This window comes from Periplaneta americana, chromosome 11 (genome assembly GCF_040183065.1).
Source record: "Periplaneta americana isolate PAMFEO1 chromosome 11, P.americana_PAMFEO1_priV1, whole genome shotgun sequence".
NCBI lineage: Eukaryota > Metazoa > Arthropoda > Insecta > Blattodea > Blattidae > Periplaneta > Periplaneta americana.
Window position 1 is genome coordinate 57578013 of NC_091127.1, and position 121896 is coordinate 57699908.

The following is a 121896-nucleotide window of genomic DNA, read 5'->3' on the forward strand; positions in this document are numbered from 1 at the left end:
TCATACCCTTCTGTACAATCGTGATTGCGAGATGGCATGTAGGAAACGACAATTACATAAGAGGCAATCTGGCGTCTTCTGAAATAGACTCTAAGTTGAGTTCCACTTAAATTGTTTTCCTAACTACATCACTGCACGCAAGTCTTGGCCAGCTGTTAAATGTTATTTGAAAGGCATTTGTTTAATGATAAAGACGTTCTAACTGCACTGTGCTTATTAGTTTTACGAAGTCAAAGAAAATTACATTAAGGAGAATTTATTACGCATTCATTGTAATGTGTTTAAAATTCTCCCGTTCCCCTCTGATCACTCACCCATACGATCACAATATAATATCAGTAGGCTATGTAAAATTAGCAGTTTTAATACGTCCCAGAATTATATTTCCAAAAATGACGTCTGAATTGTTTAGACCTGTGCTTAACATAGAGTTGTATTTTCTTATCATGTTTAATGTATGCAACTTCTCCTTGCTACGTTTAAGCCAGTGGTGGGCAAAATGAACGCAACCCACAGGACAGGATTTAAATGGAAACTACATTCTGTGGGAGGGATTGCACTCTACAGTGCAGTGACGGATTTACAGACAGTGTGCGCCACTGCACTCTTACCTACTATATGTAATTAGAATAGTCCATGCACGTGATATTTAATTAATCATTTTCAAAGTAATTTATTCGAAATTGGGATTTATGTCTGTGCATGCTATTTTCAGTTGCACAAGGAGATTAGCATCGCTTAAGCGGGATCTGTTGCTGGATTTTATAAATTTCATTTTAGAAAACAGCTGTTTGCACTGGTAGGTTGATGAATACATACCGGCATTTCCCATAACTATGGTCCTGGAACACAACTATGGTCCACGATACAACCATTCAAAGATCATTGTAGAAGTAACATAGACCGTTCGTAGATAGCTGCAGTGACTTGAATTCAAACTACAGTACAGCAAGAATATAGATAAACGAGGTACTACGTTATGGAGTACAAAATTTGAATAGTTGTATCGTGGACAATAGTTATGTTCCAGGACCATATTTATGGAAAATGACGGTACTCATTATTTTTTAAGCAAACTGTCTAAGCAGTGGATATGTAGTACTGGACATCTTTTAAAAAATTTTAGCCCCCAGTAGACCTTCACATTCTGCTTTCAAGAAGCCATCATTCTGCAAATCCAGTACCTCTAAGTGTAATTCTGGGATAACATTTTCAATTTAAACATGAAAAGGAGTGGCAAAAATATTGAAATCTTTCTCCAGCCTTTGAAAATCACTGAATCTGTGTTCTTTGAACTCGTATAACAGGTGATCTGTTTTAAGAATGTACATATTTAAGATCGCGTCCTGAATATTTGTAACTGATCCTAAACATGAGAAATGAAAGAACCGCCTTTCTTGTACTGCCCGTGTCTCACGTCCTGAACCGAGAGTTCCCTAGTGCTTATAACCACGCCTCTTAGGTCTGCTCGGAACGTCACGGGAGGTGCAACGTGACGGCACGGCAGCATATTACATGTGCTGAAAACATTATCCTACGCCATCGCAGGGATCTTTACTGGTTATAATACTGGATACTCTAATCGTGGTTACCACTATCGCTATTATCTCTGATGGCGATTTCCTAAAATGTAAGTACACACTAGGCCACTCTTCGTTCAGTTTGGACAACTGCTGAATTACCATAGAGCACCATTTCTCAAATTATGTTCTGGGGTTCCGTGAGCCTTATATGATTTTACTTGGTTATTTAACGACATTGTATCAACTACTAGGTTATTTTGCATCGATGGGATTGATGATAGCGAAATGGTATTTGGCGAGATGAAGTCGGGGATTCGCCAAAGATTACCTGACATTCGCCTTACGGTTGGGGAAAACCTCGGGGGAAAAACCCAACCAGGTAATCAGCCCAAGCGGGAATCGGACCCGCGCCCGAGTGCAACTCTGGATCGATAGGCAAACGCCTTAGCCGACTGGACTGCTCCGGTGGCTATTTTATACTTAGTGGATATTATAAAAATATATAAATGTTACGGAAATATGAATCAATAATAACATGAAACCACCGATGATGATAATAATAATAATAATAATAATAATAATAATAATAATAATAATAATCCAAGAATATGCGTAATAATAACAATAATATGTTTAATGAACATCTAAAACGGAAAATGCCCATAATATTTATCACTTTCATCACTGGATTCTCTGCGCATCTGTTCACTAAAACAAAATATCGAAAAGACAAAATGCAGAAGTACAATAGAAATGAGACTACAACTTTCCGCCATAAAACCAGATTGCAGGCTTAAAAAGCAAATACATTCGTCCCACTGAACAGAATTATTGAGATACTAGCTTTCGCTTGCCTGTTAATTTAAACACTAATAAAATATTACAAGGATTCCGCAGTTACACTTTAGATTAAAAGGGGTTTCGCGGTGGAAAAAGTTTGAGAAACACTGCCATTGAGGAAAGAGTTTACGGATGTGTACACGTGATAACCGTAATCGCGATTAGGTCTATAATGTCTTGTAGAGACTGTAGTCTACAACTGGTATTAGTGTTTAGTTACAGGAATTGATGGGGACATAATCTGTTTCGTGAGGGGACAGCCTATACATTCGCTTGTCAATGGCTGATCTTGCTCCATAGCTGACGAAAGGAATCCTGAAAAGGCCGATGTGTTGAACGTAAGGTAGTAGGCACATGCGGTACGCAGCTCCTCCTACCCTGTCCCTCTGCGTCTCGCCCCGCAAAGAAACAGCTCAGGAAGTGAGGCACGGGCTGTAAGTGTGATATCCTCTCGATTCATAAGATTCTGCGAAAGACATTGTATCACTAATGAAGCTCCGAAGTACAGCAATCCAGTATAATCCGCCTCCAGTATAATCCGCCACGTACACGTGCAGTATTTTCATGGAGTGGGGGAAGGGGAAGGTAGGGGATAAGTTTGATGCTTCGCTGAGGTCTAACGTCACTGCGGCAATGCCGCAGGAATGTTCACCATTGGTTTAAGCAAAGCACTTCTCGCCGTCGCTACTCGCTCCCTACGCTGCTTCAGACGACAAAAAATACGTATTCAATCCTCGTGCCCACCAGGTCAAACGTAATCTCATTTGATATCGGAGACACCCACCCCGTCTCTTTAACTCTCTCTAGCTCGTAAATATGTGCATCGCAGGATGAAATATTAGAGATTTCTTCAAATTTCAGGATCCCCTTTCGAATGATGTATAATTTGCTTGAAAATTTCCTTATCAATGAGTGATGTTCCCCTGTCAGATTAAAAAAAAAACAGTGTTAAATATTCCTATCTTCTACAATTCGATCGACACCGCATGGAGATGATTTACACGTAGGCTACCAAAACTGCCGCAGGTATGCGAATACAGTCCAGAATCAAGCGAGAACCTAGACTTATAAGGGTGTAAGGGGTATAAGTGCCGTCCTTTTCACAGTCGTCGGGGACGGCCTACATCAGTGATGCGATGATTACTAGTAGTTTCGAGTGCGTGCTTTTTTAAGCTCTCTCCATAAGCACGGAGCTTTTCTGCCTGAGACACAAGGGTGTACAGCAAATACAACGTTGCAGACCTTGACAGATCGCAAGCAAGATTACAATACAGGTATTAATGATACGTAGAAGGTTTAGTTTTTATATAATGAACATGGCGGTGAACTAATTTATGTGTGCTGGTATAGTAATACATGTTATAAAGGATCAAACCAGAAATAAGTAAAATAAAATCAATCACTAAAAACAACTCTAAAACGAATTAACAAAAAAACTCCCGCAGTAACTAAAGTCAGTGTTTAATAAGTAATAAAATGTACTATATTATTTGTAAAAAAAAAGTCAAACGTCAGTACGAAACACAACACAGCACAACACAGATATAGATATTATTCTGGAGAAGAGAGAAATTGAATAATGTCGAGGGAAAAATTGTTCCGGGGCCGGGCATCGAACCCGGGACCTTTGGTTTAACGTACGTACCAAAGGTCCCGGGTTCGATGCCCGGCCCCGGAATAATTTTTCCCTCGAAATTATTCAAATCAACTTTACAGGGAGTTATATCTGAAATCTTGATTTGCAAGAGAGAAATTGTTTTCAGAAAAGAAATAATGCTGACAAAAAATTAAGAAAATCCACGTTTTTTGTTTTTATAATCGTAATTATATTTGAGATTGTTTAAGGGTAATTCCACGGTAATGGACGGGACAATCATACAAGTTGTTCAGTATAATATATATATATATATATATATATATATATTTATTTATTTACTTATTTACTTATTTCTTTATTTATTTATTTATATATTTATTTATTTACTTATTTACTTACATATTTATTTATTTATTTCGTAAGGAAATTATTTAATATACAAAATAAACGTCAGAATGCCTGCATCAGATTATAAGCTGATATTACTTCTGTTGAAAAGCAAATTATAAAATATTTGACGACAGTTATAACTGTTTAAAGAAAGGTAACAGACGGGACATAAAAATGACAAGTATATACAATGAACACAAACTCCATACAATCTCTGTCCTGCTATGAAATACAAAAATACCACAATATTACCAAATATTGCGAGTGTACACAGCTATTCATGGGTGCATTCAAACTTTGTGTAATATGAATTGTGTATTGAGAGAAACTGTCTAAAAATGGGTAACAGACGGGACATACAGGTAACGGACGGGACATTTTCCGAATGTGTCTTGTAATGAATGGCAAGAACAACTGAATAAAACAGTAAACTACTTTTGAAAAGTTTTAAACAATTAATAGACATTATATCTGCATATATCTGCACATATTACTTTAGCATATCTCTTATAACAACAAAATAATACAATTGAGTACGTCTATAATGTCGCATATTGTACAACGTAATCATTTAACGTTGTAATACCAAAACTGTTGATTGATGCAAGCACAAATAAAACAAAGAGTAAAAAAATCGGATTGAACATACACACCATAAATGCATTTAATAGGTATATTTTTATTTTGTACTTGAAGATTTGGTTTTTTGAATGTAAATTCATGGTCATCAGAGCTGTAAGAGTAATATTTCCATTTGATTTTGTATGGAGATACTCCAATTATGGAATGCATTTTTTGTGTCTCTGGAAGGGACGCTGTGTTATTTCAACGCGCATTCAACATATCATGATGTTTCACTGTTTCATCTGTAATCAAAATTATCTTGACGGAAGAAGTTGCAGCACATTCGACAAATGATTGTGCATCTTGAACTGTGTATTTTCCTATTTTCACCCGAGTCCAAATAAGCCTTTTAATAGTTGCCCTTACACCATCTACAGCTTCTTTCCCATGGCTCGAGGAGAAAAAAGGGCCAGGACAGTTGTATTCCATAAAATTCTTCTACAAATGATATGTTCATGAAATTAAATCTCTGCTTGAATTGAGAGGCAGAAAATACGTGTAGGTATTTCACATTTGGATGATTATTTTTATGTCCCTAAAAATTTCGTCTAAGAAAGCAAAGACAGCATATTTATCGTACGTCAAGGCATAATTACAGGGTTCGTTGCCAAACCACGCCACTGCTGTGAAAACTGTAATTTGCTTCTTATTCCAATGGGCAGCCTGTATTTCATTTTGAAACATAGCGGAATAGTCCTCCGAAAAGTCCACTGGTAGCACACTTCAGCTGAAGCTTGTCTTACTTCATTAAAAAAATGCACTTTGTTGCTTTGTGATGAAGCAATGTATCAGGAGGATTGGTGTCTGCTTTTTCAATGCTTGCACATCTTCTGCAATTTGACTACTTATTTCAATTTTTTATACTCTTCCATTTGCATGTGCCCATTGTTTATATGTAACCTGTTTCTTTAAATCTTCCTCCATAATTTATAATCGTTTGTCCAAGTTATCGTAGTCTCCATATTTGTTAGTAATATTTGAACATACATACACTTTTCGTTTGCTACATCACAAACTACTGATTCCATGTAAGCTCGAACAGTATTCATTGTAGGAAGACAAAGTTTCTGACTAAAATATTCGGCATTACAGTGATACATACACACACGATATTGTGTGGTGTTAAGTGTATAGGAAGAACGTATTTGGGACGAAGTGGTGCAAATTTTGAAAGTCTTATTATGTTTGTCCCTTTTCCTGCAACGAATGACCTTTAATGGTCATCACAAGATGTTGTTTCTGCATTTTTTACCTTCCCAGTATCTGTGTAAATTGTTAAACAGTCTTTCCTTCCGGAAGCCTATCTCCTGTTATCTTCTCTGCAATAAAAATTAATTGCATCATCTTCGACATCTTTGACAGGGTTTCCTATTACAGATATGTTGATTTCCTTCATCCATAATTCACAGGTTCTCGCTAATACACCCACAACCTCATAATGCCTTCTTGGACTTTGAGGCAGATTACGGAGAGCACGATGGACAACTTTAGCCCTAGTGTTAGAAACAGAATACTTGAACAAGTTGGTTCTTCACTTGGACTCAGGCTATTCAATTTTTATCGGTAGATACGTTTCCGTTCACGATCATATTTTCTTTGTTTTCTCATATCCTTCGGTGTCATAGTAAAGTTGTCTTCTTCAGAGCCCGTGCATGTTTCTTCCTTCTTGCGTCCTTAATTTTAGCAGCTTCATAATTCTCAGTCTGTTTCAGGCATTCTCTATACCGCTTCATTTTCTCGGCTGGAGACATATTTGCCATGTTGTTAAAGTACTATTAACCTGCAATATACACTTCAACTAACTATATGGATGACTATGATGATGATGATAATAATGCTGATGTTACTAATAATAATAATAATAATAATAATAATAATAATAATAATAATAATAATAATAATAATAATAATAATAATAACAATAATAACGAATTCACGGTATGGGCTTCACGATTACGGACAAGTAACGGATGGGACAGTTATTCTTGTCCCGTCTGTTACCATAAGATGTCCCGTCTGTTGCCACGATTAAAAATATTGTTTTGAATTTAATTAAGGTCTTGAAGGTTCATGGTGTTCATCATGGAATATTGGAAGAGAATATGTTTTTTCATTGGCTAGTTTGCAATAGTATGGCTTGAAACTAAATAAATTCAAACATTTGGTAACGGACGGGACATAAACTTGAGCTGATTTAGATGACCTCATAACAAAAGTTAAAACTATCGAATGAGGCAATATATTATACCTGCTTCATCCTGTTTCGCGAAGGTGTACGTTCAACCAAACCACTGACTGTTAAGATCATTCACAGACTGATGAGATAAGGGAGACCAAAGTTCACTGAAATTGCTTCGCTTGTAGAAATAGTATGCTCTAACTTCCCGCTCACATTGAGAACAATCTATAAACGAAAACAAGCTCTCTTCTGTGCCTCGGTCTTGTCCATTTATCACTCTCAGACGTAAAAATAGTAAAGACTTTAAAACAACAACTTCATACGTGACATCTGATGTCATGGTTTTCGTGGAATTACCCTTAAAATGTTCGAACCATATACATCATATATGGCCAAACATGCGTGAGTTGAGTGATTTTTTGTTTGTTTTTTGGTTTTGTTTTTAATGTTGTTTTCTCGACTTAAAAATTTTAAGCAGTTTATTAAATAAAAAGCTCTTTGCACAACAACATTGTCATATTGATCTGAAACTTCTCACAGAGGTTAATTAAATGTTGATAAGTAAAATTTAATTAGCATTTGTATGAAATATTAATATTACGTTTCTTCGGGGAATATTCATATTGCACTTAGATTAAATATGGTGTAGGTAAATTAATACAGTTTAAAAATTTATTGTGACTCTCCATTTAGACTGAGCTCAAAAATCTAATTAATTTGTATTCCCATAACTGCACCACTCTTTAGCAATAAGGGTGTGTTAATAGTTATTGATGTTAAATAATCATTAGAAAATGTATATAGTCACCTATTTTCAAGATTTTGACCAAATATGAATTAAACATAACTTTGACGCAAGGAGCCTTTTTAGTGATGTCAATATAAAATATATTTAAAAATAATATAATTTCAAAACCATTAGACATAATGGCACCAAACTGTGTACAGATTATATTAATGTAGATCTGTTTATACAGTTTAAATTTCACAAATTTTGGCTGGAAATTGTGGAAGTTTTAAAAGTCATACATATCCCCTTAAATGATTCACCCCAAAAAATACGATGGCTCTTCAATAGCATGTGGATCTCACAAATCACTTTAAGAAACCTCATTACATAATCACGACTGGAGAGTAAGGATTACATTTTCACAATAACTCAATCAATATACTCTACTTCGATCAATATTGTCGTTATTATTTTTAAACAAATGCTCAAAAGTAATTAGAGATCACACACGTCGAGCAGGTAGACCCTATTAGTTTCCCGTAACCAATGAAGTAAAGTATTTACATAATAAATAATTGCTTTTATCAAGAAAATGGTTTACAAACAATTAACTTTTCCTATTTCTCTTTCTGTTCTTAAAAACCTCTTTCCTTTGCGATTTGTTTGTATATGTACATGTAAATTAAATAATTGAATAATTAGCCTTATTATATTGCCAGAAAATTAGCAACGCTAGTTATTGTAATAATTGCTGCCTTTATTCGATGCATGTGCATGTACATCCCTGTTGTCTACGTTACCACGCTACGTAGTGGATGCGCTATGCGCTCGTGATCAAGGTCGAGCTCTTCTACCATGATTGGGAGCTAATATCGTCTCATCCCTGTTCTACAGGATCAAAACGTCCATAAAACATAGGGTCAAAACTTGATAGTTTTCCCAGAAAAAATATTTCTTCTCTTATTTTATTCGCGCTATACTGCTTATATCGTTAATAAAATTACGAAAACAATTACATCAGTAGATATATCTAGCAAAGAGTCAATATTAGTTTAAATAAAAATATTTGTGTGTTCTATTACGTTTTTGTGAAATTAAATAAAACTGCATGCTTAAATTTGTTAATATTCTGGCGTGAGAGACGTGACAACGTGTTCAGCAGGCTGTACTCCGTACATGTCAGCTGAGTTCAAGCTCCTTATCCCTAGGTCTACTGCAGAGCGAATGACAGTTCGGTGCCAGTTATTCGATAAGCAACTTATAATGTCATTCACAGTTTAGGAATATCATATGTTATTAGTTTATGGAGAAAGTCGTCGTAATTCAAGTGAGGCAAGAAGATGTACCGTCAATATTTTCAGCAATGAAGGTTACCTAATCGGCGAACTTTTGTAGCGGTTTCTCAACGATTATCAGAAACTAGGGGCCGTATTCATAGACATTCTTAGTGCGGGCTTCCGGTGGATGACAAGCGAACTAACGTTTTTCGTATTCATAAACCAGTGTTAGCGATATGATATATGATATGATATGATATGATATGATATGATATGATATGATATGATATGATATGATATGATATGATATGATATGAATCCTGTACAAGTAACCAGTCGATAGCCAGGGCTAGTTTAGCACGCTCGTAGCGCGGGCTAGCGAAATGTCTATGAATAGTACCCTTGGAGTCTCTTACCTCGTTTCGAAAATCACACAAACAGAAATTTCTTTAAAAATGGTACTGCTTTATGGAAGCGGGAAGGATTAAAATGTTGCATTTAAAAACAATTCGTGTGATTTTGTGCAGTAAACCATTATTGTTTATTTTTAGACGCAGAATAAAAAATGGACCAATATTGCCAATATTGTTAAATGAAATGGGAATTTACAATAAAGTTCTATTAATGAGATTGAAAGTTTGTATTTGCTGTTTGTTTTATTTAAACAACGGTCCGCTCCTGCATTAGAACAGAGCATCTGTTTTTACCGATATGTCTGTATCCGCTTGAGCTGTACTGTCTATTTGTAAACTCCCTCTTCCCCATCCAGCAACGTTGCCAAACACCTAATATTGTAAACTTCAATAATTAGTTAAATATTGCAATTATAAACAAATTATGAGAAATTCTTTCTTCCTTATGACATCAACAATTATCTGTTAAAATAATGGCACTTATACCCCTTACACTCTGTATATTCAAATAAAATGAAGCAGAATTCCAAGGTAGTCCTTCAAACAACTGCCCTCACTTCATTACTCAAGCCGAGCTTGATGATTTAGTGAGCGATTTGGAATTAAGTAAATCAAAAGCTGAATAAGATTACTAAGTTCTAGACTGAAAGACTGGAATTTTTTGGCAGCAGATGCGAATATTTCTGCATTCGGATATCGATATAAGGAATTTCTTCCCATCTTCTTTAAAGACAAAAATATAGATAATATTTTACAACTATGCTTAGAGCCCTATGTGCTCTCATAACTCACAGCATGATCCCCATGAATGAAGACTGTTTATATATAACTCGTCTAAACATAGCTTGAAAGCTGCACTCCTTCACAAAGGCAACTTATTTCCTTTTACTAGTTGCTTACTCTACGACATCACGAAAGAGATTGTTAATATTTCTTATTTTTTGTATCTGTGGTAGGTATATTCTTATTGAATTTGGTATTCCCAAGAAACTAGTTCGATTAATTAAAATGTGTCTTAGCGAAACTTACAGCAGAGTCCGTATAGGCCAGTCTCTATCTGATGCTTTTCCAATTTACTGCGGGCTAAAGCAGGAAGATGCACTATCACCTTTACTTTTTAACTTCGCTCTAGAATATGCCATTAGGAAAGTTCAGGATAATAGACAGGGTTTGGAGTTGAACGGGTTACATCAGCTTCTTGTCTATGCAGATGACGTGAATATGCTAGGAGAAAATCCACAAACGTTTAGGGAAAACGCGGAAATTCTAGTTGAAGCAAGTAAAGCGATAGGGTTGGAAGTAAATCCCGAAAAGACAAAGTATATGATTATGTCTCGTGACCAGAATATTGTACGAAATGGAACTATAAAAATCGAAGATTTATCTTTCGAAGAGGTGGAAAAATTCAAATATCTTGGAGAAACAGTAACAAATATAAATGACACTCGGGAGGAAATTAAACGCAGAATAAATATGGGAAATGCCTGTTATTATTCGGTTGAGAAGCTTTTGTCATTTAGTCTCCTGTCTGTCTGAAAGTTAGAATTTATAAAACAGTTATATTACCGGTTGTTCTGTATGGTTGTGAAACTCGGACTCTCACTTTGAGAGAGGAACAGAGATTAAGGGTGTTTGAGAATAAGGTTTTTAGGAAAATATTTGGGACTAAGAGGGATGAAGTTACAGGAGAATGGAGAAAGTTACACAACGGAGAGCTGCACGCATTGTATTCTTCACCTGACACAATTAGGAACATTAAATCCAGACGTTTGAGATGGGCAGGGCATGTAGCACGTATGGGCGAATCCATAAATGCATATAGAGTGTTAGTTGGGAGGCCGGAGGGAAAAATATCTTTGGGAGGCCGAGACGTAGGTGGGAAGATAATATTAAATTGGATTTGAGGGAGGTGGGATATGACGGTAGAGACTGGATTAATCTTGCTCAGGATAGGGACCAATGGCGGGCTTATGTGAGGGAGGCAATGAACCTCCGGGTTCCTTAAAAGCCAGTAAGTAAGTAAGTAAGTAAGTAAGTAAGTAAGTAAGTAAGTAAGTAAGTAAGTAAGTAAGTAGGTAAGTAGGTAAGTAGGTAAGTAGGTAAGTAAGTAAGTAAGTAAGTAAGTGGAAGGTCTATGTGTATGGAGTTCTTTTGAAGATCTAGCCGGCCCGGATGGCTCAAGCGGTAGGGGCACAGCATGTCTCTATCGCTTGGTCGGAAGGGTTGTGGGTTCGAGTCCCGCCTCGGGTATGGGTGTTGTGTTTGTATTAGTGTAAGTAAAACAAAGGAAACAAATGAAAACGAAAACAGAAAACAGAGATAACTTTGGTAAACGGCCTCTGGCCGGTCTAAAATTTAGTCATAAAAAAAAAAGATAGCGGCTTTGTACGAGGACTGCAATTAGGATATCTAAATTTTATTGATTTATGAGCGTGGGACGCCGTGAAAAAAATGAACGTTACAAGGTGAAGATCTGGCCTTCTAGAGTATCATAATTAAATACTTTGGGGAAAAAATGTTCAACGTCAATCTTACGTGGAGCAAAACAAACTGACTTTGCCAGTGTTGCATATTAAACTTGGTCTAACGGAAAACATTGTCAAGGCTGTCTCGGTTAAAGCTGCGCATTCAAGTTACCTATGAGGAAAGTTTCCACGTGTAAGTGATGGGCGAATGTAAACTGGGTGCGAACTACGAACGATTATGCGCACTGTTCAAAATATACAGAGGTGAGCCTGCCTGGAGAGAAATAAAAAATAGGTTGCAACCGCCAAATTACTCTTCAAGGAACGACCACTCATATAAATTGAGGGAAGGAAGACAGAGGACGGACACTGGAAAGTTTTCGTTTCTCAATCGTACTATCAGGGACTGGAATGCTTTACCTGCAGACTTACTAAAGGCTTTACCAACAACCAAAAACGTATTTAAAAATAGGCTAAAGAACTTTACTAATAGATGATAATTATACACAGTATGTAAAGGATGTAAATGATATTTTGTTATTGAAGTGTTGTATCAGTGAAGAATTATGTTGTGTCAGTGAAGTGTGTTGTGTCAGTGAAACGTGTTCCTGTCAGGGAAGCTTTATAGTTTATAGTGGCAGTGCAAAGTATTTAAACAGTGAAATGTTTTTGAAGTGTCAGTGAAATCAGGATAGAATCAGTGAAATGTTTCGTAGTTCCATTGCAGTGAGTGAGTTGACAGCAAAATGAGTGTAATGTGGAAAGGTACTTGTGCAGATATGAAGATATCATACTCGTGGGTTTTAGTTCGAACTTAGATTTAAGATAAAAATTAGATTTATTTTAAATGTTATTTTAAGTGATCGTGCTTAATTTAATTTAGGATATTTCCTATTATTATTATTATTATTATTATTATTATTATTATTATTATTATTATTATTATTATTATTATTATTATTAATTATTGTTAGTATTAATTATTTGTATTAATTATTGGTATTATTATTAAGTGTATTTTTAATTAACAAGTTTATTATTGTCATTATTGAGTGTAATTAGTTACCACTGCCACCGGGTATATACCCATTGCAGTGTGAATAAATACATACATACATACTTCTTTAACTATCTCGAGGATAAAAATTGAGGCCCGGTCATTAAGAGAGGACATGTAAACTGAGTCCCGACTCCATATGGTAGGCCAAAAACAAATTTTAAAAACTTATGTGAGGAGTTTTGGTTCTCATATTCCCTTGTCAAACCAAGAGCCTGTGCCATCTGCCTTTTTGCCACAAAAATTTTTTATTTTATTTCTTTCGAAGCAACAATTCATATCGCTTTTCAAAACGTATGGTCTTCTGTGCAAATATGTGGTTACCGTTTTCGCCTTGGCCAAAGTTGGTGTCGTTGAAAAATACAGACTCTTGGTTTGGCAAAACAGCATAAGAACCAAGACGCTGAGATAGGCAGATTTTTTTTAACTTTTTTTTTTTAATTTTGGTCCACCGTTCATAAAATCTGAAGAGTCGACGATTGTTTCGTCGAAAACTTGATCACTACACAGCCCATAGCTGAAAATATAGAGTTGTTCACCGACTACGTCCTGGAGACCCATTTCTTCAGATGTCGAATTTTCTCCACCTACATTGACTCATTTCCCGGCCAGTACAAATCCAACTACAAACTCCTATGAGTCATTCCATGCCAAGCACAACAGTATATTTTGTTCCTCCCACTCCAAACATCTACCATTTCGTCGACGTTTTTAAAGACATTCAGCTCGAGATGCATAATTAACCTAAAATAAAGTTGAGAATGTGAAAAAAACGCAATTTTTAAGTTAATGTCTGCAACTTTGAGCGACTGTCCTTGAGCTTAATGTTAATATGGCCATTACAAATGCTAGTCATACTGAAATTGTTATTACTTAAAATCGAAAGGTGATTCAATATTAAGTATTAAATTATGTGGTAGCAATCCTTGTAGTTTAAAAAAGGATTCAAGAATTCAGTTGGTTAAAAGCGTTGCTTACGAGATTATACAAGCTGGCATTACGAGGGAACCACTTCAGACCCGTATTTCAAGCGCTATGCGCCAGCTTGTATAATCTCGTAAGCAACGGTTAAAACACAGCCTGCTCACTATGTACAACTGCATCGAGAAATTCATAATACGGTCCTAGACTGCATAAAGATACTTATTGCATGAATTATCTAGATATTGGCTTTCATGATGTATCAACAATGCTATTTTATGTCGTACTAGCCGTACCCGTGCGCTCCGTTGCACCTATTAGAAATAAATATAAAGTAATTACATAATTAAAATAGGACGTTTGATCCAGGGAACATTCGTGTTTGAAAGAAGGATAAATCGTTTAATATGTTACTTAATTTAAATTGCATCCAAATAATTAAAATGCGATCATTTTGGTCCAGAGATCACTCATTGGTGCAATGATAATTCCTTTAACATGTTTCTAATTTTTATTACATGCAACCATAGTTTAATGAAGATTGACATCATTTAGATTTAATGTGTATACTTTATTTTACTTGTTATAGGTTTCCATTGAATTATGGTAATAACCTAATTTTAACCCTTGTTTCCTACGTATTCTCTAAATGGCTTTTGGCCCACTATGGTTCTGAACCCTTCAAATAACTTAAATTATATTATATAATATTACATTACATATATTATATTATATTATATTATATTATATTATATTATATTATATTATATTATATCAGAAGTTTCTGTAATAACATTATAGCATTATGTTCATCTAGAGAAACTACACTTTCCAATGGTGAAATAATAATTAATTATACAATTCAGTTAATTTAGCTTCCGATACTACTTCATACAAACACAGAAACATTCTCTGTAGGCTATCTTTCATAGCTTTCGATTGTTGCTGTCCAAGGCCCTTTATAGACGAAGTCATTTGTTTTTTATTTCATTATACGGCCTTAGATGGCAGTTATTTTAATTTTAAAACTCATTTATGTCATTAAATATTAGTCCTATCAAAATTTTTCAAGGAATAAAACTTATCGCAAATTATTTTTAAAGAAACTGTTGTTATGTAACATTTTTCACAAAAATCAATAATAAGCGAGATATTTCGATTTATTTAATTCAGGCCCCCTTATAATCCCCCTTTTAAATAATGTATTTTGAATGCCATATAGCCTAAATCTAAGTTACAATGAACATAATTTATATTCAAATTTTCATCGAAATCCGTTCATCCATTATCGCGTGAAAAGGTAACTAACATACATACATACAGACAGACAGGCAGACAGACAGACATACAAACAAAAATTTCAAAAAAGCGATTTTCGGTTTCAGGGTGGTTAATTATATATGTTAGGACCAATTATTTTTGGAAAATCGAAAATTACCAGAAAAATTTCGGCTACAGATTTATTATTAGTATAGATTACTTTTTCCACGGCCTCATGAAAGTCGATGCTGAATACAACAGACAAAAGCAAAGAACAATTGACTGTACAAAACTGAATTTAATATTATGCACTAGCCGTACCCGTGCGCTCCGCTGCACCCGTTAGAAATAAATATAAAGTTATTACATAATTAAAATAGGACCCATTTTTGAATCTTGCGTACACCACTTTTAACACTTGAATATAATTAATTGATGAACTAGTGGACTTACTCGTGTTAAATATGAAATATTCGTCCGGCTTACAGCTGTTTCAGTGCATCACGCATCATCATCAGAGCCTACTAGATCGCGGCGTCATCTCGAACTTCTCTGCCTGTTAGGAGGGTGTGTTTTATTGTTGGAATGTGTTGGATTGTGGAGTCGAATAGTGTGTGTTTACTGAAATTGATGTGTGTGTTGAGGATTTGATCAGGGTGTGTTTTAGTGTGTTTGTATATTTCGTATTGTTCTAGTGTGTTGAGTTTTTGGTTCTTGGGTTGTGTGTGTAGGATTTCCATGTCCGTATTTATGTTATTATATGTATGGTTGGCATTGGTTATGTGATCGGCGTATGTAGATGTGTTGTGTCCTCTGGTTATAGCTTTAATGTGTTCTTTGCGAGTTTGGAATGATCTGCCTGTCTGTCCTATGTAGAACTTGTCGCAACTATTACATGTGAGTTTGTATACACCTGTGTGGTCGTATTTATTTGTTTGTGTTTTTTGTGTGTTGAGATGTCTTTGTAGTGTGTTTTCTGTTCTGTATGTTATGTTGTATTTCTGTTTTCTGAATGAAGATGCGATCTTATGTGTGCTTTTGTTTTCATATGTTAGTGTGATGTATTTCTTGCGTTCTTGTGTTTGTGTTGTGTTTTGTGTATTTATGTGTTTGTTAAGTTTTTGTTTTGTCTTCCTTATGATGTTGTCTATTATGTTTGGATTGTATCCGTTTTCTTGTGCTATGAATTTGATTGTGTTTACTTCTTCATTGTAGTGTTGTTGGTTCATGGGTATGTTGAGTAATCTGTGTACCATTGTCCTGAATGCAGTATGTTTGTGTTGTATGGGGTGGTTAGATGTGTTGTGTATATGTGTGGTGGTGGTGGTTGGTTTTCTGTATATTTTGAAGGTGTGTTTGTTGTCGATTTTTGTTATGGTGATGTCTAGGAAATTTATGGAGTTGTTGTTTTCTTTGTATCCGTTTTCTTGTGCTATGAATTTGATTGTGTTTACTTCAACAACAACTCCATAAATTTCCTAGACATCACCATAACAAAAATCGACAACAAACACACCTTCAAAATATACAGAGAACCAACCACCACCACCACACATATACACAACACATCTAACCACCCCATACAACACAAACATACTGCATTCAGGACAATGGTACACAGATTACTCAACATACCCATGAACCAACAACACTACAATGAAGAAGTAAACACAATCAAATTCATAGCACAAGAAAACGGATACAATCCAAACATAATAGACAACATCATAAGGAAGACAAAACAAAAACTTAACAAACACATAAATACACAAAACACAACACAAACACAAGAACGCAAGAAATACATCACACTAACATATGAAAACAAAAGCACACATAAGATCGCATCTTCATTCAGAAAACAGAAATACAACATAACATACAGAACAGAAAACACACTACAAAGACATCTCAACACACAAAAAACAGAAACAAATAAATACGACCACACAAGTGTATACAAACTCACATGTAATAGTTGCGACAAGTTCTACATAGGACAGACAGGCAGATCATTCCAAACTCGCTACAAAGAACACATTAAAGCTATAACCAGAGGACACAACACATCTACATACGCCAATCACATAACCAATGCCAACCATACATACAATAACATAAATACGTACATGGAAATCCTACACACACAACCCAAGAACCAAAAACTCAACACACTAGAACAATACGAAATATACAAACACACTAAAACACACCCTGATCAAATCCTCAACACACACATCAATTTCAGTAAACACACACTATTCGACTCCACAATCCAACACATTCCAACAATAAAACACACCCTCCTAACAGGCAGAGAAGTTCGAGATGACGCCGCGATCTAGTAGGCTCTGATGATGGTGCGTGATGCACTGAAACAACTGTAAGCCGGACGAATATTTCATATTTAACACGAGTAAGTCCACTAGTTCATCAATTAATAAAATAGGACATTTGATCCAGGGAACATTCGTGTTTGATAGAAGGATAAATCGTATAATATGTTACTTAATTTAAATTGTATTTAAAATATTAAAATGCGATCATTTTGATCCAGAGACCACTCATTTGGTGCAATAACAATTCCTTTCACATGTTTCTTATTGTTATTACCAATTATTTTTGGAAAAGCGAAAATTAACAGAAAAATTTTGGCTACAGATTTATTATTATGTTTATATTATATTATATTGTATTAAAAAAAAGTGTGTTGATAACGAATGTATTCGAATTAGAAAGTTTTTAATTTGATGTGGGAGCTCTTGAATCTCAGGAGGAACAACTTTTACAACAGCGCAACTTAATCTGCTTGGCTCATTACCCAATTTTTTTGCATTGCATTTATTGCATATGTATTTAATGTATTTTAACACGATTCAATTGAGCATAGTTAAAATTTGAATTATAAAATAATGGATTGCTAAGCTAACGTACTATTACTACATACTAAATCAATACACTCTCGTTGTTCGTTAGTTCTCTGAGATAAAAATGAATATGTTCATAAACATTATTATAAGAAATACAGGAAATGAATATACAGAATAACCTATCGAGTTTTCTGTGCATAAGAAGCTATTTTAATCTTACCTGTCCTCAATTCACTCAGAAGTTACTGTAATAACATTATAGCATTATGTCCATACAGAGAAACTACACTTTCCAATGGTGAAATAATAATTAATTATACAAATCGGTTAATTTAGCTTCCGATATTGCTTCATACGAACACAGAAACATTTTCTGTAGGCTATGATCATAGCTCTCGATTCTTGTTGACCAAGGCCCCTTATAGACGAAGTCATTTGTTTATTTCATTACACGGCCTTAGATGGCAGTTATTTTAATTTTAAAATTCATTTATCTCATTAAATATCAGTCCTATCAAACTTTTTCAAAGAATAAAACTTATCGGAAATGATTTTTAAAGAATCTTTTGTTATGGAACATTTTTCATAAAAATCAATAATAAGCGAGATATTTCGATTTATTTAATTCAGGCCCCCTTATAACCCCCCTTTTAAATAATGTATTTTGAATGCCATATAGCCTATAATCTAAGTTACAACGAACTTAATTTATATTCCAATTTTCATCGAAATCCGTTCATCCATTATCGCGTGAAAAGGTAACAAACATACAGACAGACAGACAGACAGACATACAAACAAAAATTTCAAAAAAGCGATTTTCGGTTTCAGGGTGATTAATTATATATGTTAGGACCAATTATTTTTGGAAAATCGAAAATTACCAGAAAAATTTCGGCTACAGATTTATTATTAGTATAGATTAACTAGTGGCCTGAAGCAACAATAGCTGTTTGTATATTGGATGATTATTAAAAAAAGTAAGTGAATATACTATTACACTAAAAAATAAAGCAAAAAGGAACACAATATCTTTATAAAATTTCATTGAAGGCAGCAATTTGATTCAAACACAATTTTTTGTATACATACTGCATATGCGAACAATTGAGTCAAACACAACACTGATTGAAAAACATAATTTGACACATTTTAATGAGACTTATATTATTATTTGGAAACACTGTTTTTTTGTTTGTATATGCTATATCACCATCTTGGCCTTGTTCACTTGTATTTCTAATGATAACTTGTATAGCCTATATTGAGGATTCTTGACACGTCTGAATGTAATATGGGTGAACACAGTCTTACAAAGGTAGATGCCAAGTTTCTTAAATGTCTGCCCTCGTGCCTTGTTGATGGTCATAGCAAATGCCAGCTTCAATGGGAACTGCAATCTTGTCATTGAGAAAGGCATATTTGGATCAGTAGAAATTAGCTTTCTCCTTGGTATAAAAGCAACGTTTCCCTTTCCAGCAGCTGTAATAATTTCAAATTTCATACATTTTTCCATTAAGCCAGGTACCATCATGCGAATTCCATTAACTAAGCCAGAGCCCAAGTCCATATTCCTGATAAGCATAATAATTGCACCAACTCTGAGGATGAGTTTGATAGCATTCCTGAGGGTGTAATGGTATTCAGATATTCTAAAGATATGTTTAACTTTTCTACCGGGTCATCTGTGATGATTGAGTCGATACTGCAGTTCTCCTTGGAATTCCCTGCAATTAAATGCATCACATTTTTTTTCATTTCATAACAATTGTCACTGAGAGGACAAACAACAACTCCGATCGAATATTCATCAACGATACCAACATTTAATGAATTACTGAAAACATGGCTGACAATCGAGTTTTCCTTGCATATAAAGTTATTTGGAATGTTAATAATATTTTCACCGAGATTATTAAATTGATATGTTCCATTACCTGATTGAAGTAACCTCTCAGAAAATTCTCGTTCATTGACATTGGCTCGCATATTTTGGGTAAAATGAAGAATAATAAAAGAATTCCAAATTTTACTGTTCTGAATGTGGGATTCCAGAATTTGAACTCTACTTGACATTGGCACCACTGGCAATACCTGCTTGAAATCACCACCAAAAAGAATAACTTTCCCACCCATTGGGATATTACCTAAAGTTTGATCTTTACAGTTCATAATGTCTCTTAGCAAATGGTTCACAAAGTCAACTGCTATACAGCAAGGATCATGGATGCTTCATCAATGAGCATAATAGATCCTTCACATAAAACCTTAACTCTTTCAGAGTTAGCCTTGATGCAAGAAACTGACGAATTTGTTATAGGAACAGGAAGGCCAAACAATCGATGAAGTGTAGTCATAGGCGCAGTTATGGGGGGGAGGGTTATGGGAGGCACTGCCCCTCTAAATTTGTCTGAACTCTTTTTTTGTCTATTAACGTTAGATAATATTGAACTCAAAAAATCTGTTTTGCTTTTGTTTATGATTAAGTTTCTGTGCTTAAATTTATGAATTAATGTCTTCAGATCGTGTGTCTGAACTATAATATTTATTTTAAATTCCTGAATGTATAAGAATTTCTATACCTCATTAGAGGAATGAAAGCACTGTAATGTTTCTTTTGTAAACCTATACTCATGTGTTAGAGGTCTGCAGGTGTTCAGGCCGCCACTTGGAGAAATATGAATAACAACATACTGCACATCAATGCAAAAAAAGAAAAGTGATCCCGGTATAATGTTTAAACTGAAAGATGAAATTAAATACAATAATTAGAGTTTACATTTCATATGACATCTTCAGGAAGGTAAGTTTCATATAAAAAAGTTTTATTGATGTATGCATGTGTTTCTGTACGAGAGAGAAAAAGAGGGAGATTGTTTTAAGTTATGCCCTATTATAATTTGTAGTAGACCTACAGTTCAAGCCCTATACAAGTCGGTTCGAAACATCGCGGATATGGATGTAAGAAACATGCCTCCCTGAAAATACCTTTATTAACAATCATATTCCGATATACTGTACCACGGTCAAGCTATAACGGGGGGAAGAGGTAAATGATGTCCCCAAAACCCCGTTATATCGGGATTATGTGGATTTCCTTTGCCCCCCCCCCCAAGAAAACGGTTCTCCCTCCGCCTATGAGTATAGTTCCTCCATTCAGAAGTTCAGAAATAGAGCAACTATGCCTGTCCAAGCAGCTTCCAATGCGGTATGACCGCGACCTCTAACAATAATCAAAATGCATCAATAAACAAAGGTCTTACCATATGAAGAGTCCACTGCAAGAATGATGGATGTCACTTTCTTGTCGAAAATGAACCAAGACTGTCAATGCATAGCTTAGAACATATAGAATGTACATAATTAGAGAGTTATATGGCATTAACACTGATAGTCATTCTCCAGTAATGATCGGAAAATCATAGTTAAGCTTTGAGCGCTAAGCATTTCAAACTTTCAATTGCTTCTCCTGCAAAATGTATTCCAAATTACATCCATCATTCTTATAGTGGACTCTTCATATCCTCCTAGTGCATCTAAGAAGAATAATAATTTATCTTCAGTTTCACCAGTTATAGCACCTATTTTCTATCAACTATAAACTTCTCTTCTTCATTGAGATTGCTATACATATGAACACCAAGAACAGTCTCTTCTCTGTCACTGTATGCAGATTCATTAAGCAGCAAAGTATTTGGTACTGGAAGACGAGTTCCCTTGTAATTTATACAATTAATTCTTAAAATTTGGTTAATGTGCTGCAAAGTTGCGACTTCAGCTGCATATCTGACAAGCTCTTCCATATCTTCCGTCATAGGAATTTTATAATCTGTTCACAATTCACAGGGTGATGTTAGCTGACAGAAGCAGCAAATAGTTCTCGTAATTGACGCGGCATGTGTGTGGTCTGCAATTCTTCCAAACAGTTGTGTCACTCATCGTCTTCAAGTAGTCCACGTGCAACAGGAGACATTTTAGTCATTCTTTCAGTTCCTCATTTACTGCTAGTTCTGGTACAAAAAGGAGTCCATTTTGACAGCAAGAATTGAAATGACCATTTGTTTCTCATCTTCATAATGGTAAGCATGGCAGTCCACATACCGGATATTCATTCCTTCTATGCTAAGTTCAGTTACTTACTAAATCCTCGTTCAATAAAATTTGCCTCAAATTTAAATTGACTGCTCGACCGTTATATAAATTTGCAGCGCATCTGTTCTCAAAATGTTGTCAGTCTCTCACATTTCGAAATGGATTATGCAATACACTTTTAAAAAATTAAAAAAAAAAACCTTATGTGAAACACCACATGACCTTCTTTATCCCTCTGCTTTATATAAACTTAATTCAGGTTTAAAAGTACTCCTCAATGAAGAACGCTTCAAATAAAAGTTGTTATTTAGATCTTTTCACTTCATATTGCAATCTTGGTTGTGAACAATAGCTGAACATCGTGATAAATAGGTGCAAAGCATACTTTCATTATTTGAACCACAGCCTTTTCTAAAGGCCTGCACAAAGCCCCCATTATTGACACTATTCAGGACCTCCAACCCTCTAATGAAACCATCTGTATCAGCTAACTTGGTGTGACTTCGAAAACCTAATATCATTAAACATAGCAATAATTAATAAAGCCAATTAATAAAATATAAGCCACCGGCGTGGCTCAGTCGGTTAAGGCGCTTGCCTGCCACTCTGAAGTTGCGTTCGGGCGCGGGTTCGATCTCCGCTTGGGCTAATTACCTGGTTGGGTTTTTTCCGAGGTTTTCCCCAACCGTAATGTGAATGCAAGGTAATCTAAGGCGAATCTTCGGCCTCATCTCGCTATCACCAATCTCTTCGACGGTAAATAACCTAGTAGTTGATACAGCGTCGTTAAATAATCAACTAAAATAAAATAAAAAACTACAAAATTTCTTATTAAATAAGGTTAGATAAAATAAATTTAACAATAAAAAAATTCCATACGCCAGTATTTGAACCCTCCCCTCTGCATAGAGGTCCAGTATGTGCTACAGCCAAACAACAATGCGATTTAACTGCAATAACTACGATAATATTTAACATCCTGCGTCACAAAAAATGGCGTTGAATGAACGATATCAAAGCCTTCTTGATACGCATACATAATGATTAACGAAGAAAATTGAAGCCTTACAAACGAAATATAAGCCTTCTATATACGCATTTCTTATTTATATTTGTATAAGATGTATAAACAAATCTTTAAAGTTTGTGGTATTTTTGCAAATTTCTTGAGTTAATAACGAATCGAACGAGACATTTCCAATCGTGATAAGTGCTGTATTTTTCTCAAAATTTTGCGTAAGCAAAATTATGTATATAGATATTTCATCATATTTTTTTATCTTTTAAATTAATTTAACGTCTATTTGTCCGATTTTTATGTATCCTATGTTCTTCTCCTGGTTATGACCAACAGTAATATGAGTAAATATAAGTGACACTCGGGAGAAAATTAAACGCAGAATAAATATGGTAAATGTCTCTTATTATTCGGTTGAGAAACTTTTGTCATCCAGTCTGCTCTCAAAAAAGCTGAAAGTTATAATTTATAAAACAGTTGTCGCTCATTTGCGATAAGAGTGACACAACTTAAAAAGTGTTAATTTTACAGGAGAAGCATTTTAAAATTTTCATATTCTTAAAAATCAAATTGTAGGCACATGCTTTTTCTAAACGGAATGCAATTTTGCACATGTATTATATTTCTAGTGTTGTAGCGTATAGTACAATAATTATTAATTAATTTTAATAATTTCAACAATTATTTTAAGTTGTGTCGTTCTTTTTTAAAATCAATATATGTATGTTTTTAGTTATGACAGTGACAATATTTACCTGACGTACAATAATTGTACAATAATTGCAATTGTACAATAACTGCACAATTACTGTGTTTGTAGAAAAGAAATTTTTCGATATAGTAATGCAATGGAATAATTTATTGGCATTTCATTACACAATAATATTATAAGGATGCTCTGCGACATTCATTAATAAAATAATTTAAATTTTAACAAAGATGTTGTATTGATAAACAATGTAATAACTTTTCATGAAAATTATACTGTATAATTAACCGTATAATTTAAAGACTATTTTTAAATACATGACTATGAATTATGTTAGAAAAAATAATATAATTGCAAAAATCTAGATTGGGAAAGCATTATACAAAATCTTAAATTCTTTACACAAAATTATTTTAGAAATAAATTGCCCAGTAAACATAAACTACAGCACAACACTTTCAATACAGTTCACAACACCTCTCTACACTTTCAGAGATTCAAAGAATTCTTTATAGAAGCTTGGAATGTAGGCTAATTCGGTTTAATCAGATCTAGTAAATCTGCCCTTTTCTTCTCACTTATATCTATTTTTCCATTATGAACTTTTGGCAATTCTGGAGTCTCGGTTTTGGTTTTGGTTCTTGAAGAACGTCTTTTTAGTTGTACTTCTTGAAATTCTTCGTCGAAATAGAATGTTTTGTAGAAAAATGACAATGGATGACTTTGATGCAGTGTCAAAACCTTTACTTCGTTGATTTTCCTTGTGTTCCTGAAGTAATTTGCGTTCTTGTAATTTGTTCCTATATTCTTGATATTGAAAAAGTCCTTATGGGTTATTTCCTTCGTTTTGTAGGTCCGTCCTGTTCTCTTTGCAGTTTTAACAATAGAGACAAAATGATGTGAGTGTAAATCGGACCACTTTTGGACACGCGTTTTACTTCGCTCTCGATCATTGAAAGGGCACTATCATCTTCGTCCTGAGTGTGTCCAGTTATCAAGAATTTATGGATAATGGATGTCAGATTTGGGAATTTGGATACAGTGAACATGTACAGATGGGTCATGATCCTTAGAACAGAAGTCCTCAGCAATGATCAGTATAGAAAATTATGTTTATGTCTTCAGCCGAAATTTATTATTTTTCTTCCAAGTTAAGTACACAGATACCTATTTCATTGACACCTCATCCTGCTTCTCCCACATACCAAATGAAACAGGTGACATCAGTTGTTTTCAAGTCAAAAATGTTAAATTAAATACATTCTATTTAGAATCTGCATCAGCATTATTTACACTAGCCTGCTTACTTTCTGTAAATAACAGGGCAGATCATTATTCATCTTACATATTTTAAACTTGTTTCATTTACAGGGACACTGTTATTTCTTTTAAATTTTTAATCAAGGCATTAATACTATTCATCTTGATAAAATTTACGGTATATTATTGAACAAACCTTCGAGTTGTGTTTGAGTACCCGGCTGCCAGACATCATTTTCTAAAAACTGTTTGAATTGACAGCTTTAGAATTAGATAGGAACGTAATTGACTCATTTCCGTGTAAAAAAAATTACGAACCCTATTAAAAATAAAGGTAAAATATTATTATACTTTTCAAATAGACAGACATAACACGAAATAATTATTAAATTAAGATAGTTTTAATCATAAATACCGTCACAATATTAAATGTAAGCTTATTGATGATAAGGGAAGTTAAATAATTATTTGTTATTTTTCTAAATAATGACACAACGCAGAATAATTCCTTGCGGCTGAAAAAAAATTATCCAATGAAAAGATGCAACATAAATTCTGTCACTCTTCATGAAAAGATTTAAACGTTTCAGTTTGAATGCTTCGTAACAACTAAAATTAAGTCTTTGTTGTTGTAATGATTTTGTTAGATTAAGACAATTTAATAAATACATATCTGCCATCTTGAGGAAAAATAATGTAATCATGTATTTGTCGTTATTCACGATAAAAATATACTATTTTTGGAGTTCATTTTTGTAAGAATCCCAAAAATGAAAAATTTTTAATTGTGCCTCTCTTATCGCAAATGAGCGTTATATTACCGTTGTTCTGTATGGTTGTGAAATTTGGAGTCTCAGTTTGAGAGAGGAATAGAGGTTAAAGATGTTCGCGAATAAAATGCTTAGGAAAATATTTAGAGCTAAGAGGGATGAAGTTACAGGAGGATGGAGAAAGTTACACTACGTAGTACTGCAGACATGGTATTATTCACTTGACATAATCAGGAATATTAAATCCAACCTTTGAGATGCATAGGGTATGTAGCACATATGGGCGAATCCAGGAATGAATGTACTCGTAGTGTGTTAGTTGGGAGGCCGGAGGGAAAAAGATCTTTTGGGAGGCCAAGACGTAGATGGGAGGATAATATTGAAATTGATTTGAGGGAGGTGGGATATGATGGTAGAGACTTCATTAATCTTGCTCAGGATAGGGACCGATGGCGGACTTATGTGGGAGCAGCAATAAACCTTCGGGTTCCTTAAAAGCCATTTGTAAGTAAATAAGGAAGTCTTCTAGCGACTACTGAATCCAAAACAGCTTTGGGTTATGGAGATCGCATGAAGAATGGAAGAGAACGCAGGAAAATTTGCAAAAAACAGTTGAACTTCGCGTGTTTGGCTAGTTGCATAATTAAATTTAATTGATGGTCGTAACAACGAACATAATATGCATTCAAGTATTTTTTCTTTACAATAGCCTTAACCCCAACATTCACTCCACACATTACTGACGCACCATAGTAACTCTGCTCAATAGGTTTTTCAAGACAAGCACTTAGAACCTCATCAGCCTGTTATAATATTGCATCAGCTAGCTGAATTATCTTAGCACCTGGAGGATTACTAAATTCCCAAGATCGCTCGACAACTATGCCAGATGGGAAGATGTACCTATATATCAGAACTATTGCAATTTTGTCACTAGATCAGTCGTGTCATCAGAGAGAAATGCGACATAATCTGAATGTCTAATTTCCTCAGTTACATATTCTCTATATACGAAAAGCATACAGTCGAGGAGTTCACTTTGAACAGTTTTTAACGTGTCCTTGAATACTGTAACATTATTATTTTAGATGGTCGCGCAACAGTGTAAATTTAGTTCTGAAATGAAATTCACCAAGCCTAGAAAAATACCCGATTTTGTGATTCTTGTGTTTCGTCATGTCCACGCAGTGAGAGTTCAAACATACCGAAAAATTTTATGCAGTCAATAATTTTCGAAAGAATGTGCTTGTTTTTATCTACTTGATTGTGACGTCTTACAGATTGCTGATACTCAGTGCCCAGTTGAGTACCTATGTTGACGTTGCCTATAAGAGACTAGTCAGTAGCATTATTTATATGCAATTTTGAAGCTTCATGCTTAGAAATCCTTTCAGATAAATGTTTCATGTCGGTTACCCCCAATTTTTGTCCAACTACTTTCGCCTCCGAACAAGATGTATGGAAAATAAAACACAGTAAAACCTCGTTAATCCGGACCCCGATAATCAGGACTTCGCTTAATCCGGAAAGGCGAAAAAGTTGAGTTTGGAAAAATTAAAGAATCTTGTTTTAAGACTTACATGTACCGTACTTCAAACCAACTTCCGCAGCAAGAGTTTCGAGTGATTCAGAGCCAGGTGCATCGGGCAAGTTATCATAATTATTAATATCACTTAACTACCTACTGCATTATATGTATTGCTTTCTATTTTACTGTACTATATAGCGTATTAAATACACCGTAATAAACGTGTTTTGTCACTATAAACGAAGTTTTAATGCACTTTCCACTGTTCTTTTGTGTTATATCAGTTTTTTTCTAATTAACTCATTTATTTATTATTTAATTTATTATTTAACTAGCTAGCTAGTTAGTGAGTACAAATTAAAATTATAAAACAAAAATATTTCTAGTCACTACCGTAAGAGCCAGGCTCGTGTACGATGTGGTTTTAGCCAATAATATAACATAAAATTTACAAAGACAGTTTACTAAATACAGTAAGTAACTTAATTCAAACCAATAAATAACACACAAGAGCAAAAAAGAGAAGAAAAAAGAAGAAAGAGAAAATAGAAAAAAAAACACATTTAATATAAATTGACATTCAGACAAAAAGCCAGTGATATTCAATAAAAACATGAATATAGTCGACAGAAATAAAAGGTAAAAAAATACACACATTTGTTAATATTATATAGCATGAATAATTTTATAAATTTCTTTTTGAAAGCTTCAATTTTTAATATTTCAAATTTGGAAAATGGTTTGTAATTTTATTATAAAGTCTTGGGCCGAAACTAGCACCTTGATTAAGAGCTGCACTTGTATGACATTTAGGCTCAATTAATGGGAAAGTAGACTGTTGTCTTCGAGTACGATATTCATGTCGATTAGATTTGTGTTTTATTTGATTTCTGTGGTAGTAAGTTAGTAAGCTATATTTATAAATTTCTTCAACAGTTAATACTTTAAAATCTGTATAAATTAAATTTGTTGGGTAATCCATATTTTTGGTTAGACAAATTTTTATTAATCTTCTGTGTAATAAAATTAATGGATTAAGTACAGATAATGCTACTCCACTCCAATTTATTATACCATATTGTATTAATGATTGTACTAAAGCTAAAGTTAATCCGGACATTCGTTAAACTGGTCAACTTATCTCCCAATTAGTCCGATTAACGAGGTTTTACTGTAATGCATTTTTTACTGGACATCCATATAACCAGGAACATTTGGTGTACCATTCCTTGTTGAAGTGCCGATTAGTGGGTTTATCCAATCCTTTATTCACTAACTCAGTTATATTTAAGTCCGGTCTGTTGGGTCCAAGACCTTTTATTTTTCTAATTTTTCTTCATACCGCCTTGAAGAAAATGGTTCACTTTTCACATTTACAGTATATTGTACAGCGTGATTCTAAAAGATGGACTCAATTTCATAAGGCTATATTTCCTGAACTATATGTTGTATTTAAATTATGTAAATTGCATTTGATTATACACACATTCAATTTTTAGATGTTCAATGTGCCCCCCCCTCTGGCTTGACATACAACATCTAGATGGTAACTGATTCATCCCACACTCGATGAAGAATGTCTTCCATCACTGAGTTCACAGCACCTGTGACACGGTTTCTTAGGTCATTCAAATTTGTGGTAAGAATTGGTACACAAACTGCATCTTTCATGGAACTCCACAGGAAAAAATCGGAAGGTATGATATCAGGAGACCCTGGTGGCCAGAACTGAAGCACCATGTCTTCATTCCCTATGCGATCTGTCTTGCTTACAAGTGACGCTTCTGTGGGCTTATTAGCGTTCTAGCGGTAATATTCGAAACTTCAGGACATCCTCTTTCAAATGTTCTGTAGTTGATTCAAATACAACGTATAGTTCAGGAAATATAGCCATATGAATTTGGGTCCATCTTTTAGAATCACGGTGTAATTACGCATATATAGGCACCGTGCAAGCTCCTCTGGTGGCGACTGTTGTTACTAACTGCGGGACAGTAGCGATAGAGTTGTGCTTGAAGTGTATGAATATACTTAACATTTCAGGTTAAATGATTAGAAATATGGATGATCCTATAAAGCGGAAAGGTAATGCAAATTGCTGTTCTTGAGTGTAGTAATGCTTAGAGGAAAACACCAACCGGTATTGTTTTTATTCATTCCCAAAACAGAAAATCTGAAGCGCAACGATGCTAATTGTGGATCCATGCAGTACGCAGACGAAAGTAAATAAGGCTACACTACTTGTAATCATAATATTATTATATACTAGGCCTGATCTAAAAAATAGAATGTATATAGTATTATGTTTATAAATAACCATTAAGTTAACAACAACAGGAATGTATTATTTAAATTTCAAAAAATACATAATTAATTGAGTTATTTACATATATATTATGTATAATATTAGCAACAATAAATAATAATATACTTATTTTTAAATGTATTCATATCGATATTTAATTCTTGATTTCAAGTGTTGATGGTTCACCTTGGAAACCAACACCCGCAGCAAGAATTTTCGGTATTCATTTTATCGGGAACGAGATCAGAACACCCCCAAAACTAGCATACCGTTCCCAGTATTTTTATAAAAGATTACAAGAAAAAGACTGCCTCATCTCAAATAGCTCCGGATAGGTACAAAAGAGACGCATAAAGAAGAAGAAAATATGAAAATTTAAGTTTTATTGAAGGTGAATGCTCAACAAGTGTTATTTCGAAAAATGAAGTAGCCATACAGGCAGAAGTAAATGAAACCATTCTTAGTGATTTTGTTTTTTCTTTCACAATTGAATTGTGTGAATTGTCTACTCAAGTGTCTATTCCATTACATGCCGAACTGAAGTCACATAAGAAATGTTATGACAGGCATTCAGGAACAGATGATATGTTTAATGAAATGCAAGGTTTCCGAAATTATTCTACAGTAAAATATGAGACAGAACTACCAGACTTAATGGGAGTGACATTTGTGTTTTCGAATATATTGTTAAAATTGCTGCCAATTGAAACACAATCATACCCGTACAATCATAATAAGAAATATTTCCAATTCTATCATTTAACCCAAAAATAGCTACCATAGATAGTCGAAACGCCCCAAGATGTATACCATACATATTATTTTTGCCATTTTTATTAGTGAATTTCACATCGAAAGCTATCGAAAAATTCTGTCCAACAGTAAGATTAGTAGAGAAAAATCGTCTACCCATATTTTAAAATTAAAATGAAAACTGGATTGTCGTATTCTGATATGAGGGTGATGTTCGGAGTTAATCGTACAATTATAATTGAATCACTGATTGGAATAAGGAAGAAAGTCCAATTTTTTCGAAAATAGACTGAGATATACATTTTTTTCTTGAACCATCCACCCATCGATTAGTGGAAAAAGGAAGAGTCTATCAGCAATAACAATGAAGTAACAGCCCAGTAAAATTTTCAATTAGTGGAATAAGGAAGAATGTCCGGACTTTCTTCCTTTTTCCAATCAATATTGTAAGCATCACCACAAGATGTCAGGTAGGAAGTCTGTCTCTCGTTTAAATTTGCTAATTTGCTGTTAGTGTGGGTTTTATTTTTATTTTAGTAGATTGTTTAACGACGCTTTATCAACATCATAGGTTATTTAGCGTCTGAATGAGATGAAGGTGATAATGCCGGTGAAATGAGTCCGGAGTCCAGCACCGAAAGTTACCCAGCATTTGCTCATATTGGGTTGAGGGAAAACCCCGGAAAAAACCTCAACCAGGTAACTTTCCCCGACCGGGAATCGAACCCGGACCACCTGGTTTCGCGGCCAGACGCGCTGACTGTTACTCCACAGGTTGTGTGGAGAATTGTTAGTTCACAAACGACGAACATCAAAATTTTATAAAATAAAACAACAAGAGGTAATAAAATTACGTGCTGAAAGAAATGACGTAGTCGACCTAGTGTTCGACTTATGCAAAATGTTCCCCTTTCTTGTCTTCTTGTACAGGAAATGTTCCATTTAAGAAAACTGTGGCTTTTTGTATTTGGAATCCATAACCAGGGAAACAATACAGCACAGTTTTATTGCTACCATGAAGGACAAGCTAATCGAGGCCCCATTGAAGTCTGCACATTTCTCAATGACTACATAAGTGAACTTGACTCAGTGAAAGCACTACATGTGTTTAGTGATCCTTGTGGCGGACAGAATCGAAATAACACTGTTTTTTTCGTAGGTTGTTTTACGATGCTTTATCAACAGCTTAGTTTATTTAGTGTCTGAATGTGATGAAGGTGATAATGTCGGTGAAATGAGTCCGAGGTCCAACACCGATAGTTACCCAGTATTTGCTCATGTTGGGTTGAGGGAAAACGCCGGAAAAAACCTCAATCAGGTAACTAGTCCCGACCGGAAATCGAACCCGGGCCACCTGGTTTCGCGGCCAGACGCGCTGTTACTTCACAGTTGTGGGCAATAACACTGTTGTATGTTGCCTTATGTATCGAACAATGACTGCCAAGTTTCAGATAATTCAGCACTGTTATTCTGTACGAGGTCACTCGTTCCTCCCGTGCAACAGGGATTTCACCGCAATAAAAAGAGTGATACAAAAAAGACAGAATCTACTCTGTGAAACAATATGTTGAGATGATAGTTAATTCAAGATAAACACAGAATGCTTTTCAAGTCAAGATTATTGGACATCAAGATATCATTGATGTTGAAGAATGGTGGCCACACTTCTTAAAAAGAATCTTAAATTGCTCTAAATAGTCACATGAAGTAAAAGTTTTCACTTGCTAACTGCCGGCATTTGACCTATAAACAGAAACCCCAGGCTATGTCGTTTCTTTGGAATGGATAGATGGATTGAATCGCAAGACATACAGACTTTAAGAGAAGAGGAACACCTCTGCTCCTAGAAATATGGCATACGACTCCAAAGTTCCTATACATCCCAAGAAGCTGCAAGACGTTAACAAAATAATTAAATATGTTCCATCAGAGTATTAGGAGTTTTATAACAACATTCTTCAATGGCCCACAAGAAATCCTATCCAATCTGATGAAGAAGATTATTAGTTAAATTGTTAATTGAAATTATTTTTAATACAACAGCACAATTTATAAAATTCTTAAGATGTTTGACTGAAATTAAATAATATTCACACTGTGTTAACAATAGAAATTTAACTAACAATAAATAACAGATTAAACCTGTGTTTAATTGAGTTTCTTTGCAAATTACTCCTAAGAATTTTTAATTTATTGGAAAAAGGAAGAATGTCCATCAACTTCAAAAGAGGATGGATTCAAAAATATTTATCGAATGCACTGAAACGACGTACCATACAGTTCAGGGAACTTAGTTCTACAAGTTTGTAATGCATCACAAAGCTGTAGGAACAATATTGTAAGTGTTAATAAGTTTTTCTTAGTTTTCTCAAAACATAGGTGCATGGACATTCTTCCCTTTTCCAATCAGTGATTCAATTATAATGTATTTTTACCGCCACTTTAATGTTGTTGACATCCATAATGCTTACTGTAATTTTGGGTTTTGGCCTAGCAAAGAAAGTATTCAGGAAACAATGCCTGCAATATTGAAAAATGTAGAGTGACAATTAATTGTTCAGAAGTGGAACAGCCACCTAATGTGGATCAACTGGTGGCCTTCAAATCTAAATGCTACCGAAGCAGATCGAGTGACACATTCATAACAACTGATTGCAGATTATTGACTTTATTAGAAGGTGGTGATGAAGTCAGATTTCCCAGAATAATAACAAACCTCTCCGATAAAGGGATCATTGTTGTTACTCCACCGTATCTGCACGATGGTAAATTAACAGCTGAAGAAGTCGAAACTACTTACAGCGTTGCCAGTGTTCGAATTCATGTTGAAAAGTGCATTCAGCGAATTAAAATATACAATATAACATTTTACACAAACTATCAATTGAACTGCTTCCGCATGTTGATCTTGTTGTTCATTCAGCTGTCCAAAGAGAAGTCTGAACCTCACAAGTGATAACAACAAGGCACCACTTATGAGGCAACTAGGCAAGAATATCGTGGGGTAGGGTGGCCAGTTCCTTTTTCCTTCTATTGCATATATCGCCGACTAGCTACAAATTACACTAGTCAGACTTCATATGCATACAAACAATATTGTTCTTCCTTTGATACATATCGTCAAGTGAGATGTACAGCCTGATAACAGATGTACATATCAGCCAGAACCTCAATCAGAGGTAGTATCTTGATGATATTGTTCATGTGTGTTGTGTTTTAGAGAATTTGCAGTCGCCCATTATTCAGAAGTGTAATTAAGACTACTTTTAGAATTAAATCACATTAAAATACGTAATTTATAGAAACATTATACACACAAATATTACACACTCATGACATCAAATATAAGTATAGCAATGTTTTCGTAATATGACTGTTCACCCTCATTCAATGGTCTGAAATCTGATTTAAATGCCAAACAACTTCACTGATATTTCAGGAACTTTGTAGTTACATTTTTACACTCCTCTAGCAGTACTGAACTTTCCACTGACGGAGTCTATAAAATAATTAAAGACTGGAGATTGCTGGGTTTGCAGTGAAAGACCTGCCCTTGGGGAGAACACTATGAATCAATGAACCCATTCTTACTAATATTACAACTTTTTATCGGCAGAAAGCCGCATGTAATTTATATATCACACATGACTAGTGAATGACTGCGAGCCTGTAGTTAATTAGGAATTGAGACACTGCGCGGCGCCACCAGTACGATTTTGAGACCCATGCACGGTGCCTATACATGATTATACATACACAAATCTTTCGTTCCCACTACAAGCATTGAAACACGTGTGATTCACTTGTTACTTTAGCTAAACACACAATGAAACTGGAAATAGTGGAAATAGTTCGCAAGACAGAAAGACAATAAATCTGGATGTCGTTAAATAACTGCTACATGGGGTTTTATTTATTTATTTTATTGGGTTATTTTATGACTCTGTATCAACATCTAGGTTATTTAGCGTCTGAATGATATGAAGGTGATAATGCCGGTGAAATGAGTCCGGGGTCCAGCACCGAAAGTTACCCAGCATTTGCTCGTATTGGGTTGAGGAAAAACCCCGGAAAAAACCTCAACCAGATAACTTGCCCCGACCGGGATTCGAACCCGGGCCACCTGGTTTCGCAGCCAGACGCGCTGACCGTTACTCAACAGGTGTGGACGCTACGTGGGGTGGACGGTCAGAAAATCGTTCCTTCTTCAAAATGATTGAGATGGAGGGTAGATTTCTTTCTCTGTCTAGACAGACACATTAGTAGAGTCCTGCAGAGAGTGCCTCAAACACGTGTTATTTTCGCATATATCTCCGCCATCCACAATTGAGATCCCAACGCAGGGCACTTTCATCAAGGCGGGTCAGCCTACATTCTCGGATGAAGGCAGGCTCATGCGCTTTTGGAGTGCTGCATAACTTCCAGGAACGAAGCAAAATATCCAAATATGCGCATCACAATAGGAATGGGGGATAAATAAAAAATATATACCTTATTAATGTTATTCGATAATCAAATACAGAAATAATGCTTGTTGGAACACAAATATTAGGTGGGGCATTGTCCCATGTGCCTTATGGGCGTACCGCCATTGTACAAAAGTACACATTGAGGAGTTATATTTGCACAAAATTAAAGCAATAAGCTATTATATAAATCTTAACATTTTAACTCATCGATACAGTTGAGTGTCTTCGTCAACTATGCCTTTCTCACTGAACTCTTGAAAGTAAAAAATTGCATTACTTGTATGTAGGCTTGTAATTTTGGAGACCACTTACACAAGTTGACTGCAGCATGGTACAGAGACCGGGGATGTGAACTATTACGAGGGCATTGACTTGGTACTGAGTTCAATTACGCTGATAATAAGGTACACATGAACAAATCTGGACAGCTCTAAAAGTAAATATACACTACATAGCATTACAAAAGATATATTTTTATGTATACCTTTCGTTATGTGCAGAAGAATTATCATAGAATTATTTGTGAGTTTGAGTTTCGTCTTTTCTTTTTTTGTGCTACAATGTCACTGTATATTTATTTATTTATTTACTTATTTATTTATTTATTTATTTATTTATTTATTTATTTGCTAATAATTGTAACATAAAATATAATATAAACAGATAAAACTTTAGCTCAACTCTGAAAGAGTAGAACTCGTTCTCAGGAGCGGTTTCCTGAATTGAAATTAAGAAGTATATAATACAATTTGTCTTATATCTACTACATAATAAGAATATATAAATTTAAATTTACAATTTCTTATTATTTATAAAATCCATACATAACTTTTTTAATGTAATACTAGAACTATTAGAATTGACAAGATTATGATATTTAAATATAAATTTGTAATATATTCTTGGGCCTAAATTACTACCGTACTATGATTAAATACTGTAGCAGTGTTGCAATATAATATCGCTTGTCACCTCGTATGTGTGTATTACATAATTTACATGTAATGTTCCGGTCATTCACTACAAAACACTCACCAAATTCCGCTGCAAAAATATGCGCCTGAGAACCTTTAACCTTCGGCATTATTATTCAGCAGGTACACTGTATACACATGCTACAGTAGTGATTCGCGAACGGAGTATTCAGCAGGTACACTGTTTATGTATGCTAGAGTACTGACTGGTGAACGGATAGTAAACTTGAAATCACCGTAACGAAACCTATCGCTCCCCAACATTACAAGCCTAGTTTTAAGCATAGGTAACAATTTTTATAAAATTTATGTGATATGAATATATAACTATTAATTTTGTAATACCATAGGCCTATATAAATTTTCAGCCTTTCACTGTTACTGTGATCAGAATTAGGCTTTTAGAATTTTCCTCCTTGTCCTGGAACTCGACATTTCCAACGTTTCGGAACTACATACAGGTTCCAACATTAGGGTAGATAGGTAAGACGAGAGAAGTCACCTACTGTGTTGTGCTCGTCTGGTCTTACCTATCTACCCTCATGATGATTCGTATGTAGTTACGAAACATTGGGAATATCAAGTTCCAGGATATAGTGAAATATCTCAAAGCCAAATTCAGATATATTTCTACTTGTTTAAACATATGGGTATATTAAGTTTGGAATGGATTGAGTAGCCATGAATGGATGTGCAAGTGAGAAGATTAGGCCTATGTACATTACGCTTAATTCTGCGACAAACTCTGAGGGGTGATAGATCTAAAAATAAGGAACCCTTTTTGTTAAACAACCTACAGTATGTCTTTTGACGCGTCGTTTCGAAGTTACCGTTGAAAATGTTTTTGCGCGGGCGTACGTCAATGTATGTATGTATGTATGTATGTATGTATGTATGTATGTATGTATGTATGTATGTATGTATGTATGTATGTATGTATGTATGCATGCATGCATGTATGTATGTATTTATTCACACTGCAATGGGTACATACCCGGTGCCACTGGTAACTAATTACACTCAATAATGACAATAATAAATTTATTAATTAAAAATACAATTAATAATAATACTAATAATAATTGATACTAATAATAATTTATAATAATAATAATAACTACAATAATAATAATAATAATAATAATAATAATAATAATAATAGTAATAATAATAATAACAGGGAACATCCTAAATTAAATGAAGCACGATCACTTAAAACAATATTTAAAGTAAATCTAATTTGTATCTTAAACCTAAGTTCGAACTAAAACCCACGAGTATGATATGTTCATATCTCCACAAGTACCTTTCAACACTACACTCATTTCGCTGTCAACTCACTCACTGCACTGGAACTACGACACATTTCACTGTTCAAATACTTTGCACTGCCACTATAAACTATAAAGCTTCACTGACAGGAACACGTTTCACTGACACAACACACTTCACTGACACAACATAATTCTTCACAACACTTCAATAACAAAATATCATTTACACCCTTTAAATACTGTGTATAATTATCGTCTATTAGTAAAGTCCTTAAACCTATTTTTAAATTGCGAATGTGTGCACTCCTGTTCGTTTGTTTGTTGAGATGTTTGTAAGAGACGAGAAGTGTTGTTGTTGTTTGTTTACGTTTAATGTTCAGTACTTTTTCTTTTCAGTTCAGTGTAATCATCAATTGAGAATTCTCGAAGGCGCTGATAAAGTCGAGAAAACATTGTGTGGTGAGGGTGATTTCTGTATTGAAACTGTTGTTGGTACAGGGACATCATTTTATTTTTACTAACATTTTTAATATTAACTTGGTTATACTTTTGGATCAACGCCGTTTGCAACCCCCTTCCACGACTGGAGTTCGATGATACTGGCGTAATATACAAACAAATCACTTTACTAGGTATAGGAGGGAAGAAAAGTAGTTCGTCCATTTACGTAAACTAGTAAATACCGCGATTTTGATTTTGATAATTTTCATTAGGTTTTTGTTTAATTAAAATACAGTACAGTATTAACAATAAGTGTTTTTACTCACGAACTGAGCTGTCCATGTGGACGTATTCATTATGCAGTGTATATTGTACTGTCTACAGCATATTAGCATACAATAATATAGAATGACGTTAAATTGAAAAATAATCATAATATGGATATTTAAACACATTTTTTTAAATGGTGGCCGTTCATTTCGATACAGGCTTCAGTTCTAATGTGCATATTATCGCACTATAGACTATTGTACCTAATCCCAATTACCAGTTTCGTCCTTCGTACTAGTAACTCATGTCGAAATAATTCTGTACCTACTCTATAAAAGATACCTTACGTACTGTAAATTCAATCTTCACTTCTGCCCGATTCGAAAAGATAAAATTACTCAGACATACTATCTATTGTCCATCCAAGTGGTTATGTCGTAGGGTCGTAGAAAGAGAGGAAATCACGTGACAGTTAATTACTTAACGAGGCCCTTGTATTTAAGTTATTGTAAACAGTTGTATAATATTACGTAGACGTCCAATTCCTAACAGAAAAGAACTAAGACAGCACAGCCACTAGCTGGCGAATAAAAGCTGGTGGGGGGAAACCGGGATACGACTTAGGCAAATGGACGACAGTACCTGTGCGAAAATGATTCAATATTGAAAGCTCTTTCGTCACTGGAAAACTCGAACAAATTTTTGGAACGTACTGTTTACTGTGACCGTAAGGTTACTATGACTGTATATGGATCTGTGTGGAGGACGGTTGAACTTCATTAGTAGAAGGGGTGGGAGTGAAGTACATTCAAAAACTCAGGTACAATAAAAATTGAAGTAAAAATAAAATTATATCCCTGTACATGTGGAGAGCTCTTCTTCCGTTTCCGTGAGCCTCCACATAACACATTACCATGTCGGCTAACTCGGGAAAAGTGTAGACATCCATTCTCAATTGATGATTACACTGAACTGAAAGGAAAAGGTATTGAACATTGGACGTAAACAAACAACAACAACAACCCTTCTCGTCTCTTACAAACATCTCAACAAACAAACAGAGCTGCACACATTCGCATTACATTGACATACACCGGCACAAAAACATTTTCAACGGTAACTTCGAAACGAAGCATCAAAAGACATAGATTGTTTAACAAAAAGGGTTCTTTATTGTTAGATCTATCACCCCTCAGAGTTTGTCGCAGAAGTTTTGAATCACCCTGTATAAAGAAGGCAATCGAGCATAAACATTGATGGTAAGGTAAATATTCCTAGATGAACAAACAGTGGTTGGTTAATTATAATAATATCTACGAGCTCGCAGGATTCTTGTTCAAATCCAGTCACGCAGAGAACTCATGCGTCTCTCGTCATTCCAAAATATTGTGAGTAACGATTATAGAGTTCGGCCAGTCTACACGCTGAAGAGGCCATGTTTGTGGTCTGGAGCTTTACGGTAGGCCAGTGATGTCAAAGCAAGCGCATTTTTTCTGACCTTGACATCGTGCACGGGCAGAAAGCGCTAAGTATGGAAGGAGGAAGGGTTGTGTATATGAATAAGCAATCTGTTGGATTAAGAAAACAGTGGTGCACAAACTTCAAACGGAACGTGAAATTTTATGTCGTTATTTTTATATGGCTTCTTTCTGTTTAATATTATCTATATTGTCTGTAAAACAAAAGTACTAACACTGATTTCTTAATATTGTACTTGTGTTTTAAATCTTAATAACATAATAGAGAGTTAAGAAGGAATATTCACTTAAATTCCATAGTAGTATAATATTATACTGTATTAAGTGGATGAAACACATCATTCATAAAGAAAGTGATATTCCAAAGAAAGAGATTGAGTAAGATATGATAAGTTGGAATTTATATTGATGGTATCTTTAGCCTTACAAAAGTAATCAATAAACTAATCAAAACAATATTACAGTACAAAGCAAAGTTACCTAGGACTGTATATGTTTTAAGTGTAACTAATATTACATAACAAAACTCTTATCGCATTATGCTTTTAAGGAGATATTTGTGAGCAACTTCCTATCATCAGAATATTAAATTATTTTCTCGAAATCTGCTGAAGATATAGAGCTGACACTTTTACAACACATGGGCACGTATCTTTTGCTAATGATGTAATAGTAGTTGCTTTGTTAATTCATTTCCTTACAAACAATTTCCATGCGAATATTTTCAAAATTTTCAATACATTATCTTCAGTAATACGTAGGCTATATACGGTATATTAGATTCACGAAAACATTGTGTAAGGCTACTAAATAAATAGGCTTATACCTGTAAATTTCACTTTTCTATACGAAAAGTTGAGAAAATATTTCTTTTGAATAAAAAAATCAAACTTGTGAAAAATGAGCATTAAAATTAAAACATACATTCTTATAATGCACTTATACTTCTCAGGAAAATCTAAAAATTAACATGGATACAGTTTTAATAAGTTCTCTTCCCTTTATCTATTGAATCAGTGCTGGCTATCCCCGGATATAGCTCGACCAAGCGGCATATACCAACTCTTTCGTCTCACTCATTCCTTTCCGCTGTAAAGCGCTCAGGCTCTCCTGGGCTCTAAAGCGCGCACTTGCTCCTGTGGGCATCAATTGACATGCCTGCGGTAGAGTGTTACCCTTTCCGTGTATTCTGACGTTCCCTTTTCAGTATTTTCTGTTGGGAATGAGTACCTGAAGTGAGACAAATACCGGAAAGGTTTGAAGCTTATATTCATTATTTCACACCATTTAAATCATCTGCTCTTCATTAAATATTTTCCTTTACTTCATTTCTCAATTTATTAATTTACTTCGGAAAACGTATTATGTATCTTTCACGTGTTAAATTTTATATTACCTTGTTAATATGTTTCGGTCTGCTATTGGCCATCTTCAGAACTGGTTGTTGCTAGTCTTGGCGCTGTTTGTTTTGTTTCCTGTGGGGCTGTGTTTGTGTAGTGTAATGTGGAGTCAGAGAGTGTGTGTGTTCTGAAATTGAGTTGTATGTTGAGAATTTCATTTGGATGTGTTTTTGTGTGTCTGTATATTTCGTATTGTTCTAGTGTGTTTAGTTTCTCGCTTTTTGGTTGGATGTGTAGAACAATACGAAACATACAGACACACAAAAACACATCCAAATGAAATTCTCAACACATAACTCAATTTCAGAACACACACACTCTTTGACTCCACATTACACTACACAAACACACCCCCACAGGAAACAAAACAAAAGGCGCCAAGACCAGCAACAACAAGTTCTGAAGATGATCAATAGCAGGCCGACACATGTTAACAAGTTAATATAAAATTTAACACGTGAAAGACACATAATACGTTTTCGGAAGTGATACAGTGTTAAAAGTTCTGTAATCAAGATGTATTAATTTAATTAAATTTGCTTGCTAATCCCATAGAGTGATTCTGTCCCTGAATGTTTTCTATTTAATTAATTATATTCCTCAATTCCAGTTATTTTCAACCAGTGTGCAAGGAATTATCCAAGGACGCGAGAAAAGGAAAATAGTAAAGGTTGCCGTAGCAAAAAGTGGAAGTGGAAAGAGTAGACAAAAAGTGAGTCCACAAGAGTCACTTTCAGCGAACGCGTCACAAGTTAACATTTAGTAAACACATTCCCTAAAGTCCCCTCTATTGGCAACCACTGATTTACTTTATATGAGTGTAGAACGGAATTTTAAATTACACCTTTAGTGTGCCACATGTTGAAAAAAGGTTGAAAAACGCTGTTCAACTCAATCAATTCGTTGATCCATTGTAATTGATAATTATTTGTATTAGTTAATAATTTGTGTTCGCTTATTCCAGAGATGGTATTTCCTCTCTCTATGTCCAATTCTACCCCTCTCATTAACCCTTAACTGAACACAGGTGCTTATCCTTAAGTCTATTGTTGGTAACGGTTATCTAGCGTCTGAGAGAAGGTGATAATGCTAGCGAAATGAATCTAGGACACAACGCCGAAAGTTGCCCAGAATTTGCTCCTAATGGATTGAAGGAAAACCCCGGAAAAAATCTCAACCATATAGCTTCTTTCAACCAGGATCTGAACCCCGAACCGCTCGTTTTACGGTGAGGCATGCTAATCGTTAATCCACAGCGGTGGACTTAAAATGCACTTCAATATGGTGAACATAAACTCTATGGCGAAAAATGTACTATATGTTATATCCAATCTAGGTTGAGCATATTGAGCATTGTTCCTTCTCTTCATTTAATACAAAAACATTTCTCCTCCCTTTCACTATTGGAATAACGCTGCACGCACATTTGCAAATACTTAATACGCCACAGGTAACAATACATACACAGTGAAAAATATACCAGCCCCTCTTGCTTTCCTCCATTCAGCTACTCAGTGTTCGCCAGCAATTGAAGGGCAAACACCTATGTTTATTTTATGTGCATCGAAAGAGGAAATACCCACTTTTGCCATATTCATACTGTCGTCAGTCCGAGTGGTTATGTTGCAGGTTTATCAAACGAGGAGAAAATCTGTAGTCCCTTTGTTCGTTCTATCATTCCTTTGTTCGTTCTATCATTCCTTTCTTCGTTCTATCGTTCCTTTGTTCGTTCTATCGTTCCTTTGTAAGTTATATGGTTCTTTTGTTCGTTCTATCGTTCCTTTGTTCATTCTTTCATTCCTGTGTTCGTTCTTTCGCTTCTTTGTTCATTCTATCGTTCCTTTGCAAGTTGTATCGTTGTATCGTTTGTTCCTTCTATGGTTCTTTTGTTCGTTCTTTTATTCCTGTGTTCGTTCTTTCGTTCGTTCTATCGTTCCTTTGTAAGTTGTATCGTTCCTTTGTTCATTCTATCGTTCCTTACTTCGTCCTTTCATTCCTTTGTAAGTTGTATCGTTCCTGTGTTCGTTCTTTCGTTCCTTTGTTCGTTCTATCGTTCCTTTGTTCGTCCTTTCATTCCTGTGTTCGTTCTTTCGTTCCTTTGTTCGTTCTATCGTTCCTTTGTTCGTCCTTTCATTCGTGTGTTCGTTCTTTCGTTCCTTTGTTCGTTCTATCGTTACTTTGTTCGTCCTTTCATTCCTGTGTTCGTTCTTTCGTTCCTGTGTTCATTCTTTCATTCCTGTGTTCGTTCTTTCTTTCCTTTGTAAGTTGTATCGTTCCTTTGTTCCTTCTATGGTTCTTTTGTTCGTTCTTTTATTCCTGTGTTCGTTCTTTCGTTCGTTCTATCGTTCCTTTGTTCATTCTATCGTTCCTTTGTTCGTCCTTTCATTCCTGTGTTCGTCCTTTCATTCTTGTGTTCGTTCTTTCGTTCCTTTGTTCGTTCTATCGTTCCTTTGTTCGTCCTTTCATTCCTGTGTTCGTCCTTTCATTCCTGTGTTCGTTCTTTCGTTCCTTTGTTCGTTCTATCGTTCCTTTGTTCGTCCTTTCATTCCTGTGTTCGTTCTTTCATTCCTTTGTTCGTTCTATCGTTCCTTTGTTCGTTCTATCGTTTCTTTGTTCGTTCTTTCATTCCTGTGTGTGTTCTTTCGTTCCTTTGTTCGTTCTATCGTTCTCTTGTTCGTTCTATCACCCTTTTATTATTTCGTGCGTTCTTTCGCTTCTTTGTTCGTTATATCGTTCCTTTGGTCGTTCTATCGTTCCCTTGTTCGTTCTATCGTCCTTTCGTCTTTTCATTCTTTCGTTCCTTTGTTCGTTTTTCGTTTCTTTGTTCGTTCTATTGTTCCCTTGTTCGTTCTATCGTCCTTTTGTTCTTTCTTGTGTCTTTTCGTTCTTTCGTTCGTCCTTTCGTTCCTTTGTTCGTTTTTCGTTTATTCGTTCGTTTTTTCGTTTCTTTGTTCTTTCTCTCGTTTTTTCGTTCTGTCTTTCGTTTCTTTGTTCGCTATTTTCTCCTTCATTCGTTCCTTCGCTCCTGTGTTCGTTCTTTGGTTTCTCTGTTTGTCCGTTAGTTTATTTGTATGTTCGTGTTCTCATTCGTTCGTTTGATCTGTCTTTATTTAGTTTGTTCGTTAGATTGTTCATTCCTTTGTCACTTGTTTTTGTCCATTCTTTCGTTTGTTTGTTATATTTATAACTAGCCCTACCCGTGCGCTCCACTGCACCCGTTAGAAATAAGTATGAAGTAATTATATAATTAAAATAGGACGTTTGATCCAGGTAACATTCGTGTTTGATAGAGGGATAAATCCTTTATTATGTTACTTAATTGAAATTGCATCCAAATAATTAAAATGCGATCATTTTGGTCCAGCGATCACTCATTTGGTGCCTTGACAATTCCTTTAACAAGTTTCTTAATTTTATTACATGCAACCATAATTTAATGAACATTGACATCATTTAGATTTAATGTCTATATTTTATTTTACTTGTTATAGGTTTCCATTGAATTATGGTAATAACTTAATTTTAACCCTTGTTTTCTACGTATTCAGTAAATGACGCTTGGTCCACTATGGTTGTGAACCCTTCAAATAACTTAAATTATATTATATTATATTATATTATATTATATTATATTATATTATATTATATTATATTATATTATATTATATCAGAAGTTACTGTAATAACATTATAGCATTATGTCCATCTAGAGAAACTACACTTTCCAATGGTGAAATAATAATTAATTATACAAGTCGGTTAATTTAGCTTCCGATATTACTTCATACAAACACAGAAACATTCTCTGTAGGTTATCTTTCATAGCTTTCGATTGTTGCTGTCCAAGGCCCCTTATAGACGAAGTCATTTGTTTTTTAATTCATTACACGGCCTTAGATGGCAGTTATTTTAATTTCGAAACTCATTTATCTCATTAAATATCAGTCCTATCAACATTTTTCAAGGAATAAAACTTATCGCAAATTATTTTTAAAGAAACTTTTGCTATGTAACATTTTTCACAAAAATCAATAATAAGCGAAATATTTCGATTTATTTAATTCAGACCTCTTATAACCTCCCTTTTAAATAATGTATTTTGAATGCCATATAGCCTAAAATCTAAGTTACAACGAACTTAATTTATATTCCAATTTTCATCAAAATCCGTTCAGCCATTATCGCGTGAAAAGGTAACAAACATACAGACAGGCAGACAGACAGAAATACAAACAAAAATGTCAAAAAAGCGATTTTCGGTTTCAGGGTGGTTAATTATATATGTTAGGACCAATTATTTTTGGAAAATCGAAAATTACCAGAAAAATTTCGGCTACAGATTTATTAGTAGTATAGATTTTTTCCATGCTTTCACTGTAATCATAGTTTAACACCTTGATCTTGAATCCTTTGTACTTGCATACTAGAATGCAAGCATAAATTGTAAGAAGGAAGTAACAGGTTATAAGAAGCAGTCGATGGCATAACTATAGAATTTTCAAATGAGGCATAATAATTATATGGACCTTGATTTTGACCCTTTCCAACTGGTTTGTGAAAGTTTTTTTTTTATTTTTTTAACCGGTGAGTTCTTGAGAGTTATCTAGCAGGTAGGTAGGGGTTACTGAATGAACAGAGTTGCCTTCAGTCTTCTCTCAGCGGCCAGCACGAGTTGGTCTCCAGATTATGCAATACGCGAGACAAAACTGCGCACTGGAGAAGTACAGTACGTAACAATAAAGCTACATTAATATTTAGAATCGTCACTTTACATCTTACCAGAGTTATATATTTCGTGTATTATTGAAGGTATTTACATTTTAACATAATCAGAATTTTAAGTTTCCTTCACTTTCACAATTATTTTAAATGTTAATTTTTTTATATTGTTACAAATTAAATTTTGATATCAATGTTTTTTAAATGTTTACATGTTTATGTTCTTACTATTTAAAATTTTTGCACCTATATACTTTCAAAGTTAGAATACTTAAATTTTATCATAATTATAATCATCATCACCGTCACCATCATTCTCCTTTCAAAGTAACAAGACTAGCGGCTTGTTATGCCCTCTTACAATCGTTTGTATGGTGGTCTTCGAACAAATCTCTTCCCTCGTGATATGTAGCACAGAATCTATCTACTTAGGTATTTTTTTACACGTTGTGCTCTCGTAAATATTGAACAGTAGGTGTGTTTTAATCTACATCCTATTTTGTTCTAATTTTATTATTTTACAATTTCAAATATTTACAGCTGTATGTGTTAATTCATAGACTATATTTATACTGTTTTGAAACATTGCACACTTATATATTGTTATTTAGTCAACTGTCCGAAGACAGGTTTGAACTTCATAAATAACACCAATAAGGCATAACTTATGAGGCAACTAGGCCAGAAGATATTGGCGTAAGGTGACCAGTTCCTTTTCCCCTCTAATGCATACATCGCCGATTGGCTACATATTCCATTAATCAGACTTCAGATGCATACAAACAATTTTTCCTCTAACACATATCGTGAAATGAAATGTACTACCTGATAATAGATACACATATCAGCCAGAACCTCAATCAGAGGAACACTTAGGTTTTAGCATTAGTGACGTAATTTATTTTCCATGACATAGCTACAGTGCATGGGCATCATAATTGTACAACTTATCTAATACAATTAATAGTATTTACAACATGGTTGGCTATTCACAGACTAATATATTACAATATGTTACAATAATATTAAAACATTACAACAATTACTACTACTACTACTACTACTACTGCTACTACTACTACTACTACTACTACTACTACTACTACTACTACTACTACTACTACTACTACTACTACCAGTGGCGAAGCTCTTAAGAGGTTTTATGGCTTAGCCTACCTAAAAATTTGATTTTTACCTAGTAACAGGAGGCCTGTAACTTCGTAATAATGATGTATCGTAACACTTGGTTTCACTTTCCTTCCATGTATTAAGTTCACTGTTGGCAGTTATTCCAGTATGGAGAGTTCAGTTCGAGGCTTGTGGCAGAAGCATCTAAAGGCTACATCTCCGTAGGAAACGCTGCTATCTGGGCTAGCCTCATCTTCACAATAATACGTTGCGCTATATTGGTGTTATCTGAATTCGCTAAGTTGTTAAGTGTTAGTTTAATCAAGAGTTATGCGTGTGTGTGTGTTATATATTAATTTTGTGTAAAATGGCTCACAGTGAGAGAACATTGAGGTCATTAGAATTAAAAGAGAAACTGTTTTAAAGTTGGACGTATGAAACAAAATGTGCTTACAAAGATATGAGTTCGACACCATATTTACATATTAAAATAGCGGATGGAGGAAGACAAAATAGAAATTTTCAATTGTCGTGGGCTCTGAAAAAATAAGTTATATTGTTATACGTATATTATGTTTGGGGGTGAATATGAGTGGTCTGTGACTAAAAAAAAAAATGATAGAAAAGCCGAGGAACATCTACTCTATAAAAATATATAACCTAAGCAGATTTTTTCAGCCTAACCTTACACCTTAGCTTCGCCACTGACTACAACCACTATCATCATTCTATCACAACAATCACTAACACCTTTAATACAATGCTCGGCGTAAGCTTATACAATGTTCTCGTTGTAGAACATTTGAAACACCTTCTGCAATTCTCTATTTATAATTTCACTCAGCAGTCAGGTGAATTCATGTTTCAGCTCTTCAAGAGTGTGTGAATTCTTCGCATACACTTTTTGTTTTAAATTTCTCTACAGATAAAAATCATAAACAATTAAATCTGTGGAACGAGGTGGTGAACGTCCGCGACTAATTACGGGAATATCAAACACTTTTTCTAATGCTTCCAACGATTACCGGTTGTATGTGCAGTGGAGTTATCCTACTCGAAGAAAGCATACTGTTTTTCATCTTCAGTCAGCATTACAAAAAAATGATCGCATTGTTTTTCGCACGTAACGTTTTGACTTGACTGTATCCAAAAATAAAATGGGACCAATTACCCTGCGTGCAATAATGTCATATCACATATTCACTTTTTGATCGGGTCTAAGGCATTTCGTAACAGGAAATTTCGTCATCGTTATAGTTCGTCACCTATTTTTCGTCAGTAGTGTTTTGGTCATCTAATACATTTTGTCATCATGTTTTTGTCACTGTTGAGATTTTGTCACCGAAGATATTTCGTCATCATATACATTTTGTCATCATTTTTTTATACTGAAGGGATTTCATCACCAAAATAATAATTGTACTGTATGTCGTTGTAAAATAGATGACGTAACTTCATTGCTTCTACACATTCCGCTGCTCTAATTCTACCCGAATTTGCTGAGTAGTTCGAATGCTCTGTAGGTTCTTTTATAATGGTTTTCTTATCTGAGGAAATAGTAATCAGTGAATTACAAATGTCGCGCTGATCACATCTCTATACAATCCCGATCTTTGTAACTTTGTGCTTTGTAAACATATATCCATTACAGATTAACTTATCTCTTACTCTATTACTTTTTACGAATCAAAATAATTCCTGCATACATTAACTTGAAGATTTTGAAACCAAAGAATCCTGTAACTTGAATATTTCGAATCCAAAAAATCAATGTAGGCCTATCCTTGGAAACGAAATGAACAATGTGAAGACAATGAAGTAGGAGGTTTTATATTACGTATCGTTTGAAATAGGTATCATCAAGGGAAGCGACATGAAGGGGAGAAAAATTGTGCTGGCGAATAGTGACGAGGAAATTAAATTGGTGACAAAATATGGTGGTGTCAAAAGTGAATCATTGACAAAACGTTGCAGTGGCAAAATGTAATATGTGACGAAATCACCGGGTGACGAAAAATCGGTGACGAAAATTCCGGCTCACTTTCTGATCGTGAAGAGAAACTCCATGCACTAAATTAGGATTTTTAATGTCCCATTGGTATGGAGATAACCGCTTAAATGGAACCAAGCTTCGTCTATCATTAATTGAGATTGATCAACAGTATCGTCATAAACGGATTTTGCAGCATCAGCTCATAAACATTACACAGTGGCTGGATCCCCTGGCTGTAATCGATGAGCCAGTGTCGCACTATAACAATAAAAGTGCAGTATTTTCATTCCTCTAAATGCTGATATTTGTGACATGTCACTTTCTTATGCTAATCAGCGTAAAGACTTCCTAGGAGTTAGCTGTATTCTTGCCTGAATATCTGCAAATTCCTCAGATGTGATTCTTGTATTCCCACTAAACACGCGCTCTACGACCGGTTATAATGCCGTTAAGTTGTAGATACCACCACCACCACCACCACCACCACCACCACCACCACCACCACCACCACCACCACCACCACCACCACCACCACCACCACCACCACCACCACCACAGTTTTTAGTAATATTTACTAATGCTTCTGCCATTGATACTATGTGTTGTTATTATTGTACTACTACTACTACTAGTATTGCTATAGCCACCAGCAGTATACTTATTACTACTGCTACAACATTTCGAATTAAAGAAACAAAGTAATAATAAAAATAATAATAATAATAATAGTAATAATAATAATAATAATAATAATAATAATAATAATAATAATAATAATAATAATCTAGATTAAGACACATGTTTATGTGACATCTTTTGCTTAGAATATATATATATATATATATATATATATATATATATATATATATATATATATATATATATACAGGCTGATTGACGATTTACCGCCACTTACCGAGCTTGTTTCCGAATACATTTTGAGAAAAAGATGTCATATAAACATGTGTTCTAATCTCAATGTTTTCAGAGTTACACTAATTTTAAATTGTTAGTAAAATAGGCTACCTTTTTTTTCTTTAGTTTTAAGGGTAATAGTAATATGCGTTACAAGAGCGGTATGTTGAAGTTTTCATGTTCGAGGAAAAGTTTGAAAAAGCGAAACGTAGTTGAGCTTTTTTAATTTCCGAGAATTGAAAGAAAACATACCGCTCGTGTATCGTACATTATTTTGTGCGAAGATCGTTTATTACATACCTGAAAGAGGAATTTCTAATTAGTTGCAATGAAATCTCCATCTTGGTTTCTGCTCAATGACGGAAAATTTGCAAAACAAAAATATCTATCTTCAACATTGTTGCTTTAAAATGTTTTCTGTGTTTACTATACTCCAGCAAGCCGTGATATACGTGTCTTTCCCCCCCCCCCGGTCTATGAGGAGTCTGGAATCTTGTTGATTTTTTCACGGCTTCCTTAATGTTACTTGCATCACGAATGCAGTAACTTTAGTGGAGTTGTAGAGTTTACTTAATTTTTGCAAATATTTAAAAACAATAATTAACAGTGCAATTTAGGTGAAATTGCAGTGGTAAGTTTCCAATTTATAATTATTACTATATTGAACGTCTCTAAAAATAATATGTTAAAAGCCTAAAGCAGTAAAATCAATATGTCACTTAAGCGGTAAGAAGAGGGAAATTGTTATGTGTGTTAGGTTGGGAATACTGAATGTGGAATTTTAGACTTTCCGCGGATTGGTTTTATGCGGAAACCAAGCAAATACGCCGATCTCGCACAAAAGTTATTGGTGAATTGTTAAAGCAGTAGAGTGAAATATTTGAAATATATTTTCTTTTAATTAGCATGTTAAGGACTGTATATAGCAATAAAAATAAATCAATGTTTCTAATATTACAAAAAATGGTGGGTGGTAGAAAAATTCTGACTTCATTTTCGGAATCAGCAGATGACATTACATAAGAAACAGCAGAAATTGTACATTTAACAAAATCATTATTTATCAGAATCAGACATTAATAGATTACATTTCCACGACAGGGCTATAAAACCGTCATATCCCACTGCCACACCTTATATATATTTATTTATTTTATTGCTAGTAAGTTTGATATATAGGATAAATGTAAATTATTTTCTCTTAGAATTCCTTGAATTTTTTTCAGCTGCTTTATCAGCACGTTAATTGCCCATAATACCTCTTTATGATGCTATTCTGAGAAATACTTTATTATTGTGTAAGAGTATAAATAGTGACTGCATAGCAAGACCTTCGACATTTCACCCAGGCGATCAGGTTTGAGTGCCTGTGAGGTCAGGGATTTCTCATTGATAAATCCGTAATGACATTTGAGGCGGACAAGGTCGCAGTTGGAGTTTTTCTCGAGGTTCCCCCGTTTCTCGAAGTTAGACATTAACATAATTCTGTCCGATCTCCATTCCATCATAATTTCAAACATTTCCCGATTGCCGGTTGGAGACACAGAGACGGATCTGGTCTAGGGACGTTTGGTTGTCTCCTCGAAACCTAGGTGCTTGGCGAACCTTAGCATAGTCACCTAGTTTGAGTTGGGAATGTGCCTAACTGAAGGATAGGTTGTAATAAACCCCCCTCACAGAAAGGTACTTTCCTTTGACTCGATTATATATTTTAAGTTAATCGGTCGAATTTTTCTACATCTCTTAAGGATAGGTACAGTTTAACACCTTCAAATTTTTTTTTTTTCAAAATATTTTTTAAAATCTGCACCAAATATTTAAATTTATTTTGGTGAAAAGTTTATTTTAATATCTGCGTCAGTTTTAAAGTTACGAATTTAAATTGAAGACTCTGCACTATGTTCACGCAGCTGTCAGTGGAGAACGCCACTCTCGTTTTCTAGAAACTACATTTTCCAAATCCGTTTTCCTCTTTATTCTGAAACTACTAAACAGAATTGTATGATTTTTTGTACATATTAATACACATAATCTACACATTTGATCATAATCATGCCCCTCAGTTAAATATTTTTTCTAGAAAAAAAAATAATTTATGGGCTAAAATATCTTGAAAATCTGTTGCATATTATGTAGTTTTAAATATAAATTAAAAATATTATCCATTTAGTTATAATCTTTATAGCAATCGTTTTTGTAGAGCTACCTTAAGCTTCAAAATGAAAAAAAGAACATCAAAATGTTAAAAATTGGATAAGTTTAGAGGGAAACACTCGATTATGATATAACGAGTAGCTGCCATTTTGAATAATTAAATAATTAATGTAATTGCATACTAAAATTTAGAAAAATTAAAAAATCGTAGGTTTTACAATGTAATAATTTGTAGTTTTGTATAAGCCGTGTGGACGAAGAAAAATGTTTTGAATATGGTCAATTTTTCAGTGCGTTAAGGGGTTAGGTACAGCTTACAGCATTAAATTTTTTGGAAATATTCAACATTTTTTCCTCCATTACTGTATCTTGTACAATAATGAAAATTGGTATGTGTAAAACACTGTCCTTGTGCAATATGAAAATAGTACATTATGCAACGAGCCTATAATGATAGTAATTAAGAGGCGAGTATGGATGTTTATGAAACGAGGCGAGTTTCATACGACTTTTTATGCTCGACCATATTTCTAACTTGAAATTATTCAGATGTATACATTTTATTTGTATCTGACAAGATCGGAAGTGACCTTGTTCTAGGTCGTGAATTGTGAGATGTGCGCAGACGCGAAAGTATTGATTTTTTTCCGAGGAACAATAATGTCATTGATCTTGATGTAATCCCGTTAAACTTGATATAACCTTGATTATTGAATTCGACATTGAAAAACGAGATGACAAATTGAATTTATTTGAATATTATTTACAATTAACGCTAATTATTATAGTAACAGAACATAACCTTCTGCGAAAGTATTGGACTTTTCGCTAATTCTCTTTCGATTCCATATAATAATCGATACTTGCGGTTTTATAACGGTACAAAGCTGACTTGTCATTGGCTGAACACCTGTAAGGTGAGTTGTCATTGGCTGAACACCTGTAAGGTGAGTTGTCATTGGCTGAACACCTGTACTTTAATGTGTAGGTGTACTTTAATGACATGCATTAAAGGACTGCTACCAGGTGTATAATTACTACATTTCGGCATGGTCGAGCATAAAAATATTTTTACGATTAAAAAAAACGTTTTTTTTTTTTTTTTTCAAAATTCAAAATGGTGGCAGTTTACTGTGCAGTGTTGAAGCATTTCCCTCCAAACTCATAAACTTGTTAACTTTTTCATGTTCTCTCTCTTTTTTTATTGCTGAAACTCATGTTTACAATATAATGCTGTTTCAACTACAGTACTTAATAAATAATATGCTTTTTTGTCAGAAGACGACTCTGATATTTTTTAAATTAATTTAATCTTTATCAGACAATCTATCAAAGGTAGAGAAGTGATCTTGCATCATATTGTAGATATGACATGCATAAATACTCACAACAAATTTCATCACAGAATGTTGGATAGTTTTTGAGTTATATGGGAAACGCTTCATCACTGCACAGTGAATTGAATTTTGAAAAAAAAAATGTAATCATTTTTTTAAATTGTAAAAATATATATATATATTTTTTTCATATATCCGAAAGACAGTGTTTTACACATATCAATTTTCATTATTGTACAAGATACAGTAATGGAGAAAAAAATGTTGAATATTTCCAAAATTTTACTGCTGTAAGCTGTACCTAACCCTTAAGCTGTAGGCCTACGTACCCTCTTAAACACTCACATAAGTACAAATCATTTAACCATGGAATTAAAAGCATTTACGCAGATATTAAAATAATAATTTTGATTTAGATAAATATTTTAATTATCGTGTTTAATACGTGAACTGTCTCAATGAAAGTGATATAGCTACTCGTATTGACTTGGCGGAGCAAATGGTCTTACGAAGAATTCAAGTGATTATTTATCTCCATTTGAACCAAGAATGCGTAGTAACTGTGGCATAATTCCTCATCGTCATCCACATAATTCCAGTCACGCAGATAGAGCGGTCTGGTTCTAGAATACCAGAGACAATATTTATTGTTCAACTTCAAATAAAACTCCTTTCAGTTATGAGGTCGGAAGCAGTCTCCTTCCACATGTGCTGGATTCTTCCATGTACCTGCATTACGTATGTAGAGAAATTTATAGACATTCAGCCATACTTGTAAAGAAGACATTAGAAACCCATGTTACACGAATCTATTGCTTATACGAATGAATTTAGAAAATTAAAGGCCGGTCAGTGTTACAGATGATTAAGAGTTCCAAGTAGGTTCGGGAATGCTCATTCTGTTAAAGAAGGATCACTGCGAAGCCATGTGACACTTCGTGAGTTCGTGTGATTACTTATATTTGTGAAATATTGGTAGCTTCCAGAATCTCACCAGATGCAAAATTCGTGCAGTGAAGAAAAAAAAATTAACCAGTTCTGAAGTCCATCTTCAGTTATACAAACTTTACGGGCCTAATGTGATGAAAATCCATGAGTTATCATAGAGCAGCCGTGGCGAAAATGTGACTCGCGAGCACAATGTGGCTCACAATGAAAGCTATGCATTTCTCTTGCTTCCTACCTCCCTCAATCCCCACCCTCTCACTCACTGGAGTCAAACTCCGTTCCATTTATATTTGTCTCTGACCTGCGAGTGGCGTATCGTCGCAATGTCTCTCTCGAAACCATGTACCTCTACAAAAACGAAAGTTTCAAGTAGGATGGGAGGACGCATTTTTTTTCTGTCAATATGATGAGAATATTAAATGAATGATTTGTTCATAAGTATTACGAGGAAAACGGTTGTATAACATAAAACGGCACTATACTACATGTCACTCATGAAACATTAAAAGGTGAAATAGTAATATTATTATTATTATTATTATTATTATTATTATTATTATGTATTATTATTATTGTTATTATTATTACTGTTATTATTACTATTACTGTTATTATTATTATTATTATTATTATTATTATCATCATCATCATCATCATCATCATCTCTGTACGTCGATCCTTTTCAGTAGATATACGAATAATGCCTTTAGATCTTCAATTTAAACTCATAGATTTACAATGTGATCTTAAATGAAAGCTACATGTAAGGATTTGACAAATGTTGAACTTTTCAAGTGTTGATGCCACTATGAAAGAGGCAATCATAACCATTCTCCACACGTTATTTCAATAGCGGAGCAGCTACTGTATGGAGCTGACGAGAAAGTATCTGCGAGATGTATTTTAATTACACTGGGTTTCCGGAATCTGTGGAGTAAATCGACTCATTTGGGTGGAGCCTATGACAAGCGAATGGGCGAAGTCTATCAGTGCGAGAATATATTGCGGGCTGCATCGGTTCACGGCAGCTAAGGGGTAAGATTGGCGTGACAGAAAGTGATAGTAGGGGTAGCATTTTAAAACTACTACTATTGGTACAGTACGATTATTTAGTCCTTACTGTCGCCGACAATGTGCGCGTGGGTCAGGCGAGTTCATTAAGTTACGCCAAGGGATGTTCAGGTTAGTCAGTCTCTTGTTTTCAGAGCGATCGGATGTCATGCGTGCAGTAGAGCAGTGTGTTTCCAGTACAGTTAAGCTGTACTGCATCTCTCTACTGACGGCCCGATCCTATCTCTACTCCGAAACTCTCCCCACTACTCCTATTACTTCCCCTCTTTCGCGTCGCTGAGCTGTCAGGACTAAATAATCGGTTTGTACTACTACTGTACTGCTGTTTCTGCTGCTAGTGTTAATACTTCTACTGTTACTATTACTCCTACTATTCTTATTATTACAGGGTACTATTATTTTTGCTGCTACTGTTACTACTGCTATTGTTACTACTACTGTACTACTATTTCTGATGCTACTGTTACTAGGTATTTCTACTATTGCTATTACTTTTGCTACTACTACTGTACTACTATTTCCTCTGCTATTGTTGCTATTACTACTAAAGTACTACTTTTTCTGCTGCTGCTGTTACTACTTCTGCTGTTCTACTTTTACTACTATTGTTACTACTGTACTATTATTTCTGCTGCTGCTGTTACTACTTCTACTGTTCTATTATTATTACTACTGTTACTACTACTGTACTATTACTTCTGCTGTTGCTGTTACTACTTCTACTGTTCTATTATTATTACTACTGTTACTACTACTGTACTATTATTCCTGCTGGTGCTGTTATTGCTTCTATTGTTCTATTATTACTATATTGTTACTACCACTGTACTAATAGTACTGTAGTAGCTGCTGTTACTACTTCTACTGTTCTATTACTATTGTTACTACTACTGTACTATTATTTCTGCTACTGCTATTACTACTTCTATTGTTCTATTATTACTACTATTGTTACTACTACTGTACTAATAGTACTGTAGTAGCTGCTGTTACTACTTCTACTGTTCTATTACTATTGTTACTACTACTGTACTATTATTTCTGCTACTGCTATTACTACTTCTATTGTTCTATTATTACTACTATTGTTACTACCACTGTACTAATAGTACTGTAGTAGCTGCTGTTACTACTTCTACTGTTCTATTACTATTGTTACTACTACTGTACTATTATTTCTGCTACTGCTATTACTACTTCTATTGTTCTATTATTACTACTATTGTTACTACTACTGTACTAATAGTACTGTAGTAGCTGTTGCTACTGCTTCTACGTTTAGTATTACTAGTGCACTACGCTTTCTGCTGCTGCTGTTACTACTTCTACTGTTCTATTATTACTACTATTGTTACTACTACGTACTATTATTTCTGCTGCTGCTGTTATTACTTCTACTGTTCTATTATTACTACTATTGTTACTACTACGTACTATTATTTCTGCTGCTGCTGTTACTACTTCTATTGTTCTATTGTTACTACTGTTGTTACTAGTATTGTACTAAGAGTACTGTAGTAGCTGCTGTTACTGCTTCTACTGTTAGTATTACTACTGCTATTGTTACTATTACTTACTACTCTTTCTGCTGCTGCTGTTATTACTTCTACTGTACTATTATTACTACTATTGTACTCTTATTTCTGCTGCTGCTGTTACTACTTCTATTGTTCTATTATTACTACTTTTGTTACTACTACTGTATTATTATTTCTGCTGCTACTGTTACTGTTTCTACTGTTAGTATTACTAATGCTATTGTTACTACTACTGTACTATTATTTCTACTGCTACTGTTACTATTACCACTACTACTATTGTTACTACTATTGTACTATTAATTCTACTGCCACTGTTATATTACTGTTGCAATTACTTCTGCTGCAGTTACTACAGTATTACTGTTGCTACTACTATGCTACTACTGCTTCTGCTACTACTGCTGCTGTTACTTCTACCATCACTTCTACGTTACTCTTACTACTACATCTGATATTACTGTTACTCCTACTATACTACTACTTCTACTGCTAATTTTAAGTCCTGGCGTAACGCAACATGAATTATTGTTAAGCCCATGTAGTTTTTGGCTACTTAAATTTTTGCACAAATTACTGTTAACTTATTAGTACTATGTTCTCCATCATGAAATTCCTCACATTCACAGGCTTATATGCACTCAGGAGTACTTCCTAGACCATGAGTTTCTGTTTTAAAATTGCTTTATTTTAACCTCTCAGTAAGTAACTTCAGTTTCAATACAACCTTTTGGAACAACCTTCATAGCAGTAAACTACCACTTCGCTATCAGGAATGCCGGGAACTTTTACTTTCAAAAAATTCTAGAAATGGATTTTTTATCAATGCAGTTTTCCAATATTTTTTGAAATACAAAATTAAAGACTGTGACATCTAAATTTGCTATAGCATTGCTGATTGAGTGAGACCATATACAAAGGTGTTTCATTTCGCGTTTGTGGAACTTTGAACTCTTGTTTTTACGTTGCCTTAGCTTCCAGCACAGGCTGGCGTTCTGAGTATTAAATAGGATGACCTAATTCTACAGACACTTTCTTCTTATAATGATATAGTCGAGGAAGAAAGAGTCATGACCTCTTGCACAGATGTAATGAGAGAAGTCGGTATATTTTGTGCTTACAGTAATGTTACTTAATCCTACATTTACATGCTGTAATAGGAAACCGCCTTGTTCTACAGTCATTATGCAGGGTGTTTCATGCCATCTGCCTTGTTATTTAAACTTTCAGTAGTACTATACTCCAACCACGAGAAAGTCTCCAGGGAATGAAGGGAAGCGGTGTGATGCTGTGAATGAATGTTGATGTCATGAGATGTCACACACGTGGTATTCAAATCTCTATTGACTATCTCTCAAAGCACAAACCATAACACATTTTTATACTACTCTAGTTACAAAATTAGGTCACTGTTAATCTCTTGGTTTTTTAATCCCTCCATACAGGAAATAACATATGGAGGAGAGCGCATGATTTTTAAACTGACGTTATGACTCTAATATTATCTATCTACTTCGCTCCAATAGATGACGCAATAGTAAGCACATTCCTTTCACGGTTTATCTCCTGATTGGAGAACAGTAAGAAAAGAAGAGCATGGTAAATGATTGATAGAGGAAGACAAGTTAACAATAATTTAACAACTGTTCTCATAAATAATTGAATGGTGAATTTGCAAAACGACTTAAGTCCCTAGAAGTTGTTTTGAGAAAATTAAAGAAAACTGTTTTTGGCCTCGCTGAACCATAGGCCTATATTGTTACAATATATTTTTTTATATGTAAGAGAAATAGTTTTAGTATAGAAATTCATACTTTTGTACTCTTCTACAGGTGTAAAAAATTTAATTATCTTGAGGACTTAAGGGGAAACTCAACTTAAAAATTGGAGAAAAAGTGTCATAGAAATGAAAAATTAAATTTCTACACTAATTTACGTGACAGAACTAAATCAATATGCAGAATTCTTCCCCTATTTATTGAGAAGTCACAGTCAAATGCACAAAGCCAAAAAATAAAAAAATGATAATTAAAAGTGATATTTCAATTAATGATTGATTAAAAATTGAAATATTTTTTATTTTGAAAAGTATTGGATCTAATGAGCTCAGATTTTGCATGTTACTTTCCATGTGTATATTAAACATTTTCTCCAAATTTGAAAAAGATTGGTCAAATAGAAAAAAATTTCCAAACTATAGTTGAGTGTCCCCTTAAGTTGTTCTGCAAATTAACTTTAATAATGCATCATAATTATTAGGTTACTGACACATAAACATCTTTAACTAAATGTATTTATACCAAAGTCATAAAATAACGTTATTGCAATTGTTGAACAACATTATTTTGAACAATTTGTTAATTACAAGAGCACTGACCGCTTATGGAAAAAAGTATGATGATGAAGAAATGTTTCTGAGCACTTATTGCCATTAAGAATTTGATTAGTGTGTTGTTCTTATTTTGTCCAGGACAACTGTCGCAAAACAACCACAGTTCTTAGTATACTGGATGGGACACAGTTATTGAAGTGGTGTGCAGGAGAAAATTGCATATCTCGTTAAGACTTTTCTTGGTCTGTCCCTCATGGTAGACACAAAAGGACATTTCACTAGTTTTCATGTTGTGCACAGAGAAAGCTGGGACGGTAAGCTGGCGATAGTAGTACATATCCTGAACTGGTGTTTAGGTAAGCATACATTTTTCATGTAGCCAAATGTGACAGCAAGAAAATCCTCTCTCTCGATGCTTAACTTGGCTCCATTTTGCAATACTTTTTACTTCAGTTACAAGTTTAGCACGATTACTGAGCATATTGTTTTTCATTTTCATGCTCTGTTCTTTAAACATAATAAATTTTCTCATTTAAAGAATTACTAATGACAACAGACAAAAAAAAATTGTAAGCTGATTGTATGTTAAAATTACATATTATGTAAGTTTTCCCAGTATTTCACAGGCAAAATAACTTAAGTCCAGGGGTAAAGTCTTTTTTATCCCTTAACCAAACATTATGCTGCTAAGAAAAACTATACAAAAGTCGTGGATTAAAGTCATTCTGTTACTAAACGATGCCCCTTGCACACAGTAACATAATCATGCTCTCAACTCAAACCCCCCAAAATGTGGACTTAAGTCGTTTTCCAAATTCACCATTCAATTATATTGTCAACATGATGACATTATTGTTTAGTCCGAAGACAGGTTTGAAACTCATAACTTCATAAGTGACGCTAATAATAATGCGTCACTCATGAGACAACTAAACGAGGAAATAACTTTAACGAAATTTATGATCTATTAATATATGCAATGATTGTTTTTATTATAACGCTGGGAATTTTCAATTTTCTGGGAAAATACGATTCAGGCACCGTCGGATAATCCGACGATCGATGTCGTAATCGAGGATCAGTTGCATTGAGAAAGAAAGGAAAGAAAATACAGATAAATTAGGAGGAGAGAGATAGAAACAAACAAGAAAATAAAAATATAAAGAAGAAATACAGAGGAAGAGAGAAAGAAGAAAATCGAACAACCATGAGTAAAGGAAGGACAGGAAATCGGAAAGAGAAGAAGGACTGAAGATTAAGAAGAGAGGAAAAGAAATGAAGAAAGGCACAAGAATAGAAAAACTTAGAAAGAGTAAAGAGTCGAAAAAGAAAATTAATGGATGAAGAATGAAGACAGATAATAATAATAGGCCTAAACAATTAAATAGGGAAAGAAAATGTATATAATTTTAAAAAATCAAAATTATTCTTATATTTTTAACAAGGAAATAATAAGTAACATAAAACAGTAACTTAAAATGATATGATCAGAAGCAAAAGCAAAGAATGGTAGAAAATGTGATCAAAGGCGCTCGCAGGATCCAATCTTAGTGGTAGCAAGATGGTTAGAAAATTAGAGGAAATGGATGGACGAGAAGAGAGAAAATTGAACATGAAAAATAGCCAGTTCTGAAATATAAATTACCTTGCGCATGCATTCATAGTTTAAAGCACTTGTTTTAGTGGAATTGTTTGCCGAGGGTTTGAGAAAACATGTATGGAGCACGTAGAGAAAAATAAAAAAACGGGAAATAATAAAAAAAATCAGTGGTAGCAATTGCTACCACTGGCTACCTCCTGTGGGCGCCCTTGATAGATTTTCAAATAAATGATACAGCCACATTAAAAGGATGGCGTCTGTTCGCCTACAACCGCAAGCATTTTATTATAAATGGTTGGAATGTAGGATATTGGACAACTGAGGAAGAAATGGATGAACAAGGAATAGGTGAATAAAAATATTAATTAAAATACAAAATTTAAGGAAAATGATATTTATATAGATCATGTAAAATATGACGTCACTCAAAACTGGATGAATCCAACCGACAAGTAAACATTCTCATGGGGGCAGAGAAAAAAGTTATTTTTTTTTCTTTCGCCATGTTAATAATGTCAAAACAAGTGCTTATATAAATTTTGGCCACTCGCCTGCAATTACAAGGCCGTCCAGAAAGTGACTTTCCCTGTAGCTATATACAGAAAAAAGCATAATTTCATGGAAAAACTTATTGAAACAGATAGAGCAATTGTTGCGCTATTTATCTACATATTTCCCACGAGAGTTGAGACATTTGTCATACCGTGAGATCAACAGAGAGGTGCACAATACGACACAAGAATACAAATATTGATCTCATGGTATGACAACTGTCTCAGTTCCAGTGGGAAATATGTTGAAAAACAACGCAATAATTGCTGTATCTGTTTCAATAAATCTTTCCACGTAATTGTGATTTTTTAAACGGCCCCAGGGAAAATTACTTTCTGGACGGTCTCATAATTACGGTGACATGTTTTGACATTATTAACATGATGGAAGAAAAAATTTAACATTTTAATCTGCCCCCATGACAATGCTTGCTTGTGAGTTCTCCTAAGTCGTGAAATGAAGTGGCAGTTAATTCAGATATTGTTTAATTTTCTTCAGAGAGATGAACACTTTTTAATTTGCTAGAGCTTAGGAAATTAAAGAATACTGTAAAATTAAACGAAATTTTAAGAATAACTTGATCAAAGTCACACTCCAGAGATAACGGGTAAGAATTAATTTGATTTAAGAGTGTTGCTTCTGCAAGTCTCGAGGCATGATTTTCTTCTTGAAATTTACAGAAATGGGTTGACAAAGTCGGCACCGTCTGATTGTGTCGCACGGTCCCATTTCTGGAGTCAACAATGCGGATGTGATGTACAACTTTCTTGTGATTGACGTGGTCTGCATAATTTACACTTTCAGATTTTATCACTCTCACTAATCGTGGAGACAAGCTACCATTCCAACTATGTGAAGTTGTTCCTTACCACTTTCAGTACTACAATCGGTTCCCAGTATACGGTCTTTGCTTACTGAAGGAGAAGTAGGCGTTTTCCGATATCCAGCAATTAATTTTTACAGTTATCTTATTTGAAAATCGAAGAAGAAGAAGAAGAAGAAGAAGAAAAGAAGTGGAGAAAAGGGACGAAGAAAAGGAAGAATTAAAATGTAAAGACAATGGTATTTAAACACAATAGACTGTATTCTCGCAGTGGCCAAAGACTTTTCTGTCCGCTCTCGTCAGAAGAACAAAATTTATTCAACGTTTTATTTCTTCCATAGAGTTAAACTTTTCTGTCACAATATACTCAATTAAATGAAGTATAAAGACAAAGATTGTATTGCGCCAAAAGACTGGGTGAACAGTATAGAGCAGCACAGGTTTCACGGCTGGACGGCCGACTATGCGCGCGGAGATGGGGACTCCAAGGCCGCGCGACGCTTCTGTTCTGCTCTATACTGTTCACCCAGTAGATTCCCAAATTTTTATGGAAATACACGCAACGTTTTTAGCTTTCCTGATACGGAGAAAGTGGTTTACGATAAGCCATCTCTCTGTCTTTGAAGCGAATTCTAAATTACTGCCTCGATTTTCTCATGAGTAGTATGTACGAGTCTTTTTTGGGTAATGATGCATATGAAATATAATACTTTTATTAGAAAAATAATTATATATTACTAAATTTAAATAAACAATTTGTCATTTATTTAAACTTTCTCTTTATGTAGCATAATATTACGTTACATCCATTTTCGCCCTTTTCCCTTAAAAAAATGTCAAAGTTCCTTCACTGTAACGGTGAAACACAGAGTGGAATAAGACAATTGACCTATTGGCTTGAAGCTCACATAATATTTTCTCATAATGCCATATCCCATTGCAAGGACGCGTGTTCTCGCGCCATTTAGCTCTTTTATTCTCTCCTTTGTCCTTATTTGAATTAATTTGATTTGATTAAGGTAACGAAGAAGTGTAAATCCACTATAAAATACACATTTCTTTCTGTATCTCATGAACTATCAAAGCAATCTATTTGAAATTTTTCGGACAGATAAAGAAACGTCTGATGAACATTCCCTTTAAGATTAAATATTTTAGTAAACATATAAAAATGTTAATAAAATAATTAAAATAAACATTGCAGAAAATAAACTGAAAACAATGAGATATAAATGCTGATTTTTCTCAGAAACTAGTGGAGTGACTGGAATGATATGATATATGATATGTTATGATATGATATGATATGATATAATATGATATGATATGATATGATATGATATGATATGATATGATATGATATGATATATGATACGATACGATACGATATATGATACGATACGATATGATATATGATATGATATGATATGATATGATATGATATGATATGATATGATATGATATGATATGATATGATATGATATGATATGATATGATATGATATGATATGATATGATATATGATACGATACGATATATGATACGATACGATATATGATACGATACGATATGATACGATACGATATGATACGATATGATATATGATATGATATGATATGATATGATATGATATGATATGATATGATATGATATGATATGATATGATATGATATGATATGATATGATATGATATGATATGATATACGATATTAAACGATACGATACGATATATGATATGATATGATATGATATGATATGATATGATATGATATACAGTAGCGTGCAAATTAATCCGAACAACGTAATTACTTATGCAAAAACACTCAAACGGGATAAAAAAAAAGGATCTAAGACATACCTCAGTAATCTATGTGGCCTCCCTTGTTCCTAATAACAGCTCTGAGACGATTTGGAATGGATTCCACTAATTTCCCACAAATATTCTTCATTTCTTCATCGCGAAACCATACACCAATGAGGGCAGAAATCATCTTCTCCTTTGTAGAACAATCCATTTTTTTGCATTCTTGTTTTGCAAATTGACCACAAGTTCTCAATGGGGTTGATGTCGGGTGAGTTGCCTGGCCAGGGGAGTACCTGAATATTCTTCTTGTTGAAGAATTCTGTAGTTTTTCGAGACGTATGGCATGGTGCCAGGTCTTGTTGGAACACACCTCTGCCATCCGGAAATGATTTTTGCAGCTGGGGTACGATTCTGGTTTCCAATAAGTGAATATATTTGTCAGAATTCATCATTCCCTTGATAGGTATTAATGCTCCAGGCCCTTCATGTGTAAAACAACCCCAAAACATTACTTTAGGGGGGTATTTGGGTGCTTGTTGGAGATGAGCTGCTGTTACTTTTTCGGATCCTTTCCGTACGTAAGAAACACGGCGGTCGTGGACCTCGAAATGAGACTCATCGGAAAAAAGTACATTCTTCCAGTCATTCACTGTCCAGTGTTGATGTAATTTTGCCCACATTAAGCGTTTTTTGCACATAAAAGGGATTAGCAGTTGCTTCTTAATAGGCTTACGAGCCCTTCGTCCAGCTTCCAAAAGCCTACGCCGCACTGTTGTGACGTGAATATTCGCCACAGTGGTAGCCTTTAACTCGCTGGTTAAGTCGACTGCAGTTAGTCTAGGATTTAATTTACTTTTTCTGACAATTAAACGATCACCTGCAGGTGAAGTCTTCCTTTTCCGGCCACAGTTTCCTTTTTTCTGGGGTGTGATGGATCCAGTCTCCCTGTATCGTTTTATGATCGAATTAACAGTAGCCAAACCGATGTGATATTCTGCAGCAATTTGCCTCTGTGTCATAGAAGAATGCTCTGCTAATGTTATAATTTTAGACAGTTTTCGTGGAGTTGTATCCATTTGTGAAGACGACAGAATGTACACAGGACTGCAATATTAAGTCTTCAACACAACTGAAATGCTTATAAGTACAAAACGACAAGCAAAATGTCACATATTATAAAAAAAAAATAATAACGACAGACCTTCAACAATGGAATTACACGTACTACAGATGTCAATTAAAGCGGTATGAGCTGTAAGGCCAACAATGACAGAAAATGTAAAAATATGTCGTGTTCGGATTAATTTGCACGCTACATGATATGATACGATATGATATGATATGATATGATATGATATGATATGATATGATATGATATGATATGATATTTTATTATAGTTCACAGAAAAAAATGCATACATATACGGTAATTAATCATTGAAACTATATATTATATACGGTACTTTATAATTTACATACAGATATACAATTTTTAATATGATTTCTAAACGTAACTGTTTAATATAAGATGTTTTAGAGTGATTAAAATGAAATTCTTTGACATTGAATACAGACATAATTTAATGTTTGGGAACTAGAATCATTTTTCTATGTTGGTTTGGAAATTATATACGATTTTTTTCTTTTCTTTTTTTTTTTTTTTTTTTTTTTTTTTTTTTTTGGAAATTAAAAAAATTAATGTAATTTTCTTCATATTTTACTGTTTCTGATTATTATTTGTGGGAACCCTAAAATAGTCTACAGTAATAACCTTTTACACTATAGACGAATTTAAAGGTGATGTAAGGACAGAAATTGTACTATAAATTGGGGAAGGAGAAATTTTACGTTTGAATTAAAATTTTAATAAAGGGTGTCGGGAATCTATGCATGTAGATAGAGATACTTTGAGCAACGCCATCACAGATTAGTAGTGTATTGTTATGAAATAAAAATGTAATGGTTTGTATGCTATTATTATTAATCGAGGCTATGTGAGCAAAATAAGCGGGAAGGTATGATTCGACAATGACGCAACTTAGGCAGGCCACGCAAAGATGGCAGATACGCACGATCCCGGCCGGGAGCCGAATGAGTTGCTTTGCAATTAACTCTACATCAATTGAAATCTACTATCTGCTTATATGTAGTAATCACTTCTAATGTTACTCCGCTCTTTGCATAAGCAGGTATCCATACTCGTAATTGGAGGAAATGCATTAAGATTCAATTATTATCCAAAAGATGTTCCTCATTTTTGATTTGTCAACTGTCCGAAGACAGATTGAATCCCCGTGACACCAATAAGGTACCACTCATGAGGTAACTAAGCCAGGAGATAATTGGGTAGGGTAGCCAGTTCCTTTCCCACTCCACTACATACATCGCTCACTACTGTAGTAACATAGTTCACTTATCAGTCTTAAGATGTATACAGATAATTTTTCTTCCTCTGAACACATATTGTAAAGTGACATGTACTCCCTGATAGTAGATGTACTCGCCTATAAACTCAATAGCATTTTTCTAAACGTCGTAAATTACCATACTTCTGCACGATATATTAAAACACTTTGTATTATAGTTTGACAGTTAAGTAATTTTCTTCTTTTGATAGGGCAGACTCTGATAATTTTGTGATACTAAGGTTTTAGTGCAAAAGTAAGGTTCCAATTAAAAAAAAGAGTGTATTTAATTTACGTAAGACGTTAGGTCTCACAAAGTTACATGTTGGATTTTTTATCTCAAATATATTTATAAAATAATTACAAACAAGCAATACAAATAAACAAAAACATTTTTTCCTCAGGTCTCCCAACTAACACTCTATACGTATTTCTGAATTCACCCATACGTGCTACATGCCTGCACATCTCAAACGTATGAATTTAATATTCCTAATTATGTTAGGTGAAGAATATAATGCATGCAGTTCTGCGTTGTGTAACTTTCTCCATTCTCCTATAACTTCATCCCTCTTAGCCCCAAATATTTTCCTAAGCATCTTATTCTCAAACATCCTTAGCCTCAACGTCTTACAACCATACAGAACAACCGGTAATATAACTGTTTTATAAATTCTAACTTTCAGATTTATGAGAGCAGACTGGATGACAAAAGCTTATCAACCCAATAATATGAAGTATGCATTTCCCATATTAATATTTTACGTTTAATTTCCTCCCGAGTGTCATTTATATTTGTTATTGTTGCTCCAAGATATTTCAATTTTTCCACCTTTTCAAAGGATAAATTTCCAATTTTTTATATTTCCATTTCGTACAATATTCTAGTCACGAGACATAATCATATACTTTGTCTTTTCGGAATTTACTTCCAAACCTACCTCTTTACTTGCTTCAAGTAAAATTCTGGTGTTTTTCCTAATCGTTTGTGGATTTTCTCCTTACATATTCAAGTGATCCGCATACACAAGCAGCTGATGTAACCCGTTCAATTCCAAACCCTCTTCATTATCCTGGACTTTCCTAATAGCATATTCTAGAGCAGCCGTGGCGAAAATGTGACTCATGAGCACATTGTGGCTCGCAATAATAGCTGTGCATTTCTCTTACTTCCTGCCTTCCCCAGCCCCCAACCTCTCATTCATTGGAATCAAACTCCGTTCCATTTGCTTATTTGTCTCTGACCTGCGAGTGGCATATCGTCCAATGCCTCTCTCGAAACCAATGTACCTCTACAAAAACGGAAGTTTCAAGGAAGATGGGAGGACGCATTTTTTCCTGCCAATATGATGAGAATATTAAATGTATGATTTGTTCACAAATATTACGAGGAAAACGGTTGTATAACATAAAACGGCATTACATGTCACTCATGAAACATTAAAAGGTGAATTATTATTATTATTATTATTATCATTATTATTATTATTATTATTATTATTATTATTATTATCTCTGTACGTCGATCCTTTTCAGCAGATGTACGAATAATGCCGTTAGATCGTCAATTTAAACTCACAGTTTTACAATGTGATCTTAAATGAAAGCTAGATGTAAGGACATGACAAATGTTGAACTTTTCAAATCTTTGCCAAAAAATAAATATCTGAAGCTTCGTTCTTTCGCTTGCTCTGTTGAAGCCATGTTCGCTACAACTTACGTTTGTGAAAAATTATTTTCAACAATGAAAATAGTAAAAACCAAATATAGATCACGACTGACAGACAAATACCTTCGTGATCAACTACGACCGGCAGTAAGTGACATAATTCCTGATTTTAAAACTCTGTCGCAGAGACATTCTGAAGACAGTTAATTTTAGGTTGTGATAATGTGTCCTATGTTTTTTGTTCATTTCTTTCTTCGTTACACATACTAAACATTAGTTTGTAACCTTATACTGTATAAAATTATATTTAAGTGCTTGACGTAAGGAAAATGAAATCCGTTAATAAGTCAGACAGTTGCTTCACTTCCCCTTCGGGTATCCGCACGTTGCAGGTTACACAGTGACTCGGCGCACGATCACATTTTCTCCACGACTGTTCTAGAGCAAAGTTAAAAAGTAAAGATGATAATGTATCTCCTTGCTTTAGCTCGCAGTGAATTGGAAAAGCATCAGACAGAAACTGGTCTATACGGACTCTGCTGTACGTTTCATTGAGACACGGATCTCTTTTCCCTATTTAAAAAATTGCACAACTCTGCAGAAGAATCCAAACGTTGATCTAGCTTTCATACTTGCGTAATATCAGAATGAGAAATTTTATAAATATTATTCCTTTTAAGAAGTAATGAAACTTGATGAATGTGATTGTGAAACGAACTTGTAAATTAACTAACTATAGCCGGTAAGAACAGTACTTTTGCTGCATTACTTTTGTTTTTTTTTTTTTTGGAAACCTGCAGGCCAAACAGCAATTACATTACATAAGCTACTGCAACTTGATCTTACTTCAATGTAATTTACGTTGCCGATGAACTAGTTACTCTCAAGTTTAGGACGCGAGTTGATGGACACGTCGTTTTCATAGTAAAGAGCGAAGTCAAGCCAAGAACTAGACACAGTGTACATGAGGTTAAAATGCAAATTTAATGCCGCGTAAAGCAAAGTAATGGCCATAGTATTAAATTTTGTCTAGATCATTACGCTATACTTCTCGCAATTTATTCATTTAAGTTATTTATTAACTCATTTTCTTCTGGCCTAGTTTAAGTGGTGCCTTCTTGGTATCACTTTTGAGGTTCAGACCTGTCTTCGGATAGTTGGCTAAACAACAACTATCTATCTATCTATCTATCTATCTATCTATCTATCTATCTATCTATCTATCTATCTATCTATCTATCTATCTATCTATCTATCTATCTATCTATCTATCTATCTATCTATCTATCTATCTATCTGTCTGTCTGTCTGTCTGTCTGTCTGTCTGTCTGTCTGTCTGTCTGTCTGTCTGTCTGTCTGTCTGTCTGTCTATCTATCGATCCATCCATCCATCCATCCATCCATCCATCCATCTATATGTGTCTGTGTCTGTGTCTGTATCTGTATCTATCTCCATCCATCCATTTATTTATTTATTTATTTACTTGTTTATTTATTTATAGCTATTTACAATGTCGTCAATTTCTGGCGCAATTTGAACCAACTCAGATGCAATGGACACATTAAATTTTTCTTTTAACTTTGGTTCGCTTATGCTCTTCTGGTGATTTAGACTGATGAGTAACTGTTCGTAGAAATATATCGAACGAAAAAGAACCAAACTCAACAGGTAAAATGACGTAGTTCTGGGTAACTACGTTCTGGTAGTGCACATAAGAGATTTTTAATGTTATGTTTTATTTAACGACGCTCGCAACTGCCGAGGTATATTAGCGTCTCCGGTGTGCCGGAAATATGTCCCGCAGGAGTTATTTTACATGCCAGTGAATCTAATGACATGAGCCTGTTACATGTAACCACACTGAAATGCCATAGACCTGGGCCGGGATCGAACCCGCAACCTCGGGCACGGAAGGCCAGCGCTATACCAACTGCGCCACCCAGGCCGACAGAGTCTTAGTCTTGGTTTTTCTGCAAGTCGCGAGGTGCGAGGCCCGCCTCGCACAAATCCGAACTACACGAAATATAGTAAATGGGTTTTATAGCTGCGAAATGCGAGGTCTGGGTACTCATGATTGTTTTTATTTTTTGTATTTACTTGTCTTGTTTCCACCTTTATCCATAAACGGTCTTACTAATAAACCGTGTATAATTTTTATACGAGACTTATGCAGAGTTGAGACAGAAAACATTACTAATAAACCGTGCATAACCGATGGATGTATAAACAGTCTGTAACTATACAATGGGAATTGCTTTGCAGTAGTTACTGTATATACACGAAACCCCTTGTTTAAGCGTTGTATATAGAGAAAAAATGGCCGCCCCTCTAACAGCTGTTCGTATCGACTGTCATTTTATGATGATGGCTGCCTTGTAAGCATAGAAGAACAAACCAAAGAGCATAGAATAATTAGAGTAATATTGCTGTAGCTTGTACCCTTTGATCAAAATATAGTGTGGTAATCGATCAGAGCCAGTTGTACTATCACATGGCACACTAGAGCGCTCTACCAGATGCAATAGAGAATCTCAGATATTCTATTACCTTTCGTAATGAAGTAATGACGAAACTGTGACGTAGCTGTGTAACAGTTATACTGTTATACACGACGTATGTAGTGATTATTAGTAAGGAATTTACACATGATTTATAAACGAGCTACTCAGTGTATAAGTATAAGACAGTTAAACATCTGTATACAGAGTTTTTATTAGTAAGACTGAAAGTCTAAATTTTCTCGCGAAGTTTTATATTTCCTTGCACTCGCATTTATAGTCTTCTTTTATTTTTTCACAGCTACGTATGTATATGAAATTCACTGTTTTTTTCTGATAACTATTCACTTATACTTCGCCGTGAATGTTTAGAAGGAAACATATGGTAAAACTTGAACTACCTGGGCACTCCTCTCCGAAAGTTGTTTGTGTGCATGTTTCTTCTGTATTTGAAGAACCGTTCTCTGTTGCACTACTGTCACACCAAAGGCTCTGCTCCTCATATACCTTGTATATAACACAAAAAGATGTCATGTAACTATTCAGCAATGCGTGTGTCAAAACTGGATGACTGTATATCGACGAATTCAAAATCACGCGAAACTTTCTCTTTCAGAATATCCACAATATCCGTCTGTGAGCCATAGCTGTACAGTATGATTATTTAGTCCTGACAGTCGCCGGCAATCTACGCCTGGGTCAGGCGAGTCCACTAAGTTACGCCAAGGGATGTTCAGGTTAGTCTGTAGCCTGCAGTCAGAGCGATCGGATGTCACGGCTGCGGTATAGCTTTGTGTTTCCAGTACAGTTAAGCTCTACTTCATTCCTTTACCGACCGCTCGCCCTTATCTCTACTCCGTAGCTCTCCCCACTACTCCTATTACTTCTCCTCTTTCGCGTAGCTGACTTGTCAGGACTAAATAATCGGTCAATACTGCATATTTATGTAAACACTGCTGTCTCAAGAGAGTCTAACAGATACAGACCTACCGTGATATTGCGACAACACCAGAGCATTCACAAACGTCACGCAGTACATTGGTGATTGACGAGTTGCATAAATACCGGGCATTAATAGTACAGACGTGTGCAAATTATTAGACTCAAACGATAATATATATGATTCAAGTAATATTTATTCTACAAAACTCATTTATTACACGCTGTTTGCAACAATTAATATTTAGTATGAAACCCTTTGTTCTTTATCATCAATTTTATGCGGTTTGGAATGTTGTTCATGAGGTTTTCGCATTGTTTCTTGATGTCTTCATCCCTGTGTCATATTTGGATAAGTGCTTCTGTGAGATCCATTTTGGTGGTAATCGTCGTTTTTTTTTTTTTTTTTTTTTTTTTTTTACGATATAGCAAAGATTTTCAATTGGATTTGCGTCTAGGCTGTTACCTGGCCAGGGAAGGACGTCTACATTATTTTCAGCCAGAAAATTAGTTACTGATCTGTTGTGGCAAGGTGCTTCATCCTGCATGAAGATACAATCACCATCAGGGATCCAGTCCCTCATTTGTGCAAAAATTCGGGTTTCTAGGACTTTTTTGTCCTGATTCTGTCGCATAGAGTCCTACAGAATTAGTTTCTGGCCAATAATTCATGATAATTATGAAAATGTAAAAAAAATGTCATGCTGAGTCTAATAATTTGCACACGTCTGTATACAAACGTGAACAATTGAAACAAATTAATATTTGTTACATACGATTGCGAAACGTAATACGCAACGTATGGTCTTTTCCTACCAAATGTTACCTACTGTGAAAATGTTATGGTAATTGGAGGCAGGAATGTGACAGAGGTCCCTTGTCAGGAACTAATTCACTCACAGAAATTAAACTTCACCACATCATTATTTATCACACCGTGATTATATGTACAAAAATCAAAGACGTAGTTTGAAAAATGTAGAAAATAGAAATTTCACCCATCATCCCCCTTAACAGAAAGCGCTTCACGATGAATGAATGAATGAATGAATGAAACAGAATACAAAAATGGCATTGTCTGGATTTGTATCATTAGTTCGTAAAAAGTGAATTCATTCATGTGGTCTGTCACTGAAAGAGCTCCGTCTGTAGCTAAACAAAGTAGATTTTCGTTATACTTACTTACTTACTTACAAATGGCTTTTAAGGAACCCGAAGGTTCATTGCCGCCCTCACATAAGCCCGCCAGCGGTCCCTATCCTGTGCAAGATTAATCCAGTCTCTATCATCATACCCCACCTCCCTCAAATCCATTTTAATATTATCCTCCCATCTACGTCTCGGCCTCCCTAAAGGTCTTTTTCCCTCCGGTCTCCCAACTAACACTCTATATGCATTTCTGGATTCGCCCATACGTGCTACATGCCCTGCCCATCTCAAACGTCTGGATTTAATGTTCCTAATTATGTCAGGTGAAGAATACAATGCGTGCAGTTCTGTGTTGTGTAACTTTCTCCATTCTCCTGTAACTTCATCCCGCTTAGCCGCAAATATTTTCCTAAGCACCTTATTCTCAAACACCCTTAACCTATGTTCCTCTCTCAGAGTGAGAGTCCAAGTTTCACAACCATACAGAAGAACCGGTAATATAACTGTTTTATAAATTCTAACTTTCAGATTTTTGGACAGCAGACTGGATGATAAGAGCTTCTCAACCGAATAATAACACGCATTTCCCACATTTATTCTGCGTTTAATTTCCTCCCGAGTGTCATTTACATTTGTTACTGTTGCTCCAAGATATTTGAATTTTTCCACCTCTTCGAAGGATAAATCGCCAATTTTTATATTTCCATTTCGTACAATATTCTGGTCACGAGACATAATCATATACTTTGTCTTTTCGGGATTTACTTCCAAACCGATCGCTCTACTTGCTTCAAATAAAATTTCCGTGTTTTCCCTAATCGTTTGTGTATTTTCTCCTAATATATTCACGTCATCCGCATAGACAAGAAGCTGATGTAACCCGTTCAATTCCAAACCCTGCCTGTTATCCTGAACTTTCCTAATGGCATATTCTAGCGCGAAGTTAAAAAGTAAAGGTGATAGTGCATCTCCCTGCTTTAGTCCGCAGTGAATTGGAAAAGCATCAGATAGAGACTGACCTATACGGACTCTGCTGTATGTTTCACTGAGACACATTTTAATTAATCGAACTAGTTTCTTGGGAATACCAAATTCAATAAGAATATCATATAATACTTCCCTCTTAACCGAGTCATATGCCTTTTTGAAATCTATGAATAACTGATGTACTGTACCCTTATACTCCCATTTTTTCTCCATTATCTGTCGAATACAAAAAATCTGATCAATAGTCGATCTATTACGCCGAAAACCGCACTGATGATCCCCAATAATTTCATCTACGTACGGAGTCAATCTTCTCAAAAGAATATTGGACAACATTTTGTACGACGTCAACAAAAGTGATATTCCTCGGAAGTTACCACAGTTGGTTTTGTCCCCCTTTTTAAAAACAGGTACAATTATGGACTCCTTCCATTGTTCTGGTACAATTTCCTTTTCCCAAATAGCAAGTACAAGTTTATAAATTTCGCTATATAATGCACCCCCACCCTCTTGTATTAATTCTGCTGGAATTTGATCGATACCTGGAGACTTGTACTTTTTCAGATTTTCTCTCGACTTCTGAAAGCGTGGGTTCGGGTATAAATGGCTCAGCAGTTTGTATTTCAATTTCGTCCCGATCATTTCTATTTGGCCTATGTACATTTAGTAGTTGCGCAAAATAGTTTTTCCATCTGTTTAGGATTGATGGAGAGTCTGCAAGCAAGTCACCATTCTCATCCTTGATCACGTTTACCCTTGGCTGATATCCGTTCTTAAATTCCTTTATACCCTTATATAAATCTCGAATGTTTTTATTCTTACTATTTGTTTCTACCTCATTCAGTTTTTCCTTCAAGTAACCTCTCTTTTTATTCCTAAGTGTACGACTTGCTTCCCGTCTTTCATTGAAATAATTATCTCTCTTCTCCTCAACTGGATCCTGTAAGAATTTCAATTTTGCCTGTTTCCTTCTTTCTACTACCATGCAACAATCTTCATCAAACCACGGTTTCTTTTTCTTAGTTTCATAATGACCTATGCTCTGCTCAGCTGCAATTTTGATACTATCTCTGATATTTTCCCACACGCTATTAACATCTAATTCTTTCTCAACTTCGTCGGAACTTTCTAAAGTGGCAAACCTATTCGAAATTTCGACCTGATAATTTTGCTTAGCTTCCTCGTCCTTTAATTTCAAAATATTGAATTTAGTAATATTAACTTGTTGCTCTACTCGCTTGGCTACTGATAATCTTTCTCTTAATTCTCCAATCACCAAATAATGGTCAGAATTACAGTCTGCACCCCTGAAAGTTCGAATATCTACTATACTAGTATGTCTCCGTTTATCTATCAAGATGTGATCTATTTGGTTGTGTGTCAATCCATCTGGAGAAGTCCAAGTATATTTATGTATATCCTTATGGGGGAATGTTGTACTTTTGACAATTAAATTTTTCGATGTGGCAAAGTTGACTAATCTAACTCCATTGTCACTACTAATTGCGTGTAGGCTCTCTTTTCCAATAGTTGGTCTAAAAATATCCTCCCGTCCTACTTTAGCATTGAAATCCCCCAATAAAATTTTCATGTGATATCTAGGGAACTGATCAAAAGTATGTTCCAATTCCTCATAGAAGCTATTCTTTATATGGTCGTCTTTCTCTTCTGTAGGGGCGTGAGCATTTATAACTATGATGTCGCACCATCTACCCTTAAGTACTAAATATGATAACCTGTCACTGATAAATTCGACCTTTTTTACTGCTGATTTTATTCTTTTATGAACAAAGAATCCTGTTCCTAATTGGTGATTATTGTTTCCTTCCCCATAATACAACAAGTAATCTCCTATTTGTGATATGCCATTCCCATCTAACCTACTCCCACGAAGTCTATTCTACTGTATATCTAGCTAGTTCTTTAGCTACTAATGTTACCCCTCCTGTTCTATAAAGACTAGTTACGTTCCAAGTGCCAAATCTCAAAACCTTATTCCTTTGCTGTGGTCGTGCCAGAGAATCAGTCCTATTCCGAGGCTTATTATAGGGATACGTAACAAGCTGTTTTTTACGGTGATGGGTTGTTAGCCCTTCGTCCAACCCCCAAGCTGGAGGACCACCCCTTATCGGCTGTCCACGACTGCTTATTCAATATATTCGCAGCTACCCTCCATATCTGGAGGCCGTCTCCTCTATCCGCAACCTGAGGACGCGCCATGCCGTGGTGATAGGGACCCACAATACATTCAAGTTCAAATTATGTAATCCCTGCAACCACATTTTAAATACATGACATTATGTAGTATGGCCTTCGAAAGAAAAAGACATACAGAAATCTTTAATCACCTTTAATTTCCCTGTACATAGCTCTTACGAAAATCGCTAATTGAGCTGTAATTGTAACATTTATAGTCATGTCAAGGCCTAATGAGTAAAACATTAATGTTTGAATATTTTTGTCTTGAATTGTTTCTCCACATTCTGAACTAAATCTACAATTCGTTCAGTTACTGTGCTAAGAGATAAACAAATTGCCTTGAAAAAGGGATTAATCTCGGATCAACATTTTTAGCAGCTACAAATTGACCTTGTGAAAACTGCTTCAACAAGTCAGTATACAAAGTGAAAGGGATATAGTAATAGACATCAATAAAATTAATAGTTAAGTTCTAATAATCGTTTCTCTATCTATAATGATTATGGAAAAAATCGAGTTTCTATTGAGGGATTGGAAGTGGGCACGTTGCAACAGCGCACAGTGGGGCCAAACAGCGTTATTCTTGGCAAAAAAAAAAAAAAACAAAAAACGAATCTTACAAAAGTAGCAATATTTTATATTCTAACGATAGATAAATCCCTGAACTATACGTTTTTGATAGTGACAAGGTCACTGGGGTGCAGCTGAAGTCACGGCGAATGTCAGAACCTGAGCCTAGCTGAGTCAGTGAGAGGGAAGCTTGTGCACGGGCAGTAGTTAAATGCGTCATATTGTCGTGTGCTGGTGGAACTACGAAGTGTGGCTTAACATGATGTCTTTACCACCAGGTAAGAACATTTTAATGCAATTACATATAGGTTTTGTGGATTTAGTAGTGGTTTATGGGACGATAAAGAAATGAACCGAAAATGTGAAAAAGGGGTAAGTTTTTTTTAGGGTTTTAGTGTATATCAGGGCATATCATGTTCTGCATTTTGACATTTATGTTTATTTCACACATTATACTTGCCGTAAATGGAAACAAACCCTGCTCATATTTGCTCATTTTGGAACAACGGCGGTTAAAAAATTGACAGCTTCTAAAAATTAGATAGCCAAGTACGCTTGACCTAAACACCCAAAGCATTAGTATACATTTTCTTCTTTGCAGGATCGGGTTGCAACGATTGTGTTTTTATAACTAGGAGAGAACTTTATGATACAGGACGTGTAAAATTACAGGAGCAAGTTACGGTTATGAAAGACTTCGTCCGGATGAAGACAAAATGGCTCTCTACAAGAAAATTTCATTTTTCGTGTCCGATTTTAAGAAGAGATGGCAGCAAGCTCGTAGGATAGAAGAAATATTTTTAGAGAAGAACAAGGATTGGTTAGACTCATCAGTGAGGTTTCGAAACTACGATAGGGACGCTACTATAAAATATATGGGTAGACCTACGAAGAGTTTCCATGATTCATCTGATAGGACAAAACGACAGAAAACAGAAAACTTGCGAGCCACGTATTCAAGTGATGAGCTCTTCTTTGCCGCTGAAATGAGCTTGCGCTCTTCTGGCAAAGTGAAAGTCTCAAAAATTGTAAAAGATGTGACAGCAACATCACCAATGCGACCTTCGAAATATCAAGAAGCTTACAAAAGATTTTGTAGTCCACCAACGAAGCAGCTCGGAGCAACAGAAGCGTTTGTCATGTGTATTGATGCTCAGCTCACCAGACTTCAATACAATATTATCCGAGAGCATGATAAACGGAGATTTCCTCCTTATAAAAGCATTCAGAAAGCTAAAAAGTGTTGTTTTCCTCAGAAAGAATACATAACGCTATCAGAAACTGCGGCTGAAGTTAACTTACAAGCACTTCTTGACCATACTGCCTCTCATCTTCTGGAGGCTCAGAAGGACGTATTTCACAATGCAGTTCAGAACAGTCTAAAGCTAATCCTGATTTGTAAGTGGGGATTCGACTATTCTACACAATCAGAATACAAATAAACATTTTCAAGTGAATCCGGTGGCACAGACTCGAACGTGTTCCTTTCTTCATTTGTGCCTATATGTCTAATTGACGACAACCCGGACGGATAAGGGCCAAATGTTTTCTGGCAAAACGCACGAACTTCGTCAACATGATACTGTAGGCCTATTCGGTTTCAGTTCCAACGTGAAACAGCAAATCTTTCAAAACTGAAATAGGATCATATCGAACGGAAAATACATCAATTACAGCCTTTTATTTGCGAGTTAGATGGCAAGCAAATTGAAGTCATCTACAACATGCTTTTCACTATGATTGACTGCAAAGTGTGCAATGCTATTACAGGAACTAAATATACTCAGAGGTGTTTCCTCTGTAACCTCACCTCTAAAGACTTCAACAATCTGGAGAAAGTGCTGACTACGGAGATAGCTTTACAAAAACCAAAAACTACTTTTCTTACTATGTAAATGACATTGAGACAATAAAATATTTTTTGCCAAGAATAAGTGGGTTTGGCCCCACTATGCAGCGCAATTCTTTGTTTACAGCTACGGAAGTAGTATTGCCTTAAGCCTTGGTTTTTCTGAACCGACGCATGCGAGTTGCGAGGTGCGAGGCCCGTCTCGCACAAATCCGGACTACACGAGAGATAGTGAGTGGTTTCTATAGGGACATCATTTTATTTTTACTTCAATTTTTATTGTACCTGAGTTTTTTAATGTACTTCACTCCCACCCCTTCTACTAGTAAACTTCCAACCGTTCACGACACAGAGCTGAGGGCGCGTAAGCAGTACTGAGTTAGCGAGTATAGCACGTTCCAGAAATATGTTAGCGTTTTCCAGTGACGAAAGAGCTTTCAATATTGAATCATATTTTCGTACAGGTACTGTCGTCCGTTCGCCTACGTCGCATCCCGGTTTCCCCCACCTGCTTCTATTCGTCCCTCTGTTAAGTCTAGTAGCTGGGCTATCTTAGCTCTTTTCTGAAAACATTAATTTCTGTTAGGAATTGGATGTCTACGTAATATTATACAAGTGTTTAAAATAACTTAAAGGGCCTCGTTAAGTAATTAACTGTCACGTGATCCCCCCCTTTCTACGACCCTGCGACAAAACCCCTTGAACGGGCAGTAGATAGAATTTCTGAGTAATTTTATCTTTTCGGATCGGGCAGAAGTGAAGATTGAATTTACAGTACGTAAGGCATTCTTTTATAGAGTAGGTACGAGATTATTTCAACATGAGTTACTCGTACGAGGACGAAACTGGTAATTGGAATTAGGTACAATAGTCCATAGTGCGATAATGTGCACAAAAAAACTGAAGCCTGTATCGAAATGAACGGCCACAATTTTCAAAAATGTGTTTAAATATCCATATTATGATTATTTTTCAATTTAACTTCATTCTCTATATTGTACGCTAATGTGCTGTAACAGTACAATATACACTGCATAATTAATACGTCCAAATGGCTAGCTCAATTCGTGAGTAAAAATACTAAGTGTTAATACAGTACTGTATTTTGATTAAACTAAAACCTAATGAAAATTATCAAACTCAAAATTGCGGCATTTCCTAGTTTACATAAATGGATGAACTACTTTTCTTCCCTCCTATACCTAGTAAAGTGATTTGTATTTTGCGCCGGTATCATCGAACTCCAGTCGTCGAAGGGGTAGCAAACGGTGTTTCCTGTTTCAGTCGTTAATAGAAAGGTATAGCCAGGTTAATATTAAAACTGTTAGTAAAAATAAAATCATGTCCCTGTATAACTGCGAGGCACGCAGACTTCGCATCTCGCAGTTACAGAAACCACTCACTATCTCTCGTGTAGTCCGGATTTGTGCGAGACGGGCCTCGCACCTCGCAACTCGCATGCGTCGGTTCAGAAAAACCAAGGCTTCAAGAACAGCATACAAAAATTATGGCAAAACATGCACTAGCACTTTTAACAATATCTACTACAATATTTATGATAGCTATACATAAATTTTGCCACTGAATCTCGAAAGAAAGCTGAATTGAATGACATACAATTAATATAATTCACATTATTCACTTGTCCTAAACAATTTGTTTAATTGTTGCAACAAATCGAAAATATGCTGAAACGTAATACCACATAGTACAATAATTTCCTGATAAACTAATGATGCCATTGGTCCTAAATTTTTGTCACATCTTACATATACATACAGCTATGTGAAACTCACTTCTTACTTACTTTCAGAAATGTCTGTGGGTTCTGTGATATTTTAAAACAATAGAGTACGGTAAAAATAATTTTCATAGCATGTAGTAAAATTATGAAACTAATATTAAAGTTAAAAAAATAAAAACTGAGTTTCATTATCATAAGTCAATATGTAAGATCTGATAAAAAAAAATAGAATCAATGGCATCATTAGTTTACCGGAAAGATGTATCTAGTGGTCTTATGTTTCGATTTGTTGCAACAATTAAATAAATAAATTGTAAAGAACAATGAACAACCTAAATTAAGTGAACTATCAACTGTGATATATTTTAGATTTATATTTTTTCTCCCTGTAACATAGTTCTAGTAGAATTATATTAAATTAATTCTCATCATTTTACTAGCTATCTCAACTTAATTATAATTGATTGAATTAAATTAGATCATAAATTAAGTTATTACTTTATCTTATAGGTTTATCTAAATTTAAATAAACATGTACTAGTCGTTAAAACTTAACTGAAGAATATTGCTGGAGAATCTTTTAAGTGTAGTGTAAATATTCGTAATTTAAATATGTATTGTATTGATTAAGGTTGGTTGAGTGGAAGAGAAGGCCTTATGGCCTTAACTCTGCCAACGAAAATAAAACATTCTATTCTATTCTATTCTATTCTATTCTATTCTATTCTATTCTATTCTAATGTACACCACGCCCAACCAAATATAGTAATGTAATTTGTCATATCAGACGTTAAAAGCTTCCTTTGCCATTGTTCCTGGTAGCAGTTCATGTTACTGCTTATAGTAGACACTAAGTATATGAAGCTGTTCACTTGCTCTACTGCTATATTTACCTTCTTACCTTCTTTATTTTTCTTCCTATGAGCATGGTATTCGTCTTGTTTACATTTATCTTCATCCCATATTACTCACAGCTGAATAAGATATTTCTCTTAATATTCTACTGCAGGAAGAGAGTGATTTGTTTCTTTGTTAATTCATTCACAGTTGAAAATATTTATGGTGTGCCTCGTTATGGAGCGTGGTGCAATTCTCGCTGTGGTTGGCATATTGCTTGCTATAATAGGGACTGTTCTCAGCTTCAATTGGGGTTTTATTCTGCACTGCATTTTCGTTTTGGTAAGTGTACAAATGATCTCAAGAGGAATATGTTATAATGTACGTCCACTATGTTTTGTACTGGGCTAGCAGTAACTTGAAGTCTCCCACACGTTGCATTACGTGGTTCATAAAACAGCTCTTCAGTATATTACCCATTGTTTTGTGTACAAATTATTAATTCTCCGTTAAGAAATAATACTTAATTAAGATATAGTACTATTTTTATATAAACTGTTGTAAGAATCTATTGCCAAAACTTTAGATTGTCTTAGTCTATCTTTGGATAACAATCAACCCCATTTTATTTTTTGGTTTATATGACAAAATTTCTCCGTAGTTAGTTCATATAAGAATATCCCTCACAAAATGGAGAGTTGCAAATATTATCTTTATATTTAAGAAGGGAGACAGAAACAAATGCAGTAATTACAAAGGAATTAGCTTGCTCAATGAAGCATATAAGCCCTATGCAAAATAATAAGAAGATTACAAACTATTACAGACACTATTCTCCTAGAAGAACAATCGGGATTCAGAAAAGGAAGATCTTGTTCTGACAATATATTTATTTTAAAAAATGTTGGCATATTTTATACGTATGAATTGTGCGACTGTATGTATTATTATGTATTCTAAACTAGCTTGGGATGACCATATTAATTTAAGTATTAGGCTATCAAGACTAATTTACTTATTAAGACATTTAAAACCTTTAATATCAAAATTCTACCTCATAAATTCTTATTACGCCTTTTTCAATAGTATATTATCATATGGTATGGATATTTGGGAAAATAGCAGTAGCATATCCAAGATTCTCAATCTACAAAAAAAAAAAAAAAAAAAAAAAAATATATATATATATATATATATATATATACGTATTTTAACAGGGCCTGCATAAAACCTCACTGTAGACCACTATTTATTCAAAAAAATATTTTAACTGTTATAAATTTATATATATTCCAATGCCTAATGAAAATTAAGATAAACCTAAAACAGAAGTTCATCACTATAATACCAGGTACAATTATTGCCTTTCAGAACCTAGAGTTAGATTATGTAAGTCCAAAAATGGTTCAATTCTATTGCTATAACAGTGTTTAATAAGTTACCACAAAAGGCACATGCTGCAAGTTATATACAATTTAAATCTGTTCTATATAACTGGTTAATCAACCATCCATTCTACAGTATTAGTGAATGTATTCTAAATTTATAAGCTACATTGCTCTGTATTATTACGATTATTATTAGTATTGGTTATTGTTATTATTACCAGTATTGTATTTCATTTGTATCTTTCTATTCATCTGTTTTTATATTTTATATCAAATATTATTTTATATCTCTTCTAATTTAGTATATTTTATGCCTATTGCAACAAACTGTTGCTCATGACATTAATAAACGATTGATTGATTGATTGAATGAATGATTGATTGATTGATTGATTGATTATTAGACTGTGATGATATTGTGCTGACGGAGTAAACAAACTGGGTGGTAGCATTAAACCACTCTTGCACTGAAACGAAAAGTCCAAGCCCATGGGTTCCTTAACTAAAAGTGTTAGAAAGAAGGTTATCAATCCGACCCAAAAGTTGTCGATCTATTTTAGAAACACCTTGTATGCAATCACACAAATTGTTAGAGCAGTGGTTCCCAAACTGTAAACTGTCGTGTAAAGAGCTGAGGATATCGCGAGATGATTTACAAAATAAAACAAAAACCGTCATAGCCTATTAATATATAGACTACTTATTGTATGCCCAGGAACATCAACAACATTTAACATGAAAATAAGAAAAGTTTCAGCAGTTATACACTAAAGTAAAAAATAATTTTATTAATGCGACAAATGTGCCTGTTTTTCAGAAAGTAACTCTCAAATCTGGAACCTGTATTTGATACACACAGAGCGATATCAATTTCAAGGTCAGTGAGATTTCTCGTCTTTGTTTTGTTGAGAGTCATAAATGAGAAGCAAATTTGCATGAATAGCCTATAGGGTTGCAAATGATAACAAGGTCAGTGAGATTTCACATCTTTGTTTTGTTGAGAGTCATAGATGGGAAGCAATTTTGCATGAATAGCCTATAGGGTTGTAAATGTTAACAAACGTTTAAGAACTTCGTTTGCAAATTCGAGGTATTTATGCATTATTTTTATTCACAACTGGTCTACACCTCAAGCATTTTGCCAAGACTCTTGCGATGTGCAGTACGGGAACAACGTTTCTATGGAGGGGGTAAGAGTAGAAGGGAAGGTCGGGCGTGTGTCCACCGAGTTCAAGGCAAAGACTAACCCATTCCCCTATAATTCGTAAGTAGACTCATCCGATCTCGTGCGCAGCTCTGTAGGAAGAGTGGAAAGTGTCTGGACATAATGCATGCTCTGCGAAAAAGCTTGGTTTCAACATTCCATAAGTAGATTCGTACATATTTAAATGAGGTTTTCCTCCATTTTGTTTTAAGTTCACCCACTTGAACGCAATTGTCTAAAAATAGATTTAGCATCTATCTGTGACTGTCGTATTGTTTTGAGTGTCTTTCGGAAAATACTCAAAAAGGTGTTTACAATTGTGCAAACTTAATTGCATGTTCGAAAAAACTCAATATTTGTCGTACCAAATTTAGTTAAATTTACCAAGAGTTCTTTAATATACTATAATGCATCACATTCCCTTTTGTCAAGTGATGTAGACCAGAAATCGAATTCCTTTATTGATTTTACCTCTGGCTATTCTTATGTTAATATCTTGGTCTTGCAAACTAATATTCGAAGTGTTAAATGTTAAAATGGGACACACTCATGGACAGGAGAAAGCGAATTCGATTATGCGCACTGTTCAAAACATACAGAGGTGAGCCTGCCTGGAGAGAAATAAAAAATAGGTTGCAGCCGCCAAATTACTCTTCAAGGAACGACCACTCTTATAAATTGAGGGAAAGAAGACAGAGGACGGACACTGGAAAGTTTTCTTTTCTCAATCGTACTATCAGGGACTGGAATGCTTTACCTGCAGACTTACTAAAGGCTTTACCAACAACCAAAAATGTATTTAAAAATAGGCTTAAGGACTTTACTAATAGACGATAATTATACACAGTATTTAAAGGGTGTAATTGATATTTTGTTATTGAAGTGTTCTATCAGTGAAGAATTATGTTGTGTCAGTGAAGTGTGTTGTGTCAGTGAAGTGTGTTGAGTAAGTGAAACGTGTTCCTGTCAGTGAAGCTTCATAGTTTATAGTGGCAGTGCAAAGTATTTGAAGAGTGAAATGTTTTTGAAGTGTTAGTGAAATCAGGATAGAATCAGTGAAATGTTTCGTAGTTCCAGTGCAGTGAGTGAGTTGACAGCCAAATGAGTGTAGTGTTGAAAGGTACTTGTGCAGATATGAACATATCATACTCGTGGGTTTAGTTCGAACATAGGTTTAAGGTACAAATTAGATTTACTTTAAATGTTATTTTAACTGATCGTGCTTCATTTAATTTAGGATGTACCCTATTATTATTATTATTATTATTATTATTATTATTATTATTACTATTATTATTGTTATTATTAATTATTGTTAATATTAATTATTAGTATTATTATTAATTATATTTTTATTAATTGTGTTTATTATTGTCTTTATTTGAGTGTAATTAGTTACCACTGCCACCGGGTATATACCCATTGTAGTGTGAATAAATACATACATACATACATACATACATACATACATACATACATACATACATACATACATACATACATACATACATACATACATACATACATACATACATACATACATACATACATACATACATACATACATACATACATACATACAAATGTTCGAAAATATCAGCAAAGTAGACTACTAGGAATGGTGTTCATGTAATACTTCGTGTTATTGTTGCACTATATTTTTTTGCTGTTCTTTGGGCGGTATACACCAATTTTTTAGTAAAATTGTCATTGTTCTCGATGTTACAATAATTTGTATTTTTCGAATGCCGTTAAGTACTCTACAAATTCGGTAGTGGGGTCGCAAAGACGTCTCGCCTATAGTAGGTCGCGCCTTCGAAAAGTTTGGGAACCACTGTCTTAGAGTATACTTTGTCCTTGTGGCAATCTTCTAATGAGGAAAGTTTCTAATAAAAAATGAGAAAATAATGATCTTTTGAGAATTTTACTTCCATTTTTCTTAAATTGTTGCATCATTCTTACAAGCATTACCTAAATAATGCGTTATGTTGATTTACTAATGACTAACATCATCATCCTGCAGTCATTTTATTCTGTTTACTTGATTTCAGGAGTTGCCGCTTTCACCAATATCTAAAACTTACCCATCCTGGCAAAAATCGGCTTTAACGGCTAATATTTACTTGTTCAATTGGACAAACCCTGAGCAGCTTCTAGAAGAAAATTACGTGCCGGAATTTGTGGAGATAGGACCTTATTCTTTCAAGTAAGTATAGATTCAGCTTCATTGTTTTATATTTTATATTTACTCTTCTTGTAACTACTGGCTGTTTCAACCTTGTATAAAATTTGTGCGTCTCACAACAAATACTAATAGATCCTAAGTTCCATCTTCACTGTTGAAACATCATGTATACGTAAAAATAAAATATGTTTTCTTCTCATTTTTAAATTTAAAAAATGTCATTATTTTTGCTTTGCTCTAGTTGTTGATTCTCAGTGTTTTCCTGCAGTGAATAAGGTTGTGTAAAATAATTTCCCCATTCTTCTGCTGATATATCGCATAGGTTTATGTATTCGTTTGTGCCCAGATTCATTATGATTCTCAAGTAAAACCTATAATGAGAAAGTGTATGGAAGTTTCCTAACAACGATTTTTTAATACTGTCTTCTTTATTTTCTAAAACGTCCAAAATATAAACCAAGTAATCTTATAATGTAAGAAATTAATTTTTCGTAATAGTACTTCTAAAAGGATCCTAAGATAAGCAGGACATTTCGCAGAAAATCTTGAAGTAGTTTAATTTAAAATTTTCTGATGTAGTTTACTATGACATGAAATGTTTTCCATTCTGCAGGGAGACCTTTGAGAAAGTGAATTTAACTTGGAATGCGAATAACACTGTAACCTTCAAGCGGATTCGGCATTGGTACTTCGACCCGGAGAACTCAAACGGAACTATGAAGGACAACATTACCATGCTGAACGTAGTACCTCTGGTATGTGCTGGTATTTGGAAATCCCCGCTCCATTTCTGTACTTACTGCTAGATTTATAATTTGTAATAATGGTGTGATTCACAAAACATACTTACAACCATAGTGTTTCTACAGGGTGTTTCAAAAATACAGGGCATAATTTCAGGTATGTATTTCCCACATGTAGACAATCAAAATAATTCATTACAACATGTGTCCGGAAATGCTTCATTTCCGAGTTATGGCATTCACAACATTGAAATTCACCGGAACGTTTTTCTTTCCGCAGAAGATGTTCAAAATGTCCACCTCCTGCTTGAATACAGACCTCACATCGATGTCTCATTGACCTGCGAACACGATCCCAAACTCCAGGAGTATTGCGTATGTCCTCAGAACATGCCACAATTCGATTCCGAAGGGATTCCAAATCAGGCACCGGAGAAGAATAAACCAATGATTTTAAATGGCCCCACAAGTAGAAATCGAGAGGGTTCAGATCAGGTGAGCGTGGAGGCCAAGCAATTGGGCCACCTCTACCTATCCATCGATCAGGAAACCTTCGATCCAAGTACCGGCGAGCCGTACGACTGAAGTGTGCAGGAGCGCCATCATGCAAGAAGTGAATGTGTTGACGATTGATCAGTGGAGTGTCTTCTAAAACATGAGGTATGGTGTTTTCCAGGAAGTTTGTGTACACCTGCCCCGTAAGTCTGTTTACAAGTACATGAGGTCCAACTAATCGATCACCAATGATACCGGCCCACATGTTGAGGGAGAACCGCACCTGGTGATGAGATGGAACAGTTGCACGTGGGTTTTCATACGCCCATACATGCTGATTGTGGAAATTTGTTATGCCATCTCGTGTGAACTGTGCTTCAGCTGTAAATAATACCTACTAAGGCAGGAAAGTTCGGATTTACACCACACTGCTGCAAGAACCACTGACAGAACCTAACTCGTGCAGTGTAATCTGCTGGTGACAGGGCCTGTACACGTTGCAAATGATAAGGATACAATTGATACTCTTTCAACAGTCTCCAGACAGTCGTATGAGGAACATTGACTTACAACGCTACCTTTCGTGTGCTGATAGAAGGAGTCATGTCCACAGCCTCCAGAATCTCCTCCTGTACTTCTGGAGTTGTAGATCTTGGTCGTCTCCTTCCCAAACCAGGAGAGTTAAATTTTCCAAACTCGCACAGACGGTAATGGAGACGTACAAATATCTTCTGATCTGGACATTGTCGCTGTGGGTACCTCTCCTGGTACAAACGACGAGCCAGCGCAGCATTGCCGTCCGCCTTACTGTACATGAAGTGTATCTCTGCCAGCTCTTGATTTGAATACATGTCGCACAGTCTAACGCCTACACAACACTGAATGTAACCTTCACCTCGGAATGAACTGTCAGAGTGCCCTCTTAATGTCTCCTTTGACGGCAACGACCTGCGGAAAGAAAAAACGTTCCGGTGAATTTCAATGTTGTGAAGGCCATAACTCGGAAATAAAGCATTTCCGGACACATGTTGTAATGAACTATTTTGACTGTCTACATGTGGGAAATACATACCTGAAATTATGCCCCCTATTTTTGAAACACCCTGTATAGTGACAGTCAGTTACGAATGCTGTCCAGTTTAAAGTGCTTCTACGCATGCCCTTGGATATACTTCGAAGTTATTCCGACCGGCTATTTCAGTGTAGATCGTAGTGAGGGAAGGAAAGCAAGTACACTGATATGTGCCTACTACAGTAAAGCCATTCAAAGATGTGAATGCCATCTTACAATATTACCTTTATTAAAAATTTAAGTAGGTATTGTATACAAATGATCATTTCAAAAGGCCCATATTTGCAAACTTCACTTGATTTGTAGAATCTGGACCCTTGAATGTCAGTATACCTAAAGGGTGGTTCTGTGATACTCTATATTTTCGGTGTTCCCTCACGATGACACGACCAAAATCGTCAACATTATGAAGTGTTTTGCTATCGGAATTGTTCTCGTCGGCATGCGATAGCCTGGAAGACTCAAAGAAACTGTAGACCTAGTCCTCAGTGTTGTTCTTGCATTCCCGTTGTTTCAATTGTGTCGCATATGGCAAAGTACTGACTGAATTTTAATTTTTGTTGTAAACATTCTGAATTACACATGTATCTTACTTCCTCACAAGTTGTCCTGTACTTATGAGAGATATTTTAGGACTGAGGGTAGTTTACTATTGTCACTATTACTAGGCAGCCTTTTAATATTACTATTAAGAGAAGATTCTTCCCTCGGACTCCACATAACACAACACTTCCTCCAGGATCAACTTCTTTCTTTGATATATTCTAGTGCTCCATATCGACTAATCAATGCAACCTTGCCAATATTGTTTACTTGAGACTCGTGACAATATAACTGGCTCCTCCTTAAAATCCACTCATACTTATTCAGCTGGTATAAATAATGTTTACCAAAGAATATGTACATATAGACATCTGGAAGCACATACGTATATTTTCACTATCCCAAAGCACACAGCAGTGCAAAATGTTACCAGTAGTCTATTTCTGGCATAGGTCTCTGTTTACGTGCGTGCTCGCTTGTTTTCAACTTTTATGAAAGAATGGAACATATCGTGTGACACAAAAGTTACTTTTCTAAGGGGAAAAGTAATATAAATATTGCAATGTTAAATGTAGGATCATGACAAAGATAAAAAAGACCACGACAAAGACAACAGGGATCACAATAAGAACCACGACAAGGACAAAGAGAAGGACCACGATGAAGATCACGACAAGGATCACGAAGAGGACCACGAAATGGACCACGATAAGGACCACGAAATAGAACACGACAAGAACCACGATAAATCACAAAGACCACGATCATGATAAGGATATGACAAAGACAGCAATAACCAGGATAAGGATAACTCCACAATACAATATATTATGAAAATAAAATGCAATGAATTACAGCAGCCTCACAACCGGCTCAAGCCCGCTTATTGAAACCAAGCAGCACATATGGCTGTCTGCCTGCAGAATAGGGCAACTCGCAATAACAACTACATTTATTGGTATACAACAATCCGCTTGCCAACCGATGTACATTACGTCAACTTTTGCTCAAACTCACTGCATCCTTCCAGTTGAGTATGCTTGGAATGGAATGGAATGGACTTTACGGGAAGGGGACACTATGACCCAGCACTGCGACCTGTTACGATCTATTGCACTAACCCTCAAGCTAAGCGCATTCCCAAATCCATACCGGCTGACTACACTAAGGCTCGCTGTGTACCAAGGTTTAGAGCAGGCAAATACTGTAGAGTATGCTTACTATTATTAATAAAAAGTAAATCCATGGCGCTACAGCCCTGAAGGCCAAGACCTACCAGCGGCTGCTGGCTGAAAGATAAATTAGCCCACTCCTGAATGAGTAAGACTCGTGCTCAGGAGGCGTTTCCAATACAGACAAAAATAAAATTAAAATTGAGAGTGAATATAGATTAAAAAGTGTTTAATATGTTTAGCCTAAACCTAAACCATAAATCCAATACATTTTTTTTTAATTTTATTAATTTGGAGAGGATTCGTGGTTAAAATAATTTTAGAATAAAATTTGTTTAATAATCTAGGACCTTGACTCATGCTATGATAAAAAGTTGCATTGGTTTTACATTTAGGTTCAGACAAATGCAGAGAATTCATATTTTTAGTTCTATATTAATGTATATACCTTTCAAAGTTATTAAGATTTCTGTGAAAATATTTTAATAAAATAAAATAATAAATTTGTTTAATGTTGAAAAGTTTGAAATGTTTAAACAACAATTCAGTTGGGCAATCTGTAGTAAAATTAACGGATACAGGTTGGATTTATAAGTTCCACCCCAACGTATAATACCATACATAAATATAGATTGAAATAATGCTAAATAAATTACACGTAAACAGTTGACAAAATATTTCTTAGAAAAACAAACTAATATAATGTTTTACGTAATTTATTACAAATATAATGAATATGATTATTCCATTTTAAATTATTATCAATAATTATACCTAAGTAAAATTACTTCATAATAAATTCTCATAATGCCGTGTTAATATGTAAGGACTATAGTTATATATAATAAAAGTAATATAATCCAGTTATATGAACACTTTTTAATGATTGAATAAAATTAATAAAATCGGTTAAAAACCATACATGTTTCGGAGGTTTGCTCCTCCATCTTCAGTGGTAGTACCACGACTGTAACAGGAAACATAAATTGTGTAAAGCTCGTGGTAAATAATAATTTTACAAAGATACGTAATCTAAATGTCAGGAATTGTTGAAAATAAAATGACCTAAATGTTGTTTAGTTCAAATTCATATTATAAACTTAAATACAATTAAATTGATTGAAGTAGTTGTTTAAAAAGTAAAAAAAAATGCGGTAGCTAATATATATTGAGTACATAATGATTAACCAAAAAATATATGAATAGTGTGTAATATTAAAATTAACAAACAGCAATGTTAAAATGTCAAAATTATTGAAATTGAAAAATATAACACAACCAGAGTGTTAATCATTTCAAAATATTTGGTAATTAAGATTGGTGATAAAATTAGAATGAGGAAATAGATATTTAAGTCTTAAAATATGTTACCTAAAGATAAAACTTGTAATTTATATTAATAAGTACAATAAAAACAATTGCTGACATTTAGATTATGTATCTTTGTAAAATTATTATTTACCACGAGCTTTACGCAATTTATGTTTCCTGTTACAGTCGTGGTACTACCACTGAAGATGGAGGAGCAAACCTCCGAAACATGTATGGTTTTTAACTGATTTTATTAATTTTATTCAATCATTAAAAAGTGTTCATATAACTATATTATATTACTTTTATTATATATAACTATCTTACTCATGAACACTGTTGCACCTGACCTAACTTATGTAATTTAATGTAAGGACTATTTCAACGTTCCAGTCAGCCAGCTACATCGCGAGGTATTGGAGCACGTTCTCATCGTACGCTTTATCGACTGGCATGCGGATGATGAGCAAGGTGTGGATAACGAAGCCTGCAAAGGAGATTCTTTTCGACGGCTATGATGACCCCCTCATGAAGATTGTGAACGCAGCTCCGTCGCTGTTAGGTACCACAGTGCCCGGCGACAAGATGGGATGGTACTACGGCAGGAACGGCTCCTCCGAAATGGACGGCGTATTGAACCTCTTCACTGCGGCCGACGATATATCTAAGATGGGCCGAATACACTCCTGGAACTACAATACCAGGATCCCTGTCTATGATGGAGAGTGCGGCAACATTACTGGGTCGATAGGTGAATTTTTCGCTCCGGCACAGACAAGGGAAAAGCCGGTCTACATCTTCAATCCAGATATATGCAGGTATTTGTTTTTATATTCTCGCTTCCTCTCTTTCTTCTTGTTCCCATTTTTTCTCCTCGTTTTCTTTTTTCCCATCTTTAAAATATATTGATCTTTATACACAGTGTTCAGTTCGGATCTGGGCCGATAAAGCCCATTTGCATATCGAGCTGCGCACAGCGTAGACAGCGGCAGTTTCGATTCGTAACCTCCGGCGTAGTTTCCGTGGCTCGGGGTGTACACAGCGGCAATTTCTATATCTAACCTCAGCATACACACAATTATATTTTAATTTCATAAAGAGTATTAATCAGTAACAATATAATTATTATTATTTATTTATTCTGGTGGAGTTAAAGCCATCAGGCCCTCTCTTCCCAACCACCAGAAATATGTACACCAGCGGTGACCAACGCGGGTGTCGTGACTACATCGTGTAATCACAGACATTCAAACGGGTACGAGGAATTTCCTGTACATTGCTGTGTGTTTCATTCAAGTACTGAAGGCAGGCAGTGACGATATCATGTCGCTCTACAAACCATGTCTCTACAAGCAGTAAGAGGTGGTTTCGTAAAGATCTTCTCCCGAGAAGCATAAAATTATTAGGTTTTATCTCAGTTTTAATCTTCTTAATCTTTAGATGAGGATAACTATTTATTAGTTATTCATTTAATAATAATATTGTAGAAAAACTGATTCAATATTATGTGACAACGAACTGTTAAACGCCAAGAACTGACATGTCTTAAATCATAGCCAGGAAGAGAAAGATGAGATAAATAAATGTGAGGAAGTCAGCTACCTAATAGAGTTTGAAATATCTCGTGCTCTAAAGCCTTTTAATATAACATTCTCAAAAGAGTAATGATTTAAATAGCTTAAATAACTTGTCCATAAGAAGTTTTTAATTTTGAAAAACTACGAATTTCTCGACCAAGTATCGAGAGAAGAATTAAGAAAACGTCTGATTATATCCAAGAAAAATGTATATTATTGTATATTATTCGTTGGCTCTTGATGACAGCAGTGACATTATTGATACAGCGAAACTTGAGATATTTATCCGCGGGATTGATCAAGATGTTAGTACAGGAACCACCACTGGTTGTAGTTTTCATGCCAAGTACCTTTCCTCCATCTCCTTACTTCATAGGCTGTCTGTCGCATGTAATCACTGCAGCTCAAGTTTTGGTCACCGCTGATGTACATATACAAAATTATTGAACATCAGCGAAGAAAGTAATTCGTAACGTTCAATTACACAAAACGTAGAAACAAAACAAGAACGTTTACATTTACAGTACTACAAAACGAAAAAAAAAAGATCACTAAACTTACATTAAAAGTGTTAAATTTGTACTCAACTAAACAAAGCTTAAGAGCTATATAATATTAATATTATTAATCTAAATAACTAAACGTACTGCACACTTGATATTACGTATCTGTGCTCTAAGCATCAATCACAAGTTCACATTAATGATTAATGGTTAATCGAACAAAACTCTTTGATGTATGTTTATTCAGTGATTGTAGTAACGTTTACTGTCTTGTGTTATGTTGTACGTTACTTATTATATCATCTTTCAATAAATGAACATATTAAGCTTCAATTTTTTTTTTTAATTCAAGGAAAGGTGCCCCCAGTTTTTAATGTTATTTCCAAGGGTACTGCGAACTTCAAAAGGTTGGGAATACTGCATTAGGGCATGGAGGATGTGGTTACTAGTCTCCTAACTGCTTCATGTCCCTTGCATTGATTCAACGTAAGGTAGGGCCGGACGCGTGAATGTTAACAGAGCTGTTGTACTAGTAACAGTGGCGGCTGGTTCTGTGCATATACTTTGCACCTCTATTCTGGTATATACTTATTACTATAATAACTTTATCATCCTCGTCTTTGTCAGTACGCCTATTTGTCCGTAAAATGTATACATAGTGATTCACGAGAGGATATCGCCGCCTCTTATAGAGCATATTCCAAAGACATTTTTAGCAAAAAATGTCATATAAATATGCGTCATACTCATATTTTTTTTATTTTATTGGGTTATTTTACGACGCTGTATCAACATCTAGGTTATTTAGCGTCTGAATGATATGAAGGTGATAATGCCGGTGAAATGAGTCCGGGGTCCAGCACCGAAAGTTACCCAGCATTTGCTCGTATAGGGTTGAGGGAAAACTCCGGAAAAAACCTCAACCAGGTAACTTGCCCCGACCGGGATTCGAACCCGGGCCACCTGGTTTCGCAGCCAGACGCGCTGACCGTTACTCCACAAGTGTGGACAATACTCGTATTCCCAATATTTTCAGAGATACAGTAATTTGAAGTTGTTAAAAAAATACCTTTTCCCTTTAGTTTTAAGGGTAAAAGAATACTACAAGGAGTGAACAAGGCTCTGAAATCAGCTACAAGGATCGGCCCCGAAACAATTTTTCCCTTGAAATTATTCAAATCTGCTTTACAGGGAGCTTTACCTGAAAGACTAGATTTGCATAATATATACGTCACTGTGTACGTTAACAGAAAACCACAATTCTTAGTCACACAGAGATTGTGTGCACTCGATGTGGGTCTCTGGCGTTTCGTCAGCCCACGCGAGTTGTGTGGATATAAAGGGAAAAGTTGAGACGGTGTCGGGTGGAGTTCCCGGGTAGCTCAGTTGGTAGAGCGCTGGTACGTTCAACCAGAGGTCCCAGGGTCGATACCCGGCCCCGGAACAATTTTTCCCTTGAAATTATTCAAATCTGCTTTACAGGGAGCTTTACCTTAAAGACTAGATTTGCAGAAAATAAACTATTCAAAAGTGACATTTCTTAATTGGCTAATATTCTGAAACTAAAAGTGTGTTGTTAATTCCATAGTTTCGTGTAGAATTTTGGTTTTCAATTTTTTACAAAATTACACATTTCTTACGCATTTATCACAGCAATTGTTATAAATCACGTCATTCTTGTACAGTAGTGGCAAAAAAAACCGGACCGGCCCTTGTAGCTGATTTCAGAGCCTTGTTCACTTCAGAGCACGATAGACTGATAACTAAGACTTTCGTGGTTCGAATCCTGCCTGGGAAGGAAACTTTTTTTTGTTCCTTATTCAAATTGATTCCCAATACTTTTCGATTGCATACATACATTAAAGCGGCCCTCTACTCCCAATGCTTTTAATGTATCATGGGAGGAGTTCTTTTTCGTAGAGAGCAGTGGATTAGCAAATGTTTAATTTGTCATAAAACACTCCAACTGATTAAGAAGTTCAATATCCAAAGGCATTATTCTTTACAACATGCTACTGAATATGACAAATATGTTGGTAATGAACGCCATAAATTAATACAACTTAAAAAAAATGTTTCTCAAGTACATTATATTAGAGTATCTATTTGATATTTATATTGCATTATAAGTTATTATACATTTAGTAATATATAATTTTAAATTATACAAGTATTATGTTATATCATAGTATAGTATATTACAGTTCATGATATATCATATCATATCATATCATATCATATCATATCATATCATATCATATCATATCATATCATATCATATCATATATCATATCATATCATATCATATCATATCATATCATATCATATCATATCATATCATATCATATATTTAACATCATATATTATATTATATTATATTATATTATATTATATTATATTATATTATATTATATTATATTATATTATATTATATTATATTATATTATATTATATTATATTACAATTTATTAATAGGATGACAATAATGCACTTAGTGAATCGACTATGAGAATTAGCTACAAAATTTGCCACGAAATTGCAAAGGAATTGAAAACATTCAACGAAGGTAACTTCATCAAGCGATGTTTAATTATATTGGCAGATGACCTCTGTCCACAGGAAGTAGGGGAAGTGGAAGCCATACGCCTGTCTCGTAGAACCGTGGTGAGGAGATTGCAGTATGTGCGTATGAGTTATGTAAATAAGCCTAATGATGTAGATGTGCATAGGACGAAGTTTATTCCATTAAATTAATAAGAGAGTTATAAAGTCTGTACTGTACAATGGATTGATGTAATATCCTTATAAACTATTATGTACCGACAGACTGAATGACTAGAACAACCGTGGCTCTTGTTATATTAATGCAGGGAAGGTAGCTGTAATGTGAGTCCGCCACTGCGTGAGCGTTCTGCTCTGGCTTGGAATTGAAGTGCCTTGCGGAGCGAGAGCAGCTCTGGCTCGCTAAATGGAGCCGCTCTCATGCCCGGCCCTGCTCTAGGCAAACTAACTGCCGTTCTGCTAGCAGAATTGATACAATTTCTTCAGAAAAAGAGGAATCAGTTGATATTTTTATTTTACTGCTTTCCGTGTGAAAGTATATGCAGTATCCATATATCTACTTATCCCCTTGCTAGAAACTAATATAAAATATCGTGTAGCAACAGAGTCTATTTTTCATCATAATTATTATAGTATTTATTTATTTATTGTTATTATGTTAACTATTATACTTTATTGTACATTTAGAAGTTTAAGAATATTTTATTTTTATTTATTTTTTGAGGACAGATTAATTCCTACATTTTTTTTTTTTTTTTTTAATTTTAGGTTGGTAATATCAACCTGAACGTGCATAGTTATGAAAATCGTAGGTCGACTCTCAGCTATAATAATAACTTTTGTTGGAACGTCTATCATAAATCGTTTCAAATAAATTTAACGCATTAAAATAGGAAAACTAATTGACTTCAACGACAACACACCTCCCAGAGTAAAGTATCTCCTATCCCTCTATACATATCGTCGTTGTCCCTGCAATAACTCCTATGTGACATATTTATCGATTTTCAGATTTTTTCTATTAAATAACTTAAATAGTGATACAGCAAATAATAAAATCCCCTATATGTAATTACAGTATATTTCTTTCTTTCTAAAATGTAAGAATTCACAATTCCCTATGTACGGCTGCCATAGGCTGAATAAAAGTGATTTTCCTCCTACTGAATAACTGCATATTTTGCACATAGTAGTTATTGCAGGAACAACGACGATATATTTTTTTAATTACATGTTTGCAAATTTTTATATGTCCCGTCTGGCTTTATTTTACCAGGCCTGAACTAAACGCTTTGTAATACTTTTTTGTCACGCGAGTTCTTAATTCACTATTCAGCTACTGTTTCTTTCTCAGGAATATGTTTGCTGTAAAGTAATATTTTGTGTTTAGTGTCTACTCTCATGCTGCAATAGTTGAGCTTTTCGCTTTACATTTTAATTTAATAATTATATTATTATTATTATTATTATTATTATTATTATTATCATCATCATTAGTGTACATAAAATTAAACATAATAAAGGAAATTGACGATAAAATTATCCCAATTGGAATAATTGGAATTATTATTATTATTATTATTATTATTATTATTATTATTATTATTAGGCCTATTATTATCACTAGTGTACATAAAATTAAACCAATATGAAAATTGACGATAAAATTATCCCAATTAGGATAATTGGAATATTATTATTATTATTATTATTATCATCATCATCACTAGTGTACATAAAATTATTATTACTATTATTATCGTCATCATCATCATCATCACTAGTGTACATAAAATTAAACCTGATATTAAAATTGGCGATAAAATTATCCGAATTGGGATAATTTGAATTATTAATTATTATTATTATTATCATCATCATCATCATTACTAGTGTACATAAAATTATTATTACTATTATCATCATCATCATCATCATCATCACTAGTGTACATAAAATTAAACCTGATATTAAAATTGACGATAAAATTTAATTTGAATTATTAATTATTATTATTATTATTATTATTATTATTATTACTATTATTACTACTATTATTATCATCATCATCATCATTACTAGTGTACATAAAATTATTATTACTATTATCATCATCATCATCATCATCATCATCACTAGTGTACATAAAATTAAACCTGATATTAAAATTGACGATAAAATTATCCCAATTGGGATAATTGGAATTATTATTATTATTATTATTATTATTATTATTATTATTATTATTACTATTATTATTATTATCACCAGTGTACATAAAATTAAAGCTATTATGAAAATTGACGATAAAATTATCCGAATTGGGATAATTAGAATTATTATTATTGTTTATTTTGTCGACCATGGTACACAGGTCCATCAAGTTGGAGTACATGGAGGACACGGATATCAGCGGCCTTCCCGCATATCGGTACGAAGGTAGCATTTCGCTAGTGGACAACGGTACCGTGCACCCATCGACGTCGTGCGGCTGCACGGGCGAGTGCCTGCCTGTGGGCGTGTACAATTACTCCATGTGTCGTTACGGCATTCCGGCCTTTCTCTCCTACCCGCACTTCTACCGCGCCGACCCCTTCTACCTTCGTCAGGTGAAGGGCTTGAAGCCAGACCCGGAGAGACATCGATTTGACATCGCTCTGGAGCCAGTAAGTACAAACAATTCAATGATGATTCATGTTACTTCATTGATCGACCGACCGACCGACCGACCGACCGACTTATCTACCGAACGAACTAACGACCGACCGACCGACCGACCGACCGAACGAACAACTGAACGACCGACTGACTGAATGACCGAACTACCGAACAACCGAACTACCGAACGACTGACTGACTGACTGACTGACTGACTGACTGACTGACTGACTGACTGACTGACTGACTGACTGACTGACTGAAACACAATGACGAATTAAATCGGCAGTTTATGTTGTAGTATTCATTTACGTTGTGTGCTTTCACTACTGGACACCAGTCGTGTTATGTTTCACTTCTGACAATGATTTTATCATGTCGTCGTAGTGGCCTGTAGTAACAAATACTGCTTGTCTATTTTCAGCAAATAATAATAATAATAATAATAATAATAATAATAATATTATTATTATTATTATTATTATTATTATTATTATTATTATTATTATTATTAAGGGTAAACGTGATCAAGGATGATAATGATGACTTGCTTGCAGACACTCATTCAATCCTGAATAGATGGAAAAACTATTTTGGGCAACTCTAAATGTACATAGGCCAAATAAATGATCAGGACGAAATTCAAATACAAACTGCTGAGCCATTTATACCCGAACCCACACTTTTTTAAGTCGAAATTGCGATTAAAAAAATCAGAAAAAGTACAAGTCTCCAAGTGTCGATCAAATTCAAGCACGTCCACACCTGTGGATTAACGGTTAGTGCCTCTATCCGCGAAACCAGGTGGCCCGGGTTCGATTCCCGGTCGGAGCAAGTTACCTGGTTGAGGTTTTTTCCGGGTTTTCCTTCAACCGAATGGGCAAATGCTGGGTAATTTTCTGTTTTGGACCCCGGACTCACTTCACCGGCATTATCACCTTCATCTCATTCAGACGCTAAATAGCCTAAGATGTTGATAAAACGTCGTAAAATAACCTACTAAAATAAAAAAAAAAAATCCAGCAGAATTAATACAAGAGGATGGAAGCGCATTATCTAACGAAATTTATAAACTTTTACTTGCTATTTGGGAAAAGGAAATAGTATCAGAACAATGGCGGGAGTCCATAATCGTACCTATCTTTAAGAAGGGGAACAAGACTAACTGTGGTAACTTTCGAGGAATATCACTTTTGTTGGCATCGTACAAAATTTTGTCCAATATTCTTCTGAGAAAATTAACTCCATATGTAGATGAAATTATTGGGGATCATCAGTGTGATTTTAAGCGTAATAGATCGACTATTGATCAGATTTTTTTGTATTCGACAGATATTGAAGAAAAAATGGGAGTATAAGGGTACAGTACATCAGTTACTCATATATTTCAAAAATGCATATGACTCGGTTAAGAGGGAAGCTTTATATGGTATTCTTATTGAATTTGGTATTCCCAAGACACTAGTTCAATTGATTAAAATGTGTCTCAGTTAAACGAACAGCAGAGTCCGTATAGGTAAGTTTCTGCCGGATGGTTTTCCAAAATTCAAAGGGGTAAAACAAGAAGATACACTATCACCTTTACTTTTTAACTTTGTTCTAGAGTTTGACATTAGGAAAGTACAAGATCACTGAGAGAGTTTGGAATTGAACGAGTTACATCAGCTGCTTGCATGAGAGCTTTTTAAATTCATACAGGAAAGGAGGGAAAATGGGCTCCTTGTAACTAGTGACACAATTAGAACTGCTAAAGCTAATGATTAGGGCCTGGGTGTTTAAAACCTAAAATAAAAAAACGACCAATGGAATTTCCATAAAATTGTTTTGAAAGTACCTAAAATAGTAAAAAAAAAAAAAAAAAAAATACCTACTGAAAATTATTAATTTTGGCCTATGTTGTAATTATTACCTACTTTATGAGTAGGGCCTAACTGTATTGTAAAACAATAAACTTTCGTTGTGGAAGTATTTATTACTTGCTGAAATAATAATTATCACTAGGTCACTTCTATTAAATGCGTAGAAAATTGAACCCGTTTCTCATCCCACAGCTAGTATAAATTCATTGTAATGTGATTGGTTCTTGTGATCACATAACGTATCACGAATAAATACACATCTGATCAATTTTTCAATATCCATGATAATTAATTTAACATGCCGTAATAATAATAATAATAATAATAATAATAATAATAATAATAAATCGATTAATATTCGGATATATTGATAACCACTGGTCATTGTACAGATTAATATTATCTTAATCAGAGATCATATGAACGACAAGAGCGAAGAAAATGGAATGTTTCTTTTTCGTCGCTTTTATCGTGTATCTTCGCTTTTATCGTTACTCAAATATGCACAATTCAATGACAACGCATGCTTCAATTCTCTCTGATATTGAATTGAATTGAAAGAGGAGAATTTGGAGGACAAATTAAAAAGGTACGCAAAACGCGTCCTTGCAAGGGGTTCGGGGCTGTAAAAAACTAAATATGTGAGATCCAAGCCTGTTGGCCACTAGTCTCACTCCGGGTTACGCTGCTCCACTGAAGGAGCTCTAGAAAATTTTGAAGGGAGGAAGAAAAAAACCGAAAATGGACGTATACTCTTAGGTACCACATACGCGAGGGGACGGAAATGTGATCAAAGTGATCACAGGACGGACGGGGAAGAAATGGCTGGTGCAAATCTGCACATTGAAATGAACTGTGTCATTTCGCAGTGCAGGAGGAGTCGAGAAGACTCTGTCGTCTGTTGTTCGATGATAAGGCAGGTGAAGACCGCCAGGAGAGACGCCGTGAATTCTGAATTTGCAAATTGAAAGGTTCCCTGTCCTTTCGCATTGCGACTAAATGAGTGACCTCGCAAATTAAATAGACAATTTATTGGTTCTGAACTAGGGCATTACGTCGTTTGTTAGAAAAGGGGGAATATGGGGAAGGACATATAGGTCCGTGGCCCATTTCTTTTATGGCTCATCCCGACATTTGTCTTAACGCCTTAGGAAAACCACGGAATATCTTAGGCAGAATGAGTTGTCTCATATAAGAGACCAGCCAATTTGCTTTTAGGTAGGAGGTGATTGATTATGTCTTGAACCTTGTTGAATCGTCTCAAAGTAGAGACCAGCCATTTGGATTTTTGTTGACTCAATTACGAAGAGATAGGCAGGGATAGATGTAATTATTAATTAAATTTAGAAAAATTACCGGGGTCATGGGAATAGAATCGCTGCTTCTTTTATCGTTCATCGTCGCTCCAACGTGTACGTACCCTTAGCCGACCGATCTACGCCGGTAGCTAACTGGATTCGTGAATTCATTAATTCTTTCTCGTTATAAGTTAACAAAAATAAACTTCAAACCTAATAGGCCCACCAATGCCAAGACACAGAGACGTTCGTTTTGTTTACCGTGAAGGATTTTTAGTAGGTTATTTTACGACGCTTTATCAACATCTTAGGTTATTTAGCGTCTGAATGAGATGAAGGGATAATGCCTGTGAAATGAGTCCGAGGTCCAGCACCGAAAGTTATCCAGCATTTGCACATATTGGGTTGCAGGAAAACCCCGGAAAAAATCTCAACCAGGACCGGGAATCGAACCCGGGCCACCTGGTTTCGCAGCCAGACGCGATAACCGTTACTCCACAGGTGTGGACTTTACCATGAAGTTCACATCGAAGTTTACTGTATATTTACAGGTGATCCGTCAGTAATCAGGGCTGCCCAAATGCAACTCTAAAATCCTATTCATTTATATTATTTTCTCGGAATTCCGGTTTCGATTTCGAGTACTTCCAATTAAAACATCGCAGCTGATTTTGTTAATCATTGCTAATTCCTTTGTTAGGGTAGGTACACGTTGGAGCAACGATAAACGATAAAAGAAATTACCTAGCGACGCTTTGGTATTATCAAAGAATGAAGTATTCATATCGGAGCGACGAGGACGCTGGAAGCGAACATTTTGATTTATCAGTAGAAGATATTCTATACATCCACTTAATGAAAGAAGATATATAGGAAATATCAGCTGCTGGTTCAAGTTTAATATAACTTAGATAAGTACAAAATTGAACCTGTTTCTCATCCCAAAGGTCGTATAAATTCGTTGTGCTGTGATTGGTTATTGTGATCACATAATGTATCACGAATAAATACACAAATGATCAATTTGCCAATATCTACAAAAATTAATTTAATATGCCGAAATAATAATAAATCTATTAATATTCGGATATATTGATAACCACCGGTCATTATACAGATCAATATTATCTTAATCAGAGATTATATGAACGACAAGAGCGAAGAAAATGGAACGTATCTTTTTCGTCGCTTTTATCGTGTATCTTCGCTTTTATCGTTACTCCAATATGCACACCTCAATGACAATGCATGCTTCAATTCTCTCTGATATAGCATCGCTGCTTCTTTTATCGTTTATCGTCGCTCCAACTTGTACGTACCCTCAGACACGCGCTGTCGATCCTCAATCAGCCAACGTCATATCAAATATTTGATATTTATTTATTTTGGCGAAGTTAAGACCATCAGGCCTTCTCTTTCACTTAGCCAGAAACAAAAGAAGTCGTGCTCTTTAGAACTGCTAGTTCAAAGAACTTCATTGCACTGTTGCTAAGAGATAGATTTCTTGCAATCTATGAATTTCCTTCCCGATGTTTAGTGTGTTACATACAATATTTCTAAATATTTTTCTCATGTTATTATAGATCATAATTCAACATGGAAAATTTTACAGTGTATAACTGTGCTCTAGCTAGAGTCCACAGACTTACAGAATTTACTTTAATAAGCTGATTGTTCGTAGTTAACAGCTTCGGAAAATAAAAAAGGAAAACCTGTATTCCTTGTATTTCAAGGTTAATTATGAAACGAATTGGCATTTAAGTATCTGTAATAAAAAGAATTAATTGTGACATCGTAATACATGAATAGTACAGACTGCATTTGCTGAAGTTATTTAAATTAACTGAAACTAGTAATTATATGCCGCAAAGCAGTTGGGCAAATTTCAAGGATAACTTCCGTGATTCTCCGTTACGTAATCTCACAGAAATATTTGAAAATAATGAATTATTATGTCGGTTTTTTCGGTCTAGTCTATCGAAAGTTACTTTTATTGGCATTTTTTTCCCTTTATTGGGCATTTATGAGTGTACCAGAACTCGTAGGAGTGACAATAGCTAGCAATGTTGGTTCGCTCGAAATAAAAAGTGGAATACGTAATTGATTGACAACTACCAGTTCTTTAAAAGTAGATTATCTAAGGTAAAGCCTAACAACAATGCAATTATTGCTTTATTTTCTTGCAACGCAACATAAGAAATTAAATCTCTCCTACCGTAGTATATAAGTAGGCTATAAACAAGCTCCTATCTTCCAAAAATAAAAAATTAAACTTGGATTTTTTCAAGGTTATCTCTTACACAATACGAGCAGAGTAGAAAAAGTAATCAAGGAAATATGGACCCATTTTATTTTCAATATATACTAATGACTTTTTAATGATAGACCTTAAAGAATATGAAGGTGATTTATATTCGTATGCTGATGATACTGTTTTACTTTTTAGTGGATAAACTTGGACTGATGCTCATTATAATGCAAATTGCGGCTTAAAATTAATAAAAGAATGGTTCGATTTAAGTTCACTTGTAATTAATAAAGATAAAACATTAGCTATCCCATTTTCTTTAAATAATAAAGGTAATAAACCAATTTCTTGTAAACTACAAATTAAGATGCACAATTCTGATTGTTCCGATATAAATTGCAATTGTTCAGTTATTAATGAAGTTAATGAGGTTAAATACTTAGGTATAATTATTGATAATTATTTAAAATGGAATAATCATATTTATTATATTTGTAATAAATTACGTAAAACATTGTGTTACTTTGTTGTTGTAAGAAATGTTTTGTCAATTAACTGTTTACGTATAATTTATTTAGCATTATTTCAATCTATATTTATGTATGGTATCATAGGTTGGGTTGGAACTTATAAATCCAACCTTTATCCGTTAATTTTACTACAGAAAAATTATTAAAAATTTGTTTAAAAAACAGAAAGATTACCCAACTGAATTGTTGTTTAAACACTTCAAAGTTTTCAACATTAAATAAATGTATTATTTTATTGTATTAAAATGTTTTCATTGGAATTTTAATAATTTTGAAAGTTATATACTTTAATATAGAACTAAAAATATTAATTCTCTGTGTCTGTCTGAACCAAAATGTAAAACCAATGCAGCTCTTTATCATAGCATGAGTCAAGGTCCCAGATTATTAAACAAATTTTATTCCAATATTATTTTAACGACGAATCCTTTCCAAATTAATAAAAAAATATAAAAATTGTATTGATTTATAGTTTGGGTTTAAACATGTTAAACACTTTTTAACACTCTCAATTGTAATTTTATTTTTGTCTGTATTGGAATCACCTCCGGAGCACGAGTCTTACTCATTCAGGAGTGGGCTAGTTTGTCTTTCATTGTATTTATTAACTTGTATTCATTTCAAACTTACTAGCAATAAAATAAATAAATAAATGTATTCATGACACAACGACTGAATACCAAGTATGGAATAATGAGTGAAGGTAAATATTCCTAATCTCATAATAATCTACTGTAAGTCATTTAGAACTCAATGGTTGTTTGGCTTATTGTGGTAGAACTAATCATTTCTACACAGACTTGCCAAACTTACTTCCTGAAACCTCTTCTGCATTGTCGCATGATATTCTGCAGGGACATCTGTCCGCAAAGTAACAAACTATTTCCACAAGAAACATTCAGTTTTGTTTGATTCTTTGCATGATTCTTCGTTCCTTCAGGCGAACCCATGATTGAAGCTCGAAGGATGGTTTTACGAGTACACTACATGATCAAATTTGCGCGTATTGCATATGAATGTTCTACACACACATAATATAATAATAATAATAATAATAATAATAATAATAATAATAATGGTTTATTTTAACTGGCAGAGTTAAGGCCATTTGGCCTTCTCTTCCACTCAACCAGTATGATAGAAAATTACTACATTGCTATGAATATAACATAATTAATACAGTACAATACAATACTATACAAAGCAATACAATACTAAAACACAATATAATACATAATTAATACAATACAATGACAATTATTTTTATCTTCAAAACACCAATAAAATAATTATGTAATAATAAATTAAATTAAATTATTAAACTCGATCACAATTATAACTTCAATTTGCGCCCGTAAGAAATCGTTTAGCCTTTTTTTGAAAGTGGTTATTGTCTGGCAGCCCCTGATCTTCTGGGGTAGAGAATTCCATTCACGAGGGACTGAGGCGTGAAAGAAGATGAATAGTGGGATGTTCTATGGGCAGGAATTGCTCAGATTTGGCTCTCCTGCGACCTGGTGTTTAGATTGTGATTGAAGGATAAGTAGATAAACCGGGAACGAAGATAATATGGAATAGAAGTGTGGAGAACTCGAAACAGAAGAGACAGCGAATGAAGTATTCTACGGTTATTAAGTTGCAGCCAGGAGGTGTAACGAGGGTGTAATATGGTCAAATTTGTGAGCGTTGCTGATGAATCTGACACATATTGTGCACACGCTGCAGCTTGTTCGAAAGTTCAGTTGTCAAGTCTGTAAATATTACGTCGCAATAGTCAAACAGTGGTAGTACGAGGGTTTGCACTGAAGTCTGTTTTAATTCTGGTGGGAGGAAGTTTCTGAATGGGTTAAGAGGATGCATGGTATAGCATACTCTCTTGGATATTTCCTTTATTTGGCATTCCCAATTTAAATTTTCGTCCAATAAAATGCCGAGGTTTCTGACGACGGAATAGTACGGAGGACGCTGTAATTTTCTTAGCTAGGTTATGGGTTACATTTGTCAGCTAGGAATCGCAATAATCAAAATGAGGAATCATAAACGTCTTTTTTTATGGTAAAGGGTATAAATTTCCTTATGTGGTTTAAAGAATTGAGCAACGAGTTATACAAGTATAGAATTTATATCTGTGCGGATAAACGAACTCAATCCTGATATAATTATAGCCTATGTGCAACTTTGGATCTGCTCGCCATGGAACAAAACAGCTCAGAATTTTCAAAGCCTGCGATAACTTTTCGTTGATTGAAGTATTTCTTGCATGGTAAAAATAAGAAATTAGATTTCGGAGAAGTTTTAGCTTTTTTTGCAATTTATTATATGATTTGAAGCCTGTATTCAACGAACAAAATCTACGCGCTACTGACGTTACTTGAACGTTAGTAGCAGGCGAACGTTTTCACTTTGCTCTATAAAATTCAATTTCCAAGTTCGAGTACATTTTATAAATAGATCATATTCTCGTATTAGTCCATGAATTAACACACGTTTATGACATCCCTTTGCAATATTGAATGTATACGTGAACACGACTTTAAGATAAAAATTATAAAACATTAAAATAAAATGCAAAATAGGCTCTCCCTACGATAAGAGAAAAACAAACAACAATAAAAGATTGATGCTTGTCGGATAAGGCGTCTTTTAACTATGGTCCATTCTGATTAGTGAGATCTACAGCACAGATATAACTTCCATATTATTATGTCAACCATTATTTGATTGCCTCTGTGACTCACTGATACTATATTCAGCGCATTTTGAACTGAGGGATCAAGGTCACGTACAAACTACAAACCACGCACGAGCCACAGAGCTGAAAACTGTAAACTGCACTGGAAATCCCGGCTGTCCCACCTGATTTTAGTTGTGGAGAATGGTCCAGGAATGGGTGGCAAATGCATTCCATTGCTTGATCTTGATCCGCCAGTTCGAAATGCACTGACAATAGTAACACTTATAGTCTAGTAGCTCTTATTTCCGGCTGGTCGACTACATTTAAACGTGTGCTACTGATACTGTAATGCATTTCCTAAGGCTCGATAAATACTTAATATAATCGCCCGCCATTTTGGCTCTTTCGTTGGCGCTCGCACAAATCACACGAGGACGTTATTTGCAGCTCAGTTATTTGCTCAATTGCAGTGCGTTTGATTTATTATCATAGGAGCTGCGACATGATAATGTTTAACGGTGCGGCAAATAGATTCCTCGTCTGGTACCTCGGCAACGAAAAAACAAAAATGGCGAACGATAATACCTATCTAGATTTTATAGCGCTTGCACTTTCTAAGGCTTAAGCAAAGAGGAGGAGTCACATCGGAAATAACAGCGACACGACTATAGTAGCAACTGAATTATACCCCTTTTCATGAGACTTAATTCATGGAGGTCGCGATTTATTAGCCGCCCAGAACAAGACGAGCCATTGGAGCTTAAGCAACATTGTCTAGTTGTAATATTAAGACTCAGTCGCTGTTAGTTATAATAAGTTAAATAGGCCTATTACCTGCATCCTGATAAAATATTGTAGCCACGAAGAAGATGAGACGTATTAACTAAGACGCTTGTTTATTCAGCATCAAAACTCAAGTTGAGAGAGAAATTTCTAACAAGTTTTTTAAACCTATCCTGAACTGCGTCATTCACATACCGTTAATCAACTATACGGGATCAACAATTTTACCTCTCTCCCTGAGAAAGCATGTTAAGGATTTTTTATTTCTGTACAAAATCCATTATCAACTAATCTTTATGGCATGGCCTTAAGTGCGACATATACAGGTGGAAGTGAAATAACCCTGATAAGATTTTCAGAGCGAATAGGTCATGTACTGCAGCTATGTAAAGTATAATACCATATTGGTGGAAATTTCATAGTTTTTTCAGATCTTTTTTTTTTTTTTTTCAAATGTTTAACATCCTCTTATTCCGTAACTATTGCAAGTAGAATCATGATTTTTATCCATATCGATAGAAAATCTGATAAAGAATCATTCATCCTTATGTCGTATTTCAATAGCGTGGACGGTTTTCGTGTAAATTTAATTTAAAAACCACTAATTTCAAGCCACTGAATGTGCGACCAATTTGCAACATTGTAGCCAAAGAGGGAGATGGTATGTTATTCATTTAGGGAGACATACCTGAGTTCGTTGACCTCTTACATCTGTATTACGAGAAGAAATAAGAGTATGTTAGCGACGATATTGCCAGACTGCTGAAACGTCCAACTCAATTGTTTAATTAACCGTGTATTTAATTACAAAACGTAATATAGGTTTTGTATTATATTTAAGTGTACCTTACCGTCCCTTTCAATCTGTAGGATTATTTCACTTATCCCCTATATAGTTACTTACAGCATTATGCCATTGTAAGTAGCCTACGTGTAGCAAAGGCGTAATTAGTGCAATCCATTAGTATTCTATTCATGAACGTTACGTTCTTTTGACATACATACTGATGCAGTAACCGTTGCTATTACAGGAATCTCCGTTATTGGCAGTTCCAATCACCAGGTATTTTACAATTTCAGGTTAGAACTACTACAGAGATTCCAGACTACTTTTTGAATTCACGCCTCGAAATTTTTAATGAAATATGCCTTTCCTGTGTTTCGACAACTACTGTATTTGAATATCAGCTTCACTCATTGCCTGCTTATTTAGTGCATGTACAGTGAGAAGTAATGTTTCCCAACTAATAACAGCTTGATATTTACTTGTTTTACATAATTGTGCATTAGGTAACATATGAAGGAAATAGAGATGAATGTGAAGATAAAAATGAATATAAGGAAGGTTGCACGTGAAATGAAGATTATTAGAAGAACAATGAAAATACTAGAATTAAAGAGTCGATGAAGGTGAAGAATATAACAATGATGGTAATAAAGTAAAAAAAATAACGTTTTTTTCTAATATATGATTTTATTTTTTAATATATATAGACTTTCTTTATTATTTTAACAATTATTGCTTCGATTCACATTACTGTAATTGTTTGATTCTTAGAATTACATGTAACTAAACTTGTTTTCATTTCGTTGTTGTTGTTATTATTATTATTATTATTATTATTATTATTATTATTATTAATTGTATATGTTCCTGTATTTATACATTTTTTATATTTGCTATTGTTCTTATATTGGTTGAGTGGAAGAGAAGGCTTTATGGCCTTAACTCTGTCAGTAGAAATAAATCTATTAAGTATGATATGATATGATATGATATGATATGATATGATATGATATGATATGATATGATATGATATTATGATATGATATGATATAATATGATATGATATGATATGATATGATATGATATGATATGATATGATATGATATGATATGATATGATACGAGATATGATATGATATGATATGATATGATATGATATGATATGATATGATATGATATGATATGATATGATATGATATGATATGATATGATATGATATGATATATTTATTTCTACAGCTCTTACTTAGTAATGGGTCGCCACCACATCTCTGTATTCGGGCTCTCCATCACTTTCTAATTACAATAACACATACAAACTTTCATGGATGTGTGCAGTCATCTTATTTTACCGTTCCTATTCCTATTACTATAATGCATACCCTCAATTTGCTCTCTAACCTCTTACCTTGAAAACTTTCACTGCTAACTAGTGATCACCTCACCACTTTTATTGTTTACCTATAATTAAATAGGCTACTTTCTATCGTCTAAAATGTTCCTAATTTGTATACTAACTTTTACTAACACTACTTAATCATAATAATTCATTTTCATCTCCAATTTAATATCTACTAAATAAATAAATGAAAACGTGTTTAATGATAAAATTAAAAATGAAGTTGAAAATGAAGATACCGAAGACCACAAAACTTGAAATTGGCGTGAAGATGGTGTGAAAACCGAAGATGTAGCCTAGGTGAAGAAGAACAAAATGATGGCGATGACGATGATGATGATGATGACGACGACGACGACGACGAAAGCGCACATGGAGGTGAACAAAATAGTGATTACTGAGTAATGAAGATAAAGATGAAAACATATATGAAAGTCCAGAAAAGAATAATGATAAAAATGGAGATGAAGGTGAAGACTGCAATGGTTATGATGACGAAATCGGAAACGAATGTGCAAACGAGGATGGTGATTTAATACTTCTGATGTAGGAACTCATCCTGTTTGTTTTCCCTTTCTCTGAGATGTGAATTTACTTACCTCCCATCTTTTAATTTACAGATAGAAATTGTAACTTAAACTTTGAATTTCGAACATGTAATTGTATTACATTGTCGTTATGAACGACTTGACGACAAGAGTTGTTTCTTTACTTCGCAGACGTCTGGGGTCCCTCTGGATATTGCAGGACGCATTCAGTTGAATCTTCTGCTGCAGCCTAATGAAAGAAATAGGTAAGTATTCAGTGTCATAGAATTAACTAAATTTGACTATACTCATAACACAGTCTAGTATATACAGTCACGAAGCTTGAGTTGTGAGGGTGCTAGGAACAATAGACTGTGCAGGTACTATTTCGCATTGTCTGTAATGAGGCGATAGTAGCGATCCTAGTGGTTAGCAACTATCTATGGATGATATTTACTACGTATTGAGCTTCGTGACTGTATATACTAGACTGTGCCTTCTACATAGCGTCTAGAGATAGAATGGACTTGCCAGCTGTTTACATGTAAATCTGGCAGTAGGTGCGGCAACTCTCGCCCAATGCAAGGCCGCCGCGGTTCATTCTATCACTAGACGCACTGTACTTAACAGATGACTTTATTATCCTTGTAAATTCGATTAGTCTACGTATTGTGCATTATAATATTTTTGTATAATTTTTACTTATTTCATATCTCAAAGCTATAACACTGATGTAAGATCTATGGAATACAATAAATTATACGAAATTAAAATGAAAGCTTCAGAGCCACCGGCGTGGCTCAGACGGTAGTGCGTATGCCTGCTGATCCATAATTGCGCTCGGGTGTGGGTTCGATTCCCGCTTAGGCTGATTACCTGGTAGGTTTTTTCCAACCGTAAGGCGAATGTCATGTAATCAATATCGAATCCTCGGCCTCTGGTCGCCAAATACAATCTCGCTATCATCAATTCCATCGACGTTAAGGCTATATGTACGTGAACGACCACAAATATTATCAGAAAATGCAGTCTCTATATTTCTAAAATTTTATAAGGAAATGAACTCACACTTGGACAAAAATTACAAGGTACCACAACAAGACTTATTAGAACTTAAATATCTGATAAAAGTATAAAAAAGTTTACTAATAATATTTTTTAGAATTCACTTTTTACTTTAAATTAAATTTTCCATAATCTGACAGTTTTCACACATATTATTTAATAACTTCACAACCATTAGAGATAGAATTCTGAAATTTTGTAGTACACGGATTTAACATGCATTTATGCAAAAGGTAGATTAAAATAATGCCCATTTCTTTGAAAATAGAAAAATTAGGTCACAAAACATTATGTAAATTTTAATATATTTTATATAGGACAAACAAAAAATTAATTGTATTAAAATAAACAACTCTACATGTCTGAGAGTAGTCTACGTTTCAGAAATGAGTGTTTATTACATGCAGGAAAAATATTAAAGATGTCAGAGAGATCATTACAATGTTATGGTTACAAAATGATGTAACTGCAGATTTGCTTTGTTTTTTTTTTTTTCATAGTTTGATAAAAGAGGTTTGAAAAATATTATTAGTAACCTTTTTTATACTTTTATCAGATATTTAAGTTCTAATGAGTCTTGTCGTGGTACCTTGTAATTTTTGTCCAATTGTGAGTTCGTTTTCTTATAAAAGTTTAAAAATGTAGAGCCTGCATTTTCTGATAATATTTGTGGTCGTTCACGTACATACACCCTTAAATAACTCAGTAGTTGATAAACACTATACACATCAATAATTAGAAGTTTACTACAGTTAGGATTAAACATAAATAAATAATTATATTTTAAACTCTTGTTGTAGTTTAGTCAACTGTCCGAAGACAGGTCCGAACCTCACAAGTGATACCAAGCAGGTACCACTTATGAGGCGACTAGGCCAGGAGGTAATGGAGTAGAGTGCCCAGTTCCTTTCTCCCTCCATTTCATACATCGCCAACTAACTACATATTACACTAGTCAGACTACAGATGCACACAAACAAATTGTTCTTCCTCTGACGCATCGCCAAGTGAGATGTACAGATGTACGTCCAGAACCTCAGTCAGAGGATGTTTAAGCTCTTATAACACTTAATTACAATAACCTTGCTATATTTTTGTATTATGACATAAAAACACAATAATCATACAAAGTTTCTGATTTTTTACAACGGTTCACAGTGATAAAAGTCCAGGATAACAGAGAGAGTTTGGAATTTAACGTGTTACATCAACTGCTTGTGTATGCGGATGACGTGAATGTGTTAGGAGAAAATCCACAAACTATTAGAGAAAACATAGGAATTTTACTTGAAGCAAGTAAAGAGAGAGGTTTGGAAGTAAATCCCAAAAGACAAAGTATATGATTATGTTTACTGACCAGAACATTATACGAAATGGAAATATAAAAATCGGACATTTATCTTTCGAAGAGGTGGAAAGATTCAAATATCTTGGAACAAGAGTAACAAATATAAATGACACTCGGGAGGAAATTAAATGCAGAATAAATATGGGAAATGTCTATTATTATTTGGTTGAGAAGCTTTTGTCATCCAGTCTGCTCTCAAAAAACCTAAAAATTAGAATTTATAAAGCAGTTATATTGTAGGTTGTTCTGTATGGTTGTGAAATTTAGACTCTCACTTTGAGAGCGGAACAAAGGTTAAGGGTGTTTAAGAATAAGTTGCTTAGGAAAATATTTGGGACTAAGAGGAATGAAATTACAGAGAATGAAGAAAGTTACACTACGAAGAACTGCAAGCATTGTATTCTTCACCTGACATAGTTGGGAATATTAAATCCAGACGTTTGAGATGGGCAGGGCATATAGCAGAAATGCATATAGAGTGTTAGTTGGGAGGCCGGAGGGAAGAAAGATCTTAGGGGAGGCCAGAGGTAGATGGGAAGATAATATTAATATAGATTTGAGGGAGGTGGAATATGATGATAGAGATGGGATTAATCTTGCTCAGGATAGGGACCGATGGCGGGCTTATGTGACGCGGCAATGAACCTCCGGGATCTCTAAAAACCATAAGTAAGTAAGGTTCACAATAATATCACTTCTCTGTTCCATCCGACGTGACATTTAAAATCATCTGTATATTTTTGCTTTTGTCTGGCACGAAAGGAAAAGAGATAGTGAAAAATAGAGGGAAATAAAGTTATTCTGAAAGGTATGAGGAATTATGTAGGTAGGGATCTGAGAATATTTTGTACGCCCTACCTAATTGTGTAATCGCCATTTCAGGATGTACTGGAATATGCCGAGAATCATGTTCCCCATGCTGTGGTTCGAGGAGCTGGCAACGGTGTCCAGTGAGGATGTGTGGGAACTGAAGCTCCTGCTGATGTTACCAGTCTTCGGACCTTACATCTCCACCTTGGTCGCGGTCCTGGGTCTTATCTTGCTGACGATCGCTGTCTTGCCGAAGATTCTACATTACGCCCGCTGTAAGGCGCCACATCTCTTTTTGAGGTAAAATGACACTTTTAACGAGTCGTTAGTAGAACCCTAGATCATATATATCCATATTGCTCGGGGTTATAGGCTTTGACGGTAACAACTTTTGTCAGGTTTACTATGCTGCCATCTAGTTATTACATAAGAAGACACGTCATAACTCCCATTTGAATTGCATTAACGACTGTACTGCCATCTTGTGTTCGTTTACGGCGGACTTGTGGCGATTCTGGCGGTTGTTCTCTTCAAAGTGCAACCGATTTTAACATAGAAATGAACAATCTAAATGTGATCTGGGGTAGAACGTAAACCACAAAACATATTATGTTCCATTATAAATTAAATCACTTAAGAAATCTCGAGAGTAAATCAACAAATGAATAAAGAACATAAGCAATTAACTTTACAGTACACAGCGCAGTGACGAAGCTTCAGGGTAGATAGGGTAAGCTGAGCTTTCCCAAATATTTTCGAAGAAGGGGCAAGATCAATTTAGAATTTAGTTAATTAAAATCAGGACCGTTTTCGCGTTTCGTTTACCTTTTAGCGATGTGAAGCACGGCCTAGATCATTATTTCCGAACCATGCCTTCAGCCCAGCTTACTCAAAAATGTTGTCACACAGAAAATAACATGTGTTGTATATGTCAATGACCAATTAGCTGGGAAGTATAATTAACTTTATTGTGCTTAAATTGAAAATTAAGGCAATCTGTATCTGGTTCTCGATACTGAATAATTATACCGAATAAGCTACTGCCTCTTCGTAAGTTCGCATTGCAGTATGTAAGTGCTTATTTCAAAACCCGAGTATCGTGATTTTTTTTTAAATAATAGGCATTAGATTTAAATGTTAATATGAATAAAAGACAAGGGTCTTTGCTTAATTTTGGTATTAAGAAATTTCGTACCTGTATTTGTGATGCAACAACTAGTAATGTATCCACCCTAAGTTCACAGAGCGATCTCCAGGATAAAGAAAAGAAGGGAAAAACTACCAACACACAGAAGAAAAAGTCTGCTCTTCTCGCATTTGTCCCAGCACATCACTAAGTTATGGATTCCCCTTCGTGAAGAACGTCGGTAGTTGACTGTGGAACCAATCTTCAACGGCATCACGAACCTCAGCATCATTGGCGAACCAGAGACTCTTCAGGTGTTTCTTTAATGGTCCAAAGACGTGGTAGTCGCAAGGCGAGAGGTCGGGACTGTATGGTGGATGGTCGAGGACCTCCCAACGGAAGAGCCGCAGAAGATGTTGGCTCACGTGCGCGTTGTCGTGCAACAGAATAACTCCATTTGTCAAGGTCACTTACTCTCGATGGCCGCTAATGAGGTTTTGTAAGGTAGTGCAGTAGCGGGCTGCGTTGAGCGTATTGCCTGCGACCAGCCAGTCCAAAATTGGGCCCTTCACATCAAAGAAAAAGCGAGCATTACTTTTCTAGCTCGTATGGAGGAATGAGTCTTTTTTGGGCAAGGAGAGCTCGAATGCCGCTATTCCATACTCATCCGTTTTGTGGCTGCATCGAAGTGGTGGCACCATGTTTCATCTGCGGACACAATCTTGGAAAGAAACTGTCCCCGATCTGTTTGGTAACGCAGCAGATGCTCCAAGGAAACATTCATTCGCCGAGCCTTCTGCTCCTCAGGAAGATGCTTGGGGACCCATTGCGAGCAAATATTGTGGTATCTCAACCGTTGATGGAGAATTGTGTGAACAGTTCCTTTGCTCAACAACAATGTTTCCGCAATTTGTCTGGTGGTGATTCGGTGATTCTCCCTCACACGGTTGTTTACGGCTGTAGACGATTCCACGGTGTTGGCTAAGTGTGCTTGACCGTGTCTAGGCATGTCCTCATTGCTCACACGTCCTTCACTAAATTCACGACATCATCTAAACACTGTACAGCGTGACAGACACGCATTACCATACACATTCTTCTTTCAGCTTCACTAACATCTCCTGCCGTCAGAATTGAATAACTGCTTGTTGAGCTTGTTTGGACGAATCCATGTTACGACTATACACAATACAATGTCCTTCTGAAAATGAAAACAGAGCACTACCGCTTCACACGTCAGCTGTTTCCTAACATACAATGCTTACATACCAGAGAAGACATAAAGCTCCTCTTGTTGGAACAGCAACGCTATGACAAAGTCTCGCTTTCATTTGGGCGATCCTTTCTGTTCTCCAACTAGGAGATTGACCGTGAAAGGAATGCGCTTACTATTGCGTCATCTATTGGAGCGAAGTAGATAGATAATATTACCGTTATAACATCAGTTTAAAAAACATACGCTCTCCTGCATATGTTATTTCCAGTGTTGCCAATTTAGCTTTTTTCAAGCTAAATCTGTTGTTTAGCTTAGCTGCAAAAAAATTCAACCCGCTTAGCGGGGAATCTAGCTTATTTCCTTCGCTTAGCAGGCGGGAAACTTCGTTCGTTTAATCTAATTTTAGATAAATTTATTTAATATTGTATAAATATTAATCTCAAACTATTCATTATAAGCAAGTAATAATAATCTTGTAATGCAGATTTGAGTTGAAACATGTTTCATCATGGATCTGCTTATCATCCTTCCCTTTTCCCTTTCTTGCAGAGGTGACGTGACTCACGTGATCTTTATCATTATTGAAACATTGGAAACTCAAAACAAATTTAAAGATTACATCAGGGCCGGGCATGAGAGCGGCTCCATATATCCGACCAGAGCTGCTCTCGCTCCGCAAGGCACTTCAATTCCAAGCCAGAGCTGAACGCTCACGCAGTGGCGGACTTGCATTACAGCTACCTTCCCTGCATTAATATAACAAGAGCCACGGTTGTTCTAGATTTATAAGGATATTACATCAATCCATTGTACAGTACAAACTTTATGACACTCATTAATTTAATGGAATAAGCTTCGCTCTATGCACAAACACAAATCATTAGGTTTATTTACATAACCCATACGCACATACTGCAAACTCCTCACCACGGTTCTACGAGACAGGCGTATGGCTTCCACTTCCCCTACATGCTGTGGACAGAGTTCACCTGCCAATATAATTAAACATCGCTTGCTGAATTCACCTTCGTTGAATGTTTTCAATTCCCTTGCAATTTCGTGGCAAATTTTGTAGCTAATTCTCATAGCCGATTCACTAAGTGCATTATTATCATCCTGTTAATACATAATATAATATAATATAATATAATATAATATAATATAATATAATATAATATAAGTAAAGGTATCCCCGTAACATGCCATGAAGGCACTTGGGGGCATGGATGTAGAGCCCCATGCTTTCCATGACCTTGGCACTAGAATGATGGTGTGGTCGGCACCACGCTCTGACCGCCTTTTACCCCCGGGAAAGGCCCGGTACTCTATTTTATAGAAGGCTGAGTGAACCTTGGGGCCGTTCTGAAAGTTTGGCAACGAGAAAAAATAATATAATATAATATAATATAATATAATATAATATAATATAATATAATATAATATAATATAATATAATATGACATGACATGACATGACATGACATGATATATGATATGATATGATATGATATGATATGATATGATATGATATGATATGATATGACATGATATGATATGATATGATATGATATGATATGATATGATATGATATGATATGATACGAAATGATATATGATATGACATATGATATATGATAAACTGTAATATACTACACTGTGATATAACATAATACTTGTATAATTTAAAATTATATATTACTAAATGTATAATAACTTATAATGCAATATAAATATCAAATAGATACTCTGATATAAAGTACCTGAGAAACATTTTCTTTAAGTTGTTGTACAGGGACATCATTTTATTTTTACTAACATTTCTAATATTAACCTGGCTATACCTTTGGCTTAAAGGTTGTGAACCGGAAACACCGTTTGTTACCCCCTTCCACGATTGGAGTTCGATGACACTGGCGTAAGATACAAACAAATCGCTTTACTAGGTATAGGAGGGGTGAAAAGTAGTTCATTCATTTACGTAAACTAGGAAATATCGCAATTTTGAATTTGATAATTTTCATTAGGTTTTTCTTTAATCAAAATACAGTAAAGTATTAACAATAAGTGTTTTTACTCACGAACTGAGCTATCCATCCGAACGTATTCATTATGCAGAGTATATTATACTGTCTACAGCACATTAGCGTGCGATATAGAGAATGAAGTTAAATTGAAAAATAATCATAATATGGATATTTAAACACATATTTGAAAATGGTGGCCGTTAATTTCCATACAGGTTTCAGTTCTTTTTTGCGTATTATCGCAGATAGACTATTATACCTAATTCCAATTACCAGTTTCGTCTTTCGTACTAGTAACTCATGTTGAAATAATTGTGTACCTACTTTATAAAAGATTACCTTACTTACTGTAAATTCAATCTTCACTTCTGTCCGATCCGAAAAGATAAAATTATTCAGACATGCTATTTACTGTCCATCCAAGTGGTTTTATCGCAGGGTCGTAGAAAGGGGGGAAATCACGTCACAGTTAATTACTTAACGAGGCCTTTTTATTTAAGTTATTTTAAACAGTTGTGTAATATTACGTAGACGTCCAATTCCTAACAGAAATTAATGTTTTCAGAAAAGAGCTAAGACACCCCAGCCACAAAGGGACGGGCAGAAGTGGGTGGGGGAAACCGGGATGCGACATAGGCAAACGGGCGACAGTACCTGTGCGAGAATATGATTCAATATTGAAAGCGAACATATTTCTGGAACGTACTATACTCACTAACTCAGTACTGTTTGTGTTTACTATGACGGTAAGGCGACTTTGACTGTATACGTTTGGTTCTGTGTGGAGAACGATTGGAAGTGTACTAGTAGATGGGGTGGGAGTGAAGTACATTCAAAAACTCAGGTACAATAAAAATTGAAGTAAAAATAAAATGATGTCCCTGTATTAATTTGTGGCGTTCATTACCAACATATTTGTCATATTCAGTAGCATGTTGTAAAGAATAATGCCGTTGGATATTGAACTTCTTAATCAGTTAGGTTATATTAAACAAAAATACTGCATTACTAATGTCATTTCGGAATATTGTGTGATACAGTACTTATCATCATCACTATCATGTTCAACAGCCGCTTTAATGTATGAGCGGAAGCTCCGTCTTCAAAGTTCGCCATCATATTGCAGAGTCACCACTGTACCGACACTGAATGGCGTACAGTAGGGCTATGCATACGTCACAAGAACCGCTCTTTAAAGCACACAGCGCTCATTTCTCAGAATCACGTAATGTGTCCAGCCCTGGATTACATTATTGCCAATAGATGTGATACGTGAAGTAGGGACTCTGGCTACATACAAGAAGGGTTAAGTGACTACTCACCGAGTATCTCACATACCGGTACATCTAATAGCAGGGATATTGACGCCACTGCTAGTACTTCTTAATTGCTATTGAACATTGAGGATTCAGACATTGACCCTTATAATCCTGAGGAAATCTCTATTTAAATAAAGTAATCATAGTTTCAATTTTTCAATATTAAAACATGTGATACATAATTAATAGTAGCATATCTATAAATACAATTTTAAATTACTTGATTTCAAAATATTTTATGAAAAATCTAGCTTTTTTCGCTCGAAAATAGCTTATATTTAAGTTCCGTCTAGCGGGATTCAGTGATAACCAGTTGGCAACGCTGGTTATTTCCTGTATGGAGGGATTAAAAGACCAGGAAATGAACCGTGATCTAATTTTGTAACTGGGGTAGTAGGCTATAAATATGTGTGTATCAGTGTTATCGTTTGTCCTTTGAGAGTTAGCCAATGGAGATACGTGTACCCACGTGTGTGACCTTATGACATCAACATTCATTCTTAGCATTACCCCGCTGCTCTCATTCCCCTGAGACTTTCTCCTGGTTGGAGTACAGTATGAGCGTATTTCGAATCTCAGCGCTGAGCAATCTGATGGCATCACGGTGTTCCGAATTTCAACGACGACGTCACTAATACTCCACCGGTGTCGCACCGGTGCCATCAGCTTGCAGAGGTGGTGACAGTTTCCATCAGCCGCTATCAGTGAATCTGATTGGTTCTTGTATAGGGCGGGAATTAGCAGACGAATGACATCGTGCACTGTTGTGTCATGGCGGTGTGTTCTGCTTTAGTTCTGCTGTATTGTTTGTAATGAGCACAACGTAAAAAAATGTGTTAACGACTTATGAACGAATATGTCAAATGACCACTTATTACTACTGGTTCAAGAAATACATTGTTTATGCTCTCTTTTCTTTGAGCGAGATGACAGTATGGAAAATTCGAAATATCTTCCTAGCGTAACACAATAACAACTTTTACAGCCGCCATGATAGCCATTGAACCTTCTACCAGTTTTTGTTCCTATTCCGCTGCAGCGTGACGTCATTGATGTACATCGGTCCGGTGAAATTCGGAATACGCTGTATATGTATCCAATGCTTACAGACTTCATTTCACGTGATTCATGTTCCGCATATTGCGGATAGATGGCAAGACTATAAACCTTTTCTAGTTGCACATCACTTCGGCAAGCCACGCTGTACATGACGTGTAGCTGTGGAGAGTTATTGGAAAGATGGTCTAGCCTATATTTGTCTTAAATGAAAAGATTCAAGGCTTCATTTTTTAAGGATGATGACGATGGTATTGGTTATTGAGATGGATGATAATTATGCATGATATATAATACGTTTTTATGTTTGACTGCACATAACATTGAAATAATAAGTAATGACTTATTGGTGTTCACAGGCAATCCTCGGAAGTGAAGGCTACCCACAGAATCCTTTCCAAAAACATAATTCTGACGACTGTACCTCGTGGCGACGTGACTGTCAAACCTCCAGAACAATGTTCACTGCTCGATTAGAAACATAAAGACAGAGATACTTTCTCTGTAAGATTTCCTTTTAATTTTAACTGAATTGTGCAATAATGATGTTTTCTTCATGTCACGAATTGTCTCTCTTTTTATAACATAGTCCATATAGGTACATTTTTTTAGTTAAAGAGTGAATATTTGTAGTTCATTTAAGTTTGTATTCCTCATTCTCGAATTATCTTAGCTACATATTACTTTGTACCTATACAGCAGTGGTAATAAGAACACTGAACTACTGAATATACAGAGAGAGATTATTAGAACTTATTGGTGTAAATAGTGCATAATATTACCAGATACGTAAGTTATTAGTGCAGAAGAATTTAATAGTGTTCACTAAACTATTAGTTTTATATTCCTAAACACATTTATGTATATTTCTGTGATCATCAAATTAGCGAAACATTTGTTTATAAGATTACCGATCATAGATACGAACTTCTGAGTATTTTTTTATTTTCAGTGGCAATTCATGAAGACATTGGACATAATTTTTACAAATACTGCTGTAGGCGTATTACATTGACATTTCACATGAAGCTCAAGAATTTATATACTATGATACCACAGTCTAGTATATACAGTCACGAAGCACAATATTTAGTAAATATGCATCCATAGATAGTTGCTAACCACTAGGATCGCTACTATCGCCTTATTACATACAATGCGAAATAGTACCTGCACAGTCTATTGTTTCTAGTACCCTCAACAACTCAAGCTTCATGACTGTATATACTAGACTGTGATGATACAATCATAAGACTGTATATGTGATTTGTTTTTTTCGATTATATGGTTGTGTTATTTTAATACACATGTACAAATTTTAATATTATGTTTGCTACGTTTAAGACAGTATTAAGTTTAGAAATGGTATATGTTATACAGAGAGACAGTGATGAATTTAGAAGGTGAGCCGAGGGGAATTTCCCGTTCCCCCGGATACCGGGATATCCCCACAGAGATTTTAGACTTTTTTAAAACTAAAATACTATAACTTATACAATATTATATTTCAATTTGACATGACTAATCAATTACTAAAATTAATTTCGTTATGCAGATTTTAAAGTACTGGTAGTTGTTTCGTTCAAGGTTGGAAGCCCGCCCCCCAATCCTGATTGGTTGAAATTTAAACCGTCTAAATTTTCAGTCTTGATTGTTACAGTTTTTATTTATTTTATTAGATATATTTTGATGTACCGAAGTACATATGATATTTCCATGCAGATATTCTGCGTCATCACATGATGAAAGAGAGATGGAACGGAGAAAAATT

General features: G+C 34.9%; 1 protein-coding gene across 1 annotated transcript; it reads left to right on the top strand.

Annotated features, from left to right (window-relative positions):
* Positions 1 to 45542: 45542 nt before the first annotated feature.
* LOC138709036 (protein peste-like) lies at positions 45543 to 121639 on the top strand. Its single transcript, XM_069839516.1, has 9 exons — positions 45543 to 45613; positions 80858 to 80989; positions 85291 to 85445; positions 86038 to 86179; positions 91154 to 91578; positions 97777 to 98068; positions 110356 to 110429; positions 113459 to 113686; positions 120485 to 121639. The coding sequence occupies exons 2-9, from the start codon at positions 80870 to 80872 to the stop codon at positions 120600 to 120602; spliced, it is 1554 nt and encodes a 517-aa protein (XP_069695617.1). The 5' UTR covers positions 45543 to 45613; positions 80858 to 80869; the 3' UTR covers positions 120603 to 121639.
* The last annotated feature ends 257 nt before the right edge of the window (positions 121640 to 121896 follow it).

Coding starts and splice junctions, on each gene's coding strand:
- LOC138709036 (XM_069839516.1), top strand. CDS start 80,870: ATGGTGTGCCTCGTTATGGAGCGTGGTGCAATTCTCGCTGTGGTTGGC. Junction 110,430..113,458: donor CAGCCTAATGAAAGAAATAG/GTAAGTATTCAG, acceptor TCGCCATTTCAG/GATGTACTGGAATATGCCGA. Junction 113,687..120,484: donor GCGCCACATCTCTTTTTGAG/GTAAAATGACAC, acceptor TGGTGTTCACAG/GCAATCCTCGGAAGTGAAGG.